At 34.5% G+C, this 144,179-nt stretch overlaps 2 protein-coding genes across 3 annotated transcripts; both read right to left on the reverse strand.

The window, feature by feature from the left end:
• Window positions 1-34,751: 34,751 nt before the first annotated feature.
• Fhl5 (four and a half LIM domains 5) lies at window positions 34,752-78,113 on the reverse strand. Of its 2 annotated transcripts, none has more exons than XM_046431174.1 (6): window positions 77,905-78,113; window positions 49,181-49,351; window positions 48,078-48,252; window positions 46,829-46,998; window positions 43,007-43,193; window positions 34,752-38,994 (listed from the first exon to the last, which is right to left on the reverse strand). In XM_046431174.1, exons 2-6 carry the CDS (start codon window positions 49,337-49,339, stop codon window positions 38,831-38,833), a joined length of 855 nt encoding a protein of 284 aa, XP_046287130.1. In that variant the 5' UTR covers window positions 49,340-49,351; window positions 77,905-78,113; the 3' UTR covers window positions 34,752-38,830. The 2 variants fall into 2 exon arrangements, with proteins under 2 accessions (XP_046287130.1, XP_058431532.1); XM_058575549.1 differs by having other exon boundaries at window positions 77,777-77,910.
• An 8,200-nt stretch (window positions 78,114-86,313) lies between these two features.
• Ufl1 (UFM1 specific ligase 1) lies at window positions 86,314-119,399 on the reverse strand. The gene is made up of 19 exons (XM_046431187.2): window positions 119,226-119,399; window positions 117,871-118,016; window positions 116,755-116,783; window positions 115,808-115,905; window positions 114,975-115,089; window positions 111,958-112,088; window positions 106,571-106,629; window positions 103,639-103,785; window positions 102,361-102,536; window positions 100,960-101,139; window positions 99,038-99,158; window positions 96,542-96,664; window positions 93,425-93,542; window positions 92,106-92,269; window positions 91,895-92,025; window positions 90,258-90,338; window positions 89,854-89,939; window positions 89,139-89,319; window positions 86,314-88,320 (listed from the first exon to the last, which is right to left on the reverse strand). The coding sequence occupies exons 1-19, from the start codon at window positions 119,300-119,302 to the stop codon at window positions 88,105-88,107; spliced, it is 2,379 nt and encodes a 792-aa protein (XP_046287143.1). The 5' UTR covers window positions 119,303-119,399; the 3' UTR covers window positions 86,314-88,104.
• Window positions 119,400-144,179: the final 24,780 nt, after the last annotated feature.

Raw genomic sequence — 144,179 nt, forward strand, 5'->3', positions numbered from 1 at the left:
AAGAGAGAGTGAGAGACAGTGAGAGAGAGGGAGAGAGAGAGAGAAAGAATTTTTAATATTTTTTTTTTTAGTATTTGGCGGACACAACATCTTTGTTTGTATGTGGTGCTGAGGATCGAACCCGGGCTGCACGCATGCCAGACGAGCACGCTACCGCTTGAGCCACATCCCCAGCCCAACCCTCATCTTCTTTTTATTGCTTTTTTCTCTCTGACTTTCACAAATGAAATAAAACATATGCCTCTTGACTTTCTGAATCTGGCTAATTTTACTTGGCATGATGTTCTACAGTTCCATCCATTTTCCAGCAAACAATATAATTTCATTTTTGTTTATGGTTGAGTAGAACCCCATTGTGTATATATACCACACTTCTTCATCTATTTCTCAAAGATTGATAGGTATGTCTTAAAGATTTTTTTTAAATGAGGGATTTGCCTCTTTAGTTAAAGAGGTAGATATGTCTGAGACCACTGGGGGAATGCCTTTTTTTTGCCCAGGATTTTAATTTTAATTAGATTATTTTTTTACTATTTTTGTGAAAAGTGACATTTTAATATAATTTTGAAAATATAATTGTATGAAAACTAGATTTGTGTGACTTTGGGGCTAATATCTTCAGCCACAACTCTAACTCAACATAAGTAATTATTAATTTGATTTTTATTTCTGACATCTAGTTACTTTTCACTTTTTTTTCTTTCTAAAATGCTGAGATCTGGGGAAGATTCCTGTACATATACATGTGTATATGTACAAGAAAAAAAGAGAAAGAAAAAGCTATTGTTTTAAAGTGATCAATCATAATGTGTAAAATAGTTTTTGTAATTTTATAACAGTAGTAACAATACTTTATAAAAGTACATTTACATGTGTCTAGTAATTAAAATATCAGTCAGGGATTATATTACCAACCTATTAAATTAAAGAAATGAAGAATTTGACTCACTTTCCACTTTTTATTATGCTGGACAGGTTGCATGGCAACACTTCTACTGAGTATGTCTCTGAGGCTGAAATTATTCTTGAGACAAAAAATAAGAGCTAAAAACAACATAGAGACTATTATTTCAATATTTTTCATTTACAATATCCTTATTCTTACCAGTATTAAGTGAAAATATCATGCTTATACTTTTTTTTTTTGCTAATTATATTCTCCATTGAGCTAAAAGAATCTTACAGAAATAGATTTTTTGTGGTAGTCTCCAGGGATACTGAGGTGACACTGACATCTGCATCTTAAAAGAGAACATATCTACCACTGGCAAAAGGAATTAGTATGAACAAAACTAACTGAATCTTATTTATATCCCCTCTCCACCTTTAGAGTTCTTATGTCATTTTATTTTTATTGCTTTTAAAATATTATGCCTATAATGTTGTAAGTTAAGTGGTCTATGTGAACTTTGTTTTACACATAACTTAGTACAATATCTAGATTGTACATAGTATTTATCAAATGTGTCTGTGGATGAAAAAAGTGAATCATATTGTGATTTCAATTGCCAAAACAATGCGCTGTTAAATAGAGGGCACAAAATTTATATTAGAGAGCTTCAGCCCATGGAAGGAATAATCAACTGAACCATTCCAAATCCAGGATCAGTGGCTGAGCAAGCAATGTTCAAAATGTTGGGAAATTTTAATTTAGTCATTGATCAATCACTTTTTTTAAAAAAAATATTGAACACCTGTTATCTACCAGTTCCTGGAACAAGTATGGGGGCAATAATTGCCAGCAGAAGCAGTACCCAACTCCTGCATATGCAAGTGAATACTTGCATATGTTAAGGAAATGTAAGACTTATTTATGGTGTCTTTTTCAAAGGAATGAAGGAATGTGTTTCATAAAGCAATTAGATGTGCCTTTGGGAAAAATAATGAATGATGTCTTCTAATGAAAAATATGTTTTGGGCTGGGGTTGTGGCTCAGTGGTAGAGCACTTGCCTAGCATGTGCGAGGCCCTGGGTTTGATCCTCAGCACAACATAAAAATAAATAAAATAAAGGTATTGAATCCAACTACTACTAAAAAATGAATATTAAAAAAAGAAAAATATGTTTTAATTTTAAAATGATGCTCTACTTTTTCCCTTGTGAAAAACTATTTGTTCCAATGCAGAATCACAGCAAAATCTCTTTAGATATATAGCAACTAATCTAAACACACATAGTAACTACAAAGTAGATAACTCTATTGAAGTGACGGCAACACGAAGAGCTGATCAAGTTTGCTCATTTGCACTACCACTTGGCTGAAAAAGACTAAGAAGTCTTGGACTGTAAGATGAATTTCCTAATTTCAAGAGGTTAAAGTGTGAGGAATACATGACTAGAGTTAAAATATTAAATTTGTAGTTATCTGAATCCAGAGCTTAATGCCATTTTACTTATATGTGCTGAGTTTTCCAAAAATGTACATACTATGCAAATCATGGGTTGCCCTTTTCTTTGTTCATCATTCTGCAAAATCAAATCATTGGCAGAAAAACTATTTGTGGTATTCAAGTCTCTTGCACCACATACATATAACTGTGCATTAGCTGCTGCTGTGTTCAATGTGGTTCTTCATAGAGTTGAAAATATCAGAGTAATTCAAGTTTTGTCTTGATCAAAGATTAGTCTTATATTAAAAATAATGACCTTTCATTGCTCCCTTATTCTATATTGAGGGCATTTTTCATTTATTTGATGTTAGATTGCTTCTTTATAATATGTATAGGAATATGTGAAATGAACATGATTTCAAATGACTAAAACTACATTATATATTATGATTAATAGTATTGATGTAGTGATATCCTTTATATAATACTTAAAATTCTCTACCTTCTTCATATAGATGTAGGCTTGAAATAAAGCACATACTTTCTTAGGATATAAAAACTTCAAATTTCCATGCCTTATTCATATTCTTAGAATTTTCACATACATCTTTAATCAAGCTCAAGTTCTTTTTCCCCCTAAAATTACTGACTTTTTAAAATTAAAAGATTTATCCACAAATGAAAGGGTTCTTAATGATGTTTTAGTAACTGATATTACCATCAGTTTTTAATGGGTTTTTGACCTAGTTCTTTTTTCATTCAAAGTAAAAACAAAAGAACTAAAAGCTTTCACCTTGGCAGCCAGACCAAGTTTTATAGATTGCCCATGGACTTGAACATTCCAAGGCACCTTACTTATACAACCATTTTGAATTTAATAGTCATGTGAACATTGTACCTTCAAGCTGAAAACTTTTAGTGCTGATGTCATGAACTCAACTTTTGGAAGATTTCTGAGCTTGAGGAAAGGTCTAATTAATTATGTGATTACAGTGCATAGGAGCATCTTCCAGAAATATGTGCAAAATGACTGAACTTCAAGTCTGTGATGTATCAGATCATATGATACTGTCATTTTAATATTTTTCACTTAAAATATCCTTATTCTTACCAGTATTAAGTGAAAATATCATGCCTCAAGGTAGATGAGGACCCATGTCTCCTGACCTCTAGTACAATTCACTGTTTACCACAGAATTGGCAACTGACAAGATACCAGCAATCAAAAGAAGACTGTGGATTTTAAGCACATTTGGTGGTTCTTTTGTTGTTGGATTTGACTTTTATGATGTCAATAAACAGAATAATCTGAGTTTTTCTCTCTGTACCTTGACACAAATGCATTCACTGAAATGCCACAAACTGCTTCTCCTGTTGAGGAATCTCATACTGACAAAGTAAGTTTTGGGATTTTCACTGGCATTCCAGAGTTTTATTCCCTTGGCAGAAAACTGTGTAGCATCTTTGGATAAATTATATATATATATATATATATATATATATATATATATATATACACAAAATTATAAATAATATATAATATATTATATATAATTACAAATAATTTATATACATATAATTATGTATAACTAAAATTTTATATACACATATTATGATATACCATAATAACTCCTCCAAAACACCTTCCCCAATACATGTTTTGTTGCTAGCAAAGGAAACCATTCTCTTAGGCTGCATGGTGTTGCATGCGGAACATAATACAAGATTCTGAAGTCACAAAAAAGGATGTGCTCAATCTTCCTCAAGTACTGATTTTGGCTTTGGGGATGCAGCTCTGGCTTCGGGTCTGAGCAAGTGGGTGCCAGGAGTCTGTGTTCTGCTCTAGAAGGCCATGAAGCCTACAGATATTTTAAATGTTATGTAGGAAACATTAACTATGGATTTCATTTGGAGGTACAAAATTACTAAAAATATAAATAGGAGGACTTGGGATTATAAGTTTGGGAACCACAGAGATATACTTTTCTAACAGTGCATTGAGGAGGCGGACATAATCGGAGCAAAATGGAGAAAGTATCATGATAGTGATAAATATACAGTGCTAAAAGCTCAGAAGAGAGGCTGGCCGGCGACCCACAGGCAGAAGAGGAGCAGCGGCCTGCTGAGAGGCAGAGCCGCCCCCTCCCCCTGCGCCTGCAAGGTACAGGGAACTGTGACCACCCACAGAGCAGGCCCAGCGGCCTGCTGAGGGGCAGAGCTTCCCCCCACCCCCCGCACCTGCCAGGTAGGCGGAACTGTGACCACCGACAGAAAAGGCCCAGTGGCCCACGGCGGGACAGAGCTTCCAATCACTCCTGCAAGGTAGGCGGGCCTGCGACCCGCCGGCAGAAGAGGAGCAACGGCCTGCTGAGAGGCAGAGCCGCCCCCTCCCCCTGCACCGGCAAGGTAGACAGAACTGTGACCACCCACAGAGCAGGCCCAGCGGCCTGCTGAGGGGCAGAGTTGCCCCCCAACCCCCGCGCCTGCCAGGTAGGTGGAACTGTGACCACCGACAGAAAAGGCCCAGTGGCCCGCGGCGGGACAGAGCTTCCAATCACTCCTGCAAGGTAGGCGGGCCTGCTACCCACTGGAAGAAGAGGAGCAGCGGCCTGCTGAGAGGCAGAGCCGCCCCTTCCCCCCGCGCCTGCAAGGTAGATGGAACTGTGACCACCATCAGAACAGGCCAGACCTGCAACCGACAGACAGAACAGGCCCAGTGGCCTGAGGAAGGGTAGAGCTGCACCCCCCCCGCGCCTGCAAGGTAGGCGGACCTGAGACCCACAGGCAGAACAGCCCCAGAGGCCTGCAGAGGGGCAGTGCCGCTGCCTGCGCCTGCAAAGTAGGCAGAACTGCGGCCACCGACAGAACAAGCCTAGCAGCCCGCAGAGGGACAGAGCCGCCGCCCGCGCCTGCAAGGTAGGCGGACCTGCTACCGACCGGCAGAGCATGCCCAGCGGCCTGCCGGCGTGGTAAGCACATTGCCTCAATTGGAGGAGGGGCAGAGCCGCCGCTCGCGCCTGTGAGGGAGACTTTGCAACTATACAAGACCAATATAAATATATAGGGGGAAAATTCTATAGCACAACAGTTTCACCAAGTAGAAAGGAACGCGAACAGTATGGAGAGACAAGGAAAGAAAGGACCACAAGCAATGCAGATCAACTCAACGTTAGAAGAGGTAATAGCTGCAGCAGATGGAATGTCAAATAAAGAATTCAGGATATACATGCTTCAGATGATCTGGAGTCTCAAGGAAGACATCAGACAGCAAAATCAGACAATGAAAGATCACTTCAATAATGAATTACATAAACAAATCCAAGAAGCAAAAGATCAACTATACAGGGAGATAGAGGTTATAAAAAACAAACAAACAGAAATCCTAGAAATGCAGGAAGCAATAAACCAACTTAAAAACTCAATTGAGAATACTACCAGCAGAGTACAACACTTAGAAGATAGAACATCAGACAATGAAGATAAAGTATTTCAACTTGAAAAGAACATACAGAGCTCAGCAAGACTGTTAAGAAACCATGAGCAGAAAATCCAAGAAATATGGGATAACATCAAGAGACCAAATTTAAGAGTCATTGGGATACAGGAAGGGACAGAGTTTCAAACCAAAGGAATGAGCAATCTATTCAATGAAATAATACGAGAAAACTTCCCAGACTTGAAGAATGAGACAGAATCCCAAATCCTAGAAGCCTACAGGACGCCGAATGTGCAAAATCATAAGAGACCCACACCTAGACACATTATAATGAAGATGCCCAACATACAGAATAAGGAGAGAATTTTAAAAGCTACAAGAGAAAGGAAGCAGATCACATTTAGGGGTAAGCCAATCAGGATAACAGCTGATCTTTCAACACAGACTCTGAAAGCTAGAAGATCCTGGAATAACATATTTCAAACACTGAAAGAAAATGGGTTCCAACCAAGAATTGTGTTTCCAGTGAAATTAAGCTTCAGGATGGAAGATGAAATTAAACCCTTCCACGATAAACAAAAGTTTAAAGAATTTGCAGCTAGAAAACCATCTCTTCAAAACATCCTCGCCAAAGCATTACAGGAAGAGGAAATGGAAAATAACAATGAAAACCAACAGTGGGAGGTAGGACAGTAAAGGGGGGGAAAATAATCAAAGAGGAAAACAAACCATGTTTAGTAACAGAAATAAACAAATATGGCTGGAAGAACAACCCATATCTCAATAATAACCCTAAATGTTAATGGCTTAAACTCACCAATTAAGAGACATAGGCTAGTAGAATGGATCACAAAACAAGACCCGACAATATGCTGCCTACAGGAGACGCATTTGATAGGAAAAGACATACATAGGCTGAAGGTGAAAGGTTGGGAAAAATCATATCACTCATATGGACTTCGGAAACAAGCAGGAGTGTTCATACTCATATCAAATAAAATAGATTTCAAGCCAAAGTTAATCAAAAGGGATAAAGAGGGACACTACATACTGCTTAAGGGAACCATACACCAACAAGACATAACAATCATAAATATTTATGCCCCAAACAATGGTGCAGCTATGTTCGTCAAACAAACTCTTCTCAAGTTCAAGAGTCTAATAGACCACCATACCATAATCATGGGAGACTTCAACACACCTCTCTCGCCACTGGACAGATCTTCCAAACAAAAGTTGAATAAGGAAACTATAGAACTCAATAACACTATTAATAACCTAGACCTAATTGACATATATAGAGTATACCACCCAACATCAAGCAGTTACACTTTTTTCTCAGCAGCACATGGATCCTTCTCAAAAATAGATCATATATTATGTCACAGGGCAACTCTTAGACAATATAAAGGAGTAGAGATAATACCATGCATCTTATGTGATCATAATGGAATGAAACTGAAAATCAACGATAAAAGAAGGAAGGAAAAAGCATACATCACTTGGAGAATGAACAATAGGTTACTGAATGATCAATGGGTTATAGAAGACATCAAGGAGGAAATTAAAAAAATCTTAGAGATAAATGCAAACACAGACACAACATATCGGAATCTATGGGACACATTGAAAGCAGTTCTAAGAGGAAAATTCATTGCTTGGAGTTCATTCCTGAAAAAAAGAAAAAACCAACAAATAAATGATCTCATACTTCATCTCAAAATCCTAGAAAAAGAAGAGCAAAACAACAGCAAAAGAAGTAGAAGGCAAGAAATAATTAAAATCAGAGCTGAAATTAATGAAATCGAAACAAAAGAAACAATTGAAAAAATTGACAAAACTAAAAGTTGGTTCTTTGAAAAAATAAACAAAATCGACAGACCCTTAGCCATGCTAGCGAAGAGAAGAAGAGAGAGAACTCAAATTACTAACATACGGGATGAAAAAGGCAATATCACAACAGACACTTCAGAAATACAGAAGATAATCAAAAACTATTTTGAATCCTTATACTCCAATAAATTAGAAGATAGTGAAGGCATAGATAAATTTCTTAAGTCATATGATCTGCCCAGATTGAGTCAGGAGGATATAGACAACCTAAACAGACCAATATCAATTGAGGAAATAGAAGAAACCATCAAAAGGCTACCAACTAAGAAAAGCCCAGGACCGGATGGGTATACAGCAGAATTTTACAAAACCTTTAAAGAAGAACTAATACCAATACTTTTCAAGCTACTTCAGGAAATAGAAAAAGAGGGAGAACTTCCAAATTCATTCTATGAGGCCAACATCACCCTGATACCTAAACCAGACAAAGACACTTCAAAGAAAGAAAACTACAGACCAATATCTCTAATGAACCTAGATGCAAAAATCCTCAATAAAATTCTCGCAAATCGGGTACAAAAACATATCAAAAAAATTGTACACCATGATCAAGTAGGATTCATCCCTGGGATGCAAGGCTGGTTCAATATATGGAAATCAATAAATGTTATTCACCACATCAATAGACTTAAAAATAAGAACCATATGATCATCTCGATAGATGCGGAAAAAGCATTTGACAAAGTACAGCATCCCTTTATGTTCAAAACTCTAGAAAAACTAGGGATAACAGGAACATACCTCAATATTGTAAAAGCAATCTATGCTAAGCCTCAGGCTAGCATCATTCTGAATGGAGAAAAACTGAAGGCATTCCCTCTAAAATCTGGAACAAGACAGGGATGCCCTCTCTCACCACTTCTGTTCAACACAGTTCTCGAAACACTGGCCAGAGCAATTAGACAGACGAAAGAAATTAAAGGCATAAAAATAGGAAAAGAAGAACTTAAATTATCACTATTTGCAGATGATATGATTCTATAGCTAGAAGACCCAAAAGGCTCTACAAAGAAACTATTAGAGCTAATAAATGAATTCAGCAAAGTGGCAGGATATAAAATCAACATGCATAAATCAAAGGTATTCCTGTATATCAGCGACAAATCCTCTGAAATGGAAATGAGGACAACCACTCCATTCACAATATCTTCAAAAAAAATAAAATACTTGGGAATCAACCTAACAAAAGAGGTGAAAGACTTATACAATGAAAACTACAGAACCCTAAAGAGAGAAATAGAAGAAGATCTTAGAAGATGGAAAAATATACCCTGTTCATGGATAGGCAGAACTAACATCATCAAAATGGCGATATTACCAAAAGTTCTCTATAGGTTTAATGCAATGCCAATCAAAATCCCAACGGCATTTCTTGTAGAAATAGAGAAAGCAATCATGAAATTCATATGGAAAAATAAAAGACCCAGAATAGCAAAAACAATGCTAAGCAGGAAGTGTGAATCAGGCGGTATAGCGATACCAGACTTCAAACTATACTACAGAGCAATAGTAACAAAAACAGCATGGTACTGGTACCAAAACAGGCGGGTGGACCAATGGTACAGAATAGAGGACACAGAAACCAATCCACAAAACTACAACTACCTTATATTTGATAAAGGGGCTAAAAGCATGCAATGGAGGAAGGATAGCATCTTCAACAAATGGTGCTGGGAAAACTGGAAATCCATATGCAACAAAATGAAACTGAATCCCTTCTCTCGCCATGCACAAAAGTGAATTCAAAATGGATCAAGGAGCTTGATATCAAATCAGAGACGCGCCGTCTGATAGAAGAAAAAGTTGGCTACGATCTACATACTGTGGGGTCAGGCTCCAAATTCCTCAATAGGACACCCATAGCACAAAAGTTAATAACTAGAGTCAACAAATGGGACTTACTCAAACTAAAAAGTTTTTTCTCAGCAAAAGAAACAATAAGAGAGGTAAATAGGGGACCTACACCCTGGGAACAAATCTTTACTCCTCACACTTCAGATAGAGCCCTAATATCCAGAGTATACAAAGAACTCAAAAAATTAGACAATAAGAGAACAAACAACCCAATCAACAAATGGGCCAAGGACCTGAACAGACACTTCTCAGAGGAGGACATACAGTCAATCAACAAGTACATGAAAAAATGCTCACCATCTCTAGCTGTCAGAGAAATGCAAATCAAAACCACCCTAAGATACCATCTCACTCCAGTAAGATTGGCAGCCATTATGAAGTCAAACAACAACAAGTGCTGGCTAGGATGTGGGGAAAAGGGTACACTTGTACATTGCTGGTGGGACTGCAGATTGGTGCAGCCAATTTGGAAAGCAGTATGGAGATTTCTTGGAAAGCTGGGAATGGAGCCACCATTTGACCCAGCTATTCCCCTTCTTGGTCTATTCCCTAAAGACCTAAAAAGAGCATGCTACAGGGACACTGCTACATCGATGTTCATAGCAGCACAATTCACAATAGCAAGACTGTGGATCCAACCTAGATGCCCTTCAATAGACGAATGGATAAAAAAATGTGGCATTTATACACAATGGAGTATTACTCTGCATTAAAAAATGACAAAATCATAGAATTTACAGGGAAATGGATGGCATTAGAGCAGATTATGCTAAGTGAAGCTAGCCAATCCCTAAAAATCCAATGCGAAATGTCTTCTTTGATATAAGGAGAGTAACTAAGATCAGAGTAGGGATGAAGAGCATGAGAAGAAGATTAACATTTAACAGGGATGAGAGGTGGGAGGGAAAGGGAGAGAGAAGGGAAATTGCATGGTAATGGAAGGAGACCCTCAGGGTTATACAGTGGAGGGGGTAGAGAGAGAGGAGGGGAGGGGAGGGGAGAGGTGGGGAGGGGGGAGGGTGGAGGATGGGAAAGGCAGCGGAGCACAACAGACACTAGTATGGCAATATGTAAATCAATGGATGTGTAACTGATGTGATTCTGCAATCTGTGTATGGGGTGAAGGTGGGAGTTCATAACCCACTTGAATCAAAGTGAGGAATATGATATGTCAAGAAATTTGTAATGTTTTGAACAACCCACAATAAAAAATTAAAAATAAAAAAAAGAGAAGGCATTAATAAATGAAAGTTTGTTACATTTTGTGAAATTTTAAGAAGTTAATATAAACAGGGATGATATTTAAGGATGTTTAAAAATACATATGACACAAAATACAAGCAATCAAGAAGAGCCAGCAATGGTGGTAGTGGTGCAGTTTCCTGGGGAACCTATGCTGAGGCAGTTGTGTGATCCACTCTCACCTATCACATAAGACTGTCTCTTTGGCTTCCTGTTGGTTCAACCAAATGGAGACATCGAGAAGTGTCAGGCATTTATTCCTTATCTGCTGTGCCAACGTCTGGCAGTGCCTGCTCTCTTCTGCCTAAGTCCACACCTCCTATAGGGCAAAGTGACATTCTTCTATAGTTGCAGCTCCCCCTGGTTGTACCAACAGTTCCTTTTATTACATCTTCAGTCCTAGGGAGGGAATAGCTCTTTGATTCTGATGATTCTGGGGCCCTGCCTGTCCCTCAGTGGTTTCCTTTAACCCTGTTCATACCTTTGCAATTGGTCCCTGCTAAATTCTTCAAGGGAGAACTTCTGTCTGGAAATGGCTTTAGGAAAAACTTCTCCATATATTAATGCTGAGATCTCCTAATGAAATATAGTTCTCACTCAGTAACTTCAAAGTGAATCATGCCAGTTGACATACCTCATTCATATACAGAAAGCTGCTGATTAGCTTTTCTATCTTTCATTTTAAGTGTGTGTGTGTGTGTATATATATATATATATATATATATATATATATATATAATCATTAAAGATTTCAAGGCATAAGTGTCAAACCCTCTAAATAAGAATGAAAGGTAAAAGAAACTTATAGAGAAAGTACTCAGAGGAAATAAAACAACACACAAATCAGAATTAACCCCTTCCATATAAAAAACTTCACAGCTCCAATTGTTTCTTTAACCCATTAAGTTCCAAGTTTTTAATTATGTGAATATTTCAATGAAATTGACACCAAGTGCATTAAAATGGGTTGGAGATCATAAGCTAGAGCTTATATATATATATATATCATTATATTAATTAAAATTAATTATAATTATAGCTTTATCATTATATAGCCATATTGTATATTTTATAATTATAGTATATATTTGAGTTTTTTATTGTTATTCCACACTTGTGACCATGGGACAAATGGGTTTGAGATTAGTGAGAACATGTTGTAACCATTAGGAAAAAACAATGTTACTTCAAAAATCAGTAAACAGTTAAGTTTTGTAAGCTAAAAATTTGGAAAATGGAGATATATCTCAGTAGTATTATAGTACTTGATTAACATGTTGGGGGTTTGATTCCCAGAACCACGCCCCCAACCCCCCCCAAACCAAAAACCAAGCAAATGAATAAAAAAACCCACCACCACTAACAACCACTAAAACAGTGACCTTTTGTTCCAAGAATGGTGGCATGTGCCTGTTTTCCCCATTTCTCATGAATCTGAGGACTGCTCAAGTCCAGGGATTTGAGGACAGCCTGGGCAACATAGCAAGACTGTCTCTAGTGGGGAAAATGGTAGAAAGAAAGAAAGGAGAAAAGGAAGAAAGGAAGGAAGGAAGGATATGTAAAACTTAAAGTCAGGGAAATTTTGGAAACAACAATGAAAAAGAAGGGAGGAAATACTACATAAAAGAAGATACTTAGAAGACAAATACAGAAAGTTCCACATTTATGAATATGAGACAATAGAAAATGGTGTTCAAAATTCTGCAAGAAATGCCTGTCTGTCCATCTGTCTGTCTGCCTACCTATCTATCTGTCTATCCATTCATCCATCTATCCATCTGTTGTCTTGCTAATCATCCCCTGTCTCTCATCTATCTGTTTGCATAATTCTGGGAACTTTACACTCAGGCTACCAATGAAGAATAAGAGCAGATGGCCTGCTTTGAAGGTTCACTTTCCATACATTTTGTAAGCTCTTTGTTCCAGCAAAATGAGGAAATAATTCAAGAAAGGGGAAAATATAAGATCATTGTCTCCAACAAATTAGAGTACCACAGAGAATTGTCAAGATGAACCGTTCAGTAGGCTTAGCGTACAATACCTTTTAACTGGCAGGAGAATTGAACCTTCTATGATGAAGTACTCCAGGAAAAAAGGAGACCTGATAGAATGCAGGGAATTGTGGTAATAAATTATTAAAGATAATTATGCAGAAATTATGCAAGCAAAAAAGTTTTTATTGACACAATATTAAACAAAAGGTTCTGTAAGAAAGGAACCAATATCTTGATAATTTCTTTCTGTACAGTGAATTATATCTTCTGGTCATATTCAGATATTGGTTTGCTTAAAAGTAACTTAATTATATTCAAAAATAGGAGAAGGGAGGTGGGAAGAAAAGAGCTCACTGCACATGTCTCATAAATGGAAATCAATAATGTCTGAAGTATTGATAAATTCAGAAAGAGAAGTCTAAATATATGAATGAGAGACTTCTAGTGGTCACCAACTGTCTTCTTTTGTTCAACAGAAAGACTGACCAGTACAAGGAAGCTCTCACTTGGAGCTGGGATAAAGTTTTGGCTAATGAGATGTCTGCACATTTCAAGTGATAATACTGGGAGTCTCTTTTAAGGACACTTAAAGATATTTAAGACATGAACTCTTTCTTCTTTGGCTTTTTCTCCTTAAAGAGGGATTGTACCTCACACCATGAGGGCCTGATTTTAGTGGTGGTGCAATGTGAACCAAGAGAAGTCTGGCTTCTTATATGGAACAATAAAAATAGTTGTGTTTAGAGGCTATGATTAATGCTAAGGAAGAACAGAGGGAGGAGCTGTTGTTTCGCATTATAAAATTCAGTTTCAGTAAGTTGAATATGAACTTGCTACTTCTGTATACTGAAATTGGTTGAATATCAGAGATTTCATATTGTTCAATCTATTTATCTAAAAATAGGTGCATATATTAGTATGGTTAAAATACTTAGAAATGCAAAAGTAGAAAGATGAGGCTGTTAAGTAGACAGTCATTTAATCCTGAAGGAACTTATATATCATGATAAGAATTTGTGGTTTAATGCGATCTGTTGATGTTTTAGAGACAATTCTCACAGTAAAATAGAAGGGCAAGAATCTGTTGTATACTAAATAATAAAGAAAGAGGCCTTTCTAATCACCAAGTGACAGATAATGAAAACTAAACCAAGGATATTGTAGGGATGATCAAGTTCATTGATAAATATTAGAGAGATAGACCTGGTAGAGCTTTGTTAGCAAGCAAAGGAAGACAGCAGGTGAGGGAAGGGGAGTAGAATAACACGTGTTTAAGACCCTGTCTCAGCAGCCCTTCAGACTGAGTCTTCACTGCATGTTTGCCTTGGGCATGTTCTGTTTTCACACTGTGCTTTCCACTGCTCATCTGTAAAATGGGGAACAACAGTACTTCCTTCTTAGTATTTGGTGAACATTACATGAAAGAGAACCTATGGAAAGCACACCAACTGTGTGGCACAGAATAAGTGAATAAAATTGAAAAGTATTAAGTTGAACAATGGAATAAATATTTGTTAATAATATTACTATAAGGTTCCACCTTCCTAAAGAGGAAGCACAGGAAAAAGTACTGGATATCCAGGTAGATAAATAGAATAATGAGAATTTACAGGATGGAAGTTGGGCTATAAGTAGTCATTGGTATTCAGGTTTGAGGCAGAATTTGAAACTACGGGAGTGAATTATTTTTATGTCTAAGAAGAACATATGGAGTGAAGAGAGATAGATAGAAAGAGAGAGAGAAACATGAAGGAATACAAATATTTAAAAGAAATGAAGGCTTCAGAGGAAATTAAGTGTTAGACATCAGAAAATCAGATATGGAATAAGAAGAACAATGGAGAAAATTGGTTAAGTAACAATTTCAGCACATTCACATATGACAAGAATTTAGACATCATAATTAGCCTTTGCATCTAATGGGGCTAGGAACTCAGGAGCCAGAGGACAGAAAGTAGAGGCACTGCCAACCATGAGGAAAGTCAGTCAAGCTGCTGGGAATGGACTCCTTTTTCTAGAAGCCTGTCTAGGAATGAGAAAACTGGGAGAGACTTGAGACTATTTCTCCATGTTAATAATAAGACTTCAGAGAAAAACACAAAGAAAATAGAGGAGAAATAGCACACATGACAGAGCAAGATCCCTGAGGATCTGTTCTCTTCTGATTTTTCTATATTGCCTTCTGAGGTAAGTAGAATTTGTGAATCAAAAAAGATGAATTATTATACTTGACACTTATTTATGTAAGATGTGTTTTAAAACCCTCATGGAAAAGTGTTTTGTTCACTTGCATATCTTTCCCCCATTTGCTTTCTTGAAAGTAATAACACTATACGCAAATAAACACAGAAAGAAATGAATCCAAAATGACATCATCTGTCTAGGGAATATTCTTTGTGCCCAAACAGAAACAATTCTTTTCGATAACTTTTCCTATTAACATTCCACTTCCAGAAAGACTAGGGAAGGGCTGTGCCTCATAGGTAGAAAACTACTTTCTATTTTAGCTTCTTCAAAGAGGTAATTGAGTGCTTTCATCTGTCTATAAAGATAGAGGTGTGTGTGTGTGTGTGTGTGTGCATGTGTGAGTGTGTATGTGTGTGTTTAAAAATATCCCAGAAGTTGAAATTAAAGTCTTCATATAATTAGAGAGAGAGTTTTTAAAAATTTCAATAACAATAGTCATAATAAAATGTGGTATTGGATCTTATGGTTTGAAAACAGGCATTTCTTAGAACAAGAGGGAAATTCATATAGCTATGGGAAGATGGATCCTGTGCTGTGATCTATGGTCTTTCAGTACTGTTTTGTAGCCACTATATATAGAAACAGTGCCTACAGGAGAACCCATGTGCTTTTCTACATCAGTATCTGACTAATCCCAGGAAGTGAACTGCCATTAAAGCTGAGGATAAGAACAGGATGATTATTTTTAAATTATTTTCAATAAGTTTTCAATGCATATGTTGTTCAACGTGTAAGGGAAAGCTTATTTATATATGTCACTTTGAGAGAGCTAAAGAAAAGCTCAACAAGAAATGTTCCTCATGATTACCAAGCAAATGTCACTGCAGGCAAAAATACTGTAATCTGTGTTCCTTGTATGAGTGCTAATTATGTGCCAGATACTAACTATGTGTTTTAAAATCACTCAAATTTTTAACAATTACAATCCTATAACCTAGACACCAGCATCACCTCATTCAGCCGAGGAAGAATTTAAGATTCAGTTAAATGGCTTTCCTATATTTTGAGATTTTGATATATGGAATTTAAAGCTACTAGGGGGGAGACCAATTTTTCTAGCACTTGGAAAGTTGAGTATGTTCTAGAGAAAAACAATTAAGATGTTAAGAAAATATTCATTCTGTCAAAAGAAGATTCTTATGTATAAAAAACTTTCATCTTATCTAAAATGCCAGGAAAGTACTCCTATTCTGATTGTTATTTTCAACCAGATGTTGAGACTCAGTTGTTGCTTTTCAGGGTTTCTTGTTTTATGCAATTGAAGTATTATTCCTCAAAACTTGACCATTTTTTTTGGTTAAAAATTTACAATTCTTCTTAAAAGGGGGTGCTTCCTATGACCACTGGGTATTGAAAATTTTATGTTATCAAAAAAGATAAATGACTATTTACCAAATAATCACATCTAGGTTTAACTAGCTATGCAAACAGAGACTTGAATGCTTCAAATCATGAGACTTAGACGTGAACTAAATGAGCATCATGGTAATATGGTAGTCACTAGCTATGGGGCCACTATCCCAAGAGTCCTTGTAGCCTTATATAAGGCCAAAGTAATTCTGGCCATATTTCCATGGATAAAAATATTTTAAAAATATTTGTATCTTTTATAAAGTTCTTAGTATTTACTAAGTTTCATCACTATATTCTCATATTTCTTACTATTTTTGCATTACTTCAAACTTACAGAATGGTGGGGAGAATAGTACATAGAACTTATGTGCTATATACCCTTTGCAAGATTGACTAGATGTCTGTATTTTGCCCCATTTATTCTGTCATCTTCTCTCAGTCTTTCTAAACATATATTTGTACTTTTCTGAAACTGTTGAGAGTAAATTTCAGATACCATGTCTGTTTGTCCTAAAGATATCAAGATTTATTTTCTAGAACCAAGAATATTTCACTGCATAACCACAATTTAATTATATAATCAGGAAAAAATCAATACATCACAATTATCTAATCCACGTCCATATTCAAATATGATTAATTGTTCCAACAATGTTCTTTATTGCTATTTACTTCCCAGACCCAGGAGCATGGATTGCATTTAATTATCATATTTCTTTAATCTGGAGCTGTTTTTCAGTCTTTCTTTATCATTTATAATAGTGATATTTTAAAGATTTACAAGGTACTTACTACATTGTTAACTCAATGTAAAAATTAGCATTTTAAAAAATACTTATATTTTAGTTGTAGTTGGACTCAATACCTTTGTTTTATTTATTTATTTTTATGTGGTGCTGAGAATTAAACCCAGGGCGTCGCATGAGCTAGATGAGCGCTCTACCACTGAACCACAACCCCAGCCCTGATTATGCATTTTAATGAAGAATGCTAAAGAAATGATATTGCATCCTTCTTGTACTTCATAGTAGGTGACAAATGTGATTGGGTTAGCTCCAACCCTGATGTTGCTAACTTTCACCACTCAAGGAAGAGAGTGGCTAGCTACCAAGTTTCTGCTCTGTAAAGTTACCAATTTTCTCTTTGTAAATAGTAAATTATTTTGGATTATTCACCAATGAACCTTGCCTGAATCAATTATTACTATGATACTGTAAAAAAGTAACTTTCTAAGTCTTTCTTTCTGCAGTTATTAATTAATATTCTACTGCAAAGAATTTTCCCTTCTCCCACTTTTGTGTGTATAGAATTATGTATTTATAGCAACTTGATCTCATAGATTTTTATTTTATGTAGTAAGTTTTAATATTTCATTGTCATTTTCTATTTTGATGCCAAGTTGCCCCTTTTGTTATTAAATTTTTAAAAATGGCATCAGCCAACTCTGTTAAATCATGTGACTTGGATTTGAAAAATTCTAGTTGACTTCATACATACAGACACATAGAATGGAATTGAACTTTATTGACTATAAATAAAATCAGTCATGAAAGTCAAGGATTTTGAGGAGAGAGAGCTTTACTGCAATCAGTGTACACCTTCTTAAATAATCCACTAATCTTTCTTTGTTGTTGTCAGTATGGTATAGTCCACTCCCATCTGTAGGATGAGTCTGTCCCTTAAATGGCAAGTTCTGGCATATTTATATTGCTTCACCTTGTGCCAGCTTTTTCTGTTTTCTCTTTTCAGAGATCCTTTTAACCCAAAAGAAAGCCTGAGGGCTCTGGAATGGTTTAAAATACATGTTGGTACAAATAGTTGCTTCTAATTATTAATTATTGATTTATTTCTTCTATTTAGTTTAATTCAGCAGCTATTATTTATTCAGCTTCTTCATAGGTTTGTTTTATCTGGGATATCTTTGGGTTTTGTTAATCTCCCTTTGAAAACCCCATATAATAGTACTTTTAAAAAACTGGATCTTATTTGCACATCTACAAGCTTATATCTCAAAGTCTGTTTCCATGAACCCCGTGAACATATCGATTACCATGGCTTCTCATATTGCTAATGAATAAAGGGGTCATGGAAAGTTTCCTTTGATATTGCACCCAGAAAACCATATGTACAATTGTTCACGGGCTGAAGAACAAGGTGTTCAATAATTGTGAAACTTCCTAGAAGAAAATTAGAGTTTAGAAGGACTTTGAATTTAGATCATAAGCCTCAAAAACATATTGAGTGCTTTTTGACTAGGCCTCTTCTTGGGCTTGGGAAAACAGGTGGGATTATTTGGATTGAAAGGAGTCCACTGGATGAGAGGCACTGGAATAAGACTAAGATATCCATTTTTTGGGTTATTTAGAGGTTGTTTTAATTTTGTGCCTAGCCCAAGTAAAGCATTCTGTTGCTTGGGGAAATATTTTCTCTAAGATATTCTAAGTCTTTATATTGTTAAGTGTTATTTTTAGAAAATATCCTTTGATTCACAGTAGAGGGAGGTTTGCTTGAATATGCAAGCTATCATTTGAAATGAAAAAAGTGACACTCATGTAGAACATCACCATAAATATGCTTTTAAGTAGCACCTAGGATTAATCATATTTAAATACTCCTACTAGAAAAAAAGTTTTTGTTTGTTTGCTTTTAATTTTAGAGAAATGCTATTTGCTTAACAATGGGCTCATCCAAACCCTCTGAAATGCTGCTGATGTTGAAAGCATGGCACTTTCTAGTTGGTTCACATTTATTTGTTAGAATGGCTGATGAAAAAGGTTAAATATCCCTGTACTATCTACAGTAAATAGAAAATGAGTTCAGATGATCTCTATCCATATCCAGAAGTTTTGGGCACCATTCCTTACACACTGATAAAAACGATCTTAAAAATAAGTCAAAATGCAGGAATTGAAAGCTGCCAATCTGATTTCTGGATGTATAATGATGTTCATGTTCAACTCTGCAAAGCTGCCTAGGGATCAGTGATTACATATCAGCTCTTCAGAAAAGTTCAACATGAGGATACTTTATTCACTGTCATTTTGTTGAGAGGGCCTCTATAGTATAGCTGTCATTCTTTCTTCTTTAGAAGAATGTAAGAATTTATTCAGAATCATTTAGTAAGCAATAAATCACCATGTAAGAAGTGTACTGTTTTTATATTATAAATTGTGAGTCAATTATTTTTTCATATTTATGACCTAATGCTGACTAGTCTCAAGTTAGAAGTAACTGTTGATTCATGGTTATGTTTCTTGATTAAACAGTTGCAAATACTAAGTGCAGTATAAAACATATAAAAGCTACAGTTCCTGTCCTCTAATAGCTTATACTCTTCTTATCAATTGGACCCACAGGAGAGAGACAGTTAGACTTGAATAAAATAATACCTTGCCTAGTCATTCTTAATTAAGTTAGCCTTTGTTAAGCAGATGATATTTGAGAATGTTTTAGGGAGAGGCAAGTGGTTATAAGTGAGCCCAGGGGAACTTTTTAGGTAACATAAATGCCCTATATGTTGATGGTGTAGGTGGCTGAGTAAACACATTTGTCAAACACAATAGAAACCTGGTTGGGGATGTAGCTCAGTGGTAAGGCACTTGTCAACAAGGCCCTGGGTTCAATCCCCAGTACAAATAAATAAACAAAAAAAGAAAAATCAAAGTATGTATTTAAATGAATAGATTTTAATATATTTAACTCATACCTTGCCTTTAATATTTAAAGTGATCCTACTTGTGTGCACAGCTAATAGAATATTGTTCAAAGGATAGAAACAATAAGTTCAGAGTGAACGTTTTTATGTTATAAATTTGAAAAAAAAATGACTTTGAAAAAATATATACGGCAGGGGGGACAGGTGCTAGGCTCTTCTAAAAATAAAGAAAATGAAATTAAAATGAGATAACTTTTTCACCTCTAAACTTGGAAAAAATAATGATAGTAAACATATTGTATAGAAAACAGGTACTGTCATACTTCTTGAGGTATAAATTGGTACCATTGCTATGGAGGGCAGCTCAACAACAATTAACATTACAAATGCATATACCTTTGATCCATTAATTCCATTTCTAACAGATATACTTGTATGTAAGCAAAATGACATGTATATGAAAAAAATATATATATATATATTTTATATACGTGTGTGTGAGTGTGTGTGTGTGTGTGTATCTTGTAGAATTGATTGCAGACAATTATTCAAATGCCCAAACATAAGGGACTGGATAAGTGAATTATTGTATATCATCTAACAGTGGACAGACACATGTGAGCAGTGGGAGCATGAGGTTAAGGGGATAATTCTATAAAATGGGTTCACTGTGATGACCTCCACATACTTTCTCTTTTAAAAAGTAATTTACTTACAGTAATGCCTGGCTTGCATTGACAGGGTATGTTACATTCCTCAGAAAGTATCTGTTAATCCTCAGGAGAAATGCAGGCTCTGAAATGCTGATAATAATAACACTACTTACCTTGAAATGGGGACTTTTGTGACCCTTACATAGACCAGATCCCAAAACTCAGGGAGATAAAGATAATTCCCCTAACCATAAAATCTGTAAGAACAGATTCCAAACAGAACTGGCCAGCATGGGCTAAAGCAACCTAGAATTTTCATGGCAATGGGGACTAGAAAGTGAAAATATAAGATACACTTCCCAAGAGGTAGACATAATTTTCACTATTCTTTTCCTTAAATACAAACACACATCCTGGACACTGAATATGTAAAAATATAAGAAGACTCTGAAAGGTAGAATAAAGGTAGAATACCAGTGAGGAAGCTCAGGACCCAAGAAATATGTTGTAGTGAGTACTTTGGGATTTCTGTTTGTTTCTTATATCCTAAAATACTGGGAATTTGAAAAAGCCAGTGAAAATCGCAAAAAAGCCTTAGCTGTGGCCTGTTCTTCCTGTCCAAAGGACCAGAAAATGGTGGGCTGGTGTGACAGAAAACTTTTAGACAATAACTAGTGCAGTTGAACACTACAGGAAAAAAAAAATTATGGCCTGTCCCACCATATAGGTAAAATTTAACTAAGGAACTAGATTTCCTCCCCAGTCCTGTGGTATCAAAGCAGACTGTGTGCCAAGAAGGGATCTTGGACTTTCCTCTAATCTGGGGAACATATTGGATTTAGTAAAAATTTTAAAATTTGTTTTCTGAAATGCCTTTTAAGTAAACTACCAACTTAAACAAAATGTTTGCATATCACAATGCTAATAAAGAATTAGCACATAAAATATACAAAGTCCTAAAACTGAACAGTAAAGAAATGAACAATCCAGATAGAAAAGGTTGAAAAGATATGAAGAAACAATTTACCAAAGAGGATAGCAAATTCAGGTAGCAAATGAACATGAAAATGTTTAATATCATTAACCATTAGCAAATTAGAACCACAAGGAGACATCACTGCACACCAATCAAAATAAAAAAAGTTAAAGTTAATGACAATACAAAATAGTCATGATGATCTGGAGAACCTGGGTCACTCATATATTGATGGTGGGGATTTTAAACAGTAAAGCCCTGTGGAAAACAGTTTGATAGTTTCTCATAAAACTATTATCACTCAGTATTTACATTTCTAGGCATTTATTTATCTCAGGGAAATGAAAACTTATATTCACACAGAAACCTGTAAATGATTCTTACAGTGACTCAATTCATAACAGGCAAAATTAAAAAAAAAACATAGGATGAAAGTGTTTATTGATATCGTGGAATAATGCCTAGCAATAAAAAAGAATGAGCTATTGTTACGCACAACCACCTGAAAGATTCTTTTTTTTTTTTTTTTTTTAGAAAGAGAGAGAGAGAGAATTTTTAATATTTATTTTTTAGTTTTCGGTGGACACAACATCTTTGTATGTGGTGCTGAGGATTGAACCTGGGCCGCCCGCATGTGAGGCGAGCGGGCTACCGCTTGAGCCACACCCCCAGCCCTGAAAGATTCTTGAGAGTATTATGTTGGGTGCAGATAGCCAGTCTCAAGAGATTCCATACCCCATGATTTTATTCATGTAACAACCTCGAGATGACAAATATGACAGGCATGAAAAATAGAGTTCTGATTGGCAGGATTTAAGGAAGGAGTGTGAAGAGTAGGAAAGGGGTGTGACTATGAAATGGATGGCATGAAAGATGCTTGTAGTGATGGACTTGTTCTACAATCACATGTCAATGTCAGTGTCCTGGTTGTGACCTTGTACCAAAGTTTTGCAAGATGTTAACATTGGGAATCTGAATAGAGGATACATGGATTTCCCTGTATTATTTGATGCAACTGTATGTGACTCTGCAATGATCTTAAAATATGTTTAATTTTTAAAAAATCAACATATGGAATAGGATATCTAGTATGCTATTTTATATATAAAATTTTGAAAAACATTCTATAAATGTTTTATTGTAAATAAATAATGGGACTCTGATAAGATATTTGAAAACTTAAAAATGTGGGACTGGGGAGTAGCTCAGTGGTAGAGTGCTTGCCTAGCATATGTGAGGTCCTGTGTTCAATCCCAAGCACTGAAAAAACAAAACCAACAACAATAAAACCATCATAGTGATATGGTCACCCAAGAAGAAAAAAATGGGGACAAGAACAGAAAGGGGATTCTTCACTTCATACTACTTGAAGTTTCCAATTTGTATGCATTTCCATTTTAGATTGTAAACTCCAATGGACCAAGTATATTTGTTCCTTTGACTAGCCTTATGCTGGTTATTACTGATTACATAGGGACCTATTTGTTTAGTGCTTAATATCTTGTTTACAAATGACAAGATAATTTACCAAGAGGAGAAATATAGATGGATAAAAATTCAGAAAGTGGAAAATGGAATAAATAAACTTGAAAGTTGTGTGGTAGTATGGATAGTAAGAGATATGAGACAGAAACATACTTGTGGCCTAATCATCTTTAATTATTTTTTTCTAACCTGATTTTATTCTTTAGACATGAATAAAATGAAAAATAAATAATAATTATATATAATAAATAAAATGAATGGACATGAATAAAATGAAATAAAACACTTTTGCAAATTCTCTTCTTGCTCTGGCTGCTGGATAACTAAATTTTCTGTTTTGAATCAGTGCCCATTTTGTCTACTTTGCTGATGCAACTCTTATGTCTATTGTTACCTGTGTGTGTGTTTTAGGTAGAGGGGCAGTAAAGAAGGAGGAGAATGGCATATCCTACAATTTGTCTTTGGGTTTCTGTTCATTTTCAGTTCACTTTCTATCTCAAAGAGCCCATACCTATTAAACACAAACATGCCAGGCACCATGTAATTGCTTTAGTTAACTTGATCTTTATAACAGTACTCTGAGGGAAGTTGTTTTATCATCATATCCATTTTATAAAAGTGGAGAAAAAGATAACTAAGGTGAAAAAACTTTCTCATGGTCACACAACTAGTAAGGAATTTGAATTGAGGCCTGTCTGACACCAAAGTCTGATTGTGGAGTTATAGTATGAGCTTAGGAGAGCATTCATGGATGATATAATGAACCATGTGTAGCAAATGCACCTCCAGAGAGTTAATGCTGAAAAAATATGAAAGTTGAGTAACAAAATGACCAGATTGTAATAGTCTGTATATGAAATGCTTCAGACCTCATAAATGGTTGGGTCATAATGAAGGAAATATATATTTGAGAGAAAGAATAAGTTCAATATATATATATATATATATATATATATATATATATATATATATTGCATAACATGGTAACTATAGTTAATAGCAATGTATTATATTGCTGAGTAGATTTTATGTGTTTTTATCACAAATGAATAATAAATTATATAATGCAAATTTTAAATTAGCTTGATTTGCATGCCATAATGTATGCATATTTTAAACATTTCATGTTCTACACTATAAATATGTACAATTTTATACATCAATTAAAAGTAAGAAAAATGAAATGAAATATATAAATCTGACTATATTTGTATAGGAACTTTTATGATACATTGTTGAGAGCCACAGCCGAATGGGCCCCAGCAAATTTCCAGCTGCCAGCTGATGATTGGCTCACAGCGGTCCCAGCAAACTTCTAGCTGCCAACTGATTGGCTCCTCTGCAGTGATGCTCATTGGGCTGTTTCCCCGCCCTTTCAGACCAGGAAGCTGCTCATTGGGGGACTTTTTTTTGGCTCTGCCCATGCGACCCAGCCAATCGGCCTCAAGAGCAGGAGGAGTGGGGGAGGTTGAGAGGCTTGTGGGAAGCTGGTGGTGGAAGTTGGGCTCTGATGGTTTTCCTGAAGAGCTGTGTGGTGCCGTGTGTGTGTGTGTGTGTGTGTGTGTGTGTTCTAAAAATAAAGTTCGTTTCTTTTGACAAGTGGCTCCTGAATTGTGCCCAGCCAGACTGCGGCAATACATCATTGAGTCATAAATATGTTCTTGTTAATTTCAAGGAGTTTGCACATACTGCTGTCTATATTTTGCCTGTGTCCTGAGACTTTCTGTGAGGTGACAGACTAATGAATCTGATTGAGGAAATTTCAAGGCTGCAGCACAGTTTTCAGGGGATGGCATGGGTATTGTTGGTGGCTTTTAGCCATGGGTGTGGAAGAGCAGAAAGCAGAACAGAAAGATATGAAAAACTTGCAGTTTAGCCAGAAAACTATGAATAAAAACAGGGCTAAGGAAATGTAGTTAAAGAGATTACAACCACTAATGAGATGCTGCTTAGCACTTTACCAGGAAACAATAGAAAAGAGGGCTTGAAGATGTCTCAAGATTTGGCAAGACCACACCCATCTCAGGCTCTAAGGTGGAAAAGTAAAACTGCCTTTGAGAACTGACCAGTGGGGTACCCTACTTGCAAGTGGGGACCTAGAAAGTTGTTTCACCATGTTCAGCTGCTCAGGCACTCAGAGGCTCCTGCAGCCATAGTCCCTGAAGGCTTGGCTACTGCTCCAGATGATGCAGACCTTGGCATCAACCACATAGTGCTGGTTCTGCAGGATTGCAGGATGCTAGAGTTAGGGGGTCAAGGAGGTTTCCACCAAGAAAAGGAAGACCTGAGAGGTCAGACAAAGTGCCCCAGGGTCAGTGTCCCTGAGGGCTGCCCCTGAAAGGGCCATGCATGACAATATGAGAAGGAAGCCAAACTGCAGTGGAAACCTCCAAGATTAAGAAATGCCAGTACCATGGAACATCTGCTGAGGAAAGCTGCAGGAATTGAGCACAGACAAGCCAACAGAGCGGCCATATGGGCTGCAACCAGGAAGGACATATGGGCTGTGCTGCACAAGCTCTTTGCAGAGAACATCACGATGTCATGTGCTCCAGATGCTGTCTATGGAGCTATAGGACTTGTTTTGCCCTGCTATTTTTTGGTCTTTCTTTGGTCTCATTCCTTCTTTCTATGCCCCTATTTCTTCCTTTTGTAATGGAAAAGTTTATTATATGCCTTTATGTATAGGATACATATAACTTGCTTTTGATTTTTACAGGGGCTCACATTGAAAGTTTGCCTTGAGTCTCAGAGGAAACTTTGGAATTGGACTTTTAGGCAATGCTAAGATGGTTGAGACTATGTGGGCTCTTGAAAATGAACTAAATGTATTATATAGTGTGAGTGGCAAGAGCTAGTTATATAAGGTGTCCCCCAGAAGCTCATGTGTGAGATAATACAAGAAGGTTTAGAGGAGAAATGATCGGATTATAAAAGCCTTAACCTAATCAGTGCATTCATCCCCTGAAGGATTAACTGAGTAGTGTCTATAAGCTGGAAAGGTGTGATTGGAGAAGGTGGGTTGATTTTAGCTCTTGGGGTTTATATTTTGATCGAATGGGAACTATCTTTCTCTCTGCTTCTCTACCCGACTCTTCCACAGTGATATTCTGCTTCACCTTGGGCCCAGAGGAATGGAGCCAGCTGTCTGTGTATTGAGACCTCTGAACCTAAGAGCCCCCAAATAAATTTTTCCTCCTTAAAATTGTTCTTGTCAGGTCTTTTGGTCATAGATGTGAAAAAGCTGACTATAGCATGGACCGAGTGGCTATATATAAGTAAATTCTTAGTTATCTTCAGGAGAGATGTCTGAGTTCAAACACCTGTTCTCAAGATGATCCTGTTGAGTGCCCTCCCTCCAGACTCCATCTCCCTCTGCTGCAATCCATTTGCAAGGGAAACTTCTTCACAGTTTAAAATATCATCATCTAACCTATGATCTTTGTGATATAATCTGATGTCTGTGGCTGGTTAGAGCACTGTATTTGAGCATCTCATGCAGTGTATGTTACTGACATTTAATGTAGAAAAACTTTTTTTAAAAAGAAGTGTTTTATACGGAGATTATAGCTATTTGATAAAAAACCAAGTTTAAAATTTGGAAAAAGTGCTAGGGAAAATGGTATAAATTTTAGTATAGGACTGAGTTTCTTTATAGTCTTCATTAAAATTACTCTGATAAGTTACTTTCTGCAAATAAGATTTAATTTCTCAATGTTAACCCACATTTCTCAGGGGTGGAGCATTTAATAATGAATAGGGTCTAGATAAAATGGGTTCCCAATATGTAATTATTACGTTCAATATCACATGGTGGTTATATGTTCTTAAAAAGAGGCCTGTGCTTTTAGAAATTCATACTAAAATATTTTCAGATAAAATACATTGTCTGATTTTGCTTGAAAATAAACCATGTAATAGAGGTTGGAATAGTTGGGGGTATCGTTAGGCTGTGATACATTAATCCTAGAATACTACAACTATGCCAAAGAGTAGGATTATTTAGTCTGCTCCTCTTATAGTTGAAAAATCTTGAAAAGATAGTGTCGTTCAAGTTGGGGATATACTCAGTAGTAGAGCACTTGCCTAGCATGTGTGAGGTCTTAAGTATTCTTCTTAGCACTACAAAAAAAGCCAAAAAACAAGCCCTCCAAACCAACCAACCAACCAAAATCCAAAAATAAAAAAATAAACAAAAACAACAACTGGGCCTGGGGAGAGCCCTCAGGTGGGTCTAATGTGCTAAAGATAAAAATTGCCTTAAAAGTCGTAGAAATCTGTCCTGCTTGGAGGCTCTTCAATTTATTCAAACTCTGGCATCTGGACAGATCATATTATTGGAGCTCTTTCAGCCCTTTTCCTATGTCTGTGCACCTGTTCTTACCAGGCTAAAGCAGAGCTGCACAAACATATAATTAGAATGCTCATACCTAATATTTAGTACTGTGAAAACCTCCGACTTTTCTTTCCTAGTTTAAAAATAGTGGTTTGCTTTAAAATGTCATTTGTGAGGAGGCCAGCAAGGCTGGGGTAGAGGTGAAAGCAATTTGTATAACTTCTGGAGTTTAGAAAGGACCCTGAACTAATCTAGTAATAATGCTTCGGACAGTAACAATTTTCTGCCATCTAGTGGATAATTCAAAGAACAAACCATGCCTTTGTTAAAAAAAAAAAAAGAAAGAGAAAGAAAAAAGAAAAGAAAGAAAAGGCATTATAACAAAGCTGTCTCTTCAAAACCCTCTGCAACTGGAAAAAAATTTGTGTCTGGAAAACAAACTAGTTTTCCACAAACTGTGTGTCAAAGTTATCATTTCAACGATTTTATAAATTTTAATGTAAAAGAATTTGATATGCTCTATTACTTCTCTTAATGTTGCTTAAAATATAAATCCAATATACTCAATTTCCAAATGTTTGTTAGCTTAGAGGCCTGAGATATAGACAAATGTGTTTATAGTTTGTTCTTTAAAATTTTCTCCTTTCCTTTCTTGGCAGTTGTAATGTCCAAGACTTATAGGGGCTCTAAAGGCAAACCTCCTACTTAAAATTCTGGTTCTACTTTGTACAAACTGTACTTGGAGAACATATCTCTTTGTGCCTTAGTGTTCCTATCTGTTAATAATAGTACCTACTTCATAGTGCTACTGGAATGATTTAATCTATGCAAAGCACTTGGTGTTTCAATGGAGAAGAATTAACTATAACTTGAACCAAATACAACGAGTGTGGGACACCAGAGTTTTCATAACCAGAGTATAAAGGAGGGGAAAGATATTTCCACCTGGAGAAACTGACTTATGAGCTATAAGTTAAATAATGGATGCATTTTAATAGAAATTAAATTGCAAAAGTGAAGATGGTAGAGAGAACTCCCACTGTGGGAGACCATTTTGAGCGAAGGAACTGAGTTAAAAAAAAATACAGCATTTATTTGAAGAACAATGAATAAATAGACCTCACTACCTCTATGCTGGGCTTTGTTCTAGGCAATACATATATTGAATAGAAAAGACAAAATTTCTACTCTTAAGGATGTACATTTCAGTGGGGAATAAATACTGAAAGGGGTCTAGGAAAAGAGACTGGAGCTAGATTTTGGAGGGTATCTATGGGAGAGCCAACAAAGACTGCCGAATATGGAAGAACCAAGATCACATGGTAATTAAGAAATATTTACCTAGTGAGGAATATGCAGGATACATAAAAGGTTGAGGTCATGGAGACACAGAGAGAAACAAGTCTCAATAGGAGACAATTTAGGGTCCAAATGAGAGGTAATTAAGCCTCAACCAGGGAAGCAAAAAGGAGAAAACAGTCTTGAGGCATCCCGTCTGTGACAGCATTTGGACCAGTAGAAGGGCATGAAGAACATGGAAATGTTGACACTAAACTTTCTGCAGTCTGTATTGCAATTACATGTGCCTGAATCATAATGATTTGAGCCAACTATTTCATATCTTTAAGCCCCAGTTCTCTCATCAGTACAACAACAACAACAAATCACTTTGTTATACCATTGTTTGTTTGTTTGTTTTTAAAAAAGGAAGACGAACAAATAAATCACAAAGACAAACACATTCCACATTAATAGGGATACGGAGAGTTCTCAACCCTTGGGAGCTGTTACTGGAGGAAATCAAGAAAACCAAAACAGAGTCATTCATACCTACCTGCCTGTATTTGCATCAGATGCATTTGAAGAGGAGACTGCTCTTGCCTTAAGGGTGACAATTATTCACAAAGGAGATAATTAACTGAGAATTTTCAGTAATTATTCCATATTAAGGCCACAGATAAAAGGTTCTTAATTTTTTATTTGGGAATCAAAATAGTTGTGGATTTTGATATTAATCTTGTCATAAACTGTCCAAGAGTTCATTTTGTAAGCTAGAAACATACCTCTTAGGAGGGATGAAAAGAGATCTTATGAGAAAAAAATCCTAAGAATGAGAGAGTTTTAATACCCAGAGTGTTTTATTTCTGGCCATCTTAAGATCTGTCTCTGGCCACTTGCTAGCTGTAGATTTGTGTTTGCCCACCTTAAAGGCCACATACTGAATTTAATGTAGAGGTACCAGGCAGCAGAATTGTGGATGCTAGTTAAGCTAATGTGGATTAAAGAACTAACTAGATGTTTGTTTTCTGGAATTCCATCCAAAGCAATTAAGTGAATAGTCTGAGTTTATATCCAGAGGGAATTCATGCCTATTAAGAGAAGGAGAACATTGAAACAGAAGAGGTGGATGTGTCAAGAAAAGGCAAAGCTTAATAAGGAGTAAGGAGAGGAATGCTTTACCCTGGGAGGATTGAGGAGGTAGTCCATGAATGCTGTTCCGTTGTGATAAAAGAATTGAAGATGTCCAAAGCTATGCATACTCCCCTGTAGGTTAAAGTAACATTGTCAGCACTTTTCAGAGACAGAGAGACTGCATTTTTGCAGTTTAAGCAAATTCAGTACAATTGCATTTTTAGTTGTCTGCAAGCACATGATACAAAACTTAGATGATTTTAAATTCAGCAGGCATATTTGGGATAGTCTGGCTTACCATAAAAGCTGTGCATGTAGTCTACTTTGAAAGCTCTAGAGGAAACTTCAAAGTTGTTATTCTCCATGGGCACCTAAAAATTATTTGTTTCAAGGCATCCAGGTAAATTCTGGTTGAGAAAAACATATTCTACAGATTTATATGGACAGAGGAAACCGTGGTATCAAAATTAAAAAAATAAATAAATCAAAGTAGATATTTGAAGTTGCAGGCATTAATTTGCAATCCAGTTGCTTCTCACATGGGCCACTCCATATAACATGTTAAAGATGAATAGCAAGAAATTTATATACTTATCATCATTATTGACAACACAGGGAGAATATTATTATAGCAATAATAATTCACAACTAGAATTTAACTCATTATTTGTTGTCAACCAAGTATCAGATATTTTACTAAGTACTGGGTTTATAAAACATGAATAAACATGACCCAAGCATAGAGTGTGGGGGGAGGAAGTTGAAGATAACTAACATTTAATAACTTTATAATAAGCTGAATATGTGCCAGGTAGATGTAAAGAGACACACACACACATACACACACACACATTTTATTTTATATTCACTGAAAGCTTTTTAAGGCTTATGCTATAGTTTCCCAATTAGAGTTTAGCAGTTTCAGAAAATGTCACACAAAAAAGCAGGTGGCAAGCTGGGATCTAAACCTAGTTGTTCTATCTTTAAAGACCATCTTTTAACTAGGCTGCTTCTCGTTCCTGTGATATAAATCAACTTGTTTAAACCTCTCACAAGATTACAAAGGAAGTTGAAGAAAATGACTAAATTTTGCTAAGGAACATTTGCAAATGTTTCACAGAGGATGTAACTTTGATCTGGGTCTTAAACATTAAAATTTTGACAGGCAACTGAGAAGAGGGGAATCTTAGGCAGAGGAAACAGCATGGGCAGAAGCACAGAAAAAGTGAAGGACATATTTGGTAAGAAAAAATGTTTGCAAGAGAAAATTAAGAAGCGGTGGCACTAAATTGCTGAGACTGACTTCAGACTTGTAATCATCCTACCTCAGCTTCCCAAATTGATCAGTTTAAAGTCATGCACCACTGTGTCCAGCTACTAATTGTGGCATTTCTTATAGGGCTGAGTAGTAATGGACTGGGGAAAGAAAAGACCAAGACAAATCTTAATAAAAAAGCTTTATTGAGATATAGATTACACATTATATAATTCAATAATTTTCAATAATTTTACCAAGTGGTGTAGCGGTAACCAAAAATCAGTTTCAGAATATTTTTTATCTCCTCCAGTAAAGACACTCCATGCCCATTTAGTTATTTGGCATTTCTACCCCCAACCCGAGGAAACCTTTAATCTACTTTCTCTATCAGTTTGGTCTTTCTGGATATGTATACTTGGAATCATATGTGACTTTTTATCTGGCTTACTTTTACTTAGCATAGTATTTTCAAAATTTATTCACATCATAGCATGTAGCAGCACTCTAAACATTTTTGTGTGTGAATAATACTTCATTATATGGGAATACCACAGTTTATCCATTAATCAGTTCAACGCTTGAGTTCTTCAGGTGTTTGACTATTATGAATAATGCTGCTATGAACATTTGAGTGGACACACATTTTCATTTCTCTTGGATAGATATCTAGGAGTAGAATTCCTGGGTTCTATGGTAGTTTTGTTTAGTATTATCAGAAACTGCCAAACTGTTTTCCCAATGGCTGTACAATTTTATGTTCATGCCTGTGAAATATATTTTTTTCTCTATATCCTCAATAGCATTTGTTACTGTCTTACTATTATAAGATATCCTGTGTGAAGTGATATCTCATTGTGGTTTTGTGTTTCCCTAATGACTTAATTTTCATGTGCTTAAGACTTGAATTCTAAAAGCTCTATCTGTATAACAAAGATGAGGAGTGCAGAAAGATAGTGGAATTTATTGAAAGGATAACAAAATTGTCAGCTATTCATCTGAAATTGAGTTGCAGATGTCCAAAATGCAGCAAGAAACTTTGGGTCAGAACTCAGAAGTGAGAATATATATTTAGGACTCAGTTTTAAAGAGGAGGCATCAAAATCATAAAATTAGATGAGTTTACCAACACAGGAAATACTGAGCAAGAAAGTTGAGAATATTGAAGGATATCTGTAAGGGAGGATGACATTTAGGAGGCTTAGGAGAACCTGGCATTGTGGAGTCATTGAAGAAACAAGTCATTTTGAAGAAACAAGGTGTTATGGTTTAGATGTGAGGTGTCCTCCAAAAGCATGGAGACAATGCAAGAAGGTTCAGAGGAGAAATTATTGGGTTGGGAGAGTCTTAACCCAATCAGTGAATTAATCCTCTGATGTGGATTAACTGAGTGGTAACTAAAGGTGGGTAGGGTGTGACTTTGGGATATATATATATATATATATATATATATATATACATATATATATATATATCTCAAATGGAGACCATTCTGAAGGTCTGAAGGTGGAAAGGTGGAAATTGGGAGCATGACTTTGGGATATGTATATGTATTATATATATATGTATTATATGTATTATATATGGGATGGGATATGTATATGTGTATTATATGTATTATATATATGTATGTGTGTGTATATATGTGTGTGTGTGTATATATATATATATATATATAAATACATATATATATATATATATGTATATAAATACATATGCTCATAATGTGAGCTTCTTCCCTCTGCCACTCTCTTCCACCATGATGTTCTGTCTTACCTCAAGCCCTGAGGAATGGGGAGCTGGCCTTCTATGGGCTAAGACCTCTGAAACTGTGAGCCCTAAAATAAACATTTTTTTCCTCTATGGTTGTGCTGGTCAGGTAATTTAGTCACAGCAGTGGAAAAGCTAAACCACATGGGGAGGCCAACAAACGCAAATTCTTTGCAGCAGTATAGAAAGTTGAATAAGAAGGTAGTCATTGAATTTGGTGACTACATATCCACTGGGGGTACCTGACAGAGTAATGTTTATTTAGGCAAGGAGACAGATGCTAAAGTGTAGCTGTCAAGTTCAGATTTTCATATAAAAAAATTCTTGTCAATATGTTTTGCTTCCTGTGAATGTAGTTTTGGAAAATTTTTATTATATAAGGTAATGAAGGCTTTACATTTCTATTTTTTTCAGGAAAGCTATTTTTTTATCATCACTTTGTTTCTTTCTCAATTTCTCCTTTATCCTAACTCCCTTCCCTTATTCTCTGAAAACAGGAGTTAGAGCAATCAGGTAAAAAACCCATTAGTGATGCCACAGAGTTAACCTAGAGATAGGCTGTCATTTGAATAGAGTAAGCCTGGAGGATTCAGTGTGTGCACTTGCATAAATACCAAAGTTGATTTTCTTCTTATGTGTGGTAGAAATAGTATTTGTGTCACTGAGTCATTGAATGAATGTCTGTTGAGCTCATTAATGTTCCTTACTCAGAAAACCCTTTATGGAATCCACTCCATTAGTTTATTACCATTCATGGGAAAATATTTGACCAAAATACTCTTTGCTCCTCTGTGACACAGGACATAATTCTATCAAAGTGAGCTGTTCCCTTTCTTGACCACAGATATATCCTATCCAGTCATTACAAATACACACAGACTGTTATTTTTTTTTTATGGACTCAAGCTTTGAGCATGAATCTCTTCTGTTGATTTTCCCTCCTTTTGATTTCCAATTTTAGAAATAGTTCCTCCCTGTCCATTTTCAACAGGATAACCATCTGTAAAGCTATGCAGCCAGGAAAACTCAAGATAGTTTATGATTCTGATATGTTTTTAAATTCTTTCTCCATGATATACGAACAGGATCTAAGAAGCTACGTGACAACCAAGTGGAGGAAGTCACTTCTATATTCTCTTTTTTTCCCTTTATTCTAATTTGTTATACATGATGGCAGAATGCAATTCATTTCATATTACACATATAGAGGTCAAATTTTCAAGTCACTGGTTGTTCACAAAGTATTTTCACACCATTCGTGTCTTCATACATATACTAGAATGATGTCTAACTCATTCCACCATCATTCCTACCCCCTTATCCCCTCCCTTCCCCCTTCCTCCCCTTTGCCCTATCTAAATTTCCTTCATTCCTCCCATGCTCCCCACCCCCATAGCCATAATGAGTTAGCATCCTCATATCAAAGAAAACATTTGGCATTTTGGTTTTTTGGGATTGGCTTACTTCACTTAGTATTATAATCTCCAACTCCAATTCATTTATCTGCAAATGCCATGATTCCATTCTCTTTCAATGTTCCATTATATATATAAACCAAAGTTTCCCTATCCATTCATCCTACATTGCATCTAGATTGGTTCCACAATTTAGCTATTGTGAATTGTGCTGCTATAAACATTGATATGCCTGTGCCCCGTTTTTAAGTCCTTGGGGTATATTCTCTTGAGTTGGATGGCTCAAATGAAGTCTCTTAACAGATTTCCTAATGGTTTTCTTTTGGAAAAAAAAAAACAAAAACTAGATGATGCTTGTAGTGTGGATTAGATGAAAGTTTGTGAAGATTTACATTGCAGACAAAAAATTTGCTTTATACAGAAAAAATAAGAGCTTAAAATCACCACGATTTTAACAATTCCTTTAATAGAGAGGACATTAGTGAAAGATTATTTGAATCAAGGTGGAAGAATTTCAATCAAAGTGATCTATTTCCTATAGTATATTGTTAGAGTTACAGAAATAATAATTAGGAACAAAATATTTCTTGCTTACAATATTTATACAGTTGATCATTGTAAGAAAGAGCACAGACATGGTTCTCCTTGTTTAATTGGGAGGCATTCTGTTTGGGCTACATTTCAATTATATTATTTTTCTAATTAATGCCCTGCATTCGATATAATCAATTTGAATGTTGTAAAAGTAGATGGGACAAGAAGATAAAAGTCATCATGTTCCCTATGTGATAAAAGTAAAAGAAAAATTACAGATTTTGTTTCACATCTGTTCTGTTTACTGCACAGTTAATGTAAAAAGTGAATCTCTGAAGCAATTGAATAAATATAAACATGTGAAATGCAAATGTATTTATCATATAAAACTTCTGAAAAACCACAATTTGTAAACAAGCAAAAAGCTGTAGTATTTTAAAGTAGCAAACATCTATTTATATTATTTATAATAATAACTATAATTATTTTCTAATTTTGAATTATAAAATAATTGTTGGCCCAATTGTATCCAAGTCATGCTGCAAAAATCATTTCCATATTTAAAATATGAACTACTATTAACATGATGAATAGATTAAAAAATACGTCTTCCTTAAAGTAAAACAATAGTATTACTAATGTCAAAATCTTTGAGGGTTGATTTTTCACTTGTGGCTTTAAATTTTGCAGTGATTTTAATCAAAGTGAGTTGTGATCAGTGTTATCATTTTTCACAATGGTTGGCTGATCTTTCAACTGCAATGTACAATAATATATATATTTAATTATAATGACTAAGTTTTGAACCTGTGACTGTGGCACAATCGCATTACACTTAATGAATGGTGCTAGTTGGTCCTCTTATAACATTTTTTATGATTTCATCAATTAAAAATTGAACCCCTGGGTATGCTCCCCATAATCATCAAAACCACAGTTCTCTTTTGCTTTTCTCTGTCATCTTTAATCCCCAAAACAACAACGTAAAATATTTTGATTTGTTGACCCAAAAAATTAACAAATACAGCTCCAAGCCTGCATTATATCTTGGGCATCTTCTCTTTTCATTTTTTGTTGCCACTAACCATATGAATGAACCTGTGTAGGAAGAAACCTAAGCCTTGGAACCCTGTCTCCTTTGGTTCCCACAAATACTGTCATGATCCTTTTTCACCCCCATGTGAGAAAAGTTGGTAACTTTCTATGGCCTGTTATATATATACTTTTTATCCTAAGAATTAATATTCTCCCTTCCTCTGACATGTTCTCTTTTAGCAATCTCATTTCTCCCTGCTCTGGCACAACCTCTCTGCTACTTTCAAGCCATTCAATTCTTATTAGCACATGTGACTTGCTTCTAACGACTTCCCTGCCTGTGTAGATGTCACCTGGAGTCATGGGGAGTCAGTCCACTGTTTCCTGAGGCAGCCTATTCCATTTTTGGATAAGTCAGTTAAAAGAGCTTTTCTCTCTATTGTATAAATCAAATAAGTTAGCTATATGATTTTCACAGTTTTTTTTTTTTTTTGATGTGGATATCAATCTAATGAGGCCTTATTTCCTAGTTGTTTTGCAGATGTGTGTTATGTCTATAGGGTGCTTTGTCTACGCTGTAAGGGAGGATTCTCTGCATCTGGCATATCCACAATTCCATGCCTGGATTCACCCTGTCATCACTTCAGATGCAAAACAGTGTGAGGTCTACTTTTGGACACAGCACATGTATAAACACATGTTTGATGACTAAGCCACCTTTTAAATATGAACTATTTTATGTGAAAATATATATACAAACTATAGTTATTCAAGAATGATAAAAAATCCCTATCTAAAAGTGATCCTGTAAATTTTAATTGTAGAGACTAAATGCAAGCCTGATCATATGCATACTCCCTTACACACATAGCAAAATTACTAAATATTAGTAATTGTTTAACAAAAAAAGCATTATGTGTTGTATGTTTGTCTACAATTGGGTAACAGAGAAAATGTTACATCTCTTGTATTCTATATTTTGAATGGAATAATAATAATAATGATGATGATGAAGCAATTGGCAAATGATAGTTCTACAGCTGCAATTTCATATAATGTAGGAAAACGTGGATAGTTTGGCTGGCATTTTACAATGTGAATATGAGAAAATATCTCATATTTTACTTCAGTTGTAGTTTCAAATACTCTACAGAGCTTGGTCTCTTATTAGTATCTCTAAATTGTTAGCATCTTTAAATACCCCTTAATTATAAACTATTTTAAAAGTTGTTTTAGTAACAATTTTAATTGAATTTTCTGTGATGCTATTGTCATCGTTGTAATGAGCCACAACCTATATTTCAGTCAGAACATCTTATGCTCTGCAGTAATCTGAAAGTACACACATAAATATATCTAGGTGGGTTTTTTTACCCAACCTTACTCCACCCTACCCAGGAGCTGCTATAACTAGTAACTGACCATGGAGAGCACAGGCTGTTTTCCATTTGTTCCAAATAATGTGATAAAAATATCATCTAGAGACAACTAGGTGTGTCACTATCAGTTAATGTCTGATACAAAGATAAACATATGGTGAGAGACTTTTCACTAAAGTTTTCTTTGTGGTCTAATACATACTGACTTATTTATACAGTGGCTACTTAGAGTTAGGAGTGCAGCTCCTGGTCATGTAGCAGATTTACAAGCTAGGATTGGCTTGGGGCAAGGTGGGCAGCATAGGTAGGGAGAAGTAGTAGGAAGGGATCATCTTTAGCCAGCACGACTCTACTGTGAATTGTTCTTTTTCAATTTTTATTTTATTTATTTTTATTCTAATTTATTATATATGACTCAATTAACTAGATGTCTTTAAAGCCCACTTTTATGCCTATCCATTAATCATCTATGTAATTTTAGCAAGCAAAATGCACGAGGCTCAGAGTTAATTATGCATTATATTATGCCTTCAGATATCTGGATAAAAGTCATGCTAGAACACTCAATCACTTCCCTAAAATTCATTTCCACTACTGATGACTTAATGATATATTTACTTTAGAGATTTGCCTTGGGGGAGAATGATTATCCTGGTTAGTTTTACTTGAAAGAATAAACTTGTACTTCATGGAATCTGTAAGCATTTTTCTTTCTCTTAAAGTTCTTTTTTATTAGTGAATATTTATTATGCAAGAGAGTGGTTTTTTAAATCATTCTGTTAATTGTATTTTCAAAGCCCACAATTAGTACAGAGAGTGTTGAAACTCATGCTTTGGCTATTCCTAGGTAGAAATGATCCCCTTGATACCACTGCAAAGTATGAGAGCCCTAACATACACAGTTCTTAAATTGCGTTGATTAAACCTGGTTAACAACAGGCTGAGGAACCTGGGGAAGCAGTGTGTATGAGGGAAGGCTGCAGCTTTGTTTCTTAAATCCAAAGTCAGTACATTTGAGCAGTAAAAGAATGATTTAAAAAACCACTCTCTTGCATAACAAATATTCACTGATAAAAAAAGAACTTTAAATAAGAGAAAGAAAAATAAAAATGACAATTTTTAAGTATGATGATCACAAATCAATCTTTGTTTATAAACCTTGTTCTACCATTCATCTATCACATTATATGTAACTCACTAGCTAGAAATACAAATGTTAGCCTAATTTATACCTCTCAATTTAACTCTTTGATTTTTTACTCTGTAGTTTTGAAAACTGTCATTCTTCAGTAATAATATCCACAACTTCTAAGTACAGGTCATATACTCAATTATGAAGAAATATTTTCCCATGTTTCTAACAGCAGAGAGCAGTATTTTTCAAGGAGAGCTGATTTTGTGATTTAACAAATATTCTTTTGGTAAACTGCTTTTTATGTTTATAGCTATAAACCCTACATTAACAATTTTCTAAAACCTAAGTTAAAAAAAAAATACTACTGCAACTCAGTTCTGGATTTAGTGAGAACAAAGACAAAATGGATTTCTGGTGGAGAAAGACTACCATCGCTGCCTCCTAGATGTCAGTGTCCACCCCAGAACCGCATTTTCGGCAGAAGATTTCCGTGCTCTGGGTCAGGAAGCCCTCACCCACCAAGGAGATGGCGCACTTTCCACAGTTAAAGCACTCACTGTGCCACTGGCGGTCTTGAAAGCATATAAACTTGGCCCCTCTGAGACCTGTAAAGGAATTGGGAGAAGAGAAATACATTCACTCAATGAGTGTATTGAATCAACCTGATTGACCATTCAATTAGGTGCTGTTCTGGGAACTGGGGTACAGCAGTGAGCAAGATGATGTAGAGGTGTCACTCCAAGAAGAAAGCTGTAAAGGTCTATGAATCTGGGGCTGAGACTGTAGCTCAGTGGCAGAATTCTTGCCAGTTCCATCCTTAGCACCACATAAAAATAAATAAAATAAAGGCATGCTATCCATTTACAACCAAAAAATATTTTTTTTAAAAAAATCTATGAATCTGAATTGCTCCTGCCACTGTGGCCTATTTCTTTCTTTCATTTTTTTTTTTTTTCAGTGCAAGGGACCAAACTTAAACACATGCTTAGGCAGGTGATCTATCACACCCCCAGTCCTCAGAGATTAATTCCCAAGAAATGTCTCATTAGCCTCTACCATTTTAACTTAGGGCACACTTTTGCTGTTGTGTTTTTTAAAAGCTAATAGAATTTGAGTCTGCAGTGACCCTCTGATCTTTCTGCCTAATATGATTTCAGAGTGCAGTTCAAGAAATAGAGACGTTATAGAGGAGAAAAGATCTAAAAGTTGGAAAGTGGTTGATTTGCCTGAGGCTTGGGTTTATTTATTTGACAAGTTTTCTCAAAATGACCTTAATGTTACAGATTTTCTATAATTTTCTTATCATCCATGGAGTGTAGATGAAATAATTCATGTGCTAATTCATATATAATTTCTAAATACTCCATTTTAGGATGGTGAAATTGAAAGTGCCAATAAGCATTCCATTTCAGACAAACTCTGACTGTGATAATGAAGTTTTGTTTCCATCTTAAAAAGTCATAGTTGATATCTTTAGAGTTTAGTAGTTCATAGAGAAATTTGCTTCAAATCCCTACTTTCTTTCCTTGATTAAATTTACAGTTGCTTATTGATGTTATCATCAATAGTTTCTAATAAATTAGTATATAACAAGTAATTCCCTCAAAGTTATTTGAAGCATTAATAAACTGATTGTAAGAGTCATATTCTATGTATTTACATGAATCATTTCTATTCATAAAATTATTAGATATGTAGCACTTTGATGCTTATGAGTTTTCTTGATTTAATTAGTAAGCCTTATATAAGTGGCAAATGTAAAGTAGTTCTAAAATTTTACAAAGAAGAAAAACATCAAAGCATCTGGCAGTGTCCACAATTAAAACACTATGTTTACTCCTTTAGGTCATGAAGATCATTTGCAGTAAGAAAGTCAGCCTGGAAACTTGTCTCTGCCACCTCTTTTGTTGGGCTTTATTTGTTCCTAGCAAGTCAATTCAATAGGAGGTGGCATTTTTTGAGCCCCTAAATATGTGCTAGTCACTACTATAAGCCCTTTATGTGTATTACCTCATATGGTTCTCATCTGATTTTCATGGGGGAAGATATTAGAATCATCCCACTTAGACAAAAAACAAGAGGTGGAGAAGTTCAACCACTTGCCGGAGGTCAACCAAATGCTAAGTGGTAAGATCTGATTCCAACCAAGGCAGTCTGGCTTCAGAGACTATGCTATTAACCTCACCAAATTAATTTTAACTAAATCACTGGTAAAACAAAACGTAACCAAGAATATTGGCAACTCTCTCTGGAGAAAATACAATATTTAAATTCCTCTTCCTCTAAATAAACACAAATCTAAGAACTTATTCCTGGTCATTGAAATTATGTATCCTGTGACCAAGAATACAGATCCTTAAGGTGACATATGTTTACATGAATGCCCAAACTTCTAAAGATAAGTATATGGCAGTATCCGGTATATTAATATGGTATTTTAATTCAAATAGCTATTGTAGTTTGTGGGGTTTTGTTTATTTGTTTGATTTGGGGGCACTGGGAATTGAACCCAAGGCCTACTTGTATGCTAGACAAGCCCTTTACCACAGAGCTACATTCCCAGCCCCAAATATCTATGGTATATTACTTCAGATAGCTCCAATTTTAAAGAATATTTACTTCCAGGCCTATATATATTAAGCAGTCAGATCAAGAAATAGTAAGTGACTTGGAGGTTTTTGCAAGCATTTCAGTTTCAATCAAGAACTGAAGTAAGATTATTATTAGAAGTTCCCTTTAGACTGTTCTAAATCAGATATACATTTAGGTTACTGTTGGGTGTGATTTATGGTTCTTGATCATCCTTGTGTTTGTGAGAAAAACAATATTGTTTTTGTCTGACTTTAAAAAGCTGATTTCAGTGATTGATTTGGAACAATTCATCAGAAAAATCACTTAGACATATCTGCGATGAATCAGAATTGAAACTCATCAATGTATGTTCTCTGAGATCTTTATTCGCTATTTGAATGCCCAAAGAAATGTGCAACACATTTTAAATTATTTGATTTCCCCATTTCCTTATTGGTGTCCCTTTTTTCTAGTTCATTTCAAAAAATGTTTGGAATCAATTGTGATGGCATATTTACTAAGATTTTGGAGCTCAAGGTACTTATGCATGTCTGAAAGTCCAATTTTTGAACAAAGTGGTGGAGATGGTGTCTTGTTGCCTTAGTTGTAAGAGAAGCCAGATGTATAAAAAGCAGGAGAGCAGAGTGGTTAGGAGCATGTGCTCTGAGACCCAATAGTCTGGAATTGTCAAGTCCTTGGCAAGGGTCAAGGAAGTAATGTACCTGAGTGACAGAGACAGGATGTGAGGAACACAGAGGGCACTCCCCACACAAAATGGCAGCTGCTCAGCTCCATGTGACCTTGACCCTGTTTAGGGAACATGAAGGCAGCCTGTTCATCGGTGGTAAGCTCTATATTTGCTTTTGGCTGCAGAGATAGATTTTACATTCATCTTTCCCCCCAAATATGTCCAGGCCTAACAAAGCTGTTCTGCTAGTCAGATGTAGCCCATGGCTAGTGTGAGAATATGAAAAAAAAAATGGGGTCCCTATGCAAATGGGTGGAAGCCTGAAAGTTGGGGTTTGCATGAAACTTTTTCCTTCATTAAAAGATACATAGAATCAACTTTTGTTTTGTTATATTTATTTGAAAATGGAGGAGGAGGAGGAAAGGGATAGCATCATCTTTAATTCTCTTGTTATATAATCTGAACTAAAAAAATGAAATATGGTCTAAGAATGGAGAGCAGAATATAGTTCTGTCACATTATTAAGTGACGATAAATTGCTTCAAAGAATAGCTGCTGGTTTCTTAAGTATCCTGCTGGCTTTAGTTCCCTTACTATAGGATTAGCAGTTTAGAGATGGCTGAGGAAAATATAATGTATTTTTTTAAACCTTGAAAACCTATTTAACATGGATCAATTTATCATTGATGTCATTTTTCAAATCATATCTCATGTATCTTGTTTCTTTAGTAGAAAGCTATATTGTTTTTCTTTCATCTGTTCATAATCTCAACTTGTTGCAAGTGAATGGAGAGAAAAGAGAGTAATGTATTTGTTAGAAGCATGTTAAAATGAAGTTTAGTTCATTCCTGACCTATGCTTTCCTAATCATAGCAGTTTCAGATATTTTATAGAATATTGTACTTAATTAAAAACTTCTGTATCTTAATTCTGCTTGGCTCTGTTTGGAATAAAGGCAGAATTCTGATTTATTATACTCTTTCCTCCCATTCAAATCCTTAATGAGACTCAAATCAGGCCTCTTCATTTAACGTCTTCTCTGACCTCATATCTCATCCTTTTTTTCTCCTTCCTTAAACTATGACTTTACTTAGAATCTGTACCATTAGGGTAGTGTTTAATTTCTTTTGAAGAGAATAGTTACTCAAATTATACTCTGTCCTTTCCTTGAGGGGGCCATGTAATATTCGAATTTTTTATAAATTGGTACCTCAGTTGTGTTTGCTCAAAAGGAAAGGAAATACAAAAGTATAATGAAAGATTTAGATTTTTTACTTATATTTCCTAAACTAACTAGGTAACATTTTATGTAGTTATAACTGTCTTATGGTGGTACCATGTTGAACTGGAGAACTTACCAGTAATGGGTTTGGTACATGCCGCACACCTTTTGGCATAAAGATGGTTGTAACAGTCCATGCAGAATGGATAATCATCTTTGGACATAAATTCTTCTTCACAAAGCTCTTTCCTACAGCCACTACACAGAAAACACTCTCTATGCCATTGCTGGTCATGAAACATTATGCCACCTGAAGATATCACCTGCCAAAGAATTTCAAAAAAAAGTCAATGAGTGTGGTCTCCATTGCATGTTAGACCTTTTCATAATGTCATTCTATGCCCACAACTGATACTCTACCTGATTGATTTAGGATATTATTTTCCTTAAAACTTCTGTGATTTTTTCTTAGTCAATATGTGAAATCAAATGTTATAGGAATAGGATTGGTAAAAAATGAAAATTATTCTAATTTTTCTCAACCAATGGATCAGAAAAATGGCATGGCCTTTTTGGACTCAAGAAGATGAAAAAGAAATAGGTGTTTGATTCACCTCATCTTCCTTTGAGTTTTCTTAGCTTTGCCATCAGAGTTAAGATAGTTCTATACTATGTTCTTACATCAATATCTAATTTGTAAGGATCTGAGGAAAAACATCTACTTTTTCCTGTAAGCTTTGTACTAGGGTCAAGAATATCTGGAAGTAGAAATCCTGGATGGAATTGGTAAATATCGTCATTTGCTATTAATGACTTACATTTCTTAATTGTTTTGAGGTCCTCAGTACTGTTCTAAGAGGTGGCCTCTTTGTATATTCTCAACATCTCTGCTTGGTGGAGACTATCATCTTTACCCCTTTTACAGATGAGCAAGAATCAAGAGTTAAAGTCACTAAATTACTTTTTCTGGAGACAGCATTCAAACCTGCACAGTATGTACACAACCTGTGTACATAAGCATTAATACCATTTGGAGTTGAGGTTAATTTGCATGGGTGAGCAGTTGATAAGATCTTGTGGAATGAATACTTAAAAACAACAACAACAACAATATAACTTTCAGAAAGCAATTCTAATATTGTATCTAGCACAAGAAGGGTGTTGTAGGGTATGTGTTTTTAGCTTTGGGATTCAAATAATGGCACTCACTGTATATTAAGCCTTAGGGTATGATTGGGTTTGGCCAAAGATGTTTATTAGTTCTTCATAAGATAATATAGTTTTTCTTAGCCAATTTAATCCAAGGATTCTACTTTTTAAAAACTTTAGATATATTTATCAAAATCAGATGGGTAAATATTAGGCAACTCTTCTTGTGTAGTTACTTTGAAGTCATCATCTTTCAAATTTGTGGTCATTGAACTCCTAGAATTGCTGAGGAAATTGGAATATGTTCCTGTACACGTTTTATAAAGAATGAAACAATATGGTATCAGAGATGGCCTACCGTCTTTATATTAGAATTAACTCATATTAAAGATAGTTTAAGTCATTTTATTGTTGACAAACTCAAGTGTTGTTTGTCTATCATGTAGGCTTTTGAAAAAATATTTTAAAGATATTTTTAAACTTATAATAAATATCTTAGAAATTAAAGATACTTGACATAAAAGTTGTTTTTCCTAAAGGAAAAAAGCTTACTATTCTGAATAAGTAAATGAAAGTATAATGGTGTGTGTGAAGTAAAGCAATTTAAAATACCCCCTACTGACTTCAAATGCCTTACCGCAGGCACAGCAGAAATCATGATGACTTTGATTTGTTTGGTCAAATGATTAGCAGGCAATGCTTAAAAGATTTAAAACTTGGAAAATGTATTCACAGCAAAATAAAACTTGATATATATGCCAAGGTCTATTTAATTATGGAGAAGAAACTCTGGAACGTTAAAAATTGTTTCCTTGTGATTACATTTCTTTTGAAGAGGGAGGTGAACTAAGATGAAGTCTAATATTTAAGCTTGGTTTTGGCCACTGACTGATTCCATGATTTATAATAAGTTTCTTCTCTGGAGAAGTGGAGGCAATGATGATTTTTCATGCCATAGATACCAAAGCAAGAGTTGAACATATTTAACTCTATTTGAACTCTGAGAAATTTGAATTCAAAGCACTTGTGGTTTGAGGTCAGTTGCTCTCTAGAGGAAAATAAATTTAGTGTGACAAAATAAAATCTGTTGAAAAAGTTTAAAGGCCTGGTTGTCAAGTAGTTTTTTCTTTCTAAAAACCATGTGGTCTTTGGTTTGGGTTGAAAAAAAATTGCTTTTCTTTAGCTTTGATCAAAAACATTTACATCCAGCTTTCCTTATGGAAATTGTAGTTTTAAAAATTAAGCAGAAAATAATCTGGCATGCCATGACCTATCTATTATCCAACATAAACATTTCATAAATTTTTGATGACTTTGAATCACATTCTAAATATAGTCACAGCTGCCTATAACCTGGGAAGCACCAATGATTCATCCCAAACCGTATTCAGCCCTGAATTATGACAGAAGTTCCCATCTTGAATCTTTACAGCAGTATTGAAAGAACGTTCATATTGTCCAACAAATTTTAAGATAATTCTCACAAATTCCATTAATATTTTAGTCTAAGTCTTTAAGAAAGGAAACCTAAATTGGCTACTTAGTTGTCTTTCAAAACAGTTAGTTAAACCTACTCATTTTATTTCTAGCATCTATTTTTAAATTTATGTCATTGACTCTGGTAATTCAATGGAGTCATAGGATCTGACCACTGCTTGAAACATTTCCTGTCAGTGTTTCTTTGAGTACTAGATGATTTCATATAATATTACTATCCATTGTAATTTTCAATCATCATTATAATGTAATTCAATAATTACAACTTAGGAGAGTATATTTATTTAAATATAAATGTAGTATTGGTATTGTTAATATCTGTAGAAAATTACTGTATGTGTGTTCATATGTGTGTGTATATGCACCTGTACGTGGTAATGAGACCCAGATATCCGGATGCAAATATACAAATGGTCTTAAGAGAACTGCCAACGTTGCCTATGGATCAAAAATATTTAGGAACCAGTATACCAATCCGAAGTGCTTTCATGAATCAACTTTCTCATTGTAATTTATAGTGTCATTTTAAATTTGTAATGTCTCACAGGTCAAGACTTACTTTGAGAATATTAATATATGTTATGAAGCATGGACAGGTTTCATCAAGATTAGAGATGTGAGCCACTTTCCACATAAAAATATAGAGGGTAAAGAAGAGTTGGACAAAGTTTACCTCTGAAAAATGACTTGCTTTCTTCCTTGGAAAATATACTTTTCATGGGAAACCAACTCCCTGCATGCAACATTGAAACTGGAAGTAAAAGAACTTGAAGCTCTTAGTTTTGTTGGTGTTTTCATCTTTATCGAATTCCCCTTAAGATCTCCACAAACCTACTCTTTGAAAATGCCAAAGCTTCAAACCAAGAAGACATTTGCATTGCACAATGTGAGGAGTTAAGATCTTATTTAATTTGGTTCTTTAGTCACTCTGTGAAGCAAGTCCATATTCCTCTGAAACAGTTAACACTGAAAGGATCAAAAATTATGTCCTAAGAATTTTGTATTCAAAAAGAAATGTACTGTCTCTCAGAATGCATGAACTCATTTATAGAAGCAGTGAATGGAACTGGAATGTCAAATCACTTGAACCACTAGAAAATTAAATTCATGTCCTGGATGAAATTTTATAGCTGATAAAATATAGGTGGTCATCCTTGCTGACAGAGAGTAGTTTTGTGCATGTTGGAATTCAAAGCTAATATGAATGTATTAGACAGATATGACTGTATCAGTTCATTCCAAATATATCATGTAGAAAAAAAAAGCAATGATACAGAAGCTTCTACAAGTTTCATCCTCTTTAGATAATTACCTTATTGCAAAAGTTGCAGTAATGAGCAAACTTCTTCTCAAAACATGGCAGGCAGTAATTTCCATTCTCTTTGGAGATCAAGGGCTTTGTGCCTATTGGCTGTAGGCAAAGCTCACACACAAAACAGGTTTCATGCCAGTAGTTTCCCTTAAACTCCATTTTGCGAGAACCTATGAAATCCAAAAATAAGAACCTGTTAGTACTAGTCAGGCATGGTTTTATTTTCTTTAGGTAAGTGTAGATCAAATTACTTAAAATACATATTTTAAACACCAAGTTGAAAAATGAATTGTCCTTTTATAAAAATTACATTCTGTCAGTTTCAGAAACATCCATCTGGGGAAAGAAAAGTTAATACAGTTCAGCCTTGATGACAATGAATTATTCTTTCACTGAAAACTCCTCCAAGGACTGCATAAGGCACAATTTAGAGATGTTAAAGTATTTTAAAGGGAGAATAGGAATGGCTGCACATGGTTTAGATAAATTGGGTAATTATAATAATTACAAGGATATTAGAAATGCCCAGGGTACAACCCCCAATATTTATATTGTATAGTTATGGCCTCTAAAATTATTTGAATCCATAATAAGAAAATGTGTGTGTGTGTGTATGTGTGTATGTGTGTGTGTGTGTGTGTGTAAAAGAGAGAACGGGGGAGGAAAGAAGGGAAGGAAGGAGGAGAGAGAGAGAGAAAGAATTTCAGGTCTTATGCTGCTGTCCATAGAGAGAGAGTAAAGGACCAAAATATAATGAATTCATGCTTGTCAAAAGTGGAGTGATTTACATAGAGACTTCTTCCTAAAAGAAACAATGAAGACTGATCCCTGAACCAGCTTGTGTAGAGTTACAACATGATAGTTGGTCCCAATCTCCTCTGGCAGATTTTTTTTTTCCCCTTAGAACATTTGTTATGTCTCCAGGGCAATGTGTTTAAGTAGTGTTATTAACAAACAAACAAACAAACAACAACAACAACAAAACCTACCATTTATTCAGGTTCTGCTTGAAAATGTTATCTATGAATCAGTTTTTATTAAAATACACAGAACACTAATTTACCTGTTCAAGGATAATAAATGAACAACCTTTTTATTTTGTAAAGTACATGAAGTGAGATCAAGAGAGGAAGAAAATTGTCTTTCTCAAACCCAAGGCTTTGTGAACTGCTGTAATAGGGCACATTGTGGCCCTTAATGAAAAACACTGCAGCTTTGGTTAGACACCAGTGCTCCCAGGAGATCTTACCAGGCATGATGGTCCTTTTGCATTTGAAGCACTTAGAGGAGCACTCATTAGAATAGCACTCTGTGCACAGCAGGCGCTCATCCTTGGCAGCAAAAGGCTTTTCCACCAGAGAGTGTTTGCATTTGGTGCACTTGAAGCATCCTTCATGCCAGTGCTTTTGTTTGTAACAAAGATCCTTTGAGACAGTAAATAAAAGTTAATTAAATGTGTTTGCAATAAAGGCCATTTTATAAGACAAAACTGAACACATGGGACTCTAGTGCCAGTAGGTTGTTCTACTAGCTTGAGGGAAAGTTGTTATTGATACTGTTATCTATAGCGAAGAGACTGTGGAGTAATTATGAGCTACAGTCTGGGTGTTTCTTGGTTGGTCACTAAAGGAGCTGGAAAATACACTGACTTTCTGCTATTTTTTCCTTTTGCATAGTGCAAGAGATTTTTCAGGAATTGTTTTTAATTTTTAGATTGTAATATCCCATTACACGTTGAGATTTAACTAACTAAATAAGCATACAAATAATACCACCTAATAAAAGCAAAGTTAAGAAGATGATGAAGAAGGAAAGAAAGAGAAAGAAGGAAGGAAGGAAGGAAGGAAGGAAGGAAGGAAGGAAGGAAGAAGATAATGGTGATCAATGAGCATTGCAGGAAGAATGGGTGGTATAAAGGGAGGTTTCCAAATCTTATGGGGTTTAGTGGAGCTGAGGTTGATTTTTAAGTTGGAAAGTATTAATTTTCCATCTTTACACCTCAATTATTTATATATTTATTTATACACTTGTTATTTCAGAAATAACTCAATATTTTAGCTGTGGGACTTTGGGGGAAATAGCTTAACTTTTTAAATGTTTATCATCCTAAAACACGAACTCACAAGACCATGTAAAGATTGAAGCACATGCTATATTTCACAGTAATAAGTGTCGTGACTGGAACTTCATTAGTGACAACTAATTAATCCTTATGTAAGTATATGGAAATGTAAAAATCCTTACATAAAGTATTAGGAAAATAGAGCTAAAAGTCAACACTAATGGAATCGAAGCATTTTGAAGCATTTGCTGCTTATAATCAGTTTTTATGTGAATTGAGGTGAGACTTACCTTGGAATCTGATTCAATTGGTTCTTTGCATTCCTCACAATAGTTAGAAAAGATACGATCATAACATGAAACACAGTATGGATTATCATCCTTTAGTACATACTTCTTCCCAAGAAGTGAGGCTGTGCAGTATTGACAATCAAATTGAGCAGTCGTCATTTTGGTTTGATCCTGTGAATAAGAAAATGATTCTTAAACACAAAAGTAAAATTCTGTTTATAAATGACAATACAGTATAAATCCAACACTTGAGTGAATTTCTATTTCTTCAGCACAAATCTACTGATTTAGGAAAATTATGCTTGTAGTCATGGTGACATTTTTTTTAATATTTATTTTTTAGTTTTTGGCGGACACAACATCTTTGTTTGTATGTGGTGCTGAGGATCGAACCCGGGCCGCATGCACGCCAGGCGAGCGCGCTACCGCTTGAGCCACATCCCCAGCCCCATGGTGACATTTGGAGTGATTTAGGAATGGCTACTCTTTCATCTTGGCAGTTCTAGTGTGTTTTCTAAGAAAAAAATAAAAACATCAAGCCAACAGGCAGATTGTCATGAGCTAATACGTACTTCAATAAGAATATAATGTGCGTTTACATAGGATGGCTTTACCTCAAGCATAATTCACATGACCTGTTGATAGGGTTTTTACAAACTGTCATCACTCCTTGTCTGGGAGAGTTCTGGAGGTGTGGAGGTGAAGTTCGATGTAGATGACAACAATCTTTTTGACTTAGACTTAAAGAGAAATTAATAAAAGTGCTTTGCCATTTTCTAGTCCATTTCCATTATCTAGTTCATTTATTTACTCCTTATTGGGTATCTAGTAAGGGCTCTGCACATTAATCCTAAGGTCTTCCTATACCATAACCCTCTGTTAGGATATCCTTACTTACCTGTGGCTTCAACCACCTTAAATATGCCCACGACTCCCCAAACTGGTTTCTGCTAACTTTAATCTCCTTGACTTCACCATGCAAATGTCCCACACCAAGCTGACCAAAAATCTTCTCAGTAGGTAGCATTTAGTCCCAGCCCTAGGTCTTGGACTAGGTTCTAGCAAATGTACAGATGTAGAATTGCAGGTAAAGCTTTTAATGGTAGAGAACAGCCATAGGCTTCTTCAAGACATAGGGTTAAATTAACTCATATTATGGTATGAATAAAAGCAGCAGCAGTATCTTCCACAATAAAAGCTCATGGAACACAAAGCCAGGGCTAGGATATGAATCCTAATTATTTTATAAATTAAAAAAAAACATTAAGAAACAGAATATGTAGATTTCAAAAGTTTTAAACTAGGCATTTAACATGAAAATTTCATTATTACCAAAAGCAGTAGCACTAATTTTCCTTTTGAAGATGGGATTTATAATTTCTGGATTTGCTGGGATATATTAGGATTCGTGAATGTTTTCTAATTATCCAATCTAGTAACTTCTTAAAATTTTAGCAAAACTAGAAGATAGGTTAATTATAGTGGTGTTTTCTAAAATTATTTTTGGTGCTCATTTGTAGTTAGTACATTTTACATCTTATTCTCATAAATTTTGCCTCATTTTAATGAAGAAGTTCCCCCAGAGTGTCTTGCTGAATGCACATTGTCATTACTTCTTTGAATGACAGTTTTACTACATTGTTCTTCACTATAAGTGGAGAAAAGAATGAGGATTAGGAACACGTGAGTCTTTTCCCAGGAAAGATGAGAATTCAGACTAGAAAGTCCCCAATGGGACATGGCCAAAATTATCTGCAAGGAACATTGAATTCCCTATTTGATTAATTCCACAGAAATGTCCCTTTCTAGTGAATACAAACACACTCAAAGGGCTACCAAGGGCTTGGAAACAGAAGGAAAATAGATTCTCTGGGAAATTCTTAAAATAAAACTTTTCTTCATATTCACAGTGATCAATGTTTATTCCAAAAGTGAGATAAGGTAAGTAGTTTTGACTTTCATTACTTAATATGGAACATGTCATTTTCATTATTAATATTTAATTTTAAATGTATAAAATAGCACCATGAGAATGGCCTCTCAGGGGTTGGGAACTACCAGACCCCTTCCATTTTGTAAGACATTTTGTGTATTACATGACAAAACAAATAAAAGAACCCCAAAGTGGTAGTATTTCAATGGTTTATTTCAAACAACACTTTAAGCACTACAGTGTCATAATGCCTGATCTCATTTAGTGATTAAGTCAGAATTCTAAATATAAGGACATTTGGTCCTTCCTTTATCTCCATCCTAATATGCTTTGCTCCATAGGAAATTCTTAACAAAATGGAACACATGTCTTCATTTTTTAAAAGGCAAAGATCACTTCTTATTCCATTCTGTTTTGTTACTGCAACATCAGGGAGTTGGGCAGGGTGAAAGCAGAATCAGGTCCACTACTCAAAACCTTGTAAATTTGCATTTATGGGACTGTACAGTGACAGCAGGCATTGGTTCATGTCAACAGTTATTGAATGTTTACTCAGTGGTATTGAACTCTCTGTCTTTAAGAAGTCTCTGTTCTCTTAGCTTCTGTATTACTTACCTTAATGATAGTGGATGGAATTGAGGAAGAGAACACACTGAATGTTTACTCTCTTCTTGGTGGAAAAAAAATGCACTAAGAAAATCAGTCCTCATTTTCATGTCATTTAACTATAGAGTTATACTTTCAAATAGAGTTTCTTAAAATTACAGGTGTCATAACTATATAAACATTATAACTGTAGGTGAACAAATTCTATTAGAATCATGTAGAATTCATAGGGAACTAAAAGAAAGTAAGGAGAGACTTCCCTAGGAAGACTTTAAGGAAATTAAACTATTGGAAATCTGATGGGAAGGAAGGAAGGAGGAAAGGGTAGAAAGGAGGAGGCAGGGAAGGAAGGAGGGAAGGAAGGAAGACATCACTCTCATTGTATCAAGGAAGAAGATAGTGGGAGAATGACATAGAATTTCATCTGAAGCTGGATAATGGTAGTCTTGAGGTCAGATTCTCACCTGGGTATTTTAAGGATAAAGGAAGACTTTGAAACTTCAAAGCCTTTTAAAGCTCTTTGGACCTTTAATTGGGGAAGGGAGATAAAATGTTTTAATCAGCTTATTGCTGCTGTGACCAAAAGACCTAAGAACAGTCTTAGAGGAGGAAGTTTATTTGGTGCTTGCTATTTCAGAGGTCTCAGTCCATAGATGACTGACTCTGTTGCTCTTGGCCTGAGCAGAATACCACTGTGGAATGGTGTAGAAGAGGAAAGCAACTCAGGACATGGAAATCAGGAAGCAGAGAAAGTGGGCTCCGCTCACCAGGGACAACATATAAACCCCAAAGGCGTATTTCCAGTGACCTATCTCCTCCAACCATTCCCTACCTGCCTACAATTACCACCCAATTGGTTAGGTTACAACTCTCATAATCTAATCATTTCACTTCTGAATGTTCTTGTATCATCTCACAGATGATCTTTGGGGGGAATCTCATATCCAAAACACAAGAGTATGATTTTTTTCCAACCAAGTCACTTTTTTTTTTTTTTTTAAATTTTTTTTATAATTTTTTAATATTTATTTTTTAGTTTTCGGCGGACACAACATCTTTGTTTGTATGTGGTGCTGAGGATCGAACCCGGGCCGCACGCACGCCAGGCGAGCGCGCTACCGCTTGAGCCACATCCCCAGCCCCTCCAACCAAGTCACTTTTAAAAAATATTTTTAGTTGTAGATGGACACAATATCCTTATTTATTTTTATGTGGTTTTGAGGATTGAACCCAGTGCCTCATATGTATGAGGCAAGCACTCTACCATTGAGCTACAGCCCAGCCCCTAAGTCATTTTTAAAATCCAATTATTTTCTAATTATCATTTTGCATTCTTTTTTCTTCTTTATCCCTAATGTAAACATTTTTAAGTACTCAGGGAATAACAGTATCTAGAAGGCAGGTCAAGACCTGTTTTTGATCATTACCTAACAGGTGAAGCTGTAGGAAAGAGGAGGAGGACTACATAGTTTTTGTCTCAGGGATCTAAACGTTAATTTGTGAATATCAGAATTTTTATCATATGGTTCATATGGTGGTTTTAGAAGATTGATTTAGAGATGCACTAATATATCAAAAGAACATGTGAGGAAAGAACAATTCAGAAATCAGCAAAAATAGACTTGGCTTTTTTTTTTCCAGGTCCTTCCTTTGTATTTTTAGATTTCTACCTAAAAGAATGTGAGTTCATTGGCAATAGTTTCCATATCCAAGAATGTTGCTTAGGTATTATTTTTTAAACAAAACATCATTTTGTGTTGTTATATTTTATAGTGGGTTAATGCTAAGAAGGCTAATGCATGATCGGTCTGTCCACTTACATTTTTACTATGCTTTGCAGAATAGATTTCATAACTCAAGGGCATGTCAAGAAGAAGAGAGACAAGGACTAGATGCTGGGCTTTTTATCTTTAATATTCTTGCAAGGCACACACCATTCATTTATTCAAGTATTTGATGAACATGTAAAGTATATGTTATTTGCAAAGTAATCTGCTGGAAGCTGTGAAGGATGTAAAAATGCATTAGACTCACATCCCATCTCTAGAGAGTTTATAATATAGTAGGAAGAGTAGAACATTTTAATATATCACTAAAGTTAAAAAGTGATAAGGAGAAATGAAAAGTTATAAACATTTTGAGTTGTGTTTCTACCCATTAGAAGAATTTCTAAAATTTCTAAGGTGCACACACCCGTATCCCAAACCAATAAATCAATTTTGGGACGCAGAGATGAAAATTAAGAATCTTTTGGTTTTTAAGTGGTGTTTTACTGTTCAGTGAGGGTTGAAAACCACCAGTACAGAGGAGGGGAAGAACACTTATTTTTAGCTAGCAAAAATTCAGCAACAACCTGGAGAAATGGCATTTGAATACATTGTGAGGTAGATATTATGATGGGCCTTCCTGATCTTGGCTCTAACTCTGATTGTTAGAGATTGTAGAGCTAAAATCTTCTCCTAGATTTTCAGATTGAGTGAGTGCTTGGGAGGCAAATTTGACTCTATTAATTAGAAACACACGTGAAAATTGGAAGGTAGATGAGAAATCAAAGGTGTGTTCTTGCTGTTGCTTGTGCTCGTAAACTAGGTTCCATAATGTGAGTGGTTTCTACCCATTCATTATACCTGGAGTCAGTTTTACAGGGTTCCATGACTTGTATTTGGCTGTGAGAGACAGCTGTGGTACTGGTGTTGGAAGCAGCAATATCAACATTCAGATTCCCAACCTCTGAATCACAAGAAACAGATATTGAAGTGGGAAAGTATAGTCTCTACTACACTTGGATAGATATTGGAAACACTGAAATGCTATTTAACACTCTTGTTTCCTGAAAGTTGGGTACGGTATTAACTACCATATGTGTATAATCTTATATTAATCTTTACACTCATCCCTGAAGTATTTTACTATTATTCTAATTTGACAGATGAGAATCCACACTTAGGTCAAGATTATTTGACTGTTGAAAGCACAGAATTCTAGGATTTAAAAACTACACCTGTTAAAACTGGGGCCCAGGATTTTTTTTCTTCTTTTTTTCTTGCAGTACTGGGGATTGAAACCAGAAGTGTTCTACCACTGAGCTACATCCGCAGCCCTTTTTATTTCTATTTTCTATTTTGGACAGGGTCTCACTAAGTTGCAACTATTCTTGCCTCAGCCTCTAGAATAGTTGGAATTACAGCTGCAGGCTCATGATTAGCCAGTGCAAACCTTTCTCTTCTTGGAGATGTTGGGAAGGGTATTTGAGATGGAGTAACAGAATTAGGAAGGGCACTTATATTTGTAAATGTAAGACACACATGAACAATAATAATTAATTTATTCTAAGTGGTTCACAGAGCATGAGAAGGTAAGTGTTGGAGGACAAGTTTGAAAAGGTAGCAGGCACGGGCATCTATAGCTTAAGTTTCAATCTATAGTTAAATTTTGTCTGAGGACAAAATATAATCATTGATGATTTAAAATAGGTATACGGCTTGCTTTGAGCTGAAGTTATGAAAATTTAGCAGAAAGAGTCATCCTGGGATTTTACATAGGTTTCTCATAGGATCAGTGTGCCGCTAATAGGAGTTGGGAACATGGAAAGGAAACTAGTTGGGAGGCAAGATTAATTTAGATTAGGTACTTTAAAATTGGGGAACTGAACTAGAGGGGTATTGAGCTGTATGTCCAAAAAATTAGGCTGGAGTGTCATATTAGAATAAGAAATTTAGCTGTTTTTCTTAGTTAAACTCCATAACAGTTGGTGAGATGCAATGGTATGACGTTGAAGGAAACCATCAAAGAAAGCTATAGCATAGACAAAGGTAAAAGATGGACTCATGAAAAAATGCATGTTATATTATAGACAAGAGATAAAGCAGATGAAGTAAAGAGTCACATGATATTGTGAAAGATGAAGGAAATAAGAACTTTGAGAATGGATATTAATGCCAATTAAGTGTCACCAGGAGGTAAATAGTGTCTTTAAAACAGCAGTTCAGTAAACATCAGCTGATGTCAGATTTCACAGGTATAAAGTACATGAGGAGGCCACATTTCTGACAATTCAGAAAACTGTTTATAGAACAGTACTCCTAAGAATGAAAAACAAAATAAAATGCACTGCTAAACTGGCAGAAGAGTTAACAAAATTCTCAGAGGCTAAAAACAAAAGGAAAGTAGGAAGCTAGAAAGGTTAACAATCTCTATCTCCTTCAGGTGCATTCTGAGCCAAGATGATCTTGGTATTCACATTTAAGAAATTCTACCAATTGAAGTTGAAAACCCTTAGGTTTCAGCTTAAAGACTTAGTCTAAAATGAAACTGGGTTGGTACTGTGATGGTATCTGGCATAAGCAGAAGAAATTCCTCTGTGAAAGAATGCCCCAGTCTAGCCAACCTGCTTCCAGTTCACACACATAAATTTTCATTGAACATGAGCTCACAATAACTAAAAGCAATGAAAAGAAGCAGAATGAGTAAAATCCATAAAAGAAAATAAATAAATAAAGCACCAGAAAAAAGTGATTCTGCATGAGAAATAAGACACAAAAATGTAAAATAATTATATTTAACATGTTCAAAGACATGAGTGAGTATTATACATAGAAATTTCAGAATAAAAATGAGTAGGCAGATTTTCCAAAGAACCAATAAAAGTAGAAAATATTTAAAAATCATTAAAATAAAATTTAAACATTCAAATGCAGATTAAAATCAGTTAAAGGAAAACTTAATACACTTAAGGATAAAATTAAAGAAATACTACAAAATATAGCACAGAGGGAAAAAGAAAAAATATAAAATAAATGCTGAAGGATCTGAAAGACAAAGTAAAGGGATTTGAACTAAGTCCTTACATAAGACAATAGAGAAAATAAAGACTATGTAAAGGCTGGAAATAGAATTGAACTACAAAAACTTAATGAATGACAAAATGCCTAGATTCAGAAAGAAATACCTAGCTGATATCATGAAAGGAAACATTAGAATAAAGCTGCTACACTACAAAGACAGAGGATCTTAAAACATCCAAAGGGAGAAAGCATACTATGTTCAAATAATCATATTTTCAGATAACTTAACAGCAATAATGAAAGCCAGGAATAAAGCTAAGAAAAATAGGTAAGTTCTAGACCTGCATACTCTGTGGAGCTGACTTAAAGAATATGATGAAACACAAACATATTTAGGGTGGCAAAAACTGTTTATCAGCAAAATATGCTCAGTAAAGGCAATTCTAAAGGTTGTTCTTAAAAAAAAAAAATTAAAAAGGAAACTCTCCAAAGGGAGGTTGAAGAACATGATTGCAATAGAGAAAATAAGGAGGAAAAAAATTGGTTAACACGCAGTTGCATATAAAAATACTGGCAGTATAAAACAACTATCTTTAGAGTTTAAAGGACACAATATTTTACTTGGCAAAATAGCATGTAATGAGGAAAGAGTTGATTGTTTTTATATTATTTGGTAAGAAAATAAAATGAGTAATATTGGTCATTTTTCTTGTTAAAATTTTTTCATTTCTCATACAGAATCACTTTGTTTTTGGTGCTTTATTTATTTATTTTATTTGGTATATTTTGGTGTATTTATTTTGGTATATTTTACTGTTTATTTCCATTGCTTTTAGTTGTTCAATGAACATTTATATGTGTTAGGCACATTATGTTTTATATAGTTAGCTCTAAAAATAGAAATGGAAATAAGTGAAACAAAATCAACATTTCTTTTGGAAAAGAAAAGTATAACACTGGGATATCACAAAATAAGAAGATACATTTTAAATCTAAATAAAAAAAAATGTCAGGGAGGAAACTCTTCTCATAGAAGACAAAGATATTCCAATGATAATCCTAAAGTAAATAATCTTGCAACCAATCTTAGTTCAAATCCTAGGAAATTCTAATCAGCTTCAGCTAAGGTTTGGGCAGAAAGGTAAATAGTATTAACTGAGTACTGTGTGAAATCAGAGGTCAACTTAATTTGATATTATAGTGAACTCAGTGCAAACACCAAAAGATTATCTCTTTCCCTTAGGATGTGACAAATAAGGATTGCACCCTATGGGGAAAAGTCAGACAAAAATTGTACATGCATCTCCAATGTCTGGTAGGCAAAGCAAAACAGCACCTCATCCCCAACAACAACAATAAAATACTACCAGCAAGTGTGGTATATTGGTGTATTTGGGTGTGTGTGTGTGTGTGTGAGAGAGAGAGAGAGAGAGAGAGAGAGAAATATTTTACAAGCTGCCTTTGTAACTTATACAGAAATACAGAAGTTCAAGAACAGCCAAATTCCAGATGAACAAGAAACAAGATGGGAATACTTTCAGAATCAGCCATCAATGCACAGTATGGTCTGAATACAGGGTTTGACACATTACTGCTACAAAATGGAGAGCTCAGCAACAAATCCATAATCTATCCATCCAGGGGACACAGTGATGGATGATGAGAGATAGGAATGTTTTTTCCAGTAAATGGTGTTAGGTTAACCATATTTCCATAGGAAAAAGATTGATACTAGATTAGTACTTCACATCATATATGAAAATCATTTACACTAGGTTATAGATCTCAAGGTTAAGAGATCTTTGAGAATATAGGCTGTTTCACAAACTTGTAGTATAAAAGATTTGTTAAACAGACAGAAAAAGGACTTGCCATATTGGGACTATTTAGTAGATTAGACAAAATTAAAGAACCTGTGTTTTTCAAAACAAAGTTAAGAGTGAAAATGAGCTACAGATTCATAGAGGCTACTGCAAGTCATTAATCAACAAAGAGCTCATATCCAGAATACAAAGCAATAAGGAAGAAATGGACAACTGAATAAACATGCAAAAGACCTGAATAGATTCATAAAAGGAAAAACTAAATGGCTAAAATATGGACATGTTCTCCATTAATAATCATTGAAAGGTAATTAACAAGCTCCTCTATACAAAGTGAATATACAAATATGAATGCAATTACTAGAGACCACATTAGGAATAATGCACGAGCCATAGCAAGAAATGGTCTGAATACCCATTAAAGAAAAAATGGATAAGTAAATGGAAGAAGGGTCATACAACATATTGCCATATGGCGATGAAAGTAGATGACCTATGGATACCCTCCTCACTACAAAAGAACTTCACAATATTGAGTGGGAAAAGTTGGCTGCAGCAGAGTATGTACATATGAATATCATTTATATAAAGTTCTGAATCAGCCAAAATTGATTATTAGTGATTATAAATACTGTGAAGGGTTTTTAAAAAAGTGTGTTGATATAAACAAAATACTTAGGATGCAATTTAAAAAGATCTAATTTCTTAAGTTAAAAAAGCATAGGGAAGTTGGACAGAGGATTTTGAAGATATCAGGAATGCTTGGTTCCTTAAACTAGATTGTTATTTCCTTTATTATACATATATATATTCTTTTCTATGTATGTCATTTTTTAAAAAGCTTTTAAAAATTAACAGATGCCAAATCAGGAGAAATTGTATGTATTAAACCATCCTGTCATTTTGTTTTGTTATCATCTAATAATCCAATGAACACATAGCACGCCTAGGAAAGGGTTTTGCATGATGATACTGGTCATGGAAGTTTCTAGTAGGGAAGATGTTGAGATGTTTGTTAACTGCATAGAAGAATCAAATGCTGAGGGAGATTGCAGATGCAAGGAAGAGGAAAGGGAGACAATGATGTTCTTTCTCCTCTCTCCTGTCTCCCCTTTCCTTTGTCCCATCTTCCCCTTCTCCCTTTCCCCTCTTTCTCTTTTCTCTCTCAATACTCAGTTAACATATAACAGTGCAAAGCAAAGACATAGTTCCAATATGAAAATTTTTAGTCAATGTGATATCAAGCAAATCAAGGACTACCTGTATGTGTCTTAATTACTTTCTGATCATAAACACAAGTTTATAAAATAAGAGAGCTTCTTTTGTCTTATAGTGTAGTTGAAATGTACTAGTCTATAAATTTCCAATAATGGATCTTTGCTGATATGCTTTTAAGGAATTTTATTTCTTTGTGTCATAGCTTTAGGGAGTTCAATTATCATATATTCTTTATTTTGAATGCCAATTATAAGTTACTATATTGATTTGATTAGTTCTTTTTTTGTTTCCAGTGGAGGTAATATACTATATAAAATAATCACATTGATCATGTTTCTTACAATAGAGGAAATGGTAGAGCAAATGCTACTTAAGATTACTTTTATCTCTAAAACATGATCTGTAAGTTTTATTAATAGATGCAAATAATGCCTTAACTATTACTTTTGCACATACGGAAAAGTACACTGTTCTTCAATTTAAAGTCTTGTGGGCTTTTGTGGCTTAATTTTCATCTGCTGTTTCAAAGTAGCTTCACTTGTAAAAATATGCTGTGTTCATCTGGAAGTGCTGCATGGCTCTTCCAATTGCCCATTCTGGTCTTTCATTGATTCTGCAGATTTATTTTTGCTTTCCTTTAGGGATGAGCTTGAAAGGATTTAAATATAAATGTTGTAAGGAATATTAAAAATGCTGCTGGAAAATGTTAGTGCAATATTTTGAAATCTGAAATTTGTCTGATTTACAAAACTTTGGAGATGGAGACTAGATGAAAAATCTTTAGCTATTCTGGGTCTTTTATTTTTCCAGATGAATTTCATTTTTCTAATTCTATGAGGAATGTCATTGCGATTTTGATTGGAATTGCATTAAATCTGCATAGTGCTTTTGGTAGTATGGTCATTTTGACAATATTAATTCTGCCTATCCAAGAACAAGGGAGATCTTTCCATCTTCTAAGGTCTTCTTTAATTTCTTTCTTTAGTGTTCTCTAGTTTTTGTTGTAGAGTCTTTCACCTCTTTCATTAAGTTTATTCCCAAGTATTTTTTTTTGAGGCTATTGTAAATGAGGTAGTTTTCCTTGTTTCCATTTTGAGGATTTGTCACTGGTATACAGAAATGCATTTGATTTATGGGTGTTGATTTTTATATCCTGCTACATTGCTGAATTCATTTACTAATTCTAGAAGTTTTCTGGTGGAACTTTTTGGATCTTCTTGGTACAGAATAATATCATCAGCAAATAGTGCTAATTTAAGTTCTTATTTTCCTATGTGTATCCCTTTAATTTCTTTTGTCTAATTGCTCTGGCCAGTGTTTCAAGAACTATGTTAAATAGAAGTGGTGAAAGAAGTTTTTGAGGGAGTGCCTTCAATTTTTCTTCATTTTGAATGATGTTGGACTGGAGCTTAGCATAGATAGCATTTATGATGTTGAGATATGTTCCTGTTACCCCTAATTTTTCTAGTGTTTTGAATATGAAGGGGTGCTGTATTTTGTCAAATGCTTTTTTTCTAATGTTTTCTCTGATATAAGGAGGCTGATTCATAGTGGGGTGTGGGGAGGGGGAGCATAGAAGGAATAGAGGAACTCTAGATAGGGCAGAGGGGTGGGAGGGGAAGGGAGGGGGTTAGAAATGTTGGTACAAGTATGAAGAGACAAATTGGTGTAAAGACACTTTGTATACAACCAGAAATATGAAAAAATTGGGCTCTAATGTATAATAAGAATTGTAATGCATTCTACTGTCATATATAAATTTAAAAATTAATTAAAAAATCTTAGTTTGAACACACTTAACTGGATTTACCTAGGTTGTTTTCTCATTTAGGATTTTAGTGAATATTGTTGCTGTAAGAGCAGGGAGGTGGCTGATGTCAAAGGCATTATTGAAGTCTCATTGACCAAGGTTGCTCTAAAAGGTGGCAGCTGTTCCTTCTCCTCTCTACTTGCACTCCTGCACATGTTCTTTGGGTACTCCATTCCATTCACCTCAGAAGCATCTCGTAAATCTTAGTTTAGTCCCTCTTCGCGTCTCTAATGGACCTACAGGCTTACACTGAACTAAAGATTTTATTAAACGCCTTACTGTATTGTGGAGAAACAAGCAAATGTCTATTACATGTCTGTATTCTCTGCTGATAAACCCAATTTCCCCTAGGAATCCTAGAACATCTTGCCAATGCTTAAGAAAAATCTCAGATGAGCTGGTGATACACACCTGTAGTCTTGGCTACCAGAAAGCCAAGGCAGAAGATTGAAAGTTTCAGGCCCAGCCTAGGCAATTTAGTGAGACCCTGTCCCAAAATAAAAATTAAAAAAGGACTAGTATGTAGCTTAGTGTTTGTGCACTTGCCTAACAAGTATGAAGCCCTGGGTTTAATTCCCAAGTATCCCCCTCCCCCAAATCTTTCCCAGACTCATCATTTTCTTTCCCTTGTGAAAAAATTCTTAACAGCTTTTGTTTGACTTTAAAACAAAATCTAAACCCAATTATGTAGCACAGAGTACTTTTACTATATTCTCTACTCTCTTTTCTTATGTTCTACATTTCCAGCCCTGCACTGTTCAACACCTGTGCTTTAGCAACTTTCAGTGACTTCCTCTTCTTCAAACACTCTATGGCCCTTTATGCCTTTCTACCATCACCCATGACTTTCCTTCTGTCTGTAATGCATTTCTCCTTGTTGCCCATCTACCTTGATGGATGTTTCTTTTCATCAATCAAGGTCCAGTTACAAATCCTTTTCTTTGTAGCACTTTCATATTTCCCAGGACACAGTAACTGCTCAGGGTTAAGTTGATCTTTTTTTTTTCTTTCTTTCTGTGTTTTGTTACAGTTGTTTAGTTCTATGTGTGTCTCTTTCACTGGATTGTTAGCTCTCAAGGGTGGAGGACATCACCTAATCACTTACTTTGTCTGTGTCTCTCAGGAGTTATAGCAGAATCTCAGTATAAGTTTTGCAGCTGAATAAATGAATGCACGGAAAACTTGAAGTCTAAGACCAGTAGTAACGAAAGCATATATACAAAGGGGATTTTATTGATAGAATAAAAGATAAAGGCTTGAAAAGAAAAGAATTAAGAATTTGCATGCAGTGTGTTCACTGGAATATTGAATTAATTCACACATACTATACATGTGGCAGATATGTCAAAGAACTGAGAATAAATAGAGGACAGCAGGTAGAGCCTCAGTGTCTGCCAAGGTGCAAAGAGTTTCTTTACCATTCCTGGAGAGTGGCTGAAGAAGACAGCTCAAGTGCCCTTTGAACACCAACTGAAGAAGATAACTTAGAAAGCCTACAGATGTAGGCTGCTGATTGTTTAGTACTATTAATAGGGTTTTCTCTCAACTTGGGGCACCAAAGAGCTTCGATTAAACAGTTTTTGAAGTGCTTGATGAGACACTTCAATTCTCTGTTGAAAGTGGTATTGGCCTTCCCAGGTCTGTGCACAGGGCTTTGGAACTACTGTGTCTTTATTGGATGACAAGGACAGTGTCCTCTGCGGTTCATGGTGGTAGCTCCAGTGTTTTTGATGTAATGAGTGGCCAAATTTGATAATATTTTGGGGAGTTAAATGAAATACATGAGGGAAATAAATCCTCCACATTTATTACTAGTCTGAATATGACAAGCCGGAGGGAATAAGTAGGTTTTGAGGACGAAAAAAAAAATTCACATACTTCAAATCTATAGAGGTGTTATAATAACTAGTAAATAGGGATCTACTTTTAGGTTTCCCTTTCTTCTTTTATTCTGTTTCTGAGGGTGAGGTGGAGTGGAGCTGTATGTACCTCCTTATTTATTTTTTTTGCTGATAACCAGAGACTGAGAAAAGTACTGAGCTAGAAATCAGAAGCTGCAGATTCTTGCCCCGGATGCTTCAGCACTTGCATACAATTTGCTCTGTTTTAGAAGCCAATTAACTTTTCTGGCCCTTATTTTTTTAAGTATAAAATGAGAACAATATTAGCTGCTTGTGGGCCTACACCAGGATCAAGTGGGATGTAAGAATGGAAAAGCCATAGTGAATTGTCTATAGGAACACTCGGCTTAATGCAAAACGAGCAATTGTAACTGTTGTTCACATTTTGAAGAACGAGGCTATTTTCTTCCCACTTCAAATGCTACTTTTTAAAAACTCAACAAACAATCTTAAAAATAACTAAAGCCATAACTTCAGGCCATCAATCAAAAATAACCTAAAACAAGAATCATAGAATTGTGGTGGAATGTTTGATATTAGTCTCTAGGGATATACTTGCAAGCCCAGTTTGTTGGAAGCTCAATGTCTTGTGTGGAGAGGTCGAACACAAATTCTCCTGAGAGCTGATGAACTACTCTCCCATGAAATAAAACAGCTGACTAGAGCTTTCCATCTGGTTAATTTGTTTTGTGGATACCAACAAAGAAAAAAAAAACAGCACTTCACATGATTTTTTTTGGAGATAATGCTTTCAGAATCAGGCAATTATGGTAGCTATTACTGAAAATAGAGGTAAATATAATTCCTAATAAGGCAGAAATGTAGAAATATTTTATCAAAACTTTGTTCTTAAAAAAAAAAAAGTATGATTCTTTAAGGATGAACTGGCTTATCTAGATCTCTGCCTCTCCAGATCTAACTTCCTGCTGTTAAACCCATGGTTATGCTTGCCTCTCTTTTGATCCCAAAGGAACTAAGTCACTTCAAAGATATTGAGTCTGCCCTTCCACTCCCTGAAATCTTGTTCTGTCATTCCTGTGAAAGGTGTTTTGGAAGGGCAAATTCAGTCCTTATGTTTTCTTGGGGTTTTTCACAAGACTTGTTTGAGGATTTGATTTGGTGCATGGGTTTGGTATAGACAAGAATTGAACTCAAAGACATAATTTATCTAATAGTATTTCACACAGGCTCAGCACCTGGTAGAGATAGCATATGAATCTCCAAATCAGCTCTGTTTCCTAGAGATGGACCTTGAGGACACTACAGATCTAATACAAATGAGCAAGTATTCTCCTCTCTATGTCCCTTGGAATATTCAACAAGTACTCTAAATAGTTACTTGAAATTATTAATCATGACAGGAGTTTTGTTTTTGGTTTTCCGTTCTGTTTAGAGATTTCTTCATCATATTCAACTACTGCCAGAGCCTGGACACTAGGAGCTGTTTGTTCTTAGCAGTGCGGAGGGGGCTTCATTCATCTGGCTAATTAGCATTGATTTTACCTCCTTCCCAATGCATATATATTGACACATGCAAGGTGATCTAGCAGAGTGTGATCTGTCCATTGTGGAAACTAAGATTACTGAGGAAGATTCAAACCTTTAACCCAGGCCACATCTGTAACACACATTAATTAGCTGAAAAATTTCAGAGCTTACTATTTCGTGGTTAACATCACATAAAAGATTTGCCATAGTCTGGTGAAATGCTCATTATCAGAAAGAAAGATAATGTCTTTGTATAACTTTTTTCCACTCTTGAATTTAATTTCCTGAACTGTAGAGAGATTATGAATTTATCAATATAAGACCAAGATGGTTATTATTATAATTTTCTTGCATTCTTTCAGGTAAACAAATTTTCTTTAATAGCCAGTGATGGGAAAAAAAATCAGTCCTTATGGAATTGAATCACCTTCAATGGATAATAGATATATTCAGTTTAAACAGTTGCTTGAGAGCAGTTTTGGTTAATAATCCTTCTTCCAGGAACTTAGAGGAACTTCGCAGAGCTATCTAATCACCACACTCTATTTGATTATCTTTACACTGTATAATCTTCAAAAAATAAAAGCATATGCTATTCATAATGTAGGAGAATTAACAAAAATATTTTCTATGATTTTCTTTAAACAAATATATTTTCAAATATAATGAACAGTTTCTACTCTGCTAATGTAAGGATATCATTGGAAACTGCCCAATAAAATGAAGAGTGTACTTAATTTATACCAATTTATAATGATAGATCAGATTAAATATTCTTTATCTAATAGAGCTATAAAACAGGTTTATAAAATCCATGATTTACATAAATGACAACTTCAGTTAAAAAAATTAGGAAGAACTTTCAGCCATTCAACTAAAAGCAATAAATAAGATTTCATGATCACATAATTCTTTCCTGAGCTTATACAAGACTAACTATATAATATATTGACTTTCATGTATCCTGGCACTAGTGTGTATTAGATTCTGTTGGTTTATGATCTTCTTAAAATTCATAAAACTTAAGGATGAGAGAAGAGCTCATTTCTGGGCCTTCTGAAGTAAGAAGAGCCTATTAAGATGCTAGCCTTTTAATTCTAAGATGTATGAGGGCATATTCAGAAACTGTATTATTTGTAACATGCTTAATGAAAACCTTTCATGTTTCTCTTAAATATGTTTTGAATTTTACCTCATATTATAAATCTTTTGGAGCTTGGTATATCCCTTACCACCAAAATGCGTACTCACTCAGATCAACAATTATGTCTTCCTCTTTTCTGTACTCTAATTGGAGCCACCAGTACCCAACTCTTATTGAATAATCTCTGAAAATGTCTCAAGTAAAACTGATAGTAACTTGTAAAGGATCCCTACTTTATTGAAAGTGAATATGGCTCAAGTTCAAAAGCCATCTCCTGTCTTGGAATGTTCCATTGGGGGCAATGTCCTGGTTTCTTTTGTCTAAAAGGTGCTCCACATAAGAGCATAGTGAGCAGCCTTCCCTTGATTTCTAAGTCTCCAGATACATTGTTTCTTTTCTCCCAACAAGTCTCTGGGATACATTGTTTCTTTTCCTCTAGATTTGGCAGGCCTCATCAAGGGATACCAGTATCTTATATCTTTGCAAGTCTACCAACAGTTTTGCTGATGGGTCTAGGTATAGAATATAGTTTCACCATCTCTTTACATCTTCTAAAAATCTGTTTCCAAAAACAGTGGTAATATGGAAAGTTATATTCCATGTATGTATAATATGTCAAAATACATCATATTGTCATGTATATCTAAAAAGAACAAATAAAAAAATAAAAACAGTGGTCATTGTAGCCTTTAGACTCTCATTAAGTCTGCAGAGGGCTGAGGGTGTAGTGGGACATTTTGATAACTGGAGTGCTCTCTTTGATCCTTTGCAGACCTAGGAAGGCCCCAACCTTGGCACTTTTCTGAGATCCAGCAGCCTATCTCCAAAGATCTGTCATAAGACACCACTTCTTATATTGTTGAAGTTTCAAATCTTCCTTCGAATTCTTAACTCTCAGTGAATAATTCTCATGATTTAGGGGGACTGGATCATAGTAATGCTTTATAAAACCACTCCATTATGAGATCCCACTAGGCATTTTGACAATACATATCTTGGCAAAATCCAAATGTATGTATGATTTTTAATTAGCTTGATTTAATGATTCCACATTATATTAATAAATCATGCCATCACTTTATATTTGATAGGCAATTATTATTTATCAATTTATTTATTTTTTAATACTTATTTTGTAGTTGTAGTTGGACTCTATAATTTTATTTTATTTATTTTTATGTGGTGCTGAGGATAGAGCCCAGGACCTCACTAGTGCTAGGCTAGAGCTCTACCACTGAGACACAACCCCAGCCCTTATAAAATTATAACTAGGCATCTTTTGAATAAAAAATAAATACACGTATGGCAAAAACATGACATAATCAGCCTCACAAGGTAAACTTTTATAAATGATATTTGTAGATAATGCTTTAGAGCAAATGAGATAATACATATCAAACTATCTTAAAATTATTAGTAATTATAAAAATATGAACATAACTGAGGAAGAAAGTGTGTAGGAAATAATGGTAGATGGAAAACGACAAAAAAAAATAAGACTATATTTAATTTGTTATTCTAATAGATATATAATGTTTAGTATTGATCAAAACCCAAGTTGACTTCCCAATCAACTTCATTTAATTTAAAAATACCTAGAGTTACTATTGAGGACACAAAAAATAGTGATGAAGAGACAGGGAAGGCAGCAGGATTTATTTTTTACTGTGTAGCACACTTTGTACCTTTGAAATGTAGCAAATGTAGGAAATCACTATTTTAAAAAATTAAATCAAATCTTAACATCTGTATACACAGAATCTCCTGTTCTGGATCATAGAATATAAGAACCAGAGAGAAATCAGTTTCAAGTCCTCATTTTACAGGGATAGAAACTAAGTTCCAAGAAGGTATTTGTACAACTAGTCTTTCTCTCCTGTTAGGAGCTCATCATCCAAATAAAGTTTTCTAAATATTTAATTTAAAAATCACCACATTATAATCCAAATGAATTATATATAACAAGCTTCTGTTTTTATTATGTTTGCAATGAGTGATCTATTTAGGATCAGGTTGTTAAATAAAAATAACAGATTTTCTTTTAACATCAGCCAAAATTAGATACCAGTTTAGTGACCCACTTAAAGACAATCTTAAATTTGTCATTATTTTGGTCATTGTGCTCAACTTTTTTCTAAGCTTTGCTCTTTATGAACTTATTTTTTCAAATAAAAGAAAGGAATTCTGCTCTGCAACGAATAGCTGTACAACTAACTAGCATTTTCCATTATAGTTTACTAAAAATTAAATTCCAAATATTGGAGAAAAGAGAAAGAGAAGGAGAAGTATAAGGAAGAGGGAGGAGGGGAGGAAAAAGGAAGAGCTGAGGGAGAATTGTAGGGAAACGCAGGGAAAAGGAATTCCCTGTGCAGATAAAGGTATTTAGCAATAAAGCCTCTTAGTGCTCAGTCATTTTGTTATTTTTTCTTTCCTTTAAAAAACATACCTCTGATCCAAACTCATCTTCACAGAACCACTAAATCCAGGAGCTGGGAGGGGTTTTTGAAATCCCTAGTTTGCTCTTTAGCTTGTTCTTTCCATCAAACAAACAAGAAAAACTGAGTTTGGAGGGGCATATTGATTTTTTTGTTTTTTAAGCTGGCCCACTAGTAAGTATGCTCCAGCAAGAATTCAGGTTTCTCAGCATCTATTAGAAGCCATTTTTTTTTGTTTGGTTTGGTTTTTCCACATGGAAATGGGCAAAAAGCTTGTTTGAAAAGACAGCTTTGCTTATTGCCATGTTTTTTTGAAAATAAACAAGAAGATAGATGAAAGCCCTCTTATTTGCGTCTGTCACCCCATGTTTTAATTACTGTGCAGGTAACAGCTTCATATGCATAATCAGAGAGGTTCATTCTTGCCCGAAGCCAAGCTGCCTGTGGCTAAATGAAATGAAACAATTATCTTCAAAGGAAGTACAAATTCCCTCCAGCGTTGAAGAAAGCTCAATTTTTACTTGTTTTTGTTTATTATAGTTATTATTAAATTACTATGGAGGTTGGAATGAAAAATCTAAAACAAAAGTTGGATCCTCACTTAAGAAAGTGAGGTAGTGATGTGTGCATATGAGATGTACGTGTGGTATGTATGGAGGGATGTTGGATTGGAGTTGGAAGGTGGAGACTGATATCTAATTTTTTCAGTATTTATACCTGAAACAAAATAATCTACCTCCTACCAAGGCAGAGCTGTGTCCTGTACTTTGGTGATAATATGAATCAATAATTACCATCTATTCTTTGAATAGTTTAAAATTTGTTGGTCATAGTGATGGTGGGGAGGATTATTCAATATTTAACACCAGCTTTAAGTTTTATCTGTTCTCAAAGATTTAGGCAAAGTTGCTTCTTAGCATGTGTCAAAAATGATTGTAGTGAAAGTACTTGCAGCCCTCATTCAGCAGTTGTATATTTAGTGCTTTGGAAACAGAACATGTTGATGATGATTTGGTTTTTTTGATAATTCTGTATATAAAAAAGGGGATGATCTGTTACCATTCCCATGGAAGCCAAATGTTCAGAGTATTAGTTGATAAATATTAGTTATGGTTTAGTATAATTTTAGATTCCATTCTAAACATTCCTTAACATGTGAATTCTTAAGGCCATTCCCAAGGGTCACACAAACATAGCAGGGACCTTTCGGTTTTGCTCAGGGTTGTGTTGCTCATGTGTTGAATGAATGTAGAATAAAGAAGTCAAGAGTTTCAGCTATAGAACAGCTTTACAACTAAATAGCCACTCCACTCCTGTTACAAAAGAAGCCAATCTGGAGACTTTAAATTATTTGATTTTGAATCATTCTGCTTTTGGTGACCTTCATTAATTCAATCTCTTAACATAGCACTGAAGACCTTTTGCACTTGGGCATTGTATGCAGTCTGTCTATCTCATATTTTAAAACAACAGTAACAAGCAGACCTCTAAGTACCGTACTTTCATTGTGTAGATTCTGTTAAATCTCTTTAAGTGTTAACTTTGGCTCCCAATAGTGTTTGGCAATGAAGATAAGACTGGGTCAAAAAGCTCACATGCTGATCTCTCTTTCTCTCTCTCTTTCTTTCTCTCTCTCTCTCTCTCTCTCTCTCTCTCTCTCTCTCTCTCTCTCTCTTTCACACACACACACACACACACACACACACACACACACACCATTTCTTTACTCCATCATTCTTCCTTTAGAACAGACCTTGGGCTCTACATTCTCACCTCTTTCCTGTTTAATAAAAAATGCAGGGGACATACTATGTTCACATTAGACTCGTGCTGTCTGTTATATTGCCAGCATATGATGAGCCCTCAGTAAATATCTGTGAATGAAAGGGAGTGAGAGATGAAAGGAAAGAGGTCTTGTGGAAATGTTGGAGGGATGCACAGGGTGCTCTGATAATTTCAGGAAACTTCTAGAAAACTCTAGGTAAAGCTTCTTCTAGTTTTGAGAAGAAGCCATTTACCTCTTTTCAAACTCTAGGCAAAACTTCTGCCTTGAAGGTTCAATAAAGAATAGACTCTCAGCTGGGCATGGTGGCGTTTGCTATAATCCCAGTGGCTGGGCAGGCTGAGGCAAGAGGATGGTGACTTCAAAGCCAGCAACTTAGGTGCTAAGCAACTCAGTGAGACCCTGTTTCTAAATAAAACACAAAATAGGGTTGGGGATGTGGTTCAGTGGTTGAGCGCCCCTGAGTTCAATCCCTGGCACTCCCCACCACCAACAAAGAATAGTATCTAAGAAAAAGTGTGTGCTGGGAGGGTTCCTAAGCAGAGGGCATATCCTGGTTGTGGGAGGCAGTGGATTAGTGACAAAGGGCATGGACACCGGCAAATGACTGTCACTAGAATTACTACAGGGATCACACCTGGAAGGCAGCATCAGTCCATGCTTGGAAAACAGAAGGGTCACATTTAAGCTATTTTTACATGTGAGAACTTTAAAAGCTGCAAATACATTTAGCTTATTATTTTTTTCTTCTTAACCAACTGAAGATAACACTGCAAAGACAAAGCTCGGATGTATTCTATGAACTAAAAATTTCTCTGACCTGGTATTTCAACAATTTTCATGGATGACTTACATTTAAAATAGGCCAAGAATGTTTTCTTGAATTAAAAATCATATGAGAGAAACTCTCACTCCTTCAGTTTCCCCTTTTTAGAAATTTCTCTCTTTGAAAGTATTCAAGGTAAAATACCTCCCTTTCCCGAGGCTCACTCATTCTTCTCCACCAGAATAGTCACTTTTACTGATAACTGAGCAAAGGGGCGCATGTTCTTTCCCTCACTCTGTTGGAAATGTCAATGCACATACCTCACATTTTGCTTCCCTGGAGGGAGTCCCCTGCAACTGTCCCACCTGGAGAAGAGACTGAGGTGCCCACTTCCTCACTCCCACTAGGAAGAGGCTCAACTATGCAATTTTTGTTTCCCTGTTCAGTTTTAACAATAATGAAACTGATAATAACATGATCCATATATAGTACCCTGTGTGTATTGCTCAATTGAGAATTCTGAAAGGAGATGTACATGATTAAGTGGAATTTAAAAATGTACTCATATATAACAATAATGGATATATATACACACACACAAATATATAAAAATGTATATATAAACTTCTATTAACCAGAATATTAAATATTAAATTAAGAAGCATTACCTTTTTCTGATTATGCTAGTTATTATAGTTTAAAAAGTAACTAACAAAACCAAGCTGAATGATTGAATAGCATTATTTGTAAATTCTTGAATCTTTCAAAAAACAAAACAAAAAAATCCCAAACACAACAATAAACATTCCAATTATCTCATCTGGAATAACTATTAATTCATATTTTTTTCTGTAAATTTAACTGGTTACCGATTTTTTTTTTTTAGATTACAGTTTATTACATTTTTAGATTTCAAGTATTAGTTTCCCAGGTAGAATTCTGTTAATGGCAGACATTTATTTCCATTAATTTTTCTCAGATCCTTCGGTGTCTAAGTAAATATTATCATAATTAAAGTACTGATATGAGTCAGGTGCAGTGATGCTTGCCTGTAATCCAGCAGTTCAGGAGGCTGAGGCAGAAGGATCTCAAATTCAAAAGCCAGCCTCAGCAAAAAAGCAAGGTGCTAAGCAATTAAGTGAGACCCTGTCTCTAAATAAAATACAAAATTGGGCTGGGGATATGGCTCAGTGGTTGAGTGCACCTGAGTTCAATCCCTGGTACCCCCAAACAACCAACCAAACAACAAAAAACTAAAGTACTTGGGGCTGGGGATGTGGCTCAAGTGGTAACGTGCTCGCCCGGCAAGCGCGGGGTGCTGGGTTCGATCCTCAGAACCACATAAAAATAAAATAAAGATGTTGTGTCCTCCGAAAACTGAAAAATAAATAAAAAAATTCTCTCTCTCTTCTCTCTCTAAAAAAAAAACAAACAAAACTAAAGTACTAATATTCATTTTAATAGGGATTTATGGTTTATAAAGTGCTTTTCTGTGTCTTTTCTACATCAGAGTATCTTAATAACTTATATTTAATATTTTTTAGCATCTGTTGAAAGCTACTTACCTATTCTCAAAAACACATGAATATGCATATGTTCAACCTCGGAAGGTAGGGTTCTTGAAACCAGGCTCTAGGAGAGAGGTGAGGTCACTGTAGCCAAATGTAGGGCCAAATGTAGCTACTGCCTCCCTGTTTTTGAAAGGCCAGGGACCTAAACATAGCTTTTGCATTTTTAAACAATAGAAAGTAATATCAAATGAATAATATATTTTTTAACACAGGCAATTACATAAATTTCAAATTTTGATGTCCATAAATAGAGTTCTATTGGAACTCTATTATAGAGTTCTACAGCCACACTCATTCATCAGAGACAGTCTTTGACTACTTAGCAGCTATAGCAGTAGACATGCATAGTTCTGAAGCCTAAAATGTTTAATATGTGTCTTTACTGAAAATATTTGCTGACCTGTAATCTATAGTTAGTTTCAAAATATATATTGTGCTTTTAATTATATTTTGCTGGTGTTTGCTGAAGTATGTAGTAAGCTTTAATTAGAATTTACTAAATGACATTTAAAATACTAGAAGTCATTAACAATGGAGTTTGGAATAGTATTTAATGGAATGGTGAAATACTTAAAATATTGCTTTAAGTTAAAAAAGTATGAAATAGAATAATCAGTGTGATCTCAATTACATATTTTTTTTTAAAGTAAAAAACAGGTTTAGAAGAAAATACGCTCAAATGTTAAGCCTCTTGATTGAGGTTGTTGAGTTTTTTTGAGTTTTAATTTCCAATTCTTTCTAAATGATACGTTCTAATACATCACTTTGACAATAATGAAGATATCAAACAAAATTAAAGTTCAATTGTTCAATTCAAAAATTATTGGTCAAAGGTTAGAGTCTTCAGAGATTGTATAATTATAAAAATGTTCTAGGGGAAGAGATAATTAGGCTTAATGTATTATAAGACAAGGAATTATTTTTAAAAATTAAATCTTAATTTAGACACCACAACAGTTTGGTGTAAGATGATTTCATTTTTCCAAATGCAAATTATACCCATAAATCTGCTGATGAAGTGTTGATCTTTATGTGAAGAAAAATTCTTAGACAAAATTTGAGAGATTCTTATTTTATACTGAGACACATTTAGTTAAAATTTGTAATGGGCAACTCCTGTCCATAGGAGCCTCTTGGATGATAATTAGCACAATGTAATTTCATGATATGAGAAACTTGAACACCTTAACTGATTCTTCTATAGATCTATATTAATTTGATCTAATTGGTGAATAAGTGAATTAATATAGAAATGAAAAAAGTATGTGTGATTTTTTGGCTGTGTAAAACATGGTGAATAATTTGATATCTTGGCTAGTATGACTATTAGTACTTTAAAAAGTATTAGGTGTCTTGTGACTGTCATGTTACTTAAATTATTTTATGAAGAATTTTAAGAGATTAGTAAGGAAACAAAAATCAAACTGGAAAACAAGAATCCCAGAAGCCCATTTCTCCACTCCACTTCTTTAGTGTTGTAATTGCAATGAAATTAGAAATAATATTAAAAAGTATATTCTTAAATAATGTGAGGGGAGAAATTTCAAAATAATAATGAAAAATATAACTAAGGATTTGCTGAGTTCTGTTCTGGCAAAATTAATAACCAATAAATAAATAAATAAATAAAACCTCAAAACTTTGTTAAATATTAAGTTAGATATTCTAGTAGAGACAAAATTATAACAGAAGAATTTGAGAAGAAGGAAAAATAAACAGTTTTTTGTTACCCTAATATAGAGTGCTGCCTGATGTTTTATTTAATTTTAAAGGCCTGGAAAGAAGTAACTTGCCCAAGTACACAGAGAACTCAGAACAGACCAGATTTCAAAACCTTGACTCTTCTAGATGCCATACTGCTGCTCTCACATTATGAGCCAGGCCTGTTCCTTTAATGAATTTAGGACTTGTTGTTGACATGCCCCTGCATCTTATGTGAACTAAAAATTCTTCTAGGTTTGAATTCACCTTCTCATCACCATATATCTAAATTTTCACACAAACTAATTACCCTGATAAAACAAGAAACCCAAATTATTGTCAGAGAAAAGTCATTTTGGTGCCATGCATAGTGTTTTCAGTCTCTTTCAGTATCCTTTGATAGTAGCTGAATAAATGATGATATCTCATTTATATGTATGTGTGTGTGTGTACACACACACACAGAGTTTTATTGTTACCCTAATATAAAGTAAATATACATCCAACTTGAATGTATATTTTAAATATATGATTATGCATTTATTTTTTTCCTATGGAGTCACAGACTAACGCAGAGGCAACATTGGGAAAGAAAGTCGACCTATTCTAAACCTTATTTCCTTTTTTTTTTTTTTTTAAAAAAAAAAGACCCAGATCTTAAAGATTTTTATTCTTGTCTCTATTTCTCATTTTATAGGTCTTTGAAAATGTGTTTAAAGTGCATTCATTGTTTATTGATCATCCATGACTTGCAAAGGAATACGTAGGATGTTGGAAATTGAGTGGTAATTGTCACAGTCTCATGCTCTTCTCAGATACACAAAGGAATTAGATTACAATGTGTCCAATAGGGGCACATTGGTATTATTAGAGTGGAGCCAAATATATAACTCGATGGGAGGTGGTTGTTCAGTATTACAAGGGACTTCAGCACCTAAGATGAGAGCCGAAAAGGTGAAAATAGTTGAGATGTGTTAGGTTGTATGCAGAGTGATTTGCAGAAAAATACCCAGGGAGGCCTGATAGAAAAGAAGCATTTGCCCTGTTCTTCATTTGCTGAAGATCATTCAGTGTGGCTGAAATGTTGTGTGTATGTGTGTGTGTGTGCCAAGTACTGAAAGATAAAAAACAGACATAAAGGCTAAATTATTCAGTCTTGACATGTAATAATAGTGACTAGCACTCCGTGCCAGGCATTATTGTAAATAATTTTAAAATCAGTATATTCATTTGCTACATTGAACTTAAGGAAGAGGTACACCATTATGATCTCCATTTTATAGACAAAGAAAACCAGACACACAGAGGCTAAGTGACGTCTCTAAGTTCTCTGAAGTTATAGGTGGCATAACTGTGATTTGAACTTCAGCCAGTCTGGCACAAAATAGCATATCCTAGATCCTTGCTTCTCAATGTTGTCCATGACATAATAGTTTCAACATCACCTGGGATCTTTCTTGTTAGGAACTCAAGAGCTCCGACACACACCCAGATTGACAAAACCAGAATCTGCATTTTAACAAAAACTGGGAAGTGGTTCTGAGCACCCTAAATTTTGATGGGATTTGGGACAATCCACTGTATTGCTTCTCTAAGAATGAGTTCCCTGAGAAGGAATTTGGGTACTATATAAATTTAGTATAGAGTGTACAGAGGAAGAGAGTGATTCTAGAGGCAGGAAGACCAGTTAAAGGACTTCTGTTAACCAAGTGAAAGAAGATGGCTGGGTGAAATAGGTGGCAGTAGTGACAAAGGAAGGAAGTAGATGAATTTATGAGGTCACAATGGCACAAGTTGGATGTATATCTGGTACATGAATTAAGGAGAGAAGAAGTTAGTTTATCCACAATTTCTGGCTTGAGTGACTGGTTGGATGATGCATCATTTATTATATGAGGGTACAACTGAGGGGAGTAGAGAGAGGAAGAGAAGGAAATGATTAGTTTACCTTTAGATTACGATGATTGATGAATATTGAGAATATTGTGAGACACCCAAGTAGAGTAGTTTAGTCAGAGCCAAAGGGACAATGGAAAGAAACCATATAAATTATGCGGGCATTTTGTAAAGCATTCCAGGGCAAAACCTATGCTTGATTTTTTTTTTTTTTTCTTTTTTACTGGCTTGCCCTTAATGCTCCTTCCCACTATTGATCCTATCAGATTCTTAACGGGAACTATGAGACCAATTTGGGCTGATGTAGATAGGTAAATGCTCAAGCTGGTCATCTGGAAAAGATTGGAGGTGTTTTGATGGGAAGAAGTCCTTTCCCTTTCCTCCCTTCTCCTTCTCTTCAAAGTCTCATATACAGTACGCAAAGGTAACAAGAAAAATTATGACAACCAGGGAGGAAATGTAATTATAAGAACAGGGAAATGCAAACTTATTTAACTGACATCTGATTCAGAACTTCCCTTGTGAGCCCTAGCATTTGGTTTTCATTTCAAAAAGGATCACATTTCCTAGACTGAAAACAAACAAAAAACCTAAAGCTTCTCTAAAATGTTATATATAGACAATTATTTTCAAAAAAAATTCTATGCTTACCTAATAAGCCCAAATTAATCCAGCTTTACTCAAAATGTTATTGGCAAGTATAATAAACACAAGAAGTAAGCTTGTCAGTGACGTGGTGTTACATTAAAAACACAAATCTGTTACTCTTGTTTAGGTAGAACAGCCCCAGAATTGGCATAATGCAGAACACATGCAGAAAACAGGCATCAAAGTTTTCCTTCCCCTTCAAGCAATTTTGGATCATGGCTTCAGGCATATATCATAACACATATGCTAAGAAATATCTTCTATGATGCTTGCTTGCAATATCTGTGTTACATTTTTATCTATATACTTTGCTAGTAAAAGTACCTAAAAGTACCTAATTTACACATAACAATATTGCAGATGTGAAACAATGGCTAACAGGATGTGAGGATTTTTTACATTTTATGTATAAGAATTACACATTTTATTAATGATTTCTTTTAGTTTTCACAGTTCTGAAATCCAAACTGACAGCTACGAAGCTGCATTTGGTTTTCAAATGGATGACAGACACCAAAGAAAGCATCCCTAAAATAGCGAGAAAGAAAGCATAAGCACAAATGGGATGCATGCGTTCTACTTAAATAATGCTACCTCAGTTTCAAATAGAAGCCCTTTATACTGATGGGGTGCATTATATATCTGCATCGGTGGGACACAAATATTTTAATTAAATTATAGGAAACCTAAGATCATGAATTGTTATATGCCTGTTTCTGGAAAGTAGGCAGATTTTTCTTGAAAATAACAAGAATCTCATTAACTCCTTTTGCTTAAAATCTGTGACTTTAAAATGTACTCAAGAAATATAAATTCAGTAATAAAATATCCTCAGTGATAATGTTATTCATTCAAATAAATTAAGCCAAATAAAACCCAGAATTTCCTCCCCTCCACCTTTTTTATTTTTTTAACCACAATGCCCATTTATGAAGATATTACAGAAACTCAGGAGGCACCTCCAGAGTTATTTGCCCCTCTGCTGGCCTCATACTCACACCATCAAAATGAGAAGTCTGGACAGCTCAAGATATACAATTCAATAACTGTTAGTTCAAATGGTTAAGAAACTATAAGGTATGTACTTACTCACTAAAGAAAAGTTTTTTTCTGAAGTCACTGGAAAGTTTATAAAAAATCTCTCATCCTCACAAAAATTCAAGACGTCAAAACACAACGTAAATGAAACACAAAGAAAATAGGGGTTGAAAACTCACTTTTTCTTAAAGTAGCTTCTTCCTGTGACTTAAAAGAGCATTAAATGAGAATATTTGATGATTTCGTTTCCCCTCAAATGCATACATCAACTCCAAAAGGAACAGAGAGAACACCAGCGCTGAGGATGCCTCCCAACTGCTGCTTTTTAAGTTTGTGGGAAAAAAAATAGGATCCCTGTATTTCCTCCAGGCCTTATGAGATGCACAAAGCTGACTCCTACTGGACTGAAAAAATCACTCCTTGTCAATTTGTACTTAAAATTACAAGTAACCAATTCTCTGCAGGATATCCTTAAAGGGAAATTCTGCCAGGATTAGTATTTGAAATGCTTGGATGGGCTCCAAAAAGTTTAAAATATATGACATTCATTTGAACACTTATACACTTGAGAAATTTCCAAGGACTAGGCTAAATTGAGGACCTATAAAAATCCTCTGAAAAGATGACACATTTTCTGTTCCTTGATGAATCTGTATTATGGTTTCAAAATTAGGTGTTCCCCAAAAGCTCATGTATGAGATAATGTAGGAAAGTTTAGAGATGGAATGATTTGGTTATAAGAGATTTAACCTTATTAGTGCTTTAATCCCCTGAAAGGGGAAGGGATTAATGGAGTGTCTTGGGATGTGCCTTTGGGGTTTATATTTTGTTTTTGTTAAGTACCTTCCACCATGATATTATGCCTCATCTCAGGCCCCAGGGAATGGAGTTGGCCATTTATGGATTGAGATCCCTGAAACCAAGAGCTCCTAAATAAACTTTTGCATCTTTAATCGTTCTTGCCAGGTTTTTTGGTCACATCAATAAAAAAGCTGACTAAAATAATCTGGTTTGAGTTTTGTTTTCTGGTGGCTGTTAGAACTTTCCTTTTAGCTTAGAAATGGCTGAATCTTTTCTTTTGAACTATCTGGAAGACATATGTCTATGTTCTCACCTGTGGAATTGGTAGCTTGAAAGAGATGTCCTGGATTGTGGCCTCTATCACTTCTTTCTTGGGAAATTTGGGAACTTCGAACCTTGGCTTTGATTTGAATGTGAGGTAGTTGCCTGATTTCTGTACCTCCAGTGTGGACTTATGCCTATTTACTTGTGAGTTGGCAACTACTGTTATGTCATATCCATGTCTATATGACTTCATTTAAAGACAAACTCATCTGGTCTTTTGAAATCCTAAATTCAAAACATGAAAAGCAGTTGAAGATGTCAAGATCTGAATCTGAAAAAAGATTTGAAAAGTAAACTACCTCACATCAGGAAGAAGTTGGGATGACCAAGGAAATATTCCACCTTAATTCCATTTATTTCCAGATGAAAACTATGTTCTAAGTGCTAAAGCACATGTGAATATTCCCTGAGGTCAAACTCAGCTACCTACACTAAAGAATTTAAGTTAGGGAAATGCAGGGCCAATTAGCACTATGCTTTGTTATCTACCTGACTTTGATGACTAAGACATTATGAAATGAAAACATGATTACCAATAAATTCTGATTTCATTAGTAAGTTATCATCATCCAATGATGCCACTGCTAAATAGGCATTATTTTTCTCCTTTTGTAGGCAAGGAAGCAGTCATAGATGTAAAATTTCCTATGTGTCCAGTAGTTATGGAGTCACTGTCCTGGTTTATACATATGCTTCCTCAGAGGGAAATCTACATTCACTGATTCAACTTTCGAACCTCTTCTTGTTCTTCTTGACTTACTGAAATTTGCCTTTCACTTGAACCACTCCACCAAACATCTTCATTAAGATCATAGACAATCTTAATAACCAGTATTGTCTTTACCCATATAAGATATTTCTCATCTTTGCCTATGTCTATTTCTTCTTGAAATTCTCTTCCCTTAGTTTCACTAAATTATGTTTCTAGTTTCCTCTATGCATTGTGAACTCACTTGTATGCATTGTGAACTATCTGTTGGTGCATACTGTAGCTCTTCCTCCATCTCTGCCAGCGTTTCATTTGCTTCCTGGTGCTTTTCATCAAAATCTCTGATCAACTTCTTCTTCTCTTCGGTCCCGGCCGTCCCCAGCAGCCACTCGGGTGCCCTCGTAGATCTTCATGGAGGCCGTGGAAGATTTCGTGCAGCTTCTCGAAATGTTCAGAGGAGGCGGCCGAGGTGGCCATGGTGAAGCCGTGCTTAAAGAGCGGCCACTGAGATTCTAGGCCTTGGGCCTGCTTTAGATGCCAGAGACATTAATGAACAAGGGCAAGTCGTGGCAGCTGCAGTAAAACAGGCTTTAGATGTCAGGCCAAGAACATGCTACAATTGTGAACAAACAGGACATTTTAAAAGGAATTGCCCCATAGGAGGAGGGTTTAACAAAACTAGGTAGCAAAGGAGTAGAATACCGGGTATTGGCCCACGATGCCATAGAGGGAGACATTGGGCTAATGAATGCCGTTCTCAAACCACCATAGAGGGTACTCCATTATCAAAAAACGAACAAGGACTAGGTGTTTATCCACGATATCGTGGAGAAAGGCATCGGGCTCCATTGCCAAAAAATGGACAGGGGGGCCCAATGCTCCGGGGCCCAAGACTACAAATATATGGAGCACTGGAGGAACCCAGCAACCCCATCAGGGTAGTGCCCAGGACACATTGTGTTGAGAGCCACAGCCGAAGGGGCCCCAGCAAACTTCCAGCTGCCAGCAAACTTCCAGCTGCCGGCTGATGATTGGCTCACAGCGGCCCCAGCAACATCTAGCTGATTGGCTCCTCTGCGGTGATGCTCATTGGGCTGTTTCCCTGCCCTTTCAGACCACGGAGCTGCTCATTGGGGGACTTTTTTGGCTCCGCCCACATGACCTAGCCAATCGGCCTCAAGAGCAGGAGGATTGTGGGAGGTGGAGAGAAGCTTGTGTGGGAGAGAGAGGCTTGTGAAGCAAGCTGGTGGTGGCAGTTGAGGCTCTGAGGGTTTTTCCTGAGAGGCTGTTTTGTTTGGCGTGTGTGGTTCTAAAAATAAAGTTAGTTTCTTTTGACAAGTGGCTCCTGATTGTGCCCAGCCAGACTGCGGCATTTGGTGGCTCGCACGGGAGCGACTGAGGGTAAGTGAACTGCTCGCCCCTGAGGGCAGGGCGAGAGGATGGGTAGCCATTTTAAGATTCCTCTTTTATTTTGCTTCACTTTTGTTTTAAGTTGCCTGTCCCTGGAGATGAGTGAGACGGAAGAAAAACCGCTCACATCTGAGGAAAAACTATTTACGTCTGAGGAACAGATAGGGAGAGAGATTAACCAAGGTCCTGACCCAGTGATTGTCTGGAGTCGGGGGTCTGTTTATGTGTTTCCACAGGGAGAACAGCAGCCAATTTGGATTCCAGAAAGATTAACTAAAGCGATTTCTACAGACCAAAAAGAAGATGATTTGGCTCAAATCCATAACAACTGATATCCAAAACTCCAGTTTGGCTATTCTTACATCTGCAACAGAACCAGGATGCTTTTTTCAATATCTATTTTATTATTGCCCTTTGCCATATCATGAAGTTCTATTTTGTTTTTTGAGCTCATACAGACCTAGGTTAATGTTTTGCTGATCAGTTCTATTTTTTGACTATAGAGTTTTTAAACATTGCAATGGAGATTTCACCTGTAAAAAGTTATAAGGCCTTTACTATAATGTTATGTGTTGTATGTATTATATTTTGTGTTTTGTGTTTTGTGTTATATGTTTGAATGTACGTATGTCCATATATCATATATGATGAGCGCTCATGATAAAATGGATCCAAATATTTTGTTTTTTCATGTGATTCATATGGTTTAATTTAAATTGGGTAAACAACTGTTGAGGATTGTTTTAATATGTAAACAAAAAAGAAGGTTAACAGATCTGTTTGTTTACTTTCACCTTTCCTTTTCATTATGTTTAATAATTCTCTTAAAGACAATGTAAATTGTTAAGAAAATTGTTTTCTTTTAGTGCCTTCTGTAATGTTACATAATTTTTTCTTTAGCCATTATTGCCAGAATTCCTATCTTCATCCCAGTGCTGGTGAAGACAAAGATAAAACCAATCTACAGCTTCTTCAATAGCCATCACTGAACTGCTTGCAGAACTTGCCTGGACTATGTATCACTTGTATGCATTGTGAACTCACTTGTATGCATTGTGAACTATCTATTGGTGCAGCAACTTGTGGTAGTGTTGGGGCATTTTTGTTGATGGTGTCATCGGTGGTATTGGCTTGGTGTATCTTCCTCCCTTCTGCTTGTCATGGTAGTTCAGCTAAAATTTGGGGGCCAACAGAGGTGAGGCAAAGAACCTCACCTCCCCGCTGGTACAAAGACCTATCCACAGATGTGGCTGTATGCTGGACCAGTAGTCAATGATGGGTAAGATCCAATTGCAATGGTACCAACCTAAGACAGGAGGCTGACGCCTTGAGGCCAGCTCATCCTATGAAGGGTAAGGACCATATGTACCATTGGACAAACTAAGGCAGGCACAGTCCCTAAGCCACATGCTTGTTGTTTAAACAGAGAGGGGGAGATGTTGAGAGCCACAGCTGAAGGGGCCCCAGCAAACTTCCAGCTGCCAGCACCAGCTGCCAACTGATGATTGGCTCACAGCAGCCCCAGCAAACTTCTAGCTGCCAACTGATTGGCTCCTCTGTGGTGATGCTCATTGGGCTGTTTCCCCACCCTTTCAGACCACGGAGCTGCTCATTGGGGGACTTTTTTTGGCTCCGCCCACGCGACCCAGCCAATCGGCCTCAAGAGCAGGAGGAGTCGGGGAGGTTGGGAGGCTTGTGGGAAGCCAGTGGTGGCAGTTGGGCTCTGAAGGTTTTTCCTGAGGAGCTGTGTGGTTTGGTGTGTGTGTTCTAAAGATAAAGTTCGTTTCTTTTGACAAGTGGCTCCTGAATTGTGCCCAGCCAGACTGTGGCACTTACTACCCTCAGACTTCTCTTTCTTCCCCTCACTTTCCAGATCTTCATCTTCTGTTCAGTGTGCTCATCTCTGCACTCTCTATGGTGTTCCATATTAAACCTGCAAAACTGTATTCTCACATTCTCCATATCACTTCTGTTGGTTCTACTTTATTAAATGGCATCTCTCAAATTTGTCATTTTTACTGTCTACACATTTCTTACATAGCTTGTTGCATTAATCACAAAACAATTTGCATCTGCCTCAAGTCTATTTTTTCTCTACATCTAATGATGTAGAGCTATATTTATTTAAAAATATTTGTTTATTGAATTATAAAAATGTTTCTTGCAGAACATTAAATAAGAACTGAAAAAAATATGTGAAGAAAGTTTAAAATGTCAGAAAAACAGAGCCAAAATATTTGCATATCTCTGAAGAATTTTATGTATGTGTATTTATGTTAACTATACAAAGAAGCGTTTGTGTGTTTAAGTAAAGGTTTACATATATATGTATACATATACCTATATATAGTTTTATACAATTATGAAATATTCAATTAAAAAATCACCACATTGTGTGTAATTATGGGGGATGAGGAATCTTTCCCCTTCCTAGGTTCATGGCTGAGACCCCTATAACAAAAGATAGATTAATAAGTAAAAAGCATAAAAATTTACTTAAATTTTACATGACACAGTAGTCTTCAGTAATGAAGACTCAAGAACATTTTTGTATATTACGTCTAATGAAGAGTGAGTAGTTGTGAAGTATAATTGGATAAAAGGAGAGTATGAGCTGATGGTAATAAACTAGGGAAAACTTAGTAATTAAGGCCTGTTTGTCCAGATTCTTCTTAATGTTCCTCTTTAGAGATAAGGATATACTTTTTCTCAAGATACAGAGAGGGTATCTCTTGAATGAGAGTCTTATGACCTGCTTTAGGAGAGAAGGGTGGGAGACGGTGAGAGAACCTCCAGATGCCATATTTTGGGGTAGGGAATCCTATCATTTTTCACTTACTATGATTTTCCAAATCAATAAAACATTATAAATTTTGAAGTGATATGATGAACAGTTGCAATATAATGAAATAGTGCTCATTTTCTCCCCTTTTAGTTGTTTTCTTTAATACTAAAATTTATATTGAGCATTTATAAAATAAGGGCAGATTTAGTTAGGAAAAAGGCAAGAAAAATCTAGCATATTCACTTTAAGTTCATTTACATTTATTAGGTATTATTTAAGCAACTGTTATTTTCTACACTAACCTTATGCCATGGCTTTAAGCACTTATCCAACATTATTTATATAATAGAGTTAGGTCAAGGGCTACAGATAGTAGGAAAAACAGCTTGACAAAGTGTTTTACTTCTTTATATAGAATAACAAAAAACATAAACAGACAAACTTTGGGACTTTTGTTTCAGCCTGACTAGTTGGAAAAAAGATTTTCCTTTGATTGTTAGCATCTGAATAAACAAAAATATTTCAGTCAAGAAGACTGTTTCCTTTTATGGGAGACATTGTATGTACTCCTCTTCTAAGGGAGAATGAGAAAAAGGCTTGTGATTATTTAGTTCACATTTTCTCAGAAAACATTGATTTTACAAATAATGTATACATTTTAAAAGGTTTTGTTAATTTATCAAATTGCCTTCCAAAACAGAAGATCACTTCTATCTAATCACACACTGGCTAACTTACTTTTTTAATGGGTATGCATGCATGTGTTCAGGATAATGCTTAAACATTTTAGCTTAGTACATAAGGCATTTCAGGATTCCCCTCTGGTCTTCATCTTACACTATACTTCCCCAGATTACTTTTCATATTTCTTCATCTTTAGGGCTCCCCAATGTCTCATTAGTCATGTCAATTTATATAATATTACTTCTGTACCGCTTTTGCCCAGAAGTACCTTCCTTCTCTATCTTCCATTTGTTTGAGGCTAATCCTACTTTTTCTTTCAGGACTCAGTTCTGGGGATGGTGTCACATCTTTTCTTTGAAAAAAATTTGAATTTCATTTCTTTTCCATTGCATTGTCTTTTCACTTCTGTTCAAACGCTGCAACAGTTGATTCTTGCCGTTGACTTGAAAGTAAGTTATATTTTTAAAGTTTACATTGGCATTTCTATTATTAAGCTATCACACAAGATCCAGGAAATTACCGAGCCAAGATTTTAAATTCACCAAGTCCTCTCTTCCATCCCACCATTGATAAAACCCTGTTTTTCCTGCTCATCAAAACAAACATCAAGTGCTTATTACATTGAAAAGGAACAGAGATGCAATTAGAGGCAAGCGTGGCAAAACAAAAACACTAGAAATGTACAGAAATTTAATACATATTGAAAGTATTCCTTTTTATGGTGTAAGTGAAATAATTTTATTTCTTTTTTCCTGAAAGCCTCAAGTCAGGGTTTCTTTTTTTAGCTTCTATTTTTTCTTTCATTGCTTAGTATGGCCCTCAAGGCAGAGCAACTTGTGTTATTATAGGCCATATTAATAGCCACACCATATGTTCCCAGATTTTTAAGAAAATATATATCTGATAGAAATTTTATATATGTTTTTATTTCACATTCCATCTACACTGGAGAAATGTTACTGATTTTAATGAAAGAAAGCAAATTTCCATCCTCCTACCTTTACCCAGCTTTTTATAGAAAAAAAAAATCCCATTTGGGTCTGGCTTGAGTGACATTTTTGAAAAAGCAATACATTATTTTCTTCTTCTGTTTTTTTTGAGAGTAAATAATTCATGATCCAATGATTAATGCATAGGAGATCAGGGACAAAAAAAAAAAAAAAAAAAAAAAAAAAAAAAAAAAAAAAAAAAAAAAAACTAGAGGTAAATGAGAATAACATATACGCTGCACTACCCTCCAGATCACTGTTGTCCCTTGACTTCATTCTTGGTAATTTTCATTCTGATTAAAGTATTTCTCTAAAACATTCAAGATGGCTTTACATTTAGGTTAATTATTACTTGTATTGTTTTAATATATAGTGTTCAGGTCTTTTCTCAAAATACACTGTGGTTGTGCTATTATGTATTACTGTGTATCTTTTAGATGGCCAAAGTGGTTTTCCTTTTACTCTTCAAAAACTCATGGGTCTGTAGATGGAACACACTAGAACACAAATATCTGGGGCATGTTTCCAATATCTCTATTGTAACTGCAATGATAGGGTTTGGCATATAAGAATATAACTACACATTTAATGAAATCTGGCTGAGAAGTGATTTTCTAAGACAAAATGGTTCATGAATGATGAACTTTCAATTACTAAAAGACACTGAGAACTATCGAAAATTTTTCTGTGTAAGAAAATTAAAATCAAATCCGCTAATTATAATCAGAATGAGAATTCAAAATATAAACACATCATACAGAATGCATCTATCTACTAATTTTAGTATTAATTTAAATAAAGGAAGATATATAATACCATAAAATCTAATAGAACAATAGGTAACTTTAAATAGTCTTAACACTGCTCATTAAGATCATAGTGGATAGCCATTTAACAATTTTAACTTTATTGAAATTAGATCTTTACATACAAAATCACTTATATAATTTTATTTACAAAACAATAAAAATGTTCATTTTCTATGAAAAAATAACTGTTTTGACAAATGAAAAAAATTTAATGCAAACAAGTTAATACAGAATGCATGTTTATTTGCTTCATTGTCTCTTCTACTTTATTTTCATAGATTAAGTCAGAATGATTTTATTTGCTTCATGGTCTCTTCTATTTATTTTCTATGATCTAGTTTAACATAAACAAGAATTACTTTGGTATCTGCTGAAACATAAATGATAAGGTCCTTAAATGCGGAGTTAAATATGCTGAGTGTTCAATATTTTGGAAGTTGCATAAACAAAAATAAATTAAGACTCTGTAGTCACAGAGATTTGTCATTTTTCTTCTTTTGCTCTTATGAAAACATATATTAGAACATTACCCATGGGAACACATTTTTAAATTTAGTGTTACAATCCTATCAACTTTAATAACAATGCTTAGAAATTACATTAATTTCACTCAGGATTAACACTTTTTCTAAAACAAAGTGGAGGTAGTCTGAATTTTGCATTTAAACATTTTAAAATATAAAGTTTCAAATGCCATAAATGGAATTATATAAAATAATATTTTTTCATATTTGGGATTTAATTTTCTATTATATTCAAAATTACTAAATTTTTTTTAAATACTAAATTGTTGCTTAAAATTTGTTTGGTTGAAATGATTACTCCAAAGAATAATGTTAATTACTTTTAAATCACAATCTTTACAAAACAAAAATATTTAATTTTTATAAGTTTTCTATTATTGGAAAAAAAAAGGTTCCAATGATTTAAATGCATTTATAGATCCTCTCACCGCTAAAAAAAGCAGCTTAACAATTTGTCACATAAATACTTCCAAAGAATTAGATGTTAAAGCATCTACTGAAATAAAAAGCAAAATTTAGAAATGTAAACTGGATTAATCAAAAATCTTTGTATTAAATTTTTAGTCATACCAATATAAATGTGACATATCTATAAGCAGTCAATTTCATGTTTTCTCTCACTTTTCTCAGCAGCCTGTTTGGTAACAGAGCATAGCAATGTATAGGCTTCTCTGGTGTTCCCACCTGTAAAGGCATCCCAGAAGCCCCTGCAAACTTTTACGTGGAAGGCTCTTACTAGGCCCAAATTAGAGCAAGGACTTAATAATAATAATAATAATAATAATAATAATAATAATATATATATATATATATATATATATATATATATATATATTCTGAAAATTCCTGTATTTTATTTTTGAAGCAACTCTATTAACTTAAAATAAAATGTGATTTATTTTTACTTTTGACACACTGAAGGCTTTATTTCCCTTTTCTTCTTTTTTAAAGTGACCAAATTTTAAGTTTCTGCTTAAGTGAATATAATAAATATAGATATCACTTAAAAAATCAAATAGCAAATGAATAAGTACTTTTCCAGAAAAATTCATTCTTCATTTACCATCTGGAATAAACCTAAAATGTATTTTTTTAGAATTATGTGAAAATAACTTTTATCTAAAAAGTTGCACATAGAATTTATGTGAAAAGAAAAACTTTCGAGAACCCAGTTTTACCAAAATTCACGTTTTATAAGATTTACATTTAATAGAACACTACTATTTTAATTGAATTGTGCGGGAGCGAGGGAGAGTTGCCACTGACTGTTTTTTGTGACTACTCACCTTTAAGTTTAAGTTTTGGGGAAAATGCTCACTATATAACAAAAGCAAACTAAGATCATTATTCTTCTGTCACTGATGATTTCCTGCATTTGAGAACAAGGTCCTTAATGGATGAAGAAAGCTCTTGAAGCTCTTTACGAGTAGCATTGGTGACATCCTGTTGTTCTTTGTCTAGTTCATCACTCATGGGATCATCTCCCTGCCCAGTCTTCTTTTGACTAACTAACTGTTTTACAACCAAACCTTGATACTTTACCAAAAGAGTATGCTGATCCTGTGAAGAAGAAGGAAAAGTTACAAACACAACTCAATTTTATGTGGAACTAAAGAAGTAGGATTTGTTTGACAATATGCATTGAAGGTCCTCAACTTTATGAAGCCCTCCCTGGTCATGTAAGTAGAAAGCTGAATCTAGCAAGGTCCCTGCTTTCAAGGAGTTTACAGCTTAGAGGAAATAAACCATGAACATAGATCAATTTAGTAAAAGTTGACTTAGCTAGTTTCTAACACCAAAGTACAAAGTGATAAGGAGATTTAAAGAAGCCAAATGACTTTTAGCTGAGGGGCGGGGATTCTCAAAAGAATTTGTATAGGACAAGACTTTTGAACTAGACCTTGAAGGTAAGTTAATTGCTTTACAACCAAACCTTGATACTTTTATATTAAAAGAGTATGCTGATCCTATGATGAGAAAGGAGAAGGAAGGAGAAACTAAAATAGGAGATCTGACATTCTGTATTTTTCCTGAAAGCTTAATTTTCAAATTCAGAACATTCTTTACATGGATCTTAAAGGATTCTGAAAAGTTCTTTCTTTCTTTATTTATTTTTATGTGGTGCTGAGGATTGAACCCAGTGCCTCACCTGTGTGAGGCAAGTGCTCTACCACTGAGCCATAGCTCCAGCCCTGAAAAGTTCTTGAGCTATGTTAAATTAAAAACAATAAAACAAATTCACTGTTTACATTCTTGGAAGCAAGCAGATGATATTAATATGTTGTGCCTGAGAGTTGACAATGATTTGTGTTTATTCACTCAAAATATTAAGAATTTGAAAGCTTGAAAATTTCAAATGTATTGAAAAATGTTAATACCTCTGGAATTTTATTATTAAGAAAAGCAATGATCTGTGGGACACATCTTCCAGGTGCATGGAGCATGCTGTGGGTTGAGAACTGAAACAACAGGATTGATGTGAGGTGCAGAATAAGAGCAGGGTCTTCTGTGACTTTCAGCTGTTCAGCCAGTGCTTGTCGATGCTGGAATAGTATCTGTCTAAACAAGAATCAAATCATAAAAAGACATAATTTAATACTTTCTCACCAATCTCAATTTTTCCCCTCTGTATTCACTTTATCACTTTGTAGTTTAATGATCTAGTTCCATAATATTTTAAGAAATCCTTCAAATATGGGGTATATACACAACCAGCACCCTAACAGACATGGACAGACTAGCATACCAGAAAGTTACAGAAAAAACTCTATAGAGCAGAGATGTTTGAAATACACTTTCTGTTTTAAGCTGTTGGTGATCAAACAGAACTGCACTGATTTAAATAAGATTTCCTATAAGGAAGGTCCCAAAGCTCACAAAAAGTCCCAGGCTTAATCAACTCTGGGATTATGAGCTCTGTTACATTATTAAGAAGGTCAGATAGGAATACCTACCTATATCAAAACCTTGACATGCTTGAAGATATATAGTTATTTAGATACAGTTCTCTAGGCAAGGTTCAGACAGTAATAATTCAACTTTCAAATATGAAACAGCTCAATTTAAGAGTAACACAAATTAATTCAATGTTACCTTTCCCTTTTTTTGTCTCCCTTTTTCACCATAATATCACAAGTTTCTGCAGCAGAATCCAGAGAAGAAAGAAAGTCTTCTATGCTCTAAAAAGATAGTTAATAGCATAATTTGCTTTTATATATAGGTGTCTGAAGAAATATAGCCATTTAATACTGTTTTCTAATTTTACACCCTAAATACAATTTTTAAAAGGTCACTTTGGCATTAAATTAGAAATTTTGATTTAGAACTAAAAATGGTAAAATGTTCTCGGTTTTGTCTACTTCCCCTCCTAAAGGTGTATCTGAGTATACAATTCTAGCTTTTATAGTTTACTGTTTTTATGATAAAATTCTACTTAAAAGATTTTTATAACATAAGAGTTTAGCTGCAGTAACTAACTAGAATCAAACTTTACTTACTTTTTCATTCAGAGAGTTATGCAGTTTTGTTAGAGCTACTTTGGTTTCTTCTGACAATTTACTTAAAATTTTTTTTCTTACCTGTAGGGGGAAAATTTCTTTCAGTATTGTGCTTTCAACACGTAGTGAATATAAGATCAATGAAAACAAAAGAATAAAGTATATTTATTACTGTAACAGAATGCTGAGTGGAATTTATTTTGTTCTTGAATTTTACATCTGAAACTGGGAATAAAAATATGATTAAACATATTGTAAAATCAGAGAGCTAACCAGTAGTCAACAAAAAGGTAGATACAGTCCTACTCCTCCCACCTGCTCCCGTAATATAAGAAGGCTGGAAAGAAAGTCAATGCTATTGTGGGAAGTAGAGTAGTTAGTTGGGTTAAGAGGCTCCTCCTTCCCTGGTGCCAGCTGAGAAGAGCCTCACTCACAAGGAACAGAGCTACCTATAGGATGGGGGCTGAGATCTTGTTCCATGGCTAGATTCTTTTTACGCTGTATGATATAAGGAATCTTTCAATACTTTTATCCACACATATTCATATTTGGTGAAGTTTGGTGGCATTCTTGGCCAAAGTCAGAGATAGCTCCTTCTAGTACAAAATTTCTGGAAGAGGCCTACTGAAATGGCTTGACAGTAGGCCCTAAAGGGTACAGTATGTATAGGAAGTCAGGGGCAACTTAGTGCCTCCTTGTCCCACCTTATACTAAGCCTTCTATGGTTCTTTAAGGGCATGGAACAAGATCTTCTTTATTTCCTACAATAGAAGTTGGTACAGAAGCAATAGACATGGGACTGTCTAAACAGCTGGTGATTTGTTACTCAAGTTGAAGAAGGGAAGGGGCCTAGAGGCTGGAGGGAGAAAAAAATATACATTCGTTTGGGAAATGGTCCTTCCTATGAGGGGGAGTAATGTTAAACTAAATGTCATTCTAAGAACAACTCATGTAACCTATGTGGCAACAACCACATTACTAGAGGCCATAAGCATTAGAATGATTTGGTTTGATCTAGTTCAAAGTAAGTTATATGCAGTCAATTACATGAAGATACATCCACCTCACTCATTTTCCTTAAATCTCCAAGCTTTTGTGAACCAAGAAGGATGAGGAAGAAGAGAGGAAAAGGAAGAGAAGGAGCAGTTATCATTGTCATCTTCAGGACATTTTTCTTCCTCTAAGCAAATAGGAGACAACTCTACAATTTATTACAATAAAGGAAGTCATATGTTTTTAAATTTAGTTCGAGATTAGTGTTAGAAAAGATCTGGAGTTAGTTTAAATATTGAAATGAGATGGTGTCATTAAATGAAAATTACTATAAAGTTATAGAAATTGATCAGAATATTATGTGATTTACAAGCCAACATGAAAATTGAAAATGTGACATAATGATTAGGAAAGTAAAAGCCTTGTTTATTCCAAAGTAATTATTATTAACTTTTAGTAGACTGGTTACATTACCAATCCTGCTAGCAACTATCTATACAACATTACTTGAACTAAAAGCCTTTTAGATGTTTTAGAAAAAATTCCTTCCTGTATTTTATTTTTCTTTTAAATTATTTCAAATGAGTGAAAGTAAACTGCTCAGACTCAACACATCAGGAATGTGAAGAAGATCACTAACATACTTCACTTGTAATGGTTGCAGGATCATCTACTGCCATCATTAAATCTGAAGCTAAGAAGTTAAAAATGAGGTTGGTGATGTCAGTACACACTGTCTTCAGTAAGTGCTTAGTAAGAGCAGCCAGTGTATCATCTGGAAAAGAAAGGCACTTTATTAAAACTAACTTCCTCCCAGAATTATGAGAATCAATGAAAAAACAGTATTAAGTATACCTGCAAAAAACTTCATCCCTTTTTCAAATAACCTAATATTATTATATAGATTTGAAACCTCTTCTTGTAAATCCTTGATTGTGCGTTTTCTGCCAGTTCCAGAAGCAGAAGTTGAAGACATGAATACTGAACGTACCACCTCAAGATAGGTTTTATTAAGAGGTCTGTGCACAAGACAAATACAGTTAATTATAAAAATGTACTGAATTTAACTGATGTAAATAAGAAATGTTATATCTACTCAAATAAGGCTTTAAAAAATCTATTTTTCCAAACTCATAAAATTAATCTGGAGAAGAGTTCATTAAAAATTTGTCTCCTAGCTCCAGGAATTGTAACTTAGATAAACTATTACACTTAAATTTTAAAGTTGTAAAAGTTATTGCTCTAAAGATTACAAGAATAATATATAATTATAATGCACCAATAAAAATATGGGGAAAATAAAGATGACAAGAACAACAGTAACAGTACACAAATCAAAATAGTTTTTTAATATTAATTTGAAGAAGAGTATACTATAAGTCTGTTCCCATTCTTAGGAATTACAACTTAACTATTTCACTTTTTTTAAAATATGTGAAAAACAAAATTCTGTAGTATATTTAAATGTAAAAATAGTTACTTAAATTAAAAAAAATTCTCACTGCAAAAGCTACAATTATACATATAAAAAGTTCATGCACCAGACGCCTGGATTGTATTTATGGCAACTTATATATTGAGACTAACTTCAGGGATGACCAGGTTTGGTTAATGATGGTTATATATAACTTCCTTTACTCTTGCATGTAAAAAAAAGTCTGGCTCATTCAAAAGGCAATAGCAGTAGCTCAGTGGTAGAGTGCTTGCTTTGATTCTTAGCACCACATATAAATAAATAGAATAAAGGTCCAATGACAACTAAAAAAATATTTTTTTAAAAAAGGCAATAGTATTTAAATTATTCTTTTTGAGACAATTTATTACTTATTTTCTCCTTCAAAATAAACAGTTTAAAAATTTTCTGTCAAATCAAACTAGAATACTGGTGTTTTCTTCCCTGACTACGATTTAAGACTGCAAGATTGGTGAATGAGGGCACATCTTCAAAGCTTCTCGGCTTTATTTCCCATACTGCCTTGCCCAAAGAACTAACCAAAGATCTGTGGTACTAACAGCTTCCCAAGACAAATAAAATACAGAGTTTGTTGGCTGGATTAAATGCTAATCTTTGAAAATACCTAAAATATATGCTTTCTGATCTTCATGAAAATTTTACTTAACAACTCACTGAATTGCTATCACAAAACAGAAACTGAAGAATGTTTTATACTTGCTTTACTAAATATTCAGCAAGTTCAGAAATGAACTCCTCAGGGGCATCTTGAATGTGTTTTCTTAAAAAATCTTCAATATCATCCTGGAACATAAAAGTGATCTCTGGCTTCTTCTTTGCTAAACAGACAGGAGCAATGGGGGAAAAAAAAATCAACCAAAATTAAACATATAAGCAACCAAAAAGCAAATAAAGTCCCACTAATATACTTATTAAGATGGTAATTCATTCATTATCTATCAGAGACTTTGATATTAGTTATTATGTCAATAAGATAACTAATATCAAATATCTATAACTAATAAAAACAATAAGCTATGTAGTGGAATTTCTTTTATTATTTCTAATTTATTATTATATCTAATCATTTTATAATTGAATTTAAGTTATAGACTTTTCAGCTGGGTGTGGTAGTGCATACTTGTAGTCCCAGCTTCTTGGGAAGCTGAGGCAGGAAGATCTCAAGTTCAAGATCAGCCTGGGTAACACAGTAAGACCCTGTCTCAAAATAAAAAATAAGATGGGTAAAGGATGTAACTCAATGGTAGAGTGGCATTGGGCTCAATTCCCAGTACCTCACACGTGTGCGCGCGCCACACACACACATACAGCTGTTTTCTACAAAAATGAAATGATTTTTCTTCCTCACTTGGCTGATGAAAATAGCTGGAAATCAAAACAATCAAGAAGAGAGAAAATAATCTTTTAAGACAGGATATTTTGTTTAACAGTAGACACTGTGTAGAATTTTCTTCTTTATAAAAGTAAATATTTTGTAATTTGCACAAGATCTTCAGGGAGTTTTTATAATCATATGAACCACAACTCCAGTAGAATTGTTTAAGCTGAATCAATTCATGTACAATTGTTCAAACTACCTTTTTGGAAAGACACAAACAGCATAATTTACAGCCATAATTTATTTTTTCTCTTAAAAAATAATTCTGTAATAAGGAAACGCAGGCAGTTAATGAAATCATAATAATTATAAATGTGGAAATGTTTTATCTACTCACTTACTTGTAAAAGTGTGGGTTGAAGACAAAGCTAACAATATTTCCAGTAGAAACTGTGAAAGTATAAAGTGATTATATCCAGCTAAATTAGGTTATTGGTTATATGAGTGGAGTATTAGCAATAAAAAATAAAACAACTCAAAATTCAATTTTCAATATGAATGAAGATCTAAACAGTTGAAATCACACTTTAAAGTAGTATCCTTCTTTTCTGAGAGCTGCTGTCTATCCCTGATGTTCATACTAAACAATCTATGAATTTCTGTGTGCATCTTGCATACCTTTTACAAATTACTAATTTCCTTTCAGGAATCTTTCATATTGAACTGATCTTAAATTTTAAGCTGAAAACCAAATTTTACTGTCCATTTCAGAGATTACAACACAATATTTTTCAAAAGCACTGAAATTACATTTGTTTTAGGTAGAATGATTTTACTACTTTAATAGCACCTCCCAATAATCTACACACACACAAAAAGAATATCACATGCTTCATTTATTTACAATTACAGAATCAGAGAAGTATTTTTTAAATATCTCTTTACCTTCATTCCTAGCACATCTAGGCAATAGGGAAATTTATTTATCAGTGAGAAATTAAAACACATATAAGAGAGTCTTAATATTATTCAAAATAAGGATAGGTAACAGGAGTGGTTTCTACAAAGATATTTTTCTTAATTAACATTGTTTTATGCATGTCAAGAACAGTAGCTATTTCAACCTTCTTAGAATATTTTAAAGACAAATCTTAAGCTATTAAAAACAGAAGCACATTAATGGCTGCAGCCATGTCCTTTGCAATTTGCATTTCTCAGCTATAGTTCATAGGCAATAAACTCTGTGAAAAAGAAAAAATCTCAAATTATCATTTGAGGTTTGTTTTCAATTTTATTTTTGCTGAGGATGAGGAGGAGAGTAGTATCATGGTTTCTTTAACAGAAAAAAATAAAAAATTATGCATACTTTTATTTAGAAAAACAAAATACAATGTCTCTTGCAGACTTAATATTGCCAAACACTAACAACTCAAGGAAAAGAAAGATACACTTAATTAATTCTCCCCTTTAGACATAAGCAGTTAGGTATTATTATAAAAATTATAAAAATTAAATATGCATAAAATGTCTGTATCAGCTTTCAACACTTTATCTTTTGCCTTTCAATGTCTTGAAGCATTTCCAAGAGTTCTTTTAATGGGATTTCTTTTGCCAATTTTACATTCTCTAAGAAATTTATATCCTTTTTGTCATAACCATTTTCTCTGTTTATATCAATAAGTTCACCTTTACTGTTCCTCTTTTGTGTGTAGTTAGAGTCTCCTGAACAATGGCACTGTCAATACTCCCACAATCTGCCATTCCTTCTATTATTCCATTATACTTGGTTTCAATTTTATTTCCAGTGTCATTACTTTTCATTTCTGCACTTTCATCTTTATTATCCATTTTTTAAAAATGTCACATGGGTTTATCATTGGGAGACAAAGGCAAAACAACTATATGCTTTGTTGTTTGTGCATAAAGAATAATGGATGTACAGTAATCAACTACTGACAAACCTTAAAAATGAGTGATCATAATATGTATCTATTATTTTTTTAATCAAAAAAATATTTTTTTGGTACTGGGGATTAAGCTCAGGGTGCTTGACCACTAAGCCACATCCCTATCCCTGTTTTGTATTTTATTTAGAGACAGGATCTCACTGAGTTGCCCCACTTTTGCTGAGGCTAGCTTTGAGCTTTCGATTCTCCTGCCTCAGGCTCCTGAGGCACTGGAATTACGGGTATGTGCCACTGTGCCCAGCACATCTATTATTTATATAGTGATTCATGTCCTGAAGACCTAGCAGTAAAGTTTGTACTTGAATTCAACTACTAGCAGTTAATATATCAGGGTAATGTGGTAACTGAAAGTTAGGCTGTATTATTGGTGGGATGATATTTAACTAAATTGTGATTCCTGAAATTTGTCTCCAGTGAAACTATGCAAAGCAAGTACTTCCTATATAAGTATCATATTTATGAATGATATGAATATCAAGAAAATTTGTTAAAAAAAATCGTACATACACAAAGAAAGGATAAAAATACATACCAGTGTGAGATGACTGAGACTCATCATCACTGTCATCATCTTTTCTTCCTTTCTTCTTGGTTTTTTTAATTTTGTATTCTCTGGCGTTGCCCCATCCTCCTCCTCTCACACTTCCACTGCCCTCTGGTGGAAAATGAAGCTAGTTAGTATTATATAATGAAAATGACATGAGTTAGTATTAGAAAAATGATGACATGTATTGTTGTACTTAACTTCAGAGCAGAAAGACAATTAAAGTACATTTGATCAATAAAAAAAATAAAATATGAATCCTCTTGAATTTCGGCAACCTTCTTCTGCCTATTCTAAAAGCAGTTTCTTCCTCTTATGTTACTTCTGTAGCTATGTCTGATCTTTTCTTAGCTAAACCCATTCCTTCATATCTTCTTTTACCTCCAAAAGAAATGTGCTGCTGGGCATGGTGCTGCACATGTGTAATCCCAGCAGCGTGGGAGGCTGAGGCAGGAGGATCACAAGTTCAAAACCAGCCTCAGCAACAGTGAGGTGCTAAGGAACTCAGTGACCCTGTCTCTAAATAAAATTCAAAATAGGACTGGGGATGTGGCTCGGTAGTTGAGAACCCCTGAGTTCAATCCCTAGTACCCACCTCCCCCCCAACCAAAGTGTTTTCATTTGTTCATCTCTGTTGTCACAGTATTATTAAAACCCCCTATTATGAAACTTCACAAATATAGCTATATTTGGTTTTGTTTTCTTGCTTGAAAGAGTATTATCCATCTTTAGGAGACATCCTGACTCACTGACCACTCAACTCAATCGCAAATTTTTTGATAGCAAGGAGCACATCTCACTGTTTGTACTTTTTGGGATACAGAAATGTTTGAAATATTCTAGGTGCTCAATAAATGTTTACCATGATAGTTATGTAAAAAAAAAAATCATTACTGATCACAGTTTAAAGACTAAAAAAATAAAAATTATGAAGCAAACTGAAACACTTTCAAAAAAGTAAATAAATAGATATTTACATTCAAATATCTATTCTACAAAATAGGATACTGATAATGGGTTATAAAATATTGTAACTATATTTCTTCATAATTTTTTTTTCAATAAACTATTGGGATTTCTATAAACTAATGATACATTTCTAAATTCTAAATAGAATTCCCTTAGATTTCATCATATCCAAGAATTAAGACTTCTATTAATTTACCTTTCCCTTGCTTTTATGATGGAAACATACTGTCTTCATAAGCACACATATAAAGTGAATGTGCTCTTTCATATTTGGCAATAAGTTTCTTATGGAAGGACATTTGTATTTGAGACAGGATTTCATATACTATAATTAAACTACTGCAATATAATTCAATGAGATAAAAATCCATATGACCTTATATTCATAAAGAAAAAACAAACTAGTTATCCTGACATAATTCACCAGTTAATTAAGATGCATTTAAAATTATATATTTAAACAAAATAAAACGTGCATGACTATGAATATTACTATGATATATTGAAGTAATTTACTATAGTTCTCTAGTTCTCCTGAAAGAATAGAGAGAAATTTCAAAAGACCATTGCAAGATTTTGATGAAAATGCTTTAGAAGAAGAAACTATCTCAACAAAGTAAAAGTGAATTCACATAGCAAAAATTTAGTTTTTATAAAGTATTTTTAATGTAGCTACATATTAATTAACGAAAAATACTGAATATCTTTTTTTTTTTTAGTCTTGATATGGCATTAATAACTTTTTCCTAGGGAAACAAGAATGGAAAATACATATCGCTTTTCAAATGCAAGTTACTAGTATATCAGTGCTACCTAGAATAATTTCCAGTGACTATAAATTTTTAAAAAGGAAATTAAAAAGACAATGACTCATTGGGAAATTCACTCATTCAATAAATATTTACAGATCATCTAAAATATGCCAACTGGTGCTCTAGGTACTAGAAATACAACCACTAACAGAGATAGACAATGTTCCCAAACAATAAAACATAACACAGTAATAAAATAAGGAAAGAAACTGGCAAGATAAACGGTGACTATGGCTACTATTTTTTAGGGGTTGTAGAAGCCTCTGAGGAAGACATTTAAAGTTGAGCTCTAAATGAAAAGAAGGAACCAGTTACTTGAAGTTCGGGACAGGGCATTACAGGTAGAGAGCAGCTAGTGTAAAGGCCTTGAACTGGGAATTTTGAGAATCAAACAAAACAAAACAAAACAAAACAAACAAAAAACCCTGGGCTGGAATACAGAGTGAGTGAGAAAACAGGAGTTGGGCACAATCATAAAATTTAGTCAGTTTTTTTTTTTTTACAAGAGAAAACAGAATATGCAATCACCAATAATCCATTAGCTTAAATAAATTTAATACATTAGTGAAAGATTTGGTTGATATGAGTAGTTAAAAGTGAATCAATCAGTAAAAGGTATTTCAAAAGGCCTAATAAATGCAAAGTTCACTACAACAAATAAAAACTCATCTTTCAATCTTCTTTATTGATAATAATTTATTACCTGTTGCTTTCTTCCTGCGTTCATCTTTTTTATCCTTTTTATTTGTATTAACACTTTCTAGAATGGAAACTTGCTTCAGATCTTCTTCAGTGATTAAATGCACAGGATTATTTATCATTTCCTGAAATTAAACAAATTTTTAATGGTCAAATATATATAGCATTTGAAAAGCATTAAGTAAAAGTTGCTTATATACTGTATAAATTATAAAGAACTATCAAGCTTTATTTCACAACTGCCATTCTGAGGCAATTTCTCCTTGCTAAAAATCAGTCTCTTCTGTTGTTCTTGGCTTTTTGTATGCATTACTAGACAAAATAATGAGAACCCCTATGTTATTGCCGAACTTATGGTTGGTCACTGAGCAACTCTCCTCAGCTGTTATTGGCTAATCTTACCATTGTTTATTGATACTCTCAAGTCCAGTACCACCTGGTTACTTGAGATTATAAGAAAGATAATGAAAATGACATTCCCTACCTATATAACCACACTAATTCACATAAATCTATTTTTTCCTCTGGATTCATTCTTGATTATCTCTGCTTTTTAAAAGTTGATGTTTACAACACGGAACTATTTATTTCTATGTGTAGAGATTTGTTCTTTCTTGTGGGAAAGGGTTCTATAATCTCTAGTGTCAAAAGTACATTTTCATGGTAAAAATGCTATAATTTCCTCTTTGGTTTTCTAAAGAAAAATGCTTAGAATGTTTACAGTTCATGTAATACAAATGCCTTTCTCGGAACCATTTTTTTTTGTGGTTAGACAGAATACTAAAAAAGTGATAATAATGTTTTAATTTTAGTTAATAATCATAAATAAAAATAATAATTTAATAAACTACAACAGACATTTATATGTATCCCTTTATATTTATCCTTAACATAGTAGGCATCATCATCTTTTCTTTGAAGATAAGGAAATTGGAGGCCTACTTGTCCAAAGTAATATATAGAATAAACATTTTTAAACTTAGGTTTCCTAATATCAAAGAGCTTAAAAGGAGTATAGAAAAATACAGATTACATATTTATTAAGCCTACGTGAATTTATTAGCAGTTTAAAATACAGGACTTGTTTTATCTACTCAAGCAAACTTTATAAAGAGATGGTGTTAATTAGAAATATGAATTCAACAGTCATTAAGACAGACCTAGCATTGCCTCTTCTTCAAAATACTTTGATAGCAGTTGCTCTGTAAGACTAATCAATTTTGACAGAAAATTCCTATTCTCAGCTAGTTACCTATTTATATACTCTGGCTATGTAAAATTAACAAAGATCTGATAGATTTAAAAAATACATTTATTGTCCAGCACAGTGGTGCATGCCTGTAATCCCTGCAGCTCAGAAGGCTGAAGCAGGAGGCTCATTGAGTTTAAAGCCAGCCTCAGCAAAAGCAGGCTCAGTGAAACAGTTTCTAAATAAAATACAAAATAGGGCTGGGGATGTGGTTCAGTGGTTGAGTACCCCTGAGTTCAATCCTGAGTACCAAAAAAAAAAAAAAGGGGGGGTGGGACTGGGGATGTGGCTCAGTGGTTGAGTGCCCCTGAGTTCAACTGCTGGTACCACCCCCACCCCCCAAAAACACCATATATATATATATATATATATTTTGTGTGTGTACAGTACAAATACACTATACTTTTACATATCCACAGATATGTATAATTTATGTGATTTCAATTTGTAAAATTATTTTTCCAAGTTCTAATATATATTCTGATGAAACTAAAGAAAAAGAAATATGAATCTGTGAGAGGAAATAAAAAAGAATGATCTATTAAAGGGAAAATGATGTATAATTAAAAGTGTTCATTTTTGGGTAGACTGTTTATCCGATTTTTCAAAAGACATGACAGATGATTCTAATGTGAAAATACTGTTTAGAGAGATCAATGAAAGGAAACATGGTATACCTTTTCAGCTTTCTGGTGCATCAATTCACTGAATAACTCTGTACAGTCATTTATAAATTTTTCACTGACCACAACAGTGTCGCTAAAGATTATAGCTGAAGCCTGTTTACTGAATGCTCTCATCACCTGCTGAAGCAATATGGCAGAATCTTCAACTGATAAAGAACTGGGAAGCAGAGGCTAGAATTACAAACAAAATAAATACAAAATGAAAATGCAATATAATACAGATAAACCATTTGTTCCATATATTATGTATATGTAAATATATGTATTATATACACATTACAGTATGTATTTGTTCTATGTGTATATATCATATATATAATTTTAATTTATTTATTATATGTATTATATGTATATTATTATACTTATATACCCATATATTATGTATACACACATAATATATACACACTCTCTAGGTGGTTTCATAAAGTCCAGTGACTTTAGGAACAATATTTATACTGATAACTTCCCAAAATTATATTTCTGGTTTCAATACCACTTGGAGCTCTGGAATTATATATCTTACTTCCTACATCATTTCCTCACTTGTATGCCTAATAGGCATTTCAATAATGGTTCAAAACACCCAAACTTACAAGTCACACTCAGCTTCTCTCTCTTACAAATCCACAAAATATATGTCCTCTTAGCTTTTTCTACTATCTGAAATTGTCATTTTGATTAAACTTTCACCAATAAAAGTGTCCCTCCTGACAGCAGAAAAGTTGTTTGGCTGCCATACACCCAACAAGTAGAATGATGCCTCACATACAGAAAGTATTTCATAAATTTTGTTGCATGAATAGAAAATCTTGGGAACTTTCATATTCCAAATGGAATTCTGCTTTATAAAGAGGTTCTGACTCCTAACTTAAAAATAAAGAATTGACCTCTTATTTATCTTTACCTATATGTATCCTTTTAGCATAATGAAGGGCAGGTCAACATTGAACACTGAAGTAAAACACTATCAATGCCAGAGGCAGCTTATGTTAACATATTAGCAGAGATTAACAGATAAGAGATAAATAAATGCTACACAGTGCCTGATGACAGTGGTTGTTTAAGTGCATGGATAAGATGTGAAAAATCTCATTGATTTCTGTATCAGGATTGATATGAGTGTTATATTATTTACTTGTTTATTTTGAGATTCATAAAACTCTGGATATTGATTATGGACATGTAAAAGGATATTCTTTATTTTAAAGGTTAGAAATAACTTTAAGCTTAAAATAATTAAAATTATCTTTGTTGTAATAATGACTAATAAAATTGACCTTTAAAGCCAAGACTACCTTTATGTATCCTAATTTTTAAAATGGCTATCTACTAGTGAAACATGTGTCCTTGGCTTAAAGAAAAATTAAGGAAAAATAAAAAGATAAAACATACTGAAATATCAACCCATGTTCCAGAGCTGATGGCTTCCTCTACCGATGCTTCCACTTGATCCACAAGTCCTTGACCAACACAAGCTGCTTTCAAAAACAAGAGTTGTGTAGTCTTATATCTTTTCTTTATGTAGCTTACAGCATCTGGGATTCCAAGTCTGGACAAGGCATCAAATTCTAGAAATATATAACAAAGTTGGAAAGAACTGGAAATATATAACAAAGTTGGAAATCATTTACACCTTTTAGAAATCATACAAAACGTTCCACCAATATCTATTCTTCAATCACAAAGGTACTGCATTTTACTATTTTTTAGGAATAAAACAGAAAAGAATTGCACCTTATTTCCTGCCTTATGAAAAATTTAAAACTAAAGATATGTGTACAGAAAGTGGTTCGAGTATCTTCCTGAATATCAGCTATGTCAACCCCTCTCCAATTGAAGGACCAAAGGAAGACATGAGGACTTCACAACAATGTGATCAAAAATGGGAGCAAAGGAGAAGGAATGATTTAAATTAAACTGGAATTAATTTTGCTTAATATATTTAAGGAATGGAATCTATTTTTCAAAATGTATCAGCAGACAACTTAGGACAAAGTAGTTCTTCAGTCTAATTTAAGTTAGAAAAAGATTTAACATAAAAATATACTTAAATATACAGACATTCTAGTTATTGAAGATTATCTACCTTCCTCACCACACAATCCCTATCCAGATAATCACACTTAGGAAAACTAGATATAACAAAGTTCTAATTCAATTCTGTGGTTGAAGAAGCTAAAAAGTTTGTCACAGAAGTCAAGTAAGCATAAATGAAGTCCATTATCCTAGGATATATTTAAACTGTTCATTATAGGTTTATTTATAGGTTTATTATTGAGAAATAATCTGTTATGTGGTTTGACTTGGGTTATAAAGCTGTTTTTTTAATGATATGATAGCAGAACCTGAGAAACAAAACTTAGAGTAACTTTGATGTTTCTGAAGTACTATATAACTGATACAAATGAACATTGTAAAGTGGACAGTCAATAAATATTTCTAAGATGCTGTAACTAAAAAACTGGACAGTTTCAGAGAATGTAAGATATAGTATAATTACTTTTATGAGTTTGAAATATTTGAAATTTTGTGTCATCAATATACCTAGAAGCTCAATAACAATCAACAATAGCAAAGTACATACTAACTCCAGGGTTAGTATAAATACCCTCCAGAAATGTTTTAGCATTAGAACAAAATTTTAGGTTTAAAGAAAATTTAAAAAGTTACCTAGATAACCATTCTGCCTGAAAAAAGAATCCACCCAAGTACTCTGTGTCCTGGAGTAGATGTCAGGGACAAACACAGCTTTGTCCTGTCTCCCACCAATTACAGTGCCTCGTAACCGTCCATTATTAACAAGTTCCTCGAGCACAGCTTAAAACAAACACATACAAATACAAATAAATCAGAACAGGTAAAATCTTAAAAATAGTAAAAAAAAAAAAACCACTTTATCATTTCACAGTTAAACTATTCTTACCCTTTTAAAAACCAATTTGAAAGGTAAATAACAATATATTATACTTTAAATAAATAAAACTTTCCTGCCACTTACAGTTTAATACTCAGGTTGTAAATACAGGGAATTTTTGGTAACTAATATTAACATATTGAACTTTTTTATTTATTTAAAGAAAAAACTAAAATGCCATTATTTATTTCATGATTTGTTTTAAAGTGAATTATCACTTTGAAAATAGATAATATTCAACTGTTAGAGTTAGCTAGTTTAATTTCCTGATACTTAGAAAAATCAAGATAATGGAACATATTAGATCAGCAATATGAAATAAAGTTATAAAAATTTTAAATTAGTTATTACATTTACACTGTTTAAACAGAAAAACATTTCAACTATACATAAAAGAGAAGTAAGCATGCGTAAAAGGATGGATCTTGGAGTCAGACTTCCAAAGGCTAAACTTCAACTCTGACACCTATTAACTTATGACTTAATGTTCTTCTCTGTGAAATGGAACAATAACAATATCTGTCTCATAGGGCTGTAGTATTCTGCTTGAAACAGTAAAGCAGTCAATATATATTAACTAAGTATCTTTACTACCACTACTGCCATCATAAGGACTGAGAGCAGTTTGAAAAAATGCATAGTGCTGCAATTAATACAAACTTATGCTTTTTATTTAAACAAGAAAATTTAACTAAATGTTTTGTTATTTTAACCATTAAAATCCTCTAAAAAAGATAAAAGAAGGCAGAAAGGAGCCATTTATAAATGAATTAGCCAGCTAATTAAAAGATGTCTGGCACAAAGGCTTATAAAAAATTATTGCCTTTAATATAAAAAAATTTACCAACCTAGATACCCTTCAATAGATGAATGGATAAAAAAAAATGTGGCATTTATACACAATGGAATATTACTCAGCACTAAAAAATAACAAGATCATGGCATTTGCAGGGAAATGGATGGCATTAGAGCAGATTATGCTAAGTAAAGTTGGCCAATCCCTAAAAAACAAATGCCGAATGTCTTCTCTGATAAAGGGGGGTGACTCAAAATGGGATAGGGAGGAAGAGCATGAGAAGAAGATTACCACTAAATAGGGAAGAGAGGTGGGAGGGAAAAGGAGGGAGAAGGGGAATTGCATGGAAGATGGAAGGAGACCCTCATCGTTATACAGAATATATGTATGATGTTGTGAGGAGGAAAAAAAAAAGTGTGTCACATTAGATTGGGTAGAGAGAAGTGATGGGAGGGGAGGGGAGGGGAAGGGGGGAAAGGAAGGGCAGCAGAATAAAACAGACATTATTATTGCTGTATGTATATAGGGGTGACTCTATGACCAATGAGATTCTGCAACCTGTACACTCAGAAAAATGAGAAATTATACCCCATTTGATTCAAATGTATGAACTGTCAAGATCATTATACTGTCATGTGTAACTAATAAAAAAATTTACATAGGAATTTCAATGATATCAAAAAAGTCCAGATTTCTCAGGAGACCACAAAACATGATTTTCAATTTAGTGTGACTATACAAAAATCTATTCGAAATTCTGACCAAAGTTCTCAAGTTATCAATTAGTACTTGAAAAACTTAACATTATAGTGAAATTGTGTCAAGCTTCTATTTCATAGCTTCCAATTAGTTTAATTTAAAATGTCTTAAACAAAAAATTTAAATTTAAAATTCATATTCTGAAAAATACAGTGAAGATTTTTAATTCAATACTTGAATATCTTTTCCATTCATTTTAGATTTTCATATCTGCACAGATATCATCTGAATTGAAAGATTAAGTCACTGCTTTTAAAAAGTATTCCAGCCAATCATAAAAAGACCTCAAAAATGCATAAGAGTGTCACACACACACAAACAAAACAGACAATAGACCAAGATTAATTGGGAGATACTGTGTTGTTTGAATGCTAAAAATTTAGCCATATTTTTATTGCTATAAACTCTACAAAAATTTTGTTAGAGAAACCCTATTTACTTTTATATTTAAAAATATGAAAAACCATAGGAAACAAAGCAAAAATTATTCCCAATCCTACAATTTTAAATCTCTATATACAGTAGTCTGTATACATGTATATTTTCATTCATGTATAAATTTTCATTCCAATCCTCTAGTATTATCCAATACTAAATGTCTGGTAGATATAAAGATCAACACATATATGGAAACCGTTATATGGAAACCTTTTCAAACCATGAAATATTTTAGTAATATTGTTTTAAGATTAAAGAAATCAATATTATTAAGTTTTATATTAACAGTATATTCAGCAGCTATGGTGTGGATGCTGAATGTCTACCAAAGGTACATCTGTGGAGCAACTGGGAGATGGTGATGCCTTTAGGAAGTGGGGCCTAGTGGGAGGTGGTTAGGCCACTGGGATGGACCTTGAAGTGGCTGTGGGATCGATCCTGCTTCTTCCTCTTTTTTGGTTCCTTGGCTCCTGATGTAAAAGGTTTTTCTATGCCACAGGCTCCCTGTAGTTGTCATCTGACATGTCATCAGAAGCTCAAAGCAATAAGTCTACCTGATATTGAACTGGAATATCCAAAACTATGAGCCAAAGTAAAGCTCTTCTCTTTATAAGTTAATTATTTCAGGTATTTTGTTATATTGATGGAAAGCTGACTACTACCACCAACTAACTTATAATTTAAACAAAACTCACAGTACAGAAGCTGCTCCTGAAATCCATATTTTGAAATCAAAGAATTCACTGCTGTAGGCCTGTAAAGAAATAAAAATAAGAAAATATTAATTATAGAGTTACTTAAGAATTAAAAAATAACTAGGAGAAGTAGTGTTAATGAAAAACACCAATTAATTTAAATTTAAAAAGGCAAAAATTATATCACTTTTGAAATTCTTAATCAGAATTATGCAACTGAAATATCAGAGCAATCAATTCACTTTTATAATCCAAGATTGATTTATGTTCCCATCCCACAAAATGGGAACATGAAGTATGTTCCTTTACTGTATACACTGTATACACTCATCTCTTAGTATCCATGGGGAATTGGTTCTAGGACTGTCTCCTATCTATCTAAAATCCACAGATGTTCAAGTTTCATATAAAATGGTGTGGTATTTCCCTATAGCCTATGTATATACTTCTGCATATCTTAAATCATGTTTAGATAATTTATCATACATAACAGAAAGTAAAGGTGATGAAAATAGTTTTTCTATTGTACTGTTTATATAGTGATGATGAAGGAGAAAAAAATCTGTATAGGCTTAGTACAGACATACTTTTTTCCTTGAATATTTTCAATCTGTGATTAGTTGAATCCACAGATATAGAACCCACAGATGGGAGGAGCTGACTATATTTGTTTTACTTAATTCTGTGCTGTCCAGGAGGATTTTCCTCATTTGGGAATACTGAACTGAATGTTATATGACTCCATTTTTGGAGAAAAATGAGATCATATTGTACGAATAATGTATGAATGATGTATCAGAATGATAACTCCTAGTGAATGAATGGGATTCATTTAAAAAGCTTTTCTTAAGAAAACAAAAACTACAACAAAACACTTATCAGTACTTTCTATAATGACTATGCATTTTTTCTAAGCTGTTTTAATGGGTTATAATGAACACATCATACAATCCACTCAACTTTTAGCATGTAATATATGGCTTTAATTCATGGAATTGTGCAACCACAACTATCCAGTTTTAGAACATCTCCATCATCTAAAAAGTTCTCTGATAGCTGTTTGTTGTTAATTCCTGCCGATACCTCTAGATCTAGATAATAACTTTTTCTGCTTCTGAAATTTGCCTTTCTAGACATTTAATATGGATAGAATTTTTATCTTCTTTTACTAAGAATGTTGTTAAGGTTCAACTATAATGAAGCATGCCAACAGAAGTCATTCCCTTTTATTGGTGAATAATAGCTATATAGATAAAACACATTTTGCATATATTGTCAGTTGATAGACATCTAAACTGTTTCCAGTTTGGGGCTATTATGAATAATGCTTCTATGAACCACACACACATTTTTTTTTTTTTTTAAGTGAAGGAAACTGACAAAAGGATCTAGACTTTTTATTCAACTACAATTTTTTTCCTATTTATTTTCAACCAGTATGTCTATTCTTCTGTTAAGGTTAGTCTGTTTTCATTTTTATGAATATAAGTGAAAGATTTTTAAGTAACTCCAACATTTTAATCCCTTAATGTTGATTACTTAGGATGTTGTAAATTTTTTTGTGCTACAAACTGAGGAAAGCAGAAATAATTACCTGTTTAAAAATCTGTTTGGTGACTTTTACTAAATTATAATTTTACCAAATTATTAAGTGGACAAACTTATTTTAATTTGTTTTATACCAAATTTTCAGCCAAATTGCCTAGAAACCAAAAGCTAACTAGGTCCAGATGCCCTATGAATTTTGTTCTCTATTTATTTTACAATAATCAATATAACCTTCCAATGTTTTATTTGTGTGTGTGTGTTTTCTGTTGTTTCTACTTAAACACATCCCTACAAGAAGTTGAGGATTCCAGAAAAGACTTTATTTTTAAATTTCCGAGTGCATAACATACTATAGGTGTTTGGTAAATATTGAATGGAGTTATAGAAAATTCCCAGTTTTTTTTTTTTGTTTGTTTGTTTGATGAAACTGTGAGTTTTTATTTCAATTTGGAGTAGAATGTAGTTCAGCATATCTGTGTATCTCATTCTTATCACTAATTGCTTCATGTTTTGTTTTCTGGATACCTTTAATAATTATAAGCCCATATAAATATTTTCTTTGAAGTTAGGCCAGAAAAAATTGGGTATGTTCTTAATTTTAAGAGGTCACTATGAAGATATGGTGCATTATGTGAAATTGTCAGGAAAATTATCTAACAACATCTTTTCAGGATCAGAACTTGTTTTCTTATATCTACACATACAGAGAACATGTATCTGTACATACAGAGAAACTCAGGGGTACTCTGAAAAAAAATAAAAGGTTATCTTGATAAAGATTAAAACAACTATTTAGTATTTTAGTAAAGGAAAAAATCAATGCACTTTTTAATAGGAAAAATATGTTTTTAGTTTTTGTTTCATAATTATATAATAAACACATAGGGCACAACAAAACTGAATTCTCCATTCTTATCAGTCAGTTACCCGGTTCCTTTCTCCAGTAACAACTGGCAGCTTCTTATATTAGTAGGGATCCATGCATGGGCTGTTAGAGCCACGGAGGATAAAGAATATATCCATACATAGGAGGAAGCTGCAGTAGTAATGGGAAATCAGTCACATAAGGGAAATTAAATTAGTAAACATATTAAAGATAACAGATGTTAGGTTTCTCATGGTTGAATGAGGGTATTACAAATACGGGAAAGGAGAAAACTAGAATGAAGCTTATAGAGTTGGACTAGAATTGAAAGAATTAGTATGAATTCATTTTTTTTTGATATACATATTTAAAAATACTAAAATATAGAGGGGTAAATACCCATGTGTAAGTATATCCCCTAGCTTGTCTACTGAGATGGCCTGAAAGCAATGTTGAGTAAATAAGTTATAAGCAATTAAGTGTCTAGATCCTTGGTTGCTAAATATTATTTTCTATTAGAAGGAACCAGGGCTGCTTGGAGAAATGGCTGATTCCAGGCTAGGGACAGAGAAATTATGTCTGAAAATGAACTAAAATTTAAAAATCCCTGTGAACCTGAAGCATCTTGTTCCCCAAATTATAGAAATACCCCACCCAGGAATGATGGGGACATGCCAAAATGACACAAAAGTAGCCCAAGGAGCCTACCATAAGTTAAATCAGGGCCAGTTTGAAAATGTAAATGATAATAAATTAAACTTTAATGAATAAATTAGGAAACCCTGAGTTCATAGTAATTGTAATAAATAGTTTGATGATAAATGGGATAAACTGCATGGTTCTAAATGGCCCTTCCCACAAATACTTATTAGTTACAAAGAAAAACCAGTAGCTTTGAAGAATCCTAACAGATATATATCTATAAAATGATTACAATATATTTATTAGTAATTGGAAAACTCTAAATTGCATGCCACCTGACAGAATTCTATTAAAAGAACACAGTGTCGTTTCTGTGATATTCCTGCCAAACATGGGAAACTCTAATATCCACACACATAAACTAAACAGCAGACAAGAAAAATTGAAAGTCCTACAAAATAATTGGCCTGTGATCCTCAAAAGTATCAAGATATTTTCAAACGTCATGAAAATCAAGGAAAGACCAAGTAAGTGTTGCAGATTGAAGGTAACTGAGGAAATAAAATAATTAAATGCAATATGTGATTCTTTTTCTATAAAAAATATTTCTGGAGCCATCATTAAACCATGAATGGGATCTGAAGACTAGATGTTAGTATGTGTCAATGTTAATTTAAAAAAATAAAAAGATTTTTTTGGTAGTTATAGATAGACAGAATTATTTGTTTATTTTTAGGTGGTGCTGAAGATTAAACCCAGTGCCTCACACATGCTACACAGACACTCTGCCACTGAACTACAGCCCCAGCCCATCAATGTTAATTTTATGATTTGGATGATTATATTATAGTTACATAGGATAATGTTCATTTTGTAGGAAAAACATACTATTGCATTTGTGGTAACAGAATGTCATTTCAGCAATTTCTTCACATACACAAAAAAACCTCAAGTTTCAGGTTATTTAATATAAAAAAAAAGAGAGAATAAAATTATTCCATTAGATTACAAACTCTCCCTAACCTTCTAGTATTTTGTATCTCTGTGCAATTATGTGCTCAGTACTTACTGATTTGTTAAATGACCAAACAAACAAAAACCCAAAAACATAAAACCAAAAAAACCACAACAGCTATCACTTAAAAAATGTCTGGAGTTAAATATTACTACAAAGTCAGATGTAATCATTGATTTATTTTGCAGTACTGGGGATTCAATCCAGTGTTCCTCTATCACTGAGCTACATCCATATCCTTATTTATCTATTTTTTAATTTTGAAAAGAGGTCTGGCTAAATTGCCCAGGCTAGCCTCAAAGTTGAGATCCTCCTGTGTCAGTCTTCTATAGCCAGGATTACAGGCATGCACCACCGTGGGTAGCTTAGATTTAATTATATTGACATCACTGCTATGTAAGTTGTAGAAGCCAAGGAGGTCAGTTGAGAAGAAAAAGAAGGTAAGAAAGCTGTGAATAAATGCAGACATCAATTTCAAGAAGTTTCACTTTAAGGAAACTTAATACACAGGATGGAGTGAACTATGGGGTTCAGAGTCTGTTTTAAAATGGGAGAAATTTGGACATTTTAAAGGGACACAAAGCCACTGAAATGAAACTGATGTCACAGGAGGGAGGAGATAAGTGAGAACATGTTTTATAAAATCTATAGTTTGTCACATAGATCCAAAATATCATAAATTCTTACTTTAGCAAAGTTAGTCATTTTGAAACTAAAGTTGTTATTCATTAGTATAGTAGAATAGTAGAATGTTAACTATTTTTTTTTTTTTTCTGGTCCTGGGAATTGAACTCAGAGCCTCACACATGCGAGGCAAGCATTCTACCATTGAGCTACATCCCAGCCGTTAACAAGTTAACTTGGTAAAAAGAGTCCTAAAATTATCTACCCCATCTAAAGCCCAAGTCAGAAGAATGACATTTATGCTTAAAGTCACATGGTTATTATTTGATGCAGCTATAAGCCCCAATTCTTCTACCTTTGTTAATTGCATGGTCTTTCCATGATTCCAGGACGACCTTAATATACAGTTTTGCATAGCAGTTTTTAAACCACATTCTACAGATGTGCATCTGGGGGTATGATGGAGCAAACAGGAAAAAGAAGGGGATGTTGGTTGGAGAGAATTAGGCTGCATTCTGGACTTTGGTATCCCAACCCCATTTCACAGAAGTTCCCCTTCTATCGATGACCCTCAATGAAATTTTGCTTAAAACAAAACGAAACAAAAACCAACCAAACATTCAGTTGCTAGGAAAATAAATGTAAACCATATCAAAAAAATGTATAAATCTGCATATTTTAAAACATGCTCACCGGGTAATAGCACTGAATAATCCACGGATGCGTGCTTTATGTCGAGCAATAAAAGCTTCTGTGAAAATTACTCCTCTGTTATCAAGATCAATATGTCCATTGATAATTCTACCTAGTCTGTGAGTTAATGCCTGGGGGTAAAGATTTAAATTTTTATTAATTTGAATAAAATCACACATATACATTTTGTATACTCATGCTTACTGCATGCTGATGTTATATGAATGATGATTAAGAAATTTTAACAAGCTTGAATTACAAGATATATAAACTAAATGAAATTTCAGGATCTAGAAAAATACATTACCACATAGCAGAGCCAAGAAATAAGTCAAATTACTTTTATAATAAAAGGCTTGGTTATTGTATTAGCCCTTGTTTATAAAGTGTATTTCTAATATAATATTTCTATATATAGGCAGTTTCCAACATAAACACAAGATATATGCATTGATAGCAGAGAAGACCCTATCTGGAGCTTCAAACACTGAGAAAAATAAGTGTTATGCCAAGATTCTGCAATTTAGGAGAACCTAAGACCTGAAAAAAAATAATTTTTTCTGGTACAAATATTAACCAAAGATTTAAACCTGAAGATGATTTGGTTTCTTGGTAATCTGTTTTCTAACAGAGAGAATATTTTCCAACAGCTATAATATACCTGGGATCAGATAAGTGCGAAATAAGCTTGGATATAGTTCACATCTCAAAATAAATTAAATCTGTAAGTCAGCTTGGCTGATACTTTTATGATACAAAAAATATTTTCAAACAACTTAATGAAGTTTTAGAATGCTGCCTGTGGTATTCAGAATAATTAGAACTAAAAAATATTAAGAAACTGCATATTTCTAAGAGGTATTTAGGTGCACAGTTTGGTAAGAATTTGGATCTGGCCTGATATTTTAAAAAGTGTTTTAAAATTAGAATAAATAAATAAATTTTATAAAGTACAATTTTAAAAAAATATAATGTTTTTCTATGATTAATATGTATTTACTCATGTGAAATAGAACTTAGGATCCTGAAATGCTATACAGAAGTTATACTCTATTTTAAATGTAATTTGGGAAGTTGATTCTCTTAATGTGGAGAACAATCCTGTTTATACTCCAAATTAATCTCATCATAGGGTCTTTTAAACCTTCTCACTGACAGGTCTTTAGCACTCACTTCAGCTTGAGCATCAGGAGGGCAGAGCCCACCTCTGTCCAATACATGCAGTGCTGGGCCCCAGAAAATGTTTGGTACATTTTGAAAGTTGAAGTTTCTTATTAAAGTGGTGTATAAAGTGCAATGTCTGTTACAACAGAGGCACTCAATAAATGATAGTTTTGTATACTGAAACATGGAAAAAGCCAAATCTCATTTTAGGTATACACCTCTGTTGTAACAGACATTGCACTTTATAGGTACATCTCATTGAAGCTTATGAAAAAGATATAATTATTCCCATTTTACACATAAGTAACTTGAAGCACAAGAGATTAGTTTTTCTAATGTAAAATAAATAAAAAGTGACACTAAAAGGTTTCAAATCAAGCTGTTTAACTCCAAAACATGTACTTTTTACTCTATCAAATGGATTTCCACAATTCTAAAATGTCAAACTACATAAAAAAAAAAAAATAAGGAAATAGCATCTGTTTTCAGGTAGTAGTGTTACTATACTATAAATCAAGATATTTGATTTGAGTATTAACACAAGTACCTGAACATAAGATAATACGTGAGATTTCTTTGTTTTTCTTCCCATCATACTGACAGTTTACAGAGGAATAATATAGATAACATTGTTTCACCTAATAATCAAAATTTGCCTATCCTGATAATGTTGCACACCAGATATAAGAGAGCCCTTCAGTTTATTCCTTTACTTATAGGGCTAGAAAAGGACTTGCCAGGATTGGCACAGAAGTAGCAGGATTAGGAACTTCTCTTCACTACTATAAAAAATGGTCCATACAGGTTATTGAGGATAGCCATGCTGATTTGGTATGGACTTTACAAAATCAATTGGATTCCCTGTATTCTGTAGGTTTGCAAAATCATCAGCACCTAGATCTTCTTACAGCAGGACAAGGTAGCCTCAGCCTCTTCCGTGGGGAAAAATGTTGCTTCTATGTTAGTTAAGTCAGGAATAGTAAGGGATAAGAAAGCTAAAGAAACAAGCCGCTAACTTAGCAAACATCTCCTCTTCCCCTGGATGGGAGGGAGGACTCCTGACCTGGATTTGGACCCATATGATCCTTCATTCTCCTGATTATCTTATTTTTCTCCCTTCTTCCATGTTTCATTAATATTTTCCAGAGGTTTCTAACAGAACATGTCTCTGATCTCCAGGGCCACCATGCTACAGCCTCTGGAAGATATCTTAGTGATGCCCCTGCTCAGCAGAGTAGCCAGATATGATGACATCATCCCAACTCACTATATCTTTTTTAGAGTCTAGAATGAAGGAAACGGAGACTTACTCAGGGAAAAAGGGGAGCATAGGAATCTAGTCTCTCCTAATCACCCTTATCTGCCCAAAACCCCCTGCTGACCAAAATAAGCCCAGCAAAAGTAACTAACCAACTCCTCCCATGCCCTGCTAAACCCTATAAAACTCAGATCTGCTGTAGCCCATCACCACTTTCCCCCTTTAAAATGTGCTCCTCCACTGCTTAGTAAAGCATCACTGATCCATTAAAAAAAAAGATGATATCAAAAGACAGTGGCACTTCTGACACTTATGACAAGAAAATACTTTGCTGAACAGGCTGTCTTGTGTAATGTAATATATTTAGCAGCATCCCTTCCTTGCCTTTACCCACAGATGCCAGGAGTACCCCTTCTAACTTAAAATGTTTGATGGTTTTTCTAAAATGTAACTGGGATATGGAACTGTAGATATCCTGGTTAAAATTTCTATGCAGCTGATAAGAGAAGCATTAAATAAATTCATGCACTAAGTATAATTCTCTGTTTAAAATTCTTTGTTAAAAAGATATATTACACCATTAAGAAAAAAATACCTGTGTCAGAAAGTTTCCAGGAAGGTCATAGGTTTTACACAGTTCTGATATGGTTACCTGACCACTTTCTTGCAATTTATCATTTACTTCTTCTGCTAACCGATCCAAATAGTTGCTAATATTGAAAAAACAAAATGAAAAACAATTAGAAATAATGTTTTTCTTTATTTTCTGATTCTTTTAGGCTTATTTTCTGTTGGAATAAAGTATGTACCAAAAGTAATGAATAATGTATTGGTAATATGAATAATATTCATATTACCAATACATTATTCATGTTCTAAAATATTTTTTCTCATCAATGTAACTAAATGAACACAAGGTTACTCAAATGATAAATTTTGGGATTTTTTTCTTATATTGTAAAGTTTGTTATTCTTCATTAATATTTTTAGAATGAATGTGCTTCCAGAGTTAATATCATATAGCAAAAATTATAAAAGTTCCATTTTGTATTGCTTTTTATTTTCAAAGACAGAGGTTTATAGAAAAGCAGAAGCACATTCAAGGGAGAATGTGGGCTATCCCAAGAGTGAGAAACTACGGGGGTACAACAAAGAATATACATTCAAGGGAAAATTTGCTTGATCTCCAGAAGCTTTGCACTGCTTCAATAGAAACAAAATAAAACAAAACAAAAAGACACAGTTTATAGTATTTGCAACTACGTATTCCAAATAATTAAGCATTTACATTTTAAATGCAATGATATTTATAACAAAAATCAGCACTATAAGAGCTGTAAATAAAATGCCTAACTGGCTATAATTGGTCTAAATTTTAACAATATTTTAAAAAGAAAGAAAATAAATGCTCCTAGATAAAGTACTTACTCATCTATCAATTGTCCCAATACTAGCTGGACATGCTTTTCTGATTTAATAATGTCACCAATTCTATTCTCAATATGAATCAGGTCCACATTAATTACCTGGAAAATAAATAGAAATTCTACTAGTATAAGTATGTACTGTTTCTTAAGTTTGTTTTGGCCATACTGGGGATTGAACAGGGGTACTCTATTACTTAGCTACATTCCCAGTCCTTTTTTGAGACAAGGTCTTACTAAGTTGCTGAGGCTGGCCTCACATTTGCGATCCTCCTACCTTGCTGGGATTACAGTATGGTGCCACTATGCCTGGCTATTTGTCAGCTTTGAAATTATATATTTAGATATTTTTTTTAAAAAATTACTTGAACAATTTTGAATTTATTTAAAATATCGTTTAAGGCTTCAAATAAAAAATGAATTTTTGCTTACTTATGTTCAGTTCTAAAGAATTCTATTTTTACTTGCTAAAAAATTTAATATAAATTAATATAATAAACAACAATTTTCATACAACAGACACCACTTCACACAAGATTGCCTAGCTTCTTATATATAATGTACCGTGTCAATCACATGTGTATTTATATTTTGAAAATATATTCTACTTCTTACTATTTCTCCATTACTTCCACATAATAAAGACAATAAATATAAAACTCATGATTTTTCTCCTGAAATGACATGAACTTTAAATTATATAAAATGGCAGCTACTGAGTTTATTAGGTAAAGAACAAGCAAGTTGACCAAGGAAGAACCTATTAAATCAATTGAATATACCATAATTTATTTGATTTAATGTATCAGTGAGGGCTATGTAACTATTTTTTCACAAACATTATATAAAGTGCGATACCAGTATCAGTCAATGCTTTTAAAGACACTGAACAAATTCACAGGATTAAAAATTAAGAAATCAAGGCAAAAATTTTATAAATTTAAAATTTACCTGTTGCAGATCAACAATGTTTACTCGACCTTGAAAGAAAAGACATTCACTTATTTTAAATTATGTCTAAGTACAAATCAGCTAAAAAGTGTACATTCTCATAGATTTAAGTTTTGAACAAAGTTTTTTCCTAAAGGACACAGAATCACAATTAATGTCTTTAAATGTAAACCATTTGCTAAGTGTTCATAGCTGAAATCAAAGGCAATAATTTGAATTTTTATTACATGAGGCTACATATAAGCATCCACTGATACACAAGTTAACTAGACTTACAGAAGGTACTGAACTCCCTTAAGAACTCAGAATTTATCTACCCTGACCAAAGAGATATTGACAACTAAATTAATTATTTTTAATAATATTTTTCTCAATTGTTTGAACCTGAAAGGTAGGTTTCTATTTACCAGCAAAAGAAAATTTACTAAATACCCCCAATTACAGGTCATATTTCATTAGCATTATGTAGGGAGATAAAAAACTAAACTAACACCAAGGTTATATTCTGTAAATATCCAATGAAGAGCTGCTTTCATAGTTGCTTGTATTTTAATCAAATTGTGTCCAATTTGCTCAGTAATTTTTCCAAATAAAAGACAAAGGAAAACTGTGTGTGAGTGTTTTATGCTAACCACAATAATAGCATTTCATATAATGTGATGGGTGAAACACTATATAATATTGAGTTACCTAGTTTGTATTACTTACAAAATAAATAATTTAAAAAATATGGTAATATAGACTTGTTTAGGAATCTCTGATCTTTTTAAAATCCTGTTTCAAAAATAATACTGATAACTGGCAGGTAAGTACCCTACTTTAGTTCATATAATAAATTAATAAATTACAAAAATAAATAGCCAACATATTCACATATAATACATATAACTCAAAATAATAAGAATAGTATTTTGGAAAGTGATATTACTTGAGTTCATTTAGATTATATGCTCATGTTTATGTGAACACAGAAAAAACATTAAGCTTGACTACTAAGTTAACAATTAAGAAGGATGTCCTATAAGCTCCATATAATTTAGCACTTACGATTTAAAGATTTTTTTTTTCCTTCCAAAGGTCCAAGAGACAAAAATAAAACACTACAAAATTACTTACCGCCTCGGACATGTAGCTCATCTCTCATTTCTTTACTAATTTGGGCTGGAGTAATATATTCCTTTCCATCAAGTGTGTGAACTACTTCTAGTTGTTTCTGAGCAATCAGTTTATTCACAATCTCGATGCAGTTCCGTTCTGACAATCTGAGGGAAAAAAAATTTAAGCGTAACATACTGGTGTTCCATAAAATTAACACAATGTATGAAAACAGGTTTCTAAAATGTGTTTGGGTAGAATCATTAACTTCTATTATCACAAAATATTTGTCTTTTATTAATATAACAATACCAGTTTAAAAGTTTAAAAAAAACTATTGAATGTAAGCAGATTTTCATATACTTATATCATTTACTTAATATATATATAATTTTACTCAATTTCAAATTTGCTCTTTTAGGCCTTCTTTTAATCATCAAATCTAAATAGAAAATTTTGACATGTAGTTTAGATAGGAAAAACAACTGCCCTACCTTACTTCAATTTTTGGTTTAACCCAAATCTTCTTTTTAAATTAAGTGCATAGTGGCCTCACTGATGTACTTGGTGTGCAGATAGAATCTGGCCTAGCAAAACCATAACACCTACTGTTAGGTACCTGCACACTTACTGTGCTCTAGATTTTGTTTTTGCATCTCTCAGTGCTATAAAATACAAAATATAGCATAAAAGGTCTACTGCCTTCAGGACTAGAAGGAATAAAACATCCACAGTAAGAAATACTCCATCGATAAAAAGGATTCTATTAGCATTATAAGTATGTTCTATAATATTGAAAAGTAGAGTTAAGGTGTTCCAGACACATCCCCCAAAGGTTCGTGGGTTTCTAGACAATGTCAGTGGCCTGAAAAAGTCCCTAAAAATGACAGATGACTTCATGGGTCTGTTCTACATCTGTTATGGTAGATAATAAAGGATCACATTTGCAGAGTACTGTATTTGGGGTTAGTCTCGCTTTTCATGCTCATTCTAGGTCAGGAAGTGTGTAACCGGGACGATGCAGAAGTGACTTGGTAAGGGGTGGGGGAGAAGGATTAGAGGGAGACTCTAAACACAGCCCTAAGTCACCCGCTGAGGCCATCGCAGAGAAGGGGCGCGCCACCACCTGGCTGGAGCCAGGAATGGGGGTGGTGCGGGGGGGCGGGGGGAGTTCAGGGCATGGTAGCAGGCGGGCTTTCCAAATGACTCCTGGACTCAGAACTGCGATCCAGGCTGGGGCGAAGAAGGGAAGAAGCGAGAACTCTGATGAGGGCTGGAAGGCCCGGGGTCCAGGACCAGGGATCTAAGCTCTAATTCCGCGCGTGTCCACCCAGGGCCTAAATTGGACTCCACAACGAAGAGGGAGAGTCTGGCACCTCTGCGTGGCTTCGGCGAACTGCGCCCGCTGGAAGTCAGCCGCCAACCGCCTGATCTCTTCCCAGGCGTCCGCCATCACGGCCTGAGTCGCTGAGACTCGGAGTAACTTCAGACACGTCAGCCCAAACACTACCGGAGGCGAGGCGGCGAGACGGAACGGGCCGCGCGAAGGGACAAGAAACTCCTCCCTCGACACAGATACCAAACGCGCGCTCGCGAGAGCTGGGAACACCCAAAAGAACTGCAGCCCCGCCCACCCGCTGGGCGGCGCTTGGTTTGCCAGTCGCCGGAGGTGCTATGGATGAGATGTGTGAGAGGAAGGACGAATTAGTAAAGCGTTACTTGAGATCTTTGCATTATTACTAATATTTCTGCCTAGTGATAAATAAACCACGTTTTTCGTCTGTCTTCCGTGTGTGTGTGTGTGTGTGTTTTGGAAGCGGCCAGGGGAAATGTGTTTGTGCCTACAGTCAGCATAACCCTCTTTCTCTGGCTATTAACTCTTGAGTAGTCCACTTTGTATAGAGCATCCTGCTGATTTTTACTTGAACCCAGAATGATTTTTACCTTTTGGGAGACCTGTGGAGGCACAATACTGAAAGTAATCACTGTTTTTTGTTTGCACAAAATGACTGTTTTGCTATCATAAGTTATGTCAGATTGCTTTCATGTATTCTAGAGACTTTCTTATTTCTCTTGAGGGGAAGATTAACTCCATGAAATAATGAAGAAATGTAAACATGAGATAATAAGAGTACATGGCTATGACAACCCCTGAAGATCTACTTTAAGATCAGTAAAGATAGATATTTACTCTGGAGTATTTTTCCATTGCCATTCTGCTTTTATACTTCATTTAAAAAAATACATTATCCTTTTTTAATTTGAAGCCCTATTGATACAGTTAGTAAAGTTTTTTCAGTTGCTTTCCTTCCAAGTATATTATGCTGGGTAACTCACATCTAATGCCACAAATACATTTGTCTATCAAATTCCTGGCTTCATTTAAAACGTGGAGAACAAGTCATAAAATCTGTTGTTAAATAGTAAACAACGACACTGTCTGGCAACCTGATGGTGGATCAAAAGATTAAACACCACAAGTCAAAGGGGTAACTTGGAAGATGGCAGTGCGGTTCCAAGGGCATGAAGCTTCAGAACAAGCATAAATAATATTCATAAAACAGATACTGAGCCAGGCGCAGTGGCACATACCTGTAATCCCAGCAGCTCAGGAGATTGAGGCAGAAGATTGCAAGTTCAAAGCCAGCCACAGCAAATTAGACTCTAAGCAATTTAGAGAGACCCTGTCTCAAAATAAAACATAAAAAAAGAATGGAGATGTTGCTCAGTGGTTAAGCACCCCTGGGACAATTCCTGGGACAAAACAGAAAAACAAAAGAAAACAAAAACTTAGTCTATATTAGATGTCATGGAATATACTGGTCAATAAAACAGTCTCTCCACAACAAATTATAAATCAAATGAGGAGGATTTTAAAACATAAGTAATTAACAATAAAGCAAGTTTTCTAACAATATTGAGAGTACAGTGTACTATGGGATCACTAGGTACCCAAACTTCTTGCTTACCACAAGAGACTGTCACAAGCAGCCTAGAGTCAACTTTACAGTAGCATCTTCTGCTGATATTGATGCATACCACATATGGAAGATGTGGGTCCAAGACATACCAAGCCTTTTCAGAATTCAATGTTGTTTCTGGAATGCCTGTCTACTTCCTCACCTCCCATTCCTCTCATATTATTTTATAGCATATTCTATGATGTTCCAGATTTTAAAAAATTCGTTAATGAAAACTATTACTTCTCATGGACAGTTATTCATATGCTATGTCCCCCAAATTTTTATTAAGATGCTCTACTTACAATGAAATTGTATCATAATTTATTTACTTCTTTTTTACATCTTTCAATAGTCTCTGAGCTCCTTATGACAACTGGTACATAGAACCTGCTATATCCTATAAATGTTTGTTATAGGGATAAGTCAGTTTGAGTGTAGCATTATCTATGGTCCTATGGTTATGTTAATATTATTAATATTTACATTTATTCCTTAAGAAATGAAGACCACAGGGGTAATTTGTGGTTCTATTTTCTGGGGAGTTGTTTTGACCAATGTGGTAGTCAAAAGTCATGTGAAAAAAAAAAGTCATGTGAGACTTTAAAACTTAAGTTAATTAAATACTTTGATTAATTAGAACTTCAGTTTCACTAGCTACATTTCAAGTGCTCAATTGTAATATATGGACCATAACCATATTATATAGTAAAGTAAGAAATATAGTATGTGATTAGAATAATGATAAAAATTCCAAGTGGTTATTAAATATGAGATTGAAGATTTCTTGGAAGAATGAGCTTTGTGTCCATTTGGGGAGTAGAGCTTCTATTCCCTACTAAATTTCCTAACAGCTATCTACAAACCTAGCTTGAATTTTGACATAAGGTGCAATGAACTGATGATGTCTTCAGCTACCCAAAATATATGATTTGTGACATTCTCAGCCTCAATTCAATATTTAATTGATACATACAAACATAAAAATTGTACATAATAATGGTGTACCATGTAATGTTTCAATTATGTAATATTAAATAATGTTAAACATATGTATCTTCTCATTTATTATCTCTTCATGGTGAAAACATTTAACATTCTTTATTCTAGACTTTTGAGGTATAAAGAACACAGTTGTTATCCATAGGAACCCTATTGTGCAACATAATACCAGAGCTTCTTTCTCCTATTATTTAGTACCATTGATTAACCTGTATTCATTCCTGTCCCCCACCTCCTAAACCCAGTCTTTGGTAACCACCATTCTACTTGTGTATGAAATAAACATTTTAGATTCTACGGATGAGTGAGATCATGTAGTACTTGTCTTTTTAGTATATGGTTTATTTTATTTAACATAATGACTTCCAGTTCCATTCACACTGTCAAGAATGACAATATTTCATTCTTTTTTTGTGGCTGAATAAAAAAGAAAGAGGTCCCATTTTATTTATCCATTTCAAAGTTGACACACACTTAGGTTGTTTCTTTATCTTGGCATGCATGAATGGTGATGCAGTCAACATGGAGTGCAGATGTCAGACACATTTTTAAATGTGAAGAATAACAAAAATTTCTAACATCTTTAAGTAGATTGATTATTTTACTAATATAATAGCAAATGTGAGCTTACAGAATTCCTCCAATTCAAACTTTTGAAAAATATAATTTGAAATCCTTGTCTACCAGGAGAGCAAAACATTAAAATTTGAAGTACTTTCCCCAACTCAACTAGGAAAACAAAACTGCAAATAGGTATTGTCAAACAAATCAGTATTTACTATTTGTTATATAGAGAAATTACAAAGATAAAGACAACGTTAATTGCATTGCTGGCATTATTCTATTGTGCTTAAGAATTTTAAAATTAATACTACCATAAAAATTGCAGTAAAAATTTTACATAGAAAGCATCAATCTCTTAGGAAATCACTATGACTCATAAGTGGAAAAAGAGAAAAAGGGTCATTGAAAAAAGATGAAAGTAGTTGGAGAAACAGGTGAAAAGGAAGGAATAGTTAACAATACCCCTACAGAGCAAGGTGAATAAAAATCAATTCATGACCATTGACTATTACAGCAAAGATGTTGTGACTTTTAAGAGGAATTTTTTTACCCCTGGCATAGTTGCGATAGAAATGAGATTATATGAGTCCAAATAAGGTATGCTAGTTAGTTTGGGTTCTCCAGAGAAACAGATGGAGGAAGAAAGAGAGAAAGGAAGAAAGGGAGAAAGAGTGAGGGGAAGGATATGATACTTGGCTTGAGCAACTATGGAGGTTGATAAGTTACATGATATATAAGTTAGAGAACCATGGAGCCAGTGGTGTTAGTTCAGTCCAAGTCCGGAGCTTTAGAACCAGGTGTGCCTATGGCTGAGGGTAGGAGAAGCTGGATATCCCAGATTTATTCTTCCTCCATATTTTTGTTCCATTCAGACCCTCAAGGGACTGGATGATGCCCATCTGCACAGTTACTTACCCAAATGTTAATCCCTTCTGGTAATATTCTTACTAACATACCTGGACATAAAGTTTTGCCAGATATCTGCATGTCTCTTAGCCCAAACTAAAATTAACCATCACAGAAAGAGTACCTCATGAACAAATAGAAATAACTGGAACAAGAACAACGATGGACTGGATCAGGCATTAAGTGGGTGGAAGACAAAAACTAAAGTTATTTGTGATTAAATTGTCAAAATTTCATTTTAGAGCTACATCTTTGTGAAATTTGTGCTGCAAAAATATGCTCCCCTTACCTCCTGCACTAAAAGAGAGATTATGATAATGTTGAAGAGGGAGTGAGCAAGACCCTCAGGAGTCATAGAATCAGAATATCAGGCCAGTAAAGGCTCTTTAAATCATACATATTAATGGCCTAAAATGACATAGAAATAATTGCTCTGCAAAGCTGCTGGCAGATTAGCTTTTGCTTAGACCCTTAAAGTGATGAAATTGTTCCTTGCTTTAAGAGGTGGCCTAATCCATTTTTGGACAGATCTAACTTAAAAATTCTTCTTTATACTAAAGCAAGATCTGCTTCCCTCTCTTCTGTATGCTTTCCTTGGGGGTGATACAGAAATGACTATAATTTAACTTTCCTATGACAGCTCTTCAGATATTTGAAGCATGTCTCTCCTGTTTTCTTTTTCCAAGTTAAAATCTTGGATACTTCAAATCTCAGATACTTCTCCTAAGAAGATCTCTAGACCTCTTAATTCCTGAGTACCCAACTGGGAGAGAGTAGTTGAAAGTTCATTTGCCAGGGTTAGTTTCAAAAAGTGATGTACAAATGGATTTGAGTATTTTGCATGTAGTCTGACTACAGCAAATGATAGAGATTAATTTTGATAGATATTTTACCTCTGTTAATTGAACTTTTGGCTTAAATTGAGCTGGTAATGAACTGTATTTGGCTGGTATTTATCTAAATTGATATCAAACCAGGTTTAGTCTATTCAATGCCTGAACAAATTAGTTTTATTTGATAAAATTTCACCTTGTTAATTTCCATTCACTCATTTATTCTTTTAATAAATAATTTTTGAGATTTACTGTGTGGCACTCTGTGCTATGCCCTGGGGATACCATGGAGAACAAGTAGTTCTAACCAGCTGAGATTATTTCAAAAATTAAATGTGACATTCCACATAGTTATTTCTGCCATCACCTATCACTACAAATTTGATAAATGTGATTATGTTTTTATTCAAGTGACTAATAAGATTTATTAAGATAAAATCAAGGACATATTTCTGTGATGAGCCAGTGACCTTGATTCATTAGAATCCTAGATTTTAAAATAATTAGAGGTACAGGACATCTAGTAGTCTAATTTAGAGGTAATACAAAAGAGAGAAAATATACACCTTTGAGTATGATTATCTTAAATATCAAACTTTTATTTCAAGGGAAAAATGACAATGCCATCTTGTTTAAAGAATTCAAATTTTCAATCATGCAAGATGTAAGTTTTTATGCTTTTTCCTAATAAGCACCATTTTTTTAAAAAAAATCCAAACCTTACAGAGCCATCCTTTTAATAATTTGTTTTAGAACATTTGTTGCTTTCCTCCATTTTTCTTGTTTTACTTTAAAACCAGGGTTAAAAGTCACTTTGATATTTTTAGATTTCACTGTGGGGTGAGGAGCAGGGTTCTGCTCACTATGATGTTCAGCCTTCATTAGTAAAACAACAACAGCATCACTTAGGTTTGTATCATTTTATACTTCTATATATAATCTTTATAGTCTGACTTACAGAGTAAAATGCATGTCAATACTTCTTAAACTACAAAATTGTTTCATTATATTTATGCCTCCACTTATTCCTGACTAAAACTATTTGTGATTAAATTGTCAAAATTTCATTTTGGAGCTACATCTTTGTGAAATTTGTGCTGCAAAAATATGCTCCCCCCTACCCCCTGCACTTAGTATTCGTTTGTTTCCAAGGGAACAAATTCTATATTAGTCCTTTCTTTAAAAAAAAAAAATCCTTCACAATATTGTATTTAGAGCCAGATTTATTAGCTCCAGGCATCACTTGCTTTCTTGTGTATACTCTCCATGGTATAACTCTCAGGCAAAATGACAAAAAGGAAAATTCACAAAGGAACAAGTTAGTGTTCTTGTCAGTGTTTGGGTCCCTTTCTCAGGAATTGAAAATTCTTCTAATTTATCAACAAAATGTGATCTAAAGGAATATATTGCCATCTTGTATCGCTTCTGTTGCAGTATGTGTCATTGTAGAGTTGACAATCATAGGAACACATTCTAAAAGTAGATAGTATCTATGCTTCCTGCCAAGCAAAGAAAAATGGAGACTCCACAAGTCTCTAGGAAAAAATGTGTCCTCCATTTTTATCTCTTGCTCCTCTTTCTGTATTCCCTCCTCTCCACCTTCTCTCCTCTCTCTTCTTTCCTTCTATGCATTAGTTATTAATTACAATGACAAGATGATGTTTGTAAAGAAATTGAGAACTTGAAGCAGATGTTATACTATAGCAGCAGCAGTGACAACTTCTGGAAGTTATCAAAAGCCAATAGTTGGCATTTCTAAAATTCACCTACCTATATTTCATTCTAAGAGGATTGTTTCTAAAAGAAAGGTCTAGTCAAGTTCCTAAAAGTGACAACATTAGGGGTAGTTGGCCTTTATACTAGTTCATATGAAAGGTAACAGTGACTATAGAAATATACATGCACAGGGTTTGCTACTGCAAACTTTCAAAGCAATTCTTACATTCTTATGTATTTGTTTCTTAGAATTATAAAATGTATGCTTGTATTTTAGGCAGCTCAAATATGTTTATGAGAGAGATACTACTGCTGATACCTGTTCTTATACACATAGTAGTTGTATTTCTATGTAATTTGTATATGGACTAGACATTTATTGACTTACTCTGCGTCTTTTTGACCATAGCAGTTCCAATTGATTTCACAGGGTCAGCAAATACACAGCATGAAAGTTAACACTCTTTTTGGTAAGTACCACAATCAATTATGGCATTTGTCTTGCTAAACCAGGAAACAGCTTCAGAATCCTTCTCAAACAATGTTCTAGCCAGCCACTAACAATACATCAGAGTTGGCATTTGTTATGAGATATATTTGCTATTTCAGAACAATGTTGTGCCTCTGAGAAATGGCTTCATGTTGAGAGATCTCTGGCATTGGCTTCAGAAATGCAGGGGTCATTGATGAAGTATGTTAGGAATCTCTTTGGATGGGCAACAATTCCAGGAATGTCAGATGGAGAGATCCTCTTTTCTCAAAAGCTAGGAATTGAGAGAAGATAACTCTGGTTTGGATTTGGGATAGAAGTAGGATGAACATTGGGTTAGTCAAATTTTCATTGCTATGACCATAGTGCCTGACAAGAACAACTTAGAGGAGGAAAAGTTTATTTTGGAGTCACAGTTTCAGAGATTTAATTCATGATCAGCCAACTCCATTGCTCTGGAACTGAGGTGAGACAGAACATCATGGTGAAAGGAGTAGTAGAAAACAACTTTTAAGTTCATGACAGCCAGGAAGCAAAGCATAAAAAGAGAGAGGAAGAGAGAGAGAGAGACAGAGGGAACATGGCAGGAGGACAAACTATAATCACCAATGGCATAATCCTAGTGACTTCTTCTACCAGCCATGACCTACCTGCCTACTGTTACCACCCAGTAACCCATTCAAATTATTAATCCACCATGTGAATCAATCCACTGATTAGATCAGTCACAGCTCTTATAATCTAATCATTTCATTTTTGGATATACTGTCACAGATGCTTATTAGGGAACCCTCATATCTCAAACATAAAAGAAGAAAAAAAAAAGAAGAAGAAGAAGAAAGAAAAAGAAAACATACCTTAGGACTATATCCATAAATCCACAGATTGTGTATCTGGGCAGCCATCACTCAGATTCTCATTCTATTGAGTGTTTTTTTTTTTTTTGTGTGTGTGTGTGTGTGTGTGTATGTGTGTGGGTGTGTGTTTCAAGGTGATGACAGTGACACTAGTGACCCAGTGGAGCATTGAAAAGGGAAGTGTTAGTTTTTGTTTTTGTAAAACATAGAGGAAGAAGTCCCTTCTTTTAACCCTGTGGCTCTCATTTTTTGGTCTCAGGAAACTTGCAATCATAAACATTGTGAGGACCTCACAAAAAGCTTTTATTTACATGAGTTATATTTATCAATATTTATCATGTTAAAATTAAAACTGAAAAAGCTTAAATAGTTGTTGAAAATGATAATGGTCTATGTTTACTGACATGATTTTTTTTTGAAAAATTAGAATAAAATTTTATTCCAGAATAAAAATTTAAATAAGAAGATTGGTATTGTTTTATTTTTTTTTTTGCAAATATTTTTAATAGCTGGTTTATAAGAAGACTGGAAGTTGCTTCATTTAACTTATGATATCATATATCATGTAACCTCTGGAAAACTTTATACTTGTGAAAAACTTAGAGAGCAAAAGCCAAAGAATGTCTTAGCATGATTTTGAAAGTTGTTTTGACCTCATAGATCTTTTATGGTTTTGAAGTGAGATGCCCCCCCCCAAAGCACGTCTTTTGTTTTAATTTAGAAATTTTTTTAGTTGTAAATGGACGCAATACATTTATTTTTATTTGTTTATTTTTTAATGTGGTGAATCCAGTGCCTCACGTGTGCTAGGCAAGTGCTCTACCACTGAGCTACAATCCCAGCCCTTGTTTATTGATTTTTATGTGGTGCTGAGGATAGAACCCAGTGCCTCACACATGCTAGGTAAGCCACTGAGCTACAACCCCAACCCCTCAAAGCTCCTCTTAATGTAAAAATATTTGAAATGAAATAATTGAATTGTGAAAGCTGTAACCTAATCAGTCCTTTCAAAGTTGGAGCTACTTTGAATGAATTGATTGGGTAGTAAGTGAGGGCAGGTGGGATGAGGCTGGAGAAAGTAGGTCACTGAGGCATTGTCTGAAAGGGTTGTTCTTCCTGTTACCCACACCATTTCCTTACTGTCATGAGGAGCAGCTTTCCTCAGCTGGGTGCTTCCGCCATGGTGTTCTACCTCTCCATGGACCTAGAACAAAGGAGTTGGCTATCTATCAACTGAAACCTCTGAAGCTTTGAGCCCCAAATAGAGGTTTCCTCACCTATGTTGTTCTTCTTGGGTATTCTGGTTGACTAAAATACCTACTAAAAGAATTTGAAGACACCAGAGATTTTTTATAGTTGGAAAACTGTGGCTTGAACTTATTCTGTAATGACTGATGCTTTGTTTTAAGATAAAGGCAGAAGGTCTCTTGCTAGGGCTGTGCCTGGTGTTACATCATTCAAGAAGTTTCAAAACTTTATACATCAACTGAAGTTATTCATTCAACTAGATGTTTATTAGAAATATTTTTGGTGTGTGTATTTATAATTTAGAGAAAATGCATCAAAAAATCATTGATAAAGAGCTAATTACTCCTTGAATCACAAATAGAAAATAAGCAGGTGCAGAGAAATATTAAAAAAGGAAATTAAAATTTGAGAAAAAATAGCAATGAAAATATTTGGACTACAAATTTGGCTCATTCATTTATTTACTAAATGCTTATTGAGCACCTGTGCTAGGCATAAGACTTGTATAAATAACTAAGCCGCAGTTGTTGTCTTCATTGGGTTATATTATAGTTGTAAAACTTGCATAGAAAATATAGCTATAGATACAGCAAATAAATAAAAGCAAAAACCAACCATCTAAATATATCAAGTAACAGATTATCATTCACCAAAAGATTAAAAGAAGTCCTCAGGGGAAGCAAAGATTTTGGGAGGTGTACTAAATAATTTTCCTATAGTAAATTTAATAATTGACATGTAAAGCTCTTTCTTATAGTCTCCATTGATGTAAGTTGAGGCCATGAGAATAAAATACCACTGAGAATATCATATAAGCTGTTGTGTGTGTGTGTGTGTGTGTGTGTGTTTGTGTGTGTGTGAAGAGCATGATCCATTTGTTTCCAGTAGTATGAGTCTGTGATTGTAAAACAAAATTATGTTCTTTTCCTGTATTCAAATCTTCATAATATAAGCCCCCGTTCATGCTTTAGAAATACAGTATAATTCCCCCCAAAATCAGTTCCAAGACTCCACCCTTAGCAAGGGAGCTGAGAAATGTGAAGGAGTGTAGGATATTTGATGAGAAGTAAATGTGTGATATGGATGATAGTTGAAGATTGATGGAAGTTTTTTTTATGGCTGATAGTTGAAGATGGATGGAAGTTTTTTTTTTTCTTTTCTTTTTAGAATGGGAAATAATGGTATGAAGACTTATGGGCCGAATGCTATCCTTTGAATTTGTGTATTGAGCTAATCCACAGTACTTCAGAATGTGAGTGTATTTGAAAATAGGGTCTTTACAAAGGTAATCAAGGTAAAATGAGGTCATTAGAGTGGGCCCTAAACTAATATGCCTGGCATCCTTTTAAAAAGAAGAGATTACAACACTGTCACCTACAGAGGGAAAACCACGTGAAGATACAGGGAGAAAAGCTGGTCATCTAGAAGCCAAGGAGAGAGGCCTCAGAGAACACCCAGTCAACCAAATGCCCCAATCTTGAACTCTAGCTTCTAACATCATAAGAAAATAAATTTATGCTGTTAAGTACCTGGTCTATGGTACTTTACTAGGGCATCCCTTGAAAACTAAAACCATACGATTTAATGATGAAGGGACAAAACCATTGAAGGAAGAATAATCAAAGATTCAAGGGAAAGGGAGAAGGAGTCAGGAAGAGGGGAGATAATGAGAAGGAGAAAATTTCAGGTGTAGCAGAAAAATATGGAACAAAACACAGACAGATGGTTTGATAGGCTGAAAAGTTCCCCCTCAAAGATATCCATGTCAAAATCCTGGAACCTGTGAAAATATTTCCTGTTATGATAACAAATGTGGTAAATTTTAGACTCTTTGGAAAAAAATGTTTATCCTGGATTATCTGGGTGGGCCCTAAACAGAGTACCTTTAGGGAGGCAGAGACAGTTTTGAGATAGACACACATAGCTGAGACACACAGAAGATGAGAAGGTGATGTGATGTGGCCTCAAGTCAAGGAAGACTTGGAGCCACCTGAAGCTGGAAGAGACAAGGAGAGAATAAATATCTGTTGTTTTAAGCCACCAAGATTTTGGTAATTTTTTTTTTCCCCATCAGTCAGAGAACAAGTTCAGATAGACTAAACTTGACTATCAGAAGGGAAATTTCTTCCAGATATGCTGTGTACAAGGAAGGAAGGACATTTTTGTGTTGATTTTCTTGGAGGTGGTGGTGATGGAATAGTTGAATAGAGACTGTTCATTTAATAAGTAATAACGCTTTGAGAACTTTTGATCTTTCTTATTGGTAGATAATTTAGAGTGTAGACTAGATCTCACAGATAATAGAATTTTTTTTTAACTTGGCAATTTACTTCAATAAGCAAGAAAGCTTATTTTCCATCTTTAAGTATTCTTTTATAAATAATGAATCAGATAGCAAATAGGTCAATAATGACATACCTAACAAATCAAGGTATGCATAAGTTTTCATAAGTTGGTAGAAAATTCCAGTTGCTTTTCCTGAGGTAGAGAAAACTTTCATAACAAGAGTGCTTCTTTGAAATACTGTAACAGTATGATGTTCTAGATGGTTACATACAACAATATATTAAAATCTAATTGATTTTCCTTATAACAATCTGTAATTTTGCTATAACACAACTTCAGAACTGGGTTAAATACATTGTTTTTTTCCAAAATCTTATTTTTGTTAGCATATTTATTCTGGCAGGTGAGGGGGCATTTGGGGTGATGTTTGTTGATAACAGAAGGATGGCTTAGTTTTACAACATGAGTTGGCATTCTATAAAATCCATTCACAAAATAATTGCTTACTGGAGTTTTTTTTTTTTTTTTAACTTTGTAGATGACAGAGAGAGGCACATCTGTGTTCCTAGCAAAATGAGACACTGCTCTTTCTAGCAAATGATACATTCTAGAACAGATAGGGACATGGGAAAAAAAAGATTCAGAGGTTATACTTGAGTCTGTGATTCTAAAATTAGAGACAATATTGAGATCCAAGTCTATAATTATACCACGAAAAGCCATAAAAACCATATAGAGATCTGACACATTTTACTTATATCTTTAATTGCTTTCTTGTGGATAATTTGGTAGAAAAAACAACACAAAATGAAAGCACATGTTTAGAAGTCCTTAAAGTATTGCTAATTACTTATGGGATTGGTTTCAGAAATTTGATACGTTGACATCTTAAATAAACAAGAAATGCTCTTAACAGTAAACATGAAATCATTTTCTAAAGCCAAAATGTTTTAATTTCCCCTGATGATATTTGTTCAACAATGCACAAGCAAAAGGAAAAGTTTGTGTGTGTTTTGGGAAGGGGATTGGTAGTATAGGAGGAATCAATCACCAGCACTACTTGATTCTCAAAGATTCTTTGCCTATAATATCTGATATCCTTTCCTTTCTCTCAACAACCACCCACAAACTGCTTTGTAAGTTACCTGGGCTTAGGCACAACATCATTAGTTTTGGTACTGACACATGTACATATTACAGTGGTTACCTGTTTTGCTGTTTCATTTGTATAAGATATTTATATTAAGAAACATAATTGTATTAAAACATAATTCAAGTCTTAACAGTTCTGCTTTTAAAAACATTTAAAATGTTTTGTGTTTTAACATGTTAATGGATATTCATTGGTAAAAATAAAATGAATTTCAGACTCCTAAAAATTTTCTGAAATGGTCATTTACAATATTTCCCCCAAATTACTGCTCCAGCTGCGGCCTAATCTTCCTCAGCACCCTTCATGAAGGCTGGGATTCAGCAGCATGCACACTGTTTTCCTTCTCGAAACGTGCCAGATTCCTTAGGGGCTCTGCCTATTTGCACTGGATGGTATACCTTTCTAAAATATCCTTTCCCTCTTCTTTACCCCTGGCAAAGTAAGTTTCTCCCTGTTCTTTTCTCTTAAAGCTTTTATCAACTCTCTGCTTAAACAATGTAAGAATCTTCGTAAATTTCCCACTTACTTGGTTTCTAAAATTCATTTTACTATATTTACTCCCCAGATTGGTCACAAACTTAGCAAGGCTTTGACGTTTTTTTTCCTCTGAATTTCATTTTTATTTAGGTTTCCTTTCCTGGTTATATTTTCTTCATTACAAAATAGATTTATTTGTAGTCCTTTCTGCAAAGGGCTATTGGTAATATAATGATTGCAGTCTTTTTAGCAGTCAAATCCACCAGAATAGCTAAAACTAAGACTGAAAGCTCCAAGTGTTGATGAGTATCTTAACACTGTCGGTAGAAGCATAAGTATGTACAATTTAGAAACACAGTTTGACATTATCAACTAATGCCAAACATAATGAATATCTTATAATCTAATAATTTCACCCTCAAATGCAACATAAAGGCATATATATTGAGGTAGGCTAACTTATGGCCCTCCAAACACAATTCATACCCTACTACTTAGAGCATGTGTTTCCAACTATGACAAATGTGATTTTGCAGATATGATTATGTTAAGATTATCCACAATAGGGAGGTTATTCTTGATTATCTGAGTGTCAATGAAGCCGTAAGCATCCTTATAAAAAAGATGCAGAAGGAGTCAGAGAGAAAGCAATGTGTTGACTGAAGCAAATGGAGTGGAGTAGCCATAGGCAATGGATGCCAATCGCCTCTAAAAGCTGGAGGGGTCAAGAACAGATTCCCTCTGGAGACTCGAGATGAAGCCAGCCCTGCCAACACTCTTATTTTAGGCCTATGAGCTTCATTTCAGACTCTGACCTCTGGAACTGTGTGAGTGGAGATTTTATTTGTTTCAGGAATACTATCCCCTATGTCTAGACAGTGTAAGTGCTCGGTAGCCAATGTTGAATAGCAACAACAATGAAATGTGTGAATGAACAAATGCAAATGTCTTTATTTCATTCTTACTTTGAAGGGTAAATTGGCATGGCATAGAATTCTGGGTTGACAGTTATTTTCTTCCAGCATTTGAGAGAGGTTTCTGGTTTCTCATCAATCTTTTCTCAGCCATTCCCTCTTCGAACACTGTGTCTTCTTTATCCTCTCAATTCTCTCTATTTGTAGTTGCTGTATGACTTTCTGTCCTCTGTGTATCTGAAACTTTCTGCCATTGTGTCTGTCTCTTTATTTTCTCTGCTACTTTCTGGGTAGGTTGTTCATATGTTTATCCAGTTCATTAATTTTCTTTTTTTCCCCATTGGTGCATTGTAATTATACATAATAGTGGGATTCATTATGCCATATTCATAATGCAGTTCATTAATTTTGTGTTTAACTCATCCACACAAAATGAACAAACCACAGGGGTAAATCTTCATGAATTATTACAAAAGAACATCACCTAGGACAATAAACAGAGTTTGTTTGTTTTTTTAAGCCTCCAGAAGCCCTTTCATCCCTTTTCCCAATCACTGTGACTTTCTTCTTACCAATAGGTGACCATTATTACTTTGATATTTCTTAGTGGAATCTATCAGCAATGTCAATGGGTCTCTAACAGAAGATCCTTGAAGATGCATTTCAACGTCTTTCAGCTTCATTGTTCTAATGGAAAAGTCACTGGTGACCTTTACTGTGTTCCCTATCAAAGTCGTCCTTTTTCCTTCCTTGTAGATGATTTTATATTTAAATTATCTTTGTTCTTCATTCATTTCAAATTTATGTGAGAATGCATATTTTTCTTTTTATTTATCTTTTCTGGGATTCCTAACGCTATCTGAATATGTGGCTTAATTTCTTCTGCTGGTTTTGGAAACTCCATAGTTATACTCTCTTCAACTATTTTTCTACCCCATTTTCGTTTCCTCTTTTTCTGGGACTCCAATTATGTTTTTGTTAGAACTATTCTCTGTATGCACTATGTCTTTCCTATGTAATTTTCTTTATTGTTTCTTCCTTTTATTCTCTAAACTTCATTTTTGATATTTTCTTCTAATCTATCCATATTAAGATTTTCTGGGGGTGGTGGTGCACACCTGTAATCCCAGTGACTCTGGAAGCTGAGGCATGAGGATCACAAGTTCAAGGCGAGCCTCAGAAACTTAGCAAGACCCAGCCTCAAACTTAAAAACAAACAAACAAACAAAAATCCTCCAAAAAATAAACTAAAATAAAAACAACAACAACAACAACAACAAAGGACTGGGGATTTGGCTCAGTGGTAGAGCCCCCTGGGACCAATTCTCAATACCATAAAAAAATGATATTAAAAGTTGTTTCTTATAACTCTTACTTATCTCCTGTTGCCTGTTTCTATTATCTTTTCTTCTTTTGGTTGTGCACATGCTGTGTTGTCTCCTTGTTATCTTCTTTACTTTTTAAATATAGACTGCATGTTTCATACATAGTAGTGGAGATAGTTAGGTATGATAATGTTATCTTCCACTAGAGAAGATTCATATTTTCTTTTGATAGGTAGCTAGAAATTACAGACTACCTTAACTCAATCAACTCTTGACTTTAATTCTTCTAAAAGTTCATTTGTTCATACAATTCTTTCCTAGTGGGTATTCTTGTGGTTCCATACAAAAGTCCAGGATGTCTACTGTGAACCATATCCTGGGCATGCAGTAAATACCATTTAACTCCACTTTTTGTTTCCTTGACCCCATGAATCTGTTTAAAATTCTAAGTTCTTAATTCTCTCAGCAGCCTCATGTGGCATGAGCACTGTGCATCAAGGAAAAGTGATTCCAAATACAGAGCTCTTCTGTCCTTTTAATCCCCACCCCACCAGATATTCTTTTTCAAATTCATTTATCTTTCTTTCATCTTCAAATAATACCAAGAAGGTTAAAGTATGCATTTTTCCAGTTTAAATAGCTGTTCTTGGTGTGAGATTGATCTGATTTTTGTTGTAATTATAGAAATGGAAATCAGGAGAGATGCATTTTGTTGCTTTAAGTTCTATTTTATTTTTTAAAATTGCTTGTCCTTCCTATAAAGCCATTTTCTTTGATTATTTGACTTGGATTCTTTTCATATGTTATCTATTTTTATTCTAAAGATATAAAGCTTCTTTATACTGTCTACTCAATAATTACATCATTAGAAGTTCTTGGTAGATATAGTCCTGTGGCTTATTATGAGATTTTTTTTTTTTAAAGTGGGTGCTAGGTTTATATACTACTTCTAATTTTTTAATTTGTTATAATTAGTTATACATGATATCATATATCATACATATATGGAGTATAAATTCTTATTCTTCTGGTTGTACATGATGTAGAATCACACAGGTCATGTGTACATAGGATTCATTCTACTATCTGTCCTACCCCCACCCTCCAACCCCTCACTTCACTCCCCTATGCCTAATCCAGAGTACTTCTGTTTTTCCCTAGCTCTCCCCACTTATTGTGAATTAATACCTGTATATCAGAGAAAAGGTTCCGGCTTTGTTTTTTTGGGTTAGGCTTATTTTGCTTAGCATAATATTGTCCAGATCCATCCATTTACCATAAAATGCCATAATTTCATTCTTCTTTAACGCTGAGGAATATTCCATTGTGTAAATATATACCACATTTTATTTATCCATTCATCTGTTGAAGGACATCTATGTTGGTTTCATTGTTTGGCTATTGTGAATTGAGCTGCAATAAACATTGAGGTGGCTGCATCAATGCCACATACTTATTTTAAGTCCTTTGCGTATAAACTGAGGAGTGGGATAGCTGGGTGATGGTGGTTTCATTCCAAATTTTATGAGGAATCTCCATACTGCTTTCCAGATTGGTTACACCAATTTGAAGTCCCACCAGCAATGTATGAGTGTACATTTTTTCCCACATCCTCATCAACATATTCTTGATAATTGCCATTCTAACTGGAGATGAAATCTTAAGTGTGGGAGGCCATCCTCGCACGTGATTTGAGTTACCTCCCTGGCTGGGTAAGAGGAGCTTAGACACAGCTTAGACACAGCAGTGTCAGAGCCTTCCCCACCCTGTCCCAGGTTCGAGGGCTTGTCTGTGCAGAGGCGTGCCTGGCCACTGACCTGAAGAGCCAATCGCTGGCCCTTATCTTGGGATGCTGCCCCCCTTAACCTTCATTGGATGGGATTTTCCCTTGAGAGGCTGTGTCTTTAATTTTAAAACTCAATAGCAATTTTTTATGCATCGAACCTTCTTTTATGAAGCTCGTGCTGGTCACGTGGCAGACTTAAGAGTAGTTTTGATTTGCATTTCTCTAATTGCTAGAGATGTTGGACATCTTTTTTCACATATTTGTTGATTGATTATTTTTCTTCTTCTGTGAAGTGTCTATTCCAATTTATTAATCTGTGATTTTACTTCTTGTTCTTTGGGAGTCTTGTTAAGGAAGTCAGCTCCTAAGACAACATGGTGAAGATTGGGGCCTACTTTTTCTTGCATTAGGTGCAGGGTCTCTGTTCTAGTGCCTAAGTCTTTTATCCATTTTTAGTTGAGTTTTGAGCAGGGTGAGAGATAAGGGTTTAATTTCATTTTGTTACATGTGGACTTACAGTTTTCCTAGTCTTATTTGTTGAAAGATGCTATCTTTTCTCCAATAAATGTTTTCAGCACCTTTGTCTAGTATGAGATAATTGTATTTATGTGGGTTTGTCTCTGTGTCTTCTATTCTGTACCATCAGTTTGTGTGTGTGTTCGTGCCAATACCATGCCATTTGTGTTACTCTAGCTCTGTAGTGTATTTTAAGTTCTGGTATTGTATGCCTCCTGCTCTTCTTGCTAAGTATTGCTTTGGCTATTATGGGTTTCATATTTTTCTGAATAAATTTCATGATTCTTTTTTCTATTTCTATGAAGAATGTCATGGGATTTTAGTTGGAATCATATTAAATCTGTATAAAGCTTTTGGAAGTATGGCTATTTTGACAATATTAATTCTGCTTATCCAAGAGGATGGGACATCTTTCCATTTTCTAAAGTTTTTTTCAAATTATTTCTTTAGTAGTTTTCATTGTAGAGACCTTTTACCTCTTTCGTTAGCTTGATTCACAAGTATTTAATTAATTAATTTATTTATTTGAGGCTATTGTGAATGGAGTAGTTTTCCTTTTTTCTTTTGCAATGGATTTATCACTTATGTATAGGAACATGTTTGATTTTGGGGTATTGATTTTATATCCTGCTATTTTGGTGAATTCATTTTTTAGTTCTAGAAGTTTTCCGGTGGAATTTTTTGAATATTCTAAATGTAGAATCATGTTATCAGCAAATAACAATAGTTTGAGTTCTTCTTTTTCTATCTGTATTCATTTAATTTCTTTAGTCTGTCTAATTGGTGTGGCAAGAGTTTCAAGGGCTATGCTGACTCTAGTGGTTAAATAGGATATTCCTGTCTTGTTCCAGTTTTTAGAGGGAATGTTTTCAGTTTTTCTCCATTCAGAATGGTGTTGGCCTTGGGTTTAGCATAGATAGCTTTTACAATGTTAAGGTATGTTCCTACTATCCCTACTTTTTCTAGTGTTTTGAACATAAAGGAGTGCTATATTTTGTCAAATGCTTTTTCTGCATTTATTGAGATGATAATATGGTTCTTGTCTTTAAGTCTTTTAGTGTGATGAATTACATTTATTGATTTCCATATGTTGAAACAAAGTTGCATCCCTGGGATGAACCCCACTTGATTGCTGTGCACTATCTTTTACTATGTTTTTGTATGAGATTTGCCAGAATTTTACTGGGAATTTTTGCCTCTAATTTATTAGGAATATTGGTCTGAAGTTCACTTTCCTTGATGTGTCTTTGTCTGGTTTTGGAATCAGAGTAATATTAGCCTCATAGAAAGAGTTTATAAGGGTTCCTTCCTTTTCTATTTCATGCAGTAATTTGGGGAGTATTGTTGTTAGTTCTTTTTTGAAGGTCTTGTAGAACTCGGCTGAGAATCTGTCTGTTCCTGGGCTTTTCTTGGTTGATAGGCTTTTGATGGTGTCTTCTAATTCATTGCTTGAGATTTATCAGTTTAAATTGTATATGTACTGATTTAGTTTGGGTATGTCATATGTCTCTAGAAATTTGTTGATGCCTTAGTGATTTTCTATTTTATTGGAGTATAAATTTTCAAAAAGTTTCTAATTATTTGCTGTATTTCAGTAGGATCCATTTGTGATATTTTGTTTTTCATTGCGAAGTTTAGTGATCTGAATTTTCTCTTTATCTTCATTGCATGGCTTAAGGGCTTATCAATTTTATTTATTTTTTCAAAGTACTAACCTTTTGTTTTGTCAATGTTTTGATTTTTTGTTTCAATTTTATTGATTTTCGATATGATTTTAATTATTTCCTATCTTTTACTGCATTTGTTGTTGATTTGTTCTTCTTTTTCTAGGGCTTTTAGATGTAATGTTGGGTCATTTATTTATTGACTGTCTACTCTTGTAATGAATAGTTTCCCAGAGGTTTTGATATGTTTTATTGGTGTTCTCATTTACCTCTAAGTATTTTTTAATTTCCTCCCTGATTTTTTTCTGCTATCTATTCATCATTCAATACTGTATTATTTAGTCTACAGGTGTTGGAATTATCTTCTATTTTTTTATTTTATCATTGATTTCTAATTTCATTCCATAATGATCTGATATGATGCAGGGTATTATCTCTATTTTTTTTTTTTAGTATTTGTTAAGAATTTCTTTATGGTATAACATACTGTCTATTCTAATGAGGATCTATGTCCTGCTGAGGAGAAAGTGTATTTGCTCATTGATGGATAAAATATTTTATATATGTCCTGTAAGTACAAATTGTTAATTTTATTATTTAGTTCTATAATTTCCTTGGTTGGAAGATCTATCCACTAGTGAGAGAAGTGTGTTAAAGCCACCTACTATTATTATGTTGTGGTCTATTTGATTCTTGATATTGAGATAGGTTTGTTTGATGTATATAGATGCTCTGTTGTTTGGGGCATAAATATTTATGCTTGTTATACTTGTTTTTTTTTAATTTTTTATTGTTGGTTGTTCAAAACATTACAAATTTCTTGACATATCATATTCCACACTTTGATTCAAGTGGGTTATGAACTCCCACCTTCACCCCATACACAGATTGCAGAATCACATCAGTTACACATCCATTGATTTACATATTGCCATACTAGTGTCTGTTGTGCTCCGCTGCCTTTCCCATCCTCCACCATCCCCCCTCCCCTCCTCTCCCCTCCCCTCCCCTCCTCTCTCTCTACCCCCTCCACTGTATAACCCAGAGGGTCTCCTTCCATTTCCATGCAATTTCCCTTCTCTCTCCCTTTCCCTGCCACCTCTCATCCCTGTTTAATGTTAATCTTCTTCTCATGCTCTTCGTCCCTACTCTGTTCTTAGTTACTCTCCTTATATCAAAGAAGACATTTGGCATTTGTTTTTTAGGGATTGGCTAGCTTCACTTAGCATAATCTGCTCTAATGCCATCCATTTCCCTGCAAATTCTATGATTTTGTCATTTTTTAATGCAGAGTAGTACTCCATTGTGTATAAATGCCACATTTTTTTTTTATCCATTCGTCTATTGAAGGGCATCTAGGTTGGTTTCACAGTCTTGCTATTGTGAATTGTGCTGCTATGAACATCGATGTAGCAGTGTCCCTGTAGCATGCTCTTTTTAGGTCTTTAGGGAATAGACCGAGAAGGGGAATAGCTGGGTCAAATGGTGGCTCCATTCCCAGCTTTCCAAGAAATCTCCATACTGCTTTCCAAATTGGCTGCACCAATTTGCAGTCCCACCAGCAATGTACAAGTGTACCCTTTTCCCCACATCCTCGCCAGCACTTGTTGTTGTTTGACTTCATAATGGCTGCCAATCTTACTGGAGTGAGATGGTATCTTAGGGTGGTTTTGATTTGCATTTCTCTGACTGCTAGAGATGGTGAGCATTTTTTCTTGTACTTGTTGATTGATTGTATGTCCTCCTCTGAGAAGAGTCTGTTCAGGTCCTTGGCCCATTTGTTGATTGGGTTGTTCGTTCTCTTATTGTCTAATTTTTTGAGTTCTTTGTATACTCTGGATATTAGGGCTCTATCTGAAGTGTGAGGAGTAAAGATTTGTTCCCAGGATGTAGGCTCCCTATTTACCTCTCTTATTGTTTCTTTTGCTGAGAAAAAACTTTTTAGTTTGAGTAAGTCCCATTTGTTGATTCTAGTTATTAACTTTTGTGCTATGGGTGTCCTATTGAGGAATTTGGAGCCTGACCCCACCGAATGTAGATCGTAGCCAACTTTTTCTTCTATCAGACGGCGTGTCTCTGATTTGATATCAAGCTCCTTGATCCATTTTGAATTCACTTTTGTGCATGGCGAGAGAAAGGGATTCAGTTTCATTTTGTTGCATATGGATTTCCAGTTTTCCCAGCACCATTTGTTGAAGATGCTATCCTTCCTCCATTGCATGCTTTTAGCCCCTTTATCAAATATAAGATAGTTGTAGTTTTGTGGATTGGTTTCTGTGTCCTCTATTCTGTACCATTGGTCCACCCGCCTGTTTTGGTACCAGTACCATGCTGTTTTTGTTACTATTGCTCTGTAGTATAGTTTTAAGTCTGGTATCGCTATACCGCCTGATTCACACTTCCTGCTTAGCATTGTTTTTGCTATTCTGGGTCTTTTATTTTTCCATATGAATTTCATGATTGCTTTCTCTATTTCTACAAGAAATGCCATTGGGATTTTGATTGGCATTGCATTAAACCTATAGAGAACTTTTGGTAATATCGCCATTTTGATGATGTTAGTTTTGCCTATCCATGAACAGGGTATATTTTTCCATCTTCTAAGATCTTCTTCTATTTCTCTCTTTAGGGTTCTGTAGTTTTCATTGTATAAGTCTTTCACCTCTTTTGTTAGGTTGATTCCCAAGTATTTTATTTTTTTTGAAGATATTGTGAATGGAGTGGTTGTCCTCATTTCCATTTCAGAGGATTTGTCGCTGATATACAGGAATGCCTTTGATTTATGCGTGTTGATTTTGTATCCTGCCACTTTGCTGAATTCATTTATTAGCTCTAATAGTTTCTTTGTAGAGCCTTTTGGGTCTGCTAGGTATAGAATCATGTCACCTGCAAATAGTGATAATTTAAGTTCTTCTTTTCCTATTTTTATGCCTTTAATTTCTTTCGTCTGTCTAATTGCTCTGGCCAGTGTTTCGAGAACTATGTTGAACAGAAGTGGAGAGAGAGGGCATCCCTGTCTTGTTCCAGATTTTAGAGGGAATGGCTTCAATTTTTCTCCATTCAGAATGATGCTAGCCTGAGGCTTAGCATAGATTGCTTTTACAATATTGAGGTATGTTCCTGTTATCCCTAGTTTTTCTAGAGTTTTGAACATAAAGGGATGCTGTACTTTGTGGAATGCTTTTTCCGCATCTATCGAGATGATCATATGGTTCTTATTTTTAAGTCTATTGATGTGGTGAATAACATTTATTGATTTCCGTATATTGAACCAGCCTTGCATCCCAGGGATGAATCCTACTTGATCATGGTGCACAATTTTTTTGATATGTTTTTGTATCCGATTCACCAGAATTTTATTGAGGATTTTTGCATCTGGGTTCATTAGAGATATTGGTCTGTAGTTTTCTTTCTTTGAAGTGTCTTTGTCTGGTTTAGGTATCAGGGTGATGTTGGCCTCATAGAATGAATTTGTAAGTTCTCCCTCTTTTTCTATTTCCTGAAGTAGCTTGAAAAGTATTGGTATTAGTTCTTCTTTAAAGGTTTTGTAAAACTCTGCTGTATACCCATCCGGTCCTGGACTTTTCTTAGTTGGTAGTCTTTTGATGGTTTCTTGTCGCGACCCCTTGCCCGCAAGGAAGACGCAACTCAGGAATCTTCTTTCAGCAGTTTATTCAGGCCCTTGATATTTCTTCTTCTCTCTCTCTGATGCCCCTCCCAGCCTTAATAAAGCATCTCAAGCCCCAATGCGAAGCTGCTACGTGGAGCTTTCTCATAGGGTGGTGAAAAACCATGCGCAAACTCTCCCAAATAAGGAGTTGTTTGTCACAGACCACAGCGGAGCCAGCGCCATCTTGTAATGGTGACCATAGTCTGCAGAAACGGCAGAAGCGGCTCACCACAGTTTCTTCTATTTCCTCAATTGATATTGGTCTGTTTAGGTTGTTTATATCCTCCTGACTCAATCTGGGCAGATCATATGACTTAAGAAATTTATCTATGCCTTCACTATCTTCTAATTTATTGGAGTATAAGGATTCAAAATAGTTTTTGATTATCTTCTGTATTTCTGAAGTGTCTTCTGTGATATTGCCTTTTTCATCGTATGCTAGTAATTTGAGTTCTCTCTCTTCTTCTCTTCACTAGCATGGCTAAGGGTCTGACGATTTTGTTTATTTTTTCAAAGAACCAACTGTTAGTTTTGTCAATTTTTTCAATTGTTTCTTTTGTTTCGATTTCATTAATTTCAGCTCTGATTTTAATTATTTCTTGCCTTCTACTTCTTTTGCTGTTGTTTTGCTCTTCTTTTTCAAGGATTTTGAGATGAAGTATGAGATCATTTATTTGTTGGTTTTTTTTTTTTAAGGAATGAACTCCAAGCAATGAATTTTCCTCTTAGAACTGCTTTCAATGTGTCCCATAGATTCCGATATGTTGTGTCTGTGTTTTCATTAATCTCTAAGAATTTTTTAATTTCCTCCTTGATGTCTTCTATAACCCATTGATCATTCAGTAACCTATTGTTCATTCTCCAAGTGATGTATGCTTTTTCCTTCCTTCTTTTATCGTTGATTTTCAGTTTCATTCCATTATGATCAGATAAGATGCATGGTATTATCTCTACTCCTTTATATTGTCTAAGAGTTGCCCTGTGACATAATATATGATCTATTTTTGAGAAGGATCCATGTGCTGCTGAGAAAAAAGTGTAACTGCTTGATGTTGGGTGGTATATTCTATATATGTCAATTAAGTCTAGGTTATTAATTGTGTTATTGAGTTCTATAGTTTCCTTATTCAACTTTTGTTTGGAAGATCTGTCCAGTGGCGAGAGACGTGTGTTGAAGTCTCCCATGATTATGGTATGGTGGTCTATTAGACTCTTGAACTTGAGAAGAGTTTGTTTGACGAACATAGCTGCACCATTGTTTGGGGCATAAATATTTATGATTGTTATGTCTTGTTGGTGTATGGTTCCCTTAAGCAGTATGTAGTGTCCCTCTTTATCCCTTTTGATTAACTTTGGCTTGAAATCTATTTTATTTGATATGAGTATGGACACACCTGCTTGTTTCCGAAGTCCATATGAGTGATATGATTTTTCCCAACCTTTCACCTTCAGCCTATGTATGTCTTTTCCTATCAAATGCGTCTCCTGTAGGCAGCATATTGTTGGGTCTTGTTTTGTGATCCATTCTACTAGCCTGTATCTCTTAATTGGTGAGTTTAAGCCATTAACATTTAGGGTTATTATTGAGATATGGGTTGTTCTTCCAGCCATATTTGTTTATTTCTGTTACTAAACATGGTTTGTTTTCCTCTTTGATTATTTCCCCCCCCCTTTACTGTCCTACCTCCCACTGTTGGTTTTCATTGTTATTTTCCATTTCCTCTTCCTGTAATGTTTTGGCGAGGATGTTTTGAAGAGATGGTTTTCTAGCTGCGAATTCTTTAAACTTTTGTTTGTCGTGGAAGGTTTTAATTTCATCTTCCATCCTGAAGCTTAATTTCGCTGGATACACAATTCTTCGTTGGAACCCATTTTCTTTCAGTGTTTGAAATATGTTATTCCAGGATCTTCTAGCTTTCAGAGTCTGTGTTGAAAGATTAGCTGTTATCCTGATTGGCTTACC

The sequence above is a fragment of the Marmota monax genome, unplaced genomic scaffold, assembly GCF_021218885.2.
Source record: "Marmota monax isolate L192 unplaced genomic scaffold, Marmota_monax_Labrador192_F-V1.1 WCK01_AAM20220418_F8-fsc00013, whole genome shotgun sequence".
Lineage (NCBI taxonomy): Eukaryota > Metazoa > Chordata > Mammalia > Rodentia > Sciuridae > Marmota > Marmota monax.

Coding starts and splice junctions, on each gene's coding strand:
- Fhl5 (XM_046431174.1), bottom strand. CDS start 49,339: ATGACGACTGCTCAATTTGATTGTCAATACTGCACAGCCTCACTTCTT. Junction 48,253..49,180: donor CAATTGAATCAGATTCCAAG/GTAAGTCTCACC, acceptor ACTGTCTCAAAG/GATCTTTGTTACAAACAAAA. Junction 46,999..48,077: donor CAAAAGGACCATCATGCCTG/GTAAGATCTCCT, acceptor TGGATTTCATAG/GTTCTCGCAAAATGGAGTTT.
- Ufl1 (XM_046431187.2), bottom strand. CDS start 119,302: ATGGCGGACGCCTGGGAAGAGATCAGGCGGTTGGCGGCTGACTTCCAG. Junction 116,784..117,870: donor TGAGCTACATGTCCGAGGCG/GTAAGTAATTTT, acceptor TTTTCTTTCAAG/GTCGAGTAAACATTGTTGAT. Junction 101,140..102,360: donor GAACATGGGTTGATATTTCA/GTATGTTTTATC, acceptor TTGTAATTCTAG/CCTCTGCTTCCCAGTTCTTT.